At 50.3% G+C, this 143,745-nt stretch overlaps 1 protein-coding gene across 5 annotated transcripts; it reads right to left on the minus strand.

The window, feature by feature from the left end:
* Positions 1–4,629: 4,629 nt before the first annotated feature.
* Dlgap4 (DLG associated protein 4) lies at positions 4,630–101,708 on the minus strand. Of its 5 annotated transcripts, XM_035446818.1 has the most exons (14): positions 101,539–101,708; positions 88,435–88,583; positions 76,936–77,098; positions 62,137–63,205; positions 59,530–59,774; positions 58,226–58,340; positions 57,254–57,304; positions 54,348–54,588; positions 18,155–18,516; positions 15,829–15,917; positions 14,907–15,319; positions 8,132–8,223; positions 7,116–7,271; positions 4,630–6,336 (listed from the first exon to the last, which is right to left on the minus strand). In XM_035446818.1, exons 4-14 carry the CDS (start codon positions 63,130–63,132, stop codon positions 6,118–6,120), a joined length of 2,979 nt encoding a protein of 992 aa, XP_035302709.1. In that variant the 5' UTR covers positions 63,133–63,205; positions 76,936–77,098; positions 88,435–88,583; positions 101,539–101,708; the 3' UTR covers positions 4,630–6,117. The 5 variants fall into 5 exon arrangements, with proteins under 5 accessions (XP_035302709.1, XP_035302710.1, XP_035302711.1 ...); XM_035446819.1 differs by lacking the exon at positions 88,435–88,583; XM_035446820.1 differs by lacking the exon at positions 76,936–77,098.
* Positions 101,709–143,745: the final 42,037 nt, after the last annotated feature.

Genomic DNA, 143,745 nt, shown 5'->3' on the forward strand with positions numbered 1-143,745 from the left:
CATGCCCAGTTGGGCGCTGGGGTTTGATATGGACTTGCTGCATGTCTGGGTAGGTTAATTTGGGAGAGTACTGCTATATGTGTGGCGCCTTTGCCCTCTCTCTCTCTGTGTGTGTGTGTGTGTGTGTGTAGTGTTTTGTATGTAAATCTTTTGCTACATTTTTCTTGTTTTTTTTTTCCCCTGATGATATTGAACATGGATTTTTCTTAAAAGTAGTTAAGTTTTCATTGGTAGGCTTTGTTTTCTGTTTTTGTTTTCAAACAGGGTCTCACAATGGAGCCCTGGCTGGACACTGAGTATGTTCTCGTCCTGAACTCACAGAGTCTGGGAGTACAGCACTGCCTCTTGCGACCGGTAGTTTAGTGTTTTGATTCAGACACTCTTTAAACATTTTTTTTTGGGGGGGGGAGTTTAGACAGGGTTTCTCTGTGACTTTGGAGAGAGCTAGCCTGGAACTAGCTCTTGTAGACCAGGCTGGTATTGAACTCACAGTGATCTGCCTGCCTGCCTCCCGAGTGTGCCACTACTGCCCAGCTAAACATTTTAAATTTATGTGTGTGCACATGTGGTTTTATATGTTTGTGTATTTCACAGGGATGGAATTTAAATCATGTGGCAAGGACCCTTCCCCACTGAGCCATCTCTTCAGCCTGCACAACACTTAGACAGATATCTGGACTTTTTCCTCACAACAATCAATTCTTTGACTTCCTTTTTCTTTTTTAAGATTTATTTATTTTATATGTGAGTGCTTTATTTGCATGTACACGTTTACACCAGAAGAGGGCATCAGATCCCATTATAGATGTTGTGAACAACCCTATGGTTGCTGGGAATTGAACTCAACCTCTGGAAAGCAGCCAGTGCTCTTCACCACTGAGCCATCTCTCCAGCCCCTCTCTGACTTTCTTTCTTCTTCTTCTTCTTTTTAAAGATTTTATTTATTTATTTATTTATTTATTATGTATACAACATTCTGCTTCCATGTATATCTGCACACCAGAAGAGGGCAGAAGAGGGCACCAGATCTCATTACAGATAGTTGTGAGCCACCATGTGGTTGCTGGGAATTGAACTCAGGACCTCTGGAAGAGCAGTCGGTGCTCTTAACCTCTGAGCCATCTCTCCAGCCCCCCCCCTCCCCCGCCTGACTTTCTTGACAGTGGATAAGATGCTACAGTTTAGGTTCTTAGCCCTGAGCCTGCCCATGTGCCATAGATGCATTATAACTATTAGGTCCTAGGTTATCCTCACATCTTTCCAACCTAGTTACAAATCCTGGGTTCCTAAGAGAACATACCCCTAGATCACTAATTTGCTAGTGTCTCACGGGACACAGGCTAAGTACCTGCACTCTTATTTGTACATTCTAAAGGACATAGTTGGGACAGCCCTGCAGACATGTACAGGGCATGATGCTGGGGTGAGGGTACGTGAGGCTGCCATGGGCTCTCCAGGTGTACTGCATGCATTGTGCGTTGGTCTAGAAGCTCAGCCAGCCCTTACTTGTCATGTTCCTTATGAGGGCCTGTGGCATAGACACAGTTGACCAAACCACTGGCCATTGGTGCTGCATTTAATCTGCAGCTTGATTCACTCCCAGAGGCTGCAGGAGTGGAGCTGGAGTCAATAACCCGCAAAGCATGTCTTCCTGGTGACAGAGTTCCTGTCTTCAGCTTCCAGTCATCCCTTGAGCACACAAGATATTCTTACTATATAGGAGAGTCTGGAAGCTTCAGGCACACTGCACCAGGAAGCATGGTCAGAGACAGGACATCATTCCCAGTAGTGTGTGCACAGAGGTGATTCGGTGGGTCTCCTGTCTGCCTCCTGCTGCTGGGATCCTAGGCATGTCTACCACGTGCAGCTGAGATAGGTTTATAGATGTTGCACTAGCAAACTCATGAAGTCACCCATTTAACAGTTCTTTCACAGATAACCTCAGGGTTTTCTATGTGAAAATCATACTATGTAGAGACAGAAGTAGTTTGGGTGATTTTGTTTCTTTCCAATCTGGAGACTATTTATTTACATTAATATAAAAACCATTGCCCTACCTAATGGCCCTGGCTGGAACCTCCAGTCCCCTGTTACAGAAGAGGAGAGGGGACACACCCTGGTCTTATTCCTGAGCTTTGTTGTGGCGGTGGCAACATTTTTTTTTTTTTTTTTGGTTTTTCGAGACAGGGTTTCTCTGTGTAACTGTGGATTCTATCCTGGCACTCGCTCTGGAGACCAGACCTCTGCCTCTCGAGTGCTGGGACTAAAGGGGTGCGCCACCAATGCCCGGCCCCTATTTTTATTTTTATTGTTTTATTCATCATTGTGTGCATGGTGTATGTGTTCGTGGATGGGTGGTGCGTCGGGGGGTGTGGGCGCCTGTGTGTGTGTGGGTGTGGGTGTGTGTGTGTGGGTGTGTGTGTGTGGGTGTGTGTGTGTGGGTGTGGGTGTGGGCGCGTGGGTGTGGGTGTGGGCGCGTGGGTGTGTGGCGGTGGGTGTGGTGTGGGCGTGGGTTGGTGTGGGGGCGCGTGGGTGTATGGGGGCGCGTGGGTGTGTGGTGGCGTGGGTGTGTATGGGGGCGCGTGGGTGTGTATGGGCGCGTGGGTGTGTATGGGGGCGCGTGGGTGTGTGTGCGCGTGGGTGTGGGTGTGGGGGGGCGCGTATGTGGGTGTGGGTGGGGCGCGCGTGGGTGTGGGTGGGTGTGGCGGGCGCATGGGTGTGGCGCGTGGGTGTGGGTGTGGGCGCGTGGGTGTGTGTGGGCGGGCGTGTGGGCGCGTGGGGGTGTGTGTGGGCGGACACGTGGGGATTCTGTGGGGGGTGTGTGGACGCGTGGTTACAGGGGTGCCACAGCGCATGTGGAAATCAGCGCGAGTCTCAGAAGCGCCCTTCTTTCTGTGGGTTGGACTCAGCTCGGTAAGATGGCGTGTCAGATGCATTTCCCACTGACTGCAAGGCCACAGCAGAACATCGTGCCCCTCGGAGCATTGGGTCAGAAATGCCAAATAGAAGTCTCCATTGCTGGCAGTGTTGCACTGTGGCCACCTAGTCAAGGCAATGCCTGCCCAAAGTGTGGTGTTCAGGGAAACTCTCTACTGCTTCCACTTTGTCACTGAATCCCAGAAGCCCAGTCAGCTGCCGTCACTGCTTCCTGATGGAGCGGCTCCAAGGAGGTGGGTGGGGCATTGTCTACGTCGTATTCTTGTCAGAACTGCTCATTTTAGTCCAGACAGGAAAGAGGAGCAGCAGGGTGATGGGTGCTTGCCGTCCTGGCACCGGGAGGCAGAGTCAGATCACAGTTATGGCTGGGCTACATAGTGAGACCTTGTCTCAAAAAAACAAAACCAAGGGACAGCCTGTAAGCTTCTTGGGCACTTTAATCGCTGTCACAAAACCTGAAAGGAAGGTGGGACAGCTGCTGTAGATCCTTCAGACTAGAAAAACCTGGTAACTAAAAGCATCAAGGGCCCCTAACTGGACTCCAATGGATCAGGGGTGAGTGAGGGGGAACCAGGCTTGGATCACCCGCAGGATGCTGGGTAAGGGAGAGACCTGCCTGCTCATTTGCCTGAGGGTCCTATCAGTTTTGTGGCCAGGGAGAAATTGCCCTTGTTCTCAGGAGGTGCAGGTGGATTTTGGGAGGGTTCATTTAGCACTGCACTAGGCTGTCTAGGTGTAGAACCCCACATTTGCACTCTCCCACCCCTTTTGCTTCTGATTCCAAGAGCCTTCCCCAGGCCAGATCTGTCGAGAGGCTGTGTCTGGCCGCCATCCCGCATGGCTGGCCTCTTTGAGCGCTCACTTAAGGGCTGCTTCAATGCTGGATGCAGACGTCAGCTTAGTCCTACACAACAGGAACCCACTTATCCTGGCTGGGGGGGGTAGGTGAAGGAAAGCACTATGTGGACCCAGCACGGTCACTGCCGTTCGGAAGGCATGTTGGGATCCCAGGCAGAGGGCAGCCATTTTAAGCACAGGGATCTATTTATAGTTGGGGTTTCATAAGGGCTGGGGTCAAGCTCCTGAAATGGTGGGAATGGATCTGTCCCTGGGCCTGGAGTCACAGGTATCCTGGCTGGGTTGGGTCAAGGGAGGAATAATTATGTGTCTGTAGGGCATGGCCCAAAGACATTTTAAGTATTTTCCGACCCCATGGCCTCTACCTCCCCGAACCTGGCTTGGACCACCCCATGCAGCCCCTTTCTTCCACATCATGCTTCCTGCCGTGTCAGACTGAGGCTGGTCCACACCACACTTGCTTCCTGGTGAGCTCTGGGGCAGCCCATGCAGCTCTCCCCTGGCACGGCAGAGCACATTCCCTAATACACTGGATGGCCTAGATTGTTAAGAGGGCATCTGCTGGGGGTCATGACACACCCCTGCCCTGACAGATATGCGCAGGCTGGGTCTTTGTCTCCTCCCTTTTATAGGAAGTGTGCTGTTCCTTGGAACCGGATGGTGCATCAATGTCTTTAGGACACTGAGCTGAAGTTAACTGATGCCCTCAAACACCTTGTCTCCTAAGAGCTGCCTTGTGGTGGTGGTGTGTGTCTGACTGGGTTTCCTGGAACCATCTGCCATTCATTCTCCTTAGCCCCGCCTCCACCCTGCAATGACGCCAGGAGCCCTTAGTACACGTTACCTCATTTATTCTCACTACATGCCTGTGAGGTAGGGAGGGGCAGGGACTGTCCCCATTTTACAGAGGAGGAAGTTGAGGCACACAGAGGTCAAGTGACTTGCCCAAGGTCACAGAGGGGGCGGCCAAGCTAGAACAGGCCCCTAGAGCAGGCCTTGCTTCACCTGGGGGACCCAGGGGACCCCTGCAGCACGCGCCAGACAAAAGGATGTCCCCAATGCCCTTGAGTCATACCCACAGCATGGAACAGCCCCTGGTATGCCAAATCATCTGCTGGGTCCGACCCCCTCTAGGCGGCCTGACCCAGCCTTGCCCTCCCCATCCTGCTCTGTGGGCCTAGGCCTTTGCAGCTCAGGGCTCAGAATACCTTGGGAATAGGAGTATAGAAGTGGGGGACAGGAGAGATTGGGATGAAAATTACAACAGAATAAAAAACAAGAGGCTGGGCTGATGGGTTGGGTGGACAACCAAAAAAGGGGGGCTGCTTACACACAAGGCATATTTTTACACACACTTGTACACACACCTAGATATAGTACATGTAAAAATATATGCTATTCACACACCCGCCTCCTGCAGGTACCCCAAGAGCCGGTGGCAGCGGCGCTGGTGGGCTTGGGTGAGCAGATGGGCGTTTATTAAATATACACTCTAAGGTCTATGTGCATATGTACACATACGTACAGACACCGCCACCTGTCCCAGGGGGGACTGGACAAAGGTGCGGCCAATGACAGACAACCCCTTGGAAGCCACTTGGGAGTCCTGAATTTTCTGAAGGGGCTGGAGCACGGTAACCATGGCTTCCCCACACGTGCTCCAAGGACCATCACTTTTCTCGTCTGCTCAGAGGCCAGTCCAGCCTGACACTGCCAAGGCAGTTGGATGGCAGCGGAGGGCGGGCACCTCATCTGTGTGCGCGGGCCGACAGTGTGTGAGCACTTAGCGGGGAGGCTGGGGAGAGGGAGGAGTGCTGCCCATTTCTGTCCTCTGTGCCCTCAGCCCCAAAGGGTATGAACCAGAAAGCTACTGGCCACGGTGGTGACCCCTGTGTGAGCTCTGAAAGGAAAAGAAAAGCCGTGGGATGTTGGGAAGGGAGGGGCATGGCAGGGGCCCAAGGCTGCCGTGGACTGTCGTCGTCCTGTAAACAAGCTAGTCCCCAGCAGACAGAAGTAAAAAGACTGCAATCTGGAGGCCAGGCCAGGGCTGTCCAAGTTGTTGTTGTCCGCCATGGCAGCCCAAAGGGAAAAGGGGCTAGATTGTGGTATTTAAATTTTTTTTTTGTTTTTGTGAGTCAAGTCTTCATAACCTAAAGCTTGGAGGGACCCAGAAAAGCCACATTGTGAGCCCTTGTTTGTGTCAATTGGAAAGTTGGCTCAGGGTCTCTAGAGATAATAACCATACTAAAGGGTGAGAAAACGCTGTTCCATTTGCATTGAGTTTTTAATGATTTAAAATTGAGTGCTTTCTCCTTTGTGGCCTTAGAGCCTGGTCTGGGCCTCAGGGACATAAATCTCGATGCTGTCCGCACTCTCTGTGGCTGAGTTCTGCCGCACAGACGCTGCTCGCTTGGCTGCCAGGAGTCTCTTTCTGGCCTCCTGACGCTGCTTGTCCCCTGCGTCTGAGGCTTTGTCGCGGCTCATTGCCGCCTTGGATTTGGCTGGCTTCTTCGGAACCGGAGGTGGTGGTTTCTTCTCTTCCTTTAGTGAGACATCGAGGAGGGAACAAAAATAAAATAAAGGTGCCACGTTGTGTGTGGCACTGCCCTTTACTGAAGGCAGGCAGCTGGCACTGCCCCCTCTGCATCCCCACACCAGACTGGCACAAGCAACACGTATTAAGAATCTGAAAGCCACAGAAGCAATGATAGTGGGAGTAGCACACAGCTTAGGAGCAAAAAGCAAGCTTAGACTCTTGGAGTGCTCTAGCAGAAGAGGAGGACAGTCCCACCTGCTCCCACCCTTGCTGTGAACCATTAGGAGGAACCTGAGGCACAGGTCAGTAGTGACTTCAGCTGTCCTTCTAACCCATCATATTTCACATGCAGTCCCTGGATGGTAACTCACCAGGGCCACGGTCCAACATGACAGGCCCTGGGCTCCACTGCTCCACAGGAGGCCACCCAAGCCTCACAGAAGCATAGCTGCCACAAGGAGGCAGCACTGGGCCAGACCCCAGTGCCTCTGACAACAGGGCCCCAGGACAAGGAAGGGCCATTCTGCTTTTTCCACTTGCACTTGTGACCCCTTTTACTAGACATGCAGAGCACAATGGCATGCTTTGGGGACAGCCTCCACTCTACAGCGAGCAGCATGCTGGACAGGTGCCAGGCATGGACCCCGCAAAGTGATGGACGTGAGCCCCAGCTCAAAGACGACACAGGGAGAAGGGAGCCAAGCAGCACTGACCGATGTGGGCAGCGTTATTGCCGACCAGGAATTTGTCCCTGGACTTCCCCTCCGCACTGCTCCATGCTCACCTTCCTCTTCTCGGGGGTCTCCACCAGCTGCCAGCTGTTGGCCTTGAGGTGGTAGAGCTCATCAAACTTCATGCTGATGTCCTCAATGGACAGCTGCAGCAGGTCCCAGAACCCTGCCAGGTCCTGGGCTGTTGGACGGGGGTTGGCATCAGGGTTCTGTGGGGCAGATGGGGGTCAGTGGGGCAGCAAGGCAGAAGCCTGTCTTATCTCTCCCACCACACATATGGGCCTCTGGCCATGAGGGGATTCTGGGAAGTGCCTTGCTCCCTTGTTCTGTGGTCAGGCCAGGATCTGAGAGTGAATGAAGCCAGCTCTGGTCATGGCTAGTGCCAGTAGCAAGAATCCCTGGGAGCAGTTTCATCATGAGTGGGCCCTGCACATACATGTGACCATGGCCATTGGTAGGTTTGCCATCACAGGACTGTGGTAAGGAAGGCATGTCTCTTCTTGTGCTAAGCAGGCCAAGTTCTCATTTTACAGGGTGGTCTGTTCTTGACTAGTGCTTCCCAGGGAGGTAGGAAGAAGGCAGGCCCAGGCCAGCTGTGATCATGGAATCTCTGTTTTGTTTTCCACCCTTAGGCCCTGGAGACTCATTTTCCATTGTGTTTACCCTTGGGAACTCATGCTCCCGATCTGCTGGGACAAATCCTGGGACATGCTGTCCAGGACTCAGCTTCTGGCCCTGGGGCGGGCAGGCCCCAAATGGGCAAGGGAGGAGGAGACCCACCTGGCGCAGGGGTAGTGTTTCCTTAGATCTTACCTTCTGCAGCCTCTTGGATATAGAATGGACTAAATATAAGAAAGTCAGGGCCAACTGACTTATATTCTCATGTTTTATACCTCTATTTCTGGAGGACTGCCTCAGCCCTTCCTGTGTTGGGCATGGTGTATTCTGCCACCACCGATATAGTGCCATGAGGGGGCAGCACCTCCTCTGTGTAGAGGTCACAGGCTACAAGGGGCTCTCTGGATAGCTCTGGGCAGGGCAGCCCTGTAGTGGAGGTAGAGTCACTCACCAAGTTCTGCTCACAGAGGCCTCGGAACTGCTGGAATTTCTGGGACATCAGGAGCTGGGCACTGCCCACAGCACTGAGGACTTTTCCTAGGACTGAGAGACCGAGGAAGTAGCTCAGCATACACGGCAGGGCTGGACAGGTGCCAGGCATGGAGGATGGAAGGTGGGGCTCTGGTCATGTGTATACACGTGCATGTATATTCATTGTTAACAGAACATGGGCTGTGCTAGGGTGGAAAGGAAATTGGAGCTCACATATACGTGTGTGTACATATCATATACACACATAAAGTGTTTTTATTTATATATTAACCCATTGGGTTTTTTTTTTGTTGTTGTTTTGGGGTTTTTTAAGACAGGGTTTCTCCATGCAGACTTGGCTGTCCTGGAATTTGCTCTGTAGACCAGACTGGCCTCGAACTCACCTTCCTCTGCCTTGGATTAAAGACATGTGCCACCACTACCACCTGGCTAACACATCCTTATTAAGGAAAATGTAAACAGATGAGGGCAGTGCTGGTAATTCCAGCATTTAGGAGATAGAGGCAAATGTCAAGAGTTTGAGGCCATCCTGGGCGATGAGAGACCTTGTCTTATAGATGTCAGCAGAGAGCTGTGCATGGTGGCTCACATTGTTAATTCCAGGACTTGGAAGCAGACACAGGTGGTCATGTTATCTGCTGCAGCCAGAACCTCATCCCCATTTCTAAGGAAATGTGACGGCAATAAAGTAGAAGCAGCTTAAATGGGAAGACTTTCCAAAGAAATGTAAACTACCATGGACTCTAGAAGAAATAGAGGGACTGTTGATATGGCTCAGTGGGCAAACACTTGTCATATGCCTAATGACCTTAGTTCCATCCCTGGAACCTGTGTAAATGGAAGGAGAGTGGACTCCACCAAGTGCCCTCTGATCTCCATACCCTCCCATCACACACACACACACACTCAACACTAAGTACCTTTTAGTTAGAAAGCAAGAAAAGCTAGAGGGTGCTATCTAGCACTTCTGGATAGAGAACCAGAAGCTATCCTGGGGGCACACAGCAACACTGTTTAAAACAAATGGATGAAATTGGAAGCAGAGGCAGGCAGATCTCTTGAGTTCTATGCCAGCCTGCTCTACAGAGCAAGTTCCAAGACAGCCAGGGCTATACAGAGAAATCCTGACTTCAAAACACCCATAATAAAACAAGAAGCCACTATGTAAGTGCTAGAGACTGACCCCAGGTCCTCTGGGTAGAATAGTTAATGCTCTTAACCTTCGAGCGTCTCTCCAGTCTCTACCTATGATGTTTACTTGGGAGGCTGAGGCGTGATCACAAGTTCAAGGCTTGCCTGGACTATTCAGTAAGACCTTGTCACAAAAGTAGTGGCTAAACAGATAGAGGTTTCTTTAGGGGATGATTAAAACATTAGATGTCATCATCTAGACAACCTTGTGAATAAGCTCAGGCTCCATGAATTTTGTATGATAAAAGGGTGAATTTTGTGTGTAAAATATATCTCACAGTTTCAAGAATGGCTCAATGGTGTGTGCTTAGCAAGCATGATACCCTGGGTTCAATTATGTCTTTTTAAAAAATATTATGTATACAGTGTTCTGCCTCCATGTATTCCTGCAGGCCAGAAGAGGGCACCAGATCTCATTATAGATGGTTGTGAGCCACCATGTGGTTGCTGGGAATTGAACTCAGGACCTCTGGAAGAGCAACCAGTACTCTTAACCTCTGGGCCATTTCTCCAGCCCAATCAAGTATATCTTAATCATGTTGTTAGAAACAACAGTGAGAGCAGAAAACTAGAAAATCCACTGCTTACTAGTGGTACGGACCAAGAAGGGTACACACTACTGAGCAGTTCAGATCAGCAAAATGAAAGAAACACAAGTGCAAGTGTTAAGATAACACCACTGGGTCTCAATAACAATGGTTGGGTTTTGTTTTGAGACAAGGTCTTATGTAGCCCAGGCTGGCCTTGAACTTGCTATACAGTGGAGCCTGGCCTTAAATTCCTGATCCTTCTGCCTCAGCCTCCCGGGTGAAAGAATTACAGGCTTGTACCAGTCTTGACAACTGCAATTAGTCTAATTGATTTCCTTTGTAATTATAATATAATTTTAAAAATTCATGTGTGTGTGACTGAGTTGGATGTGTACCATGTGCATCCAGGAACATGTAGAAATCAGAGGGCATCAGATCCTCTGGAACTGGGGTTACAGATGGCTGTGAGCAGTCATGTGGGTTTTGGGAATCATACCTGGGTCCTGGGACTGGAGAGAGAGCACTGTAAGCTAAAATACACTCTTTCCTCCCCAAGTTGCCTTTGAAACCCTAAGAGTCATTGCAAAAATGGGCAAAGGAGCCCGGTGTGATGTTGCTCATCTTTAATCTCAACACTCAGGATGTGATCAGTCTGGGCTGCTGTCAGATCCTGTCTCAAAACAGAATTAGTGAGCTGGTGAGATGGTTCAGTTGTTGAAGGTGCTTTGCTTCCTAGACTGCTGACATGAGTTCAATCCCCAGGACCCATGAGGTGGGAGCTGAGCCCACTCCTTCAAGTTGCCCTTTGGCACATGTCCCCTTCCCCATGCATAAATAGTTGTAATTTTAAAAAACAGGTGAAGTAATGGAGGGGACAGCCCAACATAACCCGACCTCTGTGTGTGCACACAGGGTAAGTCCACCTGCAGCTCACCACATGCACACACAGGGGCAAGTCTGATGTTATAATTCTGCCCCAGGGATATACTAAAAAGTGAAAACAAGTATCCAGATGAACATTAATGGCAACATTATTCAAAATATATTTCATCATGTTATTAAGAGAAGTCTTATCCTGGTGCTTATAATTATTATTTTTTTTGTGTGTGGGGGGGGTTTCGAGACAGGGTGTTTCTCTGTGGCTTTGAAGGCTGTCCTGGAACTCGCTCTTGAAGACCAGGCTGGTCTCAAACTCACCTAGATCCACCTGCTTCTGCCTCCCCAGTGCTGGGACTAAAGGCGTGCACCACCAACACCCAGCTATAATTATTTCTTCATTGATATTACCAACACAACTGTTACATAAATGTGATTTTTGCTATTTTATTAGTTTGATATTTCTACTCATATAATGTGCTTGTGTAAACTCTAAAAGGTAGATTCCCCTTTTTTCTTTTCTTTTTTGTCTGTATGTGCTGGGAATCAAGGGTCATTCAGGCTGAGCAAGTGCTCTATTACTAAGCTATACCCCAGTCCACTTTTCTTTAAATTTCTTGATGGAATGAAATACTACTACAAGGTCAATAACAGCAGCATTCTCTTGCTCTCACCATCAAGGTGTCACTTTTAAATAGGAATAAACTAACTAAAGTCCACTGGACAGTCCAGGAAAGCCTCCAATCCTAAAGAGAAGTAGAAAAAAAGGAACTTAAAGAAATAAAGGAATGCAGGAACATAGGAAAGTAAATACGTATAAATGTCTCAGAAAGAAAGGAAATGCTGCAATCATTAAGGGAAAATCTTATGAAGAAATGAGTGTGCTGGTTAGCCATACAGACATATGACAGACAGTCTTAAGATACGAATGCCAGCAGGTCGGATGCGGTGGCTTCACGTCTACAATCACAACACTTGGGAGGCAGAGGCAGGTGGATCTCTCTTGATCTCTGTGAGTTCAAAGATAGCCTGGTCTTAAAAAACAAACAAACAAACAAACCAGTAAGCACCTATGAAGAGATTATCAACAATACTAGTCACTATGGAAATACACGCAAACCACAGTGAAATATCACAGCTATCACATAAAAGTATTGGGAGAGGCAAGATGGCAGGCTTGCAGAAAAAAAGCTAGGATGCCTAGAGGCATGTTTTAAAGACACAGGATTTTTTTGTTTGTTTTGTTTTTGTTTTTTGAGACAGGGTTTCTCTGTGTAGTTCTGGAGCCTATCCTGGCACTCACTCTGGAGACCAGGCTGACCTCGAACTCACAGAGATCCACCTGCCTCTGCCTCCTGAGTGCTGGGATTAAAGGTGTGCACCACCAACGCCCAGCCACGGGATCTTTTTTTAAACATCATTTTTGGGCCAGTATGAAAAGGCCCTTGATATACTGAGATGGCAGCGGCAGTGAGTGGGTGACACAGAGACCCTTAAGCATATATTTCCAACCCAAAATGGAGCTGCCTTATGTTTGCCAGAATGCTCGAATCTTCTCTTCCAGATGGCCATGACTGCAGAGTAGCACTCTCCCTGGCAGGATCACAATACGCCAGCAACCTGTGGACATTTCACATGAGCACACAAAGCCTACACCTTGGTCCCATTTTGTACATAACAGAGACACAAATGGCCCAGTGCTGAAAAGCAAGATCCCACCACAGAACAACACTATACATTGTTCCTCTCTACTGACCATTTCAGTTCTCAGAAGCCAGGAGAAATCTTATCTCACACATCTTTGCCACTTGAGAGAATGGTATGTGGTATATTCACTAATATGTTATATAATAATAAAAATGTCTATGAAAATAAATAAAAGGAGTGCTCAAGCCAGCTGTAGTGGCAATCAGAGGGCAACTTGTAGGAGTAAGTTCTTTCCTTCTACCATGTGGGTAGATTAAACTCGGGTTGTTAGAATCAGTGGAAAGCACCATTACCTGGTGAGCCATCTTGTCAGACCTTGTCAGAGTATTTCACCATAGCCAATAGAAAAAGAAACTACAATAGCAGCCCAGGCTAGCCTCAAATCTATGGTGGCCCTCTGCCTCCATAGGGATTACTGTGATTACTGTGTGTCACCATTCCTGGCTATTCCTGTTTGTTTGTTTTAATTAATATAAGACTAGTTCTGCGGAGTCAAAGACTGACTCTCCAAGTTAGGCAATGCCCCATTAACTATTAGCAAAATAAATTAATAAAGACCTATCTCATGCATATTGCCAAGAGGTTTCACCAGAAAGTTAAGATCCTAAGAGCTTTCGGGGATAAAACCCAAGGGCAGAGAAACAGAATGGCTTTGAACTTTTCATCACAAGCAATGGAAACACTACACAACACCTATAAGGTTCTGAGAGGAAAGGATCTTAGCCATCACTTTCATTTCTGCATTGTTACACACACACACACAATGTATTAGCTTCACCTTTATACCTAAACTGTGAGGTCTGAAGGACATGCTAAGCATCTAGAAGAAAGTTCTCTTGGAATAAAATTTAGTTCAGAAAAGTGAGACAAAGACCATGCAGCCAGCATGTGGTCACAGCAAAGTGTCCATGGGGAAAGAAAGGCCAAAGGCATTGCTGACAAACAGGACAAGGCCGGCAGCTGGAAACATCCAGAGAACATGGCCAGTCCCAAGCAAGACAAGGGAACCAGAAAAAATAGGAAACACTCAGAAATCAGTACTTAGTGACTTCATTTTAGAGAGGAAACAGAAGTCAATCACACTGCAAAGAAGAAACAAGCAAGTGAATATAGAACAGATCACTGAAGTACTGGCAGCCACTGGGGCACTGGCGGGCTGCCTTTTGTCAGACACTCGGTGCTCTCTGATCTCTGTCACTAGTTTGATTGTTTTAAATACATCCTTATTAAATGTATCAGGTACACACCTCAAGAGTTCCCTGCCCCAAGGTGGGTGTGACATCAAAGCTGGGAACAGGCCCAAAGGGCAGTAAAAACAGACTCGACTCTACCAGCACCTTCTGAATGATCAAAGGTGTCCTCAGAGTGTATCATTAGGATCACTGAGACATCCTACCTGCTCTCTGAGGGTCTGTCCTTCCTGGACCTTTAGTTGTAGAGGAACCAATTGGGAATCTGGGCTCTGACAGAACTTGGTCAGGCTCCCTGCATACCAGTCCTTCCCCATACCTCCTTCTGTTTCTGTAGTGCTGGTGGATGAACCCAGGGCCTCCTGCATGCCAGGCCAGCACTACTGCAGGTAGTCCTTGCCAGGTCATTTCTTTCTTTCTTTTCTTTTCTTTCTTTTTTTTTTTGAGACAGCGTTTCTCTGGGTAGCCCTGGCTATCCTGGAACTCGCTCTGTAGACCAGGCTGGCCTTGAACTCACAGATATCCACCTGCTGGGATTAAAGGTGCACACTACCACAGCCCGGCCAGAGGTTATCTGCTAGCTTCTTTCTTTTCTTTTCTTTTTTCTTTTTTTTTTTTTAAGATTTTATTTGTTTATTTGTATACAACATTCTGCTTCCATGTGTATCTGCACACCAGAAGAGGGTACCAGATCTTATAACAGATGGTTGTGAGCCACCATGTGGTTGCTGGGAATTGAACTCAGGACCTCTGGAAGAGCAGTCGGTGCTCTTAACCACTGAGCCATCCCTCCAGCCCAGCTTCTTTCTTTTTAAGTGTGCATAGTATTGACAGAAACTGAGTGAAAAAGCAGAAATTGTCCTGCATTCATAGTTCCCTACTGCTGAGGCAGAGTCAGATCTGTACCTGGTGAGCAATAAGCACTCAATATAAGAGCTGGGGAGGTAATGGGGGCAACAGCTTTGTGTCCAGCACTTCCTCAGGCCTTCCCACTAACTACCACAATCAGTCCTCACAAGGTGCTTATGCAGCTGGAGATGAAGATCAGGAACAGATGCTGGGCTGGGACCCTGTGGCTAAGCCCACAGCCTGCACAAAAGGCTGCTACTATCATAACGCACACGGGAAGAGGGGTTAGCCAGGTGGCAAGAATGAGCACTGAGGCAAGCTCACAAAACAGCCCAAGAACCCTGAAAGGCCCCAGGGCTGGTGTGACACCAGATACCCTTGCAAGACCCACCTTCTTCAGAGAGGTTGTTCTCTTTGGTCTCCTTGTCCATCTGGCAGCACCAGCCTTCCAGTCTCTCCGTTTCTGCTTGAAGGAGCTTCAGGAACCAGTAGCCATCTCTGCGGCAGGCCCCAGGCTGGGCTGGCTCTGCTGGGGAGCTGGAGGAGGTCTCCAGCCAAGGGTCAGGTGGGGGCAGCGAAGACGCCTCCAGGGCAGGGTCGCTGTTGTCTCCATAGGAGAGGTTGCGCTTGATCTGGGCAATCTTGGGGGCCTGTCGGGGGCCAGCATCAATGCTGATGGAATTGGGGTGCGGGGTACAGTCTGGGAGACTCCTCTCAGATGACTTACAGCTGGAGTCATTGGCATCCTGGGTATCGGAGTCAGTGTCCCGACGGGAGGACATGCTGTGAGAGGGGGCACTGCTTCTGTGGGGGGAGGGTGGGGAAAGAAGGAGTGAGTCACCAATAAGGCCAGAAACCAGCGGCCACCTGAGCTGGACACACGGGGAGACAGAGAAAAGGATGCACCATCTGCTCACCATGCGCCTGAAGCAGGTCCCACAGCGCCCGCTCATTCTCTGCTCAGCCCTTGCCCACCCTGCCCATGCCCACACGCGCACACACACAAGGACAAGGTCATAAGGTTGTCTGTTTACTGCAGTGGGGCCAGGAAGACCACCAACATAGGGGAGCTGGGGGCTACAGCCAAGCCCAGCCTCGCTCCCAGTGGGGTGACTGGTCTCAGAGCAAACGCTCACGTGTCCAACCCGCCTGCCCTGCCCAGCCCCCATACCTGAGCCACCACCCACACCCACACCCAGCTTGGTTATTAGAAATCCAGCAAGGAGAAGTGGGTTAGGGAGAACAGGAGAGGTGAGGGCGGAGGGAGGGAGAGGAGAGGGGAATAGCAGCCACCACACCTCTGTCCAACTTACCGCCAGTCGTCCTCTACCTGAACCCCGATGGACTGGAATTTGGTAGCGGGACTGGGCTCCTCTTTTGGCACTGGCTGAATGCAGTCAACCTTATTGAAGGACAACGACAGCAACGGCACGGAGACAAAGACAAGAATAAAAACAAACACCACACTTGCTGCTGAAATTCACATTAGTGGGACGACGCGCAAACAGACATGAGGACAGACGGACACAAGGCATGCAGACACTGCACGTGGGCCCAAGTAGGGCCAGGTTAAGCCGGGCACTGCTCATTCTCGCAGAGGCGGGAGGGGATGGAGATGACTGGCTTTCCCTACTCTGAGGAGGGCGCCATCACATCGATCGCTTTGGGTCCGTTGTCCTCCGAGAGGTGGGAACCGCTCCTTCTAGTCCTCTCCTTTACACGATCAGAGAGAAAAAAGGACGACGGGAGAGAACACACACAAAGCCACAGCCGTTATCTGGTGTAGTTGAAGCCAAGGGCTGTCTGGAGGCAAAGATGACCCCCTAACCCTGGTGCGGCCTGGAAGGGGAACTGGTGGACACCTATACTCAGTCCCAATCACAGACAGCAGTTCTCAAACCCAGAACCCAGAGCCAGTGATGCTATGGGATCCTGTCCCTAGACTTGTCACACTTGCTTTGTCAAGGAGAGGAAATATGGCAGCAGCCATGCCCTGGCCCCAGTCATGGAGCAGCCAGCTAAAAGCCTACTCCTTACGGCTCCAATCCAAGGGGGAGCTCACCCTTGACCTGGGGCTTGAGGTGTCAGGGTGGGATGACAGCCTCCCTCAGGAGCTGGGATTCTAGGTGCAGGGGCCAGAGAAACTTTCTGGGATAGGAATAAAGTCACACTTTCTTTGGCAAGAGCCAGCTTGGGAAGCACAGCTGTCTCTAAAGACTGTGATGAGAGCAGGGATGAAGCCAAGGAAAGAGAAAGCTGAGGAAGCACTAAGAGCCAGAGTTCCTTCCCTGGTGTCGCATTCTCAATAGACGAACCAAAGCTAGTCCTGACTTTCTAAGAAGGGAAGAGAATCTGGTTTGGCCAACAAGGAGGTGGTCTTCCCCAACAAAGACAAAATGGTCAGAACCAAGGGCCAAATAATGGGCAACTTCTTATGTTCACACGTCACACCTAGAGAGGCTGTAAGGGTGCGGCAAGTGTGATGACTCATGCAGAAACCTGTATGTGGGGTGGGGAGAGGATGGAAGGCCAGAGCTGTCTCTTGGGAGCCCAGGCAAAGACAAGGGACTGCCTACGTTTTCTGTCTGTCCCCTCTCCCCTGCACCCTTGCTCCTCCTACATTCTAATGTTTTGTTGTCACCCTGATCACACTCACTCACCACTGCTGTTGAGGAGAGAGACATCCTATAGCCCCGATGCTGCTGCAACACACCCCACGCTTGCTCTAAACCTCCCCTCTACCCTCTCCCCACACCCCTGCCCTCATCTTCTTCCACTACAGCTGGCCTTGGCTCTCTCATTGCCTTCTACTGTAGTCTGGAGGTCCAGCCAGCTGGCAGAGGACTCTCTGGATTTGTATCAATTCTTGAAAACTGAAAGGCTGAGGCTTTGTGCCTTACTCAGCTAACAAAGACATCTGACACTGGGTGATATGAGGCAGTGGAGGGTATGCTGGAGACCATGGATGTAAGTATACAATGGATTTGGCTTCTAGATGGAACTTGGGGCTTGGGCCACAGGGCCCTGCCTATTTGGACCCTTTTTCTATGAAGGGGGACATAGAGACTGCCATCACACTTCTCACTTCACCATGGGTCTGGTGCTTTACACAACCTACCTGTCCCCAAGGCCTGAGTGGGCTCTGGGTCAAGTTCCCCTTGAACAACCCCCATGGTTCAAGAGCCCTGGTCCCAGGCTTCTAGCCCATCAGCGTCTATGTTCCACGATGCTCCCGCTGCCAAGCGGGGCCATTCCATATCGAGCTGACCTTGGATTAGAGAACTGTTAAGCCAGCCCCACCTCCCATGGGTTGTCTGGCAGGGCAAAGGATGGAGTGGACAGACAGACAGTGGACAGCAAACAGTGTACAGGAGCTTGCTGGCTGAGTGTAACTACATTCACTGGGACAACCCACTGGAGGATCAGAAACATGTCCACAGCTATGGACCCGCAGCAGGGGTGGCTGGACACAAGCGAGTGTGGCTACAGGCAGAATTTGGTTCAGCCACTTGGGGCAGATGCCCCAGAATAGACAGACAAAACACCTCTTCCCGGGAGACCTAGTGGGCCTCCACTAGATGTAATTACACGCAGGCCGGTGCACGGAGTGGACGAAGACAGTGCAAAAGGGACCCCTACTTGTATTCCTATTGATGACAGTTTCCTTTTGGGGATGGCCTCGGAATGGGACTCAGAGCTCGTCAGTGTCCCTTGTTCACTCTTCAGAGCTGCATGCTTAGGGGGTGGCTCCGGAGCTTCAGGGCCTGGGCTGATTCCACCACGTGTCACACTGGGCGGTCGGGTACTGCTGTCCAGGCTGTCTGATGAGTTGCTCAAGCCTGACTGGCTCGTCACTTCACTCTTGTGGTCCTGACTGTCCAGGTAGGTGTCCTGTGCAGACTCAGTACTGCTCTGGACGGTGACTGAGATGAACGGCTTTGATGTAGTACGTGGAGGGACCGGTGGTGGGGTCTTCTTATATGCCACTAGGCATGATGAACCTGCAGATGGGTGACAGGAGGTCAAGGTGAAGGTGAAGCCTCTAACCCTTAAGGGCCCCTTCTGGGCCAAGGCCCTGCCTGACTTGGGCAAATTCTGATGCAAGAGAATGAGAGTCATACATAGTAATGACCAACACAGGCACATAGGTCCTGTTTACCTTCTTGCAAGGCCAAATTTAGTAGGGAAGCCATGTTACTTGAAAGATGCTTTCCACAAGGCTGTAGCAAAGCATGACCAGTGTCAGAAGGAGGCAGTAACAACAGAGAAACTTATCTTGCCTTCCACAGGTCACTCTGTGACCCTTGGGTCCTGTGCTTTCTTAGCCTTTTTCCTACTTTCCCTCCCCACTCCCTCTGTGTAAACATTTTGCCCCATTTGGTCAAAATAATACTTAGCCATTCTCACCCACTTACTCCGCCTACAAAGACCCCACACAGCATTCTGCTGCTCCCAAGACTCCACCATGCTTGATACTTCTCTCTGTCCCTGCTAAGATTCAGGAAAATAAGACACTGCCACAGGTCTGAGTCACTTGAGGTTGGCGTGCAGCAAGGGCCCACCAAAGCAAGCCCCTACCCAGGTCTTAGATGTCCTCTCCTATAGGGACCCAAGTAAGCCCCTACCTGGGAGCAGGAGCCACTCATCATAGAGATGGTCAACTCAACGACAGTCCACAAAATAAGGCCCAGTGCCACAGAGGCTGGACAAGGGACACAGGAGGAAGTCCTCTATTTGCCAGTAGAGATCAACACTATATAACCTCATAGAATGGCTATGAGAAAGTGACACAATCAAACACTAAGGCTGTGGGGGAAATAGTGACACATACAACCACCTTGGAAGAAGGACTGTCATTTTCTTATAAAATTAAACATGCAATTATCACACAACTCAGCAAGAATAATCAGGCAAGTAGCACACAGAAAGAAACATGCATGTTCAGGCAACTCTATTTGTAAAACCCAGAAACTGAAAACAAGTAGCTGAGTGATTGACTAGTGGCCGTCTACACTATGGAGTCCTACAAGGGAGTGAGAAGAAACAAACGAAGCCACACGATGACTTGAATGAATGTCACATCACTAGCACCTCGTGGGTAAAGCAATCCCAAAGTTTCACAGTGAATGACTTTTTATACCATTCTTGAAATGAGAAGATTTTTAAAAAATGAAACAGATTAGTAACTGCCAGGGCTAAGGGTATACTCGGGAAGACAATGGGGAAGATAAGACGGAAGTCAGCAGAATGAACTCTTACAGGTGCAGTGTTGGAATTACTCAGTGTCGACATGCTCATAGCATCATTATAGGCACTTGCATTTGACAAGAAACTGTACTCATTGAACGCGCACAGTGTGTACACACTAATAGGGAAACCCAAGTAAGATGGGTGGGTGGTCTGTGTCTTTGCCAGCATCCTGGTGTGATGCTGTTCTACAGTTTGTGAGATTCCTGGGAACTGGCTACAGGGCAATACAGGTTACCTTCTGTATTATTTCTTGCTTTTCACATAAACCTGCAATCAAGTAAATTACAACTGAAGATGCATGGTGCTAAAGTAGCAGAGGCTACAGCAGAAATGGTCAAGAGTCTGGCAACTACCCTGCACACAGTGGAGGTGATGTGTCTGGTGTTTCCAGACAGGAGTTCTCACTTCCAAACACTCCCAAACTGCCCAGTTTCGATCAGACCTCTGGAGGAAACAGGGACTTCCTCATACACTCACCTACAATCTTTGTCACTAAATTAAGGGGAGAGCACTGAGGACATGGGGGACAGTTACATCTCTAGGCTAGAAGACCTAGAGAGAGGCGAGAGAAGGGCTCAGGCCGTGTGTGTCTGTATGTGTGCGTGCACACGTGTCCTAATCTCCTCTGCTCTCCCCAATGCATGAAAAGGGCAGGCCCTACCACACAGGCTGACAGACTAAAGTTGGATAATTCATGTAGCTACTTAGCTTTGTGGCTCTGTAAGATGGGGATATCAATCATACCCACTTTACAGACAGGTACATGCAGTTCAGAAAGGCTAGAGGATGTGCCCAAAGCTAGCACTGCTCAGTGGCAACTGCCACTGTGCAGCTTACCTCACTGTTTCCCAGGCCTTGGGACCCTACCAGCTGGGCACAGAGACATAGGCATATGTACTGAGATATCCACCCTGCCAGTACCTGTAGTGCTGACCACGCCCACTTGGGCATGGTCAGCGGTGAGGATATGATGGGGGAGTGAGTTTAGGTTTGATGTCTGGGCATGTGGCTCTCTCTTGTGTCTGCTCCCGCACAGGGAGCAGCCTGTGCGGATCCTTAGAGCGGGAACCTGTGGTGGCCATCTGCTTCTTGTGTGACTTCTCCCAGAAATAAATGATATTTAACCTATATTTGAACCTAGTCCCAAGTATCATTATCCATGCCTCCGCAGGCATATCGAAGCCCAGATCCTACTGCTAGGGTAGGAAGGGCCTACAATGAAGGCAGAGACCTGGTTTTAGGAACAGGAGTTTGCTTTCTGGGCTCTCCAGGGTCCTCATCTATTTGGTGCTTCCGACTGGCAACAAGCACATCATATTCTGACAGCCCTCGGCAAACTCAAAGTGTCCCACCCCATATTATCACTCTGGGATAGACGCACCACTGTGACTGAGGGCAAGAGCCCTTCTCCTGCTTGTCTAAAGTTATCCTATCTTGGTAAGGGTACTAAGACCAAGAAGCAGCATGAACCAGACAAGCCCAAGTTCAAATCCTGCTCTGTCATTCACCGACTGTGAAGCAGTCACCTTGCAGAAAAGGAATGATGACATAGGCTACATCACAGAAGCCAGGCTCTGCATGGCCCAACATGGTCCTACTGAATCTAGGTAAGAGGGAACTAGACTAGATCTGTAAGTCCCCAACTACTGGGTCTGTGACCAGCATGGAGAGATGGAGGATTCTGTAACAAGATTAACATACAGGGCAATTATTAAAGCCAATCCCACCAGAGACCAGAAGACAGGGCTGACTTAGTAGGGTTTCGGGAATGGGAAGCAAGTTTCAGTGGTGGTGGTGGTGGGGTTTATATCAAGACCAGCACAGTGAAGGTAGCTCTAATTTGCCCGAAATGTTCAAGAAAAAACCTACCTCTTACAGGGAGGGGGCAACTCAGAACCAGACAGTGTCCTTGTCCTCACCAGTGTGGTGGAACAGATACTAGCTGAGTTAGTATGTGTGGTGTTGCAAAAATGTGTTGCCTCCCAAGAGACAAGGAATCTACTACAGCCAGAAATCTAGTCAGGAAACAGAGTTCTAGCCTTCCTCTCAGTGCTACAAAGGGCCACAGTCTGGCTGAAGAACACAGAGGCCTGAATCCTGGCTTTAGAGAGAGAGAGTGAATGTGTGAGAGGCTAGACCAAAGCCAGCAAGGGCTAGACAGACAACAGAAGTGAACTTATCTTGGATTCTTTGTCTCTGGGATATAGGCCACAGTTAAATAGGGGCTAATACTAGCAGGTAGGACTTGGGGCTCCCTAGGGGAAAGGCATACCTCTGCTGGGCTCTGAACTCACACAGGCCTGATCTCATTTCCCTTGTGTGAACATAGGCTAGGGCCTGACCTTTGCTGCTGCCAGCACTTCATTCTGACCACCTCTCCCACCTCAGTTCCTGTGTGTTCCAGTGTCATTTCCTCTTCTCTGGTCACCTAAAATCCTGCATCAAAGTACCTTTCCCACCTTTAAGGATTCACTTGCGAAAGGCCAGAGGCAGTAGTGGGAATTCCGTTTTGGCACAGGCTCAGGATAATGACTCAAGGACTGAAGGCTGTCAATAAACAACTGTTGAATGAGAAAATGAACCTCATTATTGCTACCCAAAACCTACAACTGCCAAAAATTAAGATTATTTGTTCAGGTTAAGTAGGTGCCCGTATCTTAATCCTAGAACCTGTTTGAATTCAGAGATGCTCCAAGTTCTATGCAGGCCTGGCCAACACAATGAGTTCCAGGCCAGTCAGGGCTCAGAGTGACACCCTCCTTCTTTGTGGGTAACAGTACTTTCTGTGTAAGCATGAAGACCCCATAAAAGCTGGGTGTGGCTGTATGCTCCTGTAACCTCAATGCTAGGAGTAGGAGAGACAGGAGGATGGAGGGCTTATGGCCTCCAGCTTACCCAGACTGGTGGTGTGGCTCAGTGGGTAAAGCTGCTTACAGGCAAGGCTGATGGTTGAGAGTTTGATCCGAGGAACCCACATGTAAGGGAGAACTAACTCTCACCATTGTCCCCTGACGTCCATGTGTACACTATAGCGCATGTATACAACATAAAAAATTAAAATACAAAACAAAAACAAGGGAGCTCTGTCCAGCATGCCCCTGCTTCACAGAAATAAGGAGAAAAAACACAACACCTGACATCTTCCTCCAGTCTTCACACTAGCCAGGTATGGTGGCACACACCTTAAATCCTAGCACTAGGAAGGTAGGGGCAATTGGATCTCTGGGAGCTTGAGGCCAGCCTGGTACAAAGAGTTCCAGGACAGCCAGGGCTATTACACAGAGAAACCCTGTCTTAGAAAAAAACAAACCACCAAACCAAAATTTAATGGACGGGAGGTGGCTCAAGTGGGTAAAGGGATTGCTCTGCAAGCACAAGGACCTGAATTTGGAACCCCCAAACCCACAGAAAAGCTGACCATGGTGGTATACTCATATAACCCCAGGATTCAGGGTGAGGGTGGGGACACACACAGACAGGTAGATCTCAGGGGATGACTGGCTAGTCAGTCTAGCTGAAATGGTTAAGTCCTGGTTTCAGTGAGAAACTCCATTTCAATAATGTAGATAGAATAAAGGAAGAACTTGAAATCAGCCTCTGGCATCCATTTATGTACACCCAACACATTAATCTTCCAGGTTCTAAGATTCTCCCTGGCTCAGGGCCCTTTTGAGGTCCCCACTAACCTTCTGCTGTGGCTTCCACTCCTCTCACTGTCAGTGTACCTCCTCCAAACAAGCACACATTCAGGTGTCTTACAAATGTCCCTGTTCCAGACAGAACCTTTCTCCATCCTTGCGTGTCCTGTCAGTTCCTCCACCCTGTATCTTTCTTTTTTCCATCCGCTGGAGCACTCAGAGTTAGGGCTGTGCTTGTGATTAATCATGGTGCTTGTGTTGGTGTCCAGTGCCTAGACTAGAGGCCACAACGGCACCATCTGTCAAATCCACTTCAGAGGAAGGCAAATGGCCTAGAGACCTAGGCTGGTAGAACTGAGCAGCATAGCTCTGCTTTTTCAGCATTGACTGCTGCCTCCCTGCCCTCGGAGATGTTGTAGGTGCCAGGGTTTATAACACAGCTTAAGTATCCAACAACTAACTCTTGGTCCATTACTGGAAAGTTGTGGCTTTCCCTGAGGAGTCTGGGTGTGAGCACTGTTTCAGTTTCGGCCTGCTGATCCTTGTACTTAATTTCAAAGAACTTGAGTGAAGAGTCTGCTAAACCAAGCATGATGTTCATATATGCCCCACCACAGTCTTGTCCACCTACCACTTAGCCATGCAGGCCCTCATGCCAAGGCAGAAACCATTATGCAACACAGTCTCAATGTAGTTAGCATCTCAGCACACAAATCCTCATTTATTTGAAGTAGGTGACCAGTGTATTTCATTTCTGCCTTTTGCTTCAAGATTTCATCTGGCAGACAAGACTTAGTGGCACCTGCCTATGACTTACCACCTGGGAGATACAGCAAGAGGATCAGTATCTCAAAGCTAGCCTCTACTACATAGCAAGTTCAAGATCAGCTAGGGTTACAATGAGACTATATCAAAAAGCAAAACATTAAAAAAGATTTTACCCACTGTTAAGCCAGATGAATGTTTCTACATTTTGCTTTTTAAGGTCAAAGTGTCTGCATTAGTTTAGACAGAGCATCAGACACTCAGGGTAGCTGGGACTCCATATCCTTAGAGATCTGGAGATCACAGCAGCCCCTAAGAAGATAGCTTCTGCAAGTGCTTTGCTTGGGGGGTGGGCTGGATGATCCCAAGACCATTGCTGTCCTCAGTCTGCTGGCTCTTGGGACATGGTGGGGGTAGAGGAGAAAGGCCCCAGACACCTCAAGGAATGGATGCCAGGAGTGACAAACAGGAAGGAAACAAGGAACAGCCTTACAGAGTTGTAGAAGGCCCACCCAGATCCAGGCTCCACATGAGTAGAGAGGCTGGCCTCAGACACAAGTTTCCTTACTCCCCTCTGGTGGTGCTGCTACACCTGAAGACTCATTCATTTCCTTTCCCACTCAACAAGAAGTTGCCAACCCTAAGCTAGAATAGGACACTCCTTTGCGTGTTATGGCAGAAACTGCTCAAAGATGCCACATTCAATAATCACAGGTGTCTCTCTCTTTCCTGTCTCTACCTCAGAAGTGGGGAAGCAGAGAATTCTATCCAGCAAAGCCAGCATCAGGGACAGGTTGCCCTCTCAAGAGCCACTGTGCTGCTGACAGCTACTGGGTAGTAGCATCACCTCCCTCGAGATGTCTCAAGTCAATAACCCTGGACTGGCAACACCTTTCATGCCAGTACTCTCTGAAGTCTCAGGTAACACCCTCTGTGCACTAGGGATGCCAAGGTACCACATGAGATGCTCTTCAACCACAGGGCACCCAAGGGCTGCTCCATAGTGGAGCACTCCCAACGGTTTTCCCACCCTTCTCTTCTCTCCATCTACAGCTATCCTCACCTGCATCATCCACACACTTGGGACTTTTGTCTCTTGTTCTACACTTCCTGTCCCCTTTCCATCCTGGTCCCTGGAAGAATCCAACTCAAGGCACTATGAGACCTTTCAATCTCAAAAAGTCCAACCTACCCAGTTCTACTCAAGGACTCAAGTATCTGTACCTGCTTTGGGCACCAATGTCCACAGAAGCCAACAGGTTACAAAGGTGTCACACAGGTGACAGCTGCAAAGCTCAAGGATCTGGCCCTGGCCTGATGCTCAGAAGTTATGTTGCAGATGATGAGGGGAACTAAGGCCAGGTCTTAGCAAAAGCGCCAGTGATCAGCTGACCCTCGCGTTCATGGATTCTCTATCAAATCTTTAAATCAACTATAAGCACAAACCCTGGGGCTTTTATGGCCACTCTGACATGTATCTGAAGCACACACTCCCAACAGATAGAGGTGACACTTTGCCTTCTCATGTTGAGTCTCATCCAGTCAGCAAGTACCCTTTTCATGCTGTTTACTGCTGTGCTTTTCTTGATTTGCTGGAGGCCTGTTTAATGGATCCCAAGTGTACTGCAGAAGGCTACCCAGTGTCCATGAGCAAGAAATGTTTCATGGAAAAAAAGTATGTGTTAGATATACTTCATTCAGGCATTGAGTCATACTGCTTTTGGCCATGAGTTCAACATTAATAAACCAATTTTATATTAAATAATGAATCTTTTAGTGGAAACAAACATGAAGTAAGAGAGAAATCATGACCAGAGGCTTAGTGTGACCCTGTATTCCCACAGAAGCCAGGCTCTGGTATTCAACAACCCTGGGAACATAATTACCACAGGCAATAAGAACTGACTTCTGTTATATGGTAGCTGACTGAGTCCTCAAACCAAGACATGGGGCAGGTTCTGACTGTTACTGCCCCACTTCACAGAGGGGAATACATACAAAGTACAGGGCTTGGAGTACCACCCCCTATATCCTGCCCCATTCTGTGAGGAGCCATAAAGAGGCCACAGCCCTGATCATCCATAGAAGGGGTCTGGGGAGTGTGAACCACTACCACTCCTGAAATGATGCTTTCTGAACAAAACAGGTTGTGGTAGACCAGGCCCCTTCTGGAAGACACAAAGTTTGGATGGATGGCCAGACCCACTGGCAAGGAGCAAAGCAGGATGGGGCAAGGTATAGCAGGACAGACACTGAGCAGAGCATAGCTTGGCAAAATTTTAGGTGGTGGTGAAGAGGAGCCGGGAGAGAGGCCAAGAGAGAAAAGAGAGTAGCCATCTCTCAGCAAGGTCCTCAACTTCCCAGGGCTGCCTGAATAATGGGAAGCTCCCTTCACATCCACAAATCCTTCAAGAAGTCCCTGGGAGCTGGGCGGCAGTGAGAGAATTGTACAGCACATCACACTGCCATCTCTCCAGCCCCAGTGCATTTGGCAGCTCCACAGGGAGGTCCAAGGCCATCTCAAGTGGAATGAGTTCACATGAATCTGAATCCTCTCCTCCCTCGCATTAGCCTTGCTTTCCCAGAGAAATCCTGCCACCTCCAGAAGCCTGGGGATTTCCACTCTTCCCTCACCAAAACTGTCCTTTTAGGACAGAAGCTCACCTTACAGAGCCTTGCTTCTCTCCCATCACCAACCTGAGCTTCCCATCTACTGCTCTATCCTTGGCCTGTTCATCCTCACTAATTCCCATTCTCTACCCAGGGACCGCCACCCCCAAATAAGTTGTTTCGTGGAATTCATTTCCACCATCGTATTCAATAAGCAATCTGAGGGGCAATATTAGCCCCTTGCTTACCCTGTGCAGAAACCACATATCATATAGTTCTCCTCAGAGCCCTAAGGCAGTGAACACTATGCCTAGGGCATGTTTGTCACCATCACCTCTAGCAGTCCTAAAACAAGGGGTCCAGTTTCTAAGCTGTGGGCATTAACCACAAATTTCCTACTGTGCACCAAGGCTATAACCACAAAATACAGGTGCTGGTGAGAATAGAGTTTCAAGATGCTGGCACTGCAGCCCAGTGCCAGCCTTCGATATGTACATTCTGCTTGGCCTGGTAGATGTGGTGTGTGTGTGGGGGGGGGTAGATACAGAAACTAAGTCCCGGCTTTTCAAATATTGGCTTATAGCATGTCATCCTTTTTGCTAATTTCCCAGGAGTCCTGTCTACAAAGTGCTACTTGAAAAGAATCTCAAAAAAACTACCTTACTTTGATGTTAAACCTTGGTGACAGGTCATAAAACTCAAGCTTTTCATAAATGGTCACAGACTCTGAATCAGTGTGCAAAGTCAGATACTGCCAGGTCCTGTACACCTAGACTGCTGGGGTCTCTTCAGCATTCTGAATGACCAAGTGCATCCCAGAATAGAAAGGCAGTGTTAACAGGCTCATTGACTGTGCCTGGAGTGACAGATGGTATATCAGATAACAGAAGCAGAAGCCAAGAACTCTGGGCAGCTGAGGAAGGGCTAAAAGGAATGCAGGGCTGATAGGGGAAACCAGGAGTTCAGCTGAGGTCAGCAGACAACACTCAGACAGGCCTGGGGGTGGAGGCACAGGAAGGAGAGGGCCTTCCTCAGTGCCTGCACTGTGATCCTGGGTTTGGAATCCCAAGTGACACAGTTACACAAGAAAACAGCACGTGTGAAAAACACCTTAGTGACTGGTTGACCACAGACATGTCTCAGGCTTCGGTGCCAAAGGAAGACCCAGGTTAGGGAAAGCTGGCACCTGACTTTGGGCAACATTCAGATGACATAGGCATTTCTTGAACAAGGGTCATGGTCACACACTAGAGCCTGGTAATGGGCAATCCACCATTAGAGTCCTGCTGACACTTAGGAAGGACTCCATCCCTGATGTGGTCCTGGAGGCCCAGGGACAGAGGTGCAGGGGCAAGCACTGCTGATGCATTTCTCTGGTGTCCTTAAAACATCCCAGCACAGGAGCCTGTCAGAGACGGCAGCTCCCTACCCCTAATGAGATGGGATTCTACTATACTGGGTCGTAAGTCACAGAAATGCCTAGAGGGCCAGTATCCCTGGCTAGGCACCACTTCACTGCAGGCCCTCAACTCCCCTCCACCACCACCCCCAGGATAAAATGGCAGCTGAGGAACTGTCACTATAGTGGCTTTAGGGGCCCACATAGCTAGCTGCTTCTCAATTCCAGACCCTCCAGAAACTCTACTGGTCAGAGGCCAGGAAGATCTGACCTCAGGCAGAGGTGAAGGGTCACATTCTCCAAGGGGCCAGGCTGAGGGTCAGTCCCTGTCCATGTGTGCCTACATACTGCATTACTGGCACTGTCCTTGGTATCCCTCCACCTTTCCCCAGCAGACTATTTCTGTCAAGTAAAAATAATTACACCTCCAGGTCCCTGGAACTGTCCCTGCTGCAGCACCCTTCTAGTAAGGAGAGCACCCCTATGCTCCCACTCCCTCAGAGTCATCTTGCAGTCTCCCCAGGTTCCACCCAGGGTTCCACTCATGGGTCAGCACCCCTGTTCCGGTGAACACAGGCATCGGATGCCATTCTGGATTTGCTGGTCTGTTTGTTTATTGCCTGTGCCTTCAGACCCTGAGCTTCTTGTAGATAGAGACCTGTGGTTTGCATTCACTGGCTCCATCCCAGGCTTAGAAACACAGGTAGCAGAACCTGAGAGGTGCCGTGGTGGGCAGAAGACAGAGTACAGGAGTAAGTGTCATCTCTATGTCTCTCCCTCATGCTCCCATAGCCTTTGTTGCCTGAGCTATCTTCCCACTACCTCTGAAATCACAGCATGGTGGTATTTGGGAAGACTGCTTTCCAAGGGCACAGTGTGAGGTCCTTGAACTATATCTCATAATCTGACCCCTTAAGATGTTTTTAACCATCTTCCCTTATGCTGCTAAGGAAAATCAAGGTTCAGAGAGGTTGAGGAATGTGTTCAGCATCACACAGCAAATCATGTTCTATCTGCTAAGTACAAGCTCTATGGTGTTTGTCAAAACCCAACTTCATGGCATCTAGTCTCACAAATAGTAAAAATGCCAACTGCTGTCAGCAAGACTGATACATTCCCACAGAGTCTAGAATAGGTAAGTCTGCCCTTCCCTCCAGCATCAGCAGGGTGATAGCAGAGTGCTTTCACAACCTAAGTCGCAACCCAGGGGCACCTCAAGAAGGCAGATGGTACCTGAACAGCTTCTACCCTTCCAGGAGGTGCTCTGCCAACACTGTCCCTAGGCTTTTGGCTGTCCTGCTAGACTCTTCTACTCTCACAAAGAGACCTGTGACATCACTTGCCTCTTGAACAGCCCCTTCCCCTCCTAGGATAGCCACCTATCTGGAAAAACAGGAAAATGCCCAAGTTGGAAATGACACAGGTCCCACTGGACATGCTACATATAGGGGATTGGTTTTTCATGTGTTGAAAAGGACCCTAAAGCTGTGTCCCTTCTCAGAGGGAAGGCTATGACTGAGCTATCTGTATTGGGTCCAATATGAAGAACAACTGCCAAGAATAACGATCTGCTGTCCCTGGGAAGACAATCACTGTGGAAATAATGTAGGATGCTATTCCTATGACAGAGTCATCATCCCTGATCTCCTACCAGAACCTTTACCCCACCCCATACCCTCCCATTGGTAGGACCAACCCAGGAGCTTCTACGGCAATGTCTCATAGAGGACAAGATAGAAAAACAGCTCCTTGCTCCCCAGTCCCGGCTTTGAAAAAACATTGGCAAACAAAAGAATATTGGAGAGGGACAAGTCACAGAGCAGGCATGGCTGGGTTTCAGCCAAGTTTGGAGTTATATGGCATAAGACTTTGGGCAAGTCATCCTTCTTCTTAATTTCCACCACTTCCACAAAGCAGAAACCAGGAGTCCTGATTACTTTGCATGTAACACATCTGGACACTGAGCTAGATTCTTAAGGATGAAAAGGGAAGTCCACTATCTTGTCGCACACTTATTCTGGAAAGTACTGTCCCTTCCCGAAGGAAGCCTTGACTAAGAGGGACAGACATGGCTCAGATCCTACTGCAAGCAACTGCAGAATTATGTCTGGGGCCTTCCCTATCCCATGATTCTGCTTCCACAAAGGTGTGTGTGTGCCAGGCTTCCCATGGACTCTGGGGAGGGCACTCTTCCAGAGAGCAGCAGTACTTTACCAGTCCTGTTGGAACCCAGCCACAAACAAATAGCTCTGCAGGGTGCAAGGAGACTTAGTCACCACCAGGGAACTAATTATTCATAGAGCCCCTTGTACCCTACTTTCAAATATCTCCATCTTAAAATGGGTTCCTGGATGAGGCACCCAGACTGGTCAAATCAGACACAGATGGTAGTGGGGTCGGGTAGCAGGGAGTGGTCCATATGTAGTTTCACTTTGGGATGAGGTACTCTGGAGACACATGGGAGGAGTGTGGGGCAATGAAAATACACTTAATGCCACTGGGCTGTGCGCATGAAGTAATAAATTTCATAAATTTTGAGGAATGAAGTAATGAGCATTATGGGGTGGGGCTCCTACCATGAGTTTGCACTCTGTAGTTAGCAACTGGCTTTGACTTTTCTCATCCCACATCCAAAACTCACACAAATCTATCTATCTTTAGGCCTGAATCTTCTAATTTGACTTGTTATTTTTTTCTTCTTCTTCATCTGTTTGTTGATTTTTGAGGTTGAGACTCAGGCTCCCCACGCTGGGCAGACAGGTGAGAGAGTGTACTCATGCCCATCGCTAACCCCATGAGATGTATGTGTGAACAGGTGCTGCTTGTAATCTGCCTTTCTGTCCTAAAATTTAGAAACAGCCAATGAATTCAGATAGAATATGAAGCTTGGAGGTGGACAGGGCAGTAATATATATTATATCACAGAACCTTAGGGAGCAGCTAGACAGCAAGGAGTCTAAACAATTAAAACAAAAACTTCAAAACCAGAACAGAATGTACTACAGACCCACGTATGACACATAAAACAGAGAAAGTTATTCTAATCCTACGGCTGAAACAGAATTGCATTTTAAAAACAGCATTTACTTGTGTGTAAGTATGCAAGGGGAGGTCAGAGAACAACCCTGTGGAGTTGGTGCTCTTCCACTTTTAAATGGTTCCCAGGGATCAAACTCAGGTCATCAGGCTCGACAGTACCTGTATCTGTTGACCATCTTGCCAGCCCCCAGAGTTACTCTTATACCCAAACTTTTAAAATGTTCATTTGGGGATGGCAACTTTGCCAAGAAAGAACCAGAAGCATTCTATTTTGCTTTCTTAATCAAAGGCCCTGTGTTAGACAGAAAGAGCAGTGAATCAGGACTTCAGCTCTTAATGAGCTGTGGGATTTTGGATGAGTCACTTTGTCTCTCTCTACCACTGAAAGCAGCACCTGCCTCCCTCAGCAATAAGGTACTATGAACTGTATAGTGCATTAAAGAAAGTTATCAACAATTTGGAAATACTGAAGAAATGTTAACCAGTTAGGAAAACAGTAGGTGGATTTGCAAGTTTTTGTTTGTTTGTTTGTTTGGTTTTTTTAAGGCAGGGTCTCAATGTGTAACTGTAATTGTGACTGGCCTAGGGCTTGCTATGGTAACCAGGTTGGTCCTGAACTTGAAGAGAGCCTCATGCCTCTGGCTTCTCTGCAGTGTTGGGATCATAGGCATGCATCTCCACACCTGGAAGTTCTGACTCATGTGAAAATAAGGCAATCTGTCCTTCTCCATGCTACCTTTCTGTATGACAGGGATGTGGCATGGTGACGTGGATTATCAGTGTATCAACAGAGGGCCTTCTGATACCTGTGCACAGGAAGTATATTCAGGGATAGATACCAATTCATCCCAGAAATGAGTGCTAAGACACAGAAACGCAAATCCACACTACTGAACACTCATCACAACAGAAACACTTCAGGACCTTGGCTCTCACGGGGAGCAAAAAGCTGCTCACCTCAGAGCTAAACAGGTTTACTCACCCATTTTGATGTGTCCAGCCCTTCTGGTCCCTGGTAATTAGCACTGCCCCAGGGTCTTGATGGGGCTGTAACCCATCTTCCTTGCCCCCATTAATGTCCTCCAAATTTCCCAGATAGGTCCCTCTCAGCACCTGCCTGTCTTTCAGCCTCTTACCACAATCACATCGTATCTTGTCTGTTACCTCCTTGGACAGAGTCCCCAGGCTGGTTGGACGCCAGCCTGGTTCTCCAGGTCCTCCCTGCCTTTCTGCACACCTCTCCACTCAGTATAGGACTGTTTGGGAAGCAGAGTGGAGGTGAGGTTGACTAACCAGCCCTCTCCTGGACTGCCCCACTCTATCATATGTGCTGTCCTCTGTGAGGAAGCTAGAGTTCAGTCTCGCTTCTCCTGGTCGCTGTCATGCAAGCCCCACCCCTTCTCCTTCCTGCCTTGGCACAGGTAGCAGACACCTCCTGACTATTGACCACACCCCTGTGTAGAGCAACTGCCACGTCATGAGGCGTGGGAAGCCTGGGAAGGCAGAAAGTTCCAGCAAAGTCTGGAACTATTCAAAATCTGCTTCCAACACATGCACAACAGGCTCTCTGTCACAGCTCACAGAAGAAAACTGCCCAGATGAGCACTCTGCAGAGACAAGACCCTGCTCTCAGTGCCAGACAGATACTTGTCCAGGGCAGATCTCTCTAGCTGAGCAGATCCTGACCTCTGGAAAGCCTGTCCTTGCCTCCCTCAAAAATTCTGTTTATCTGAGCCTACCAGCTTGGAGTAACTAAAGCCCTTTTCCCTGAGTCCTTGAACCCTTCAGATTCCCCAACCAGAGCCCTGTACTAGCAAACAAGCAGGCAATGGTTGCTCTCCAAGCAGCTCACCAGTCTTTCCCCCAGGTATCAGTATGGCCACTGCATGGGGCTTTGGATCTCCTCTTGTCTTCAGGGTGAGGCTAATCAGGTGATAGAATCCACGGGTATTTGTAATCCAACCTAGGGGAACCCGGTCATCTCCATGCTACCTTTCTGTATGACAGGGATGTGGCATGGTGACGTGGATTATCAGTGTATCAACAGAGGGCCTTCTGATACCTGTGCACAGGAAGTATATTCAGGGATAGATACCAATTCATCCCAGAAATGAGTGCTAAGACACAGAAACCCAAATCCACACTACTGAAGAACAGAGCTTGGAGAACCCACCCCCTGCAGAGAAGCAAATGGAGACCCTGGGGGCTTCTGAGCAGGGAAGATCTAGCCTGAAGCCACCTATAAACCTGATACTTAAAAGAGGTGAGAAGCCATCTGGAGATAGACCGACTCTCAGATAAGTTGGATACTGAGAAGAAACTGCTTCAAGGCAGAGGCTGGTGCTTGCTCTTACCTTCTGGGAGAGTGAACAGCTCTGTGAAAGCTGAATTCTGAGGCCTGGTTTTCTTTCCCAGTCCATCCCAGGCCTAGTTCTGTTCAGCCCTGCCCCGGAAGAACAGGGTGTTTAAAAGGCAGTAGCTTTCTACCTGGGGGGCCTGATGCTGGGACCACACCCGGGTGAACTGACTTCACCAGGGAACCCGTCCTACTGGCCCCCTCCCAGACTGCCTAGCCAGGGCGCCACTGCTGTCTATTGCCTGGCGCCTCTTTCCTCTGGGCCCCGCCCACGAGCCAGACCTCCGGAACATGGGTGGGACCCAGCAGGGATAGTAAGGCCTACTCTGCACAAGTCCCCCCATGCCCTCCCAGCAGGGTAGGGTTTGCAGTGGCTGCTTCCTGCTTTGCTGTTTCCTTTCACTTTGGTTTTTAAACCCAAAGTAAAACTACAAAGAATGTGAGAAAGACAGGCAGCGCTGAGGCCTGGGAGAGATGAACTCCAGCTTCTGACTGGTAAGGGCACAAGCTTCTCCAGCTCTGTTTTCCTACCAATTAAATGTGGGAGGAACCTCTCTTTCCTCATCCCTGAAGCCACTGGTGGTTAAAGGAGCCACAGAGATGACCTATCTGGGGGCCCACCTCAGAGGTGGCACAAAGACAGCCTTGTGGTCTCCCTGACTACCTCTCCTGCATCCGTCACCTGAGCTCCTTTCTTTGTTCCACATGTACTGTGGAGATCTCAGCAACCTGGGGCAGAACAAATTCAGGAAGCTCAACACAACCCTAGCCCTGTGGCACAGAACAAAGACACCACCAAGGGCTACCTGGAGCTGCTGAACTGCAGAATGACCAGCCCTTTGCTGAGCCTGACAGCAGCCCACTGAGGGTTGGCCCCAACTTCAGACCCTCTGAGGTCCTTAATGTCACATGAACTATCTGGTTGGGACTGCTGCACTCTCAGCTGTTTTACCATATTCCCTAATAGCTGGTTTGTCAGATCTTCCCAGAAGCCCAGGGAGCATGAGAAAAGCAACTACGGGCCTCCCCACTATTTAGATGAGGGAGGGGGGCAGGGGTACAGTGACCAAGCCTGCAAAGGGAAATGTCTGAAGGAGCTTATTGGCCCGGATGCTGCCGAGCAAACACAGCACACAGGGAGACTCGCAAGAAGATTTCTAGTGAGCAGGGGAAATGCTTATTCAGGGCCCACATGACAAACAGGTACCAATGTACCCATAACCAGTTTGCTCACCCAGTCTTCGTTCTTCCCCCTCCCCCCTTGTTTCGTTCATTGCTTACTTCCTTCCACCTGACTGAGTGAAAGACAACTCCTTGGCTGAGGACAGCTGAGTGACAGTGGCAAAGTTCTTCCCCTCTCTGGGCCTTGCTCCATTACAAAACTGTAGGCCAGACTAGAAGAGTGGAGTTTTGTTTAGTTTTGTTTTGCCACAGAGTCTCACTTTGTAAAATCCTGGCTGGCCTCCGGAGAGCCACCTGTCTCTGCTTCCTGAGTGCTAGGATCAAAAGTGTGCAGCACCAAGGCAAGAGTGGTTCCTTAACTGAGGAAATGAATGGGACTATGAGTGGGGGACTTTACAAATGTGGACATTCCTAGCCAGGAGTGGTGGAGTATGCTTATAACCTGATTGCTTGAGAGGGATTAAGAGTTCAAAGGCTAGCCTGAGCTTCTTAGCTGAAAAAAAAAAAAAAAAAAAAAAAAAGGGGTGGGGGGAATGTGTGGTGTTTTTTGTTTCTGTGGCAATTTGGAAATACCTGAAAAATATCTGAAGTGTACAGACTCTCAGAAACAGGTATTTGGCTTGTAAGAAAAGCTTTTGGTGTTATAATTGCATGCAGTTACTCAGGGAAGACCTCGATGCTTCCAGCAGCAAACTCACTAAACATCTCTGAGAAGATGACCTGATGAACAAGTGGTGGTCTACCATAGATGCAAAGTCACACAGTCACAAGAAACAGGAGGCTATGGACCCATGTGTGCCCACAGAGGAAAACTACACAAGACAGACCCAGGTAAAAAGGCAAGGTACAGAGCAACAAGCAGAGATGATGTAACACAAAGGCACGCTAGCGACACAGCTGCTGGTGTTGTGGGACTGAGTTTGTGCATGGACATAGAGGGTTTCGGGAGGGAAGCAGCAAGTCCAGGCACAGTAATTATTCATCTAGGCCAGAGAGACACTAGTATTCTCACTGAGTACACGTGCTTGCAAGGTTTGAGTTTTAAAGCCATATACATGTGTAATTGTGCTATTTGTGTATACACACATATTTAAAAATATATAGACAGGCATTTTACATAATTCCAGAAAAATTTACAGAGATACCTCCCTGAAGATTTTGGCTATCACTCTTCCAGACAGCAGGGCCCAGGAGCCTAGGTTTTTGTTTTGTTTTGGATATCCCACCCCCTCCCCCAGGATCTGGAGTTAGAGACAATAATGAGCTATCTGTGGGTGCAGGGAACCTAACTTGAGTCCTCTGGATGCAGGGAGCACTCTTACTCTGAGCCCTCTCTCCAGCCCTCAGGCAGCTAGATCTTCAAGTTATCTCTGAGTATATACTGAGGTGGCCTAGATGTCACAGAGCTCTGGGGTATGATAGGAGTATGTGCATCAAGGCAGACTAAGAATAACCTTGGCCTCAAGGCATAGGAAGGTCCAGAAGAGGGCTGTGAATGCTGAACTGTGGAGCAAGAAGAGGCTTCCTACCAGGAGGAATGGGGTGAGTGGGGGTGGTGGTGGTGGTGAAGTCGTTAGCTGGAAAAGGGAAGGCTGTTTCACTCACTATGTGTTTGTAAACCAAGTGCCTTTTCTCCTAGGTTTGGTTTCTCCTCATGGGAATTGAGGGGGTGGGCCACAGTGTTCCCTGACTTGGGCCTCTAGGACCAGCCTTTATCTCATCTAATTTAATATTAAAGGAGGCAGGAGGGTCCCCAGCTTTGCACATGGTTATAGGGCTCCCACACCTGTGTATACTGTAATCAAATATTCGGAGGAGTCAGTCTTTGGGTGACTTCCCTCTAAGGAGACCTAGCAGATGGCCCTCTGTGGACACCCTTCCTCACCTTCTCATTAACAATTTAGGCACTGCTGCTGAAACCTTTTATTGTTTTTTGCTTTTTTTTTTTTTTTTTTGAAGATCAGTTTGCAGAAACTTGTACCATGACTAGCTTTATCTTAATGTTCCAGGCTAGGGTTCACAGGCTGCAATTCTGGATTCCGGGGTCCAAGTTAGAGGGGTCTGCAATGAAAGAGTCCAGCTCTGAGGTGGGTCCCACTACACTCTGACGCTGCTGCACTCTAAATTTAAGTCTCCAAGGAAGTTCTGCCTGTGTATTCCCGGGGCTGGCTCACTGCCAGACATGTAGTAACACTTGATAAAAACTTGTTCAATAAATCAGAAACTCACTTTGGTCAAGTCACTTTCTGTGACTGAGCCTCAGTTACCTCTTCTAGAATAAACAGATACAACTGCAAAGGCTTCCTAGTGTCATATAAGGGCCTCCTGGGGTGACAATGGATAAATGTTTTGCAAAGCAAAACAGGCTAGACAAGTAGTAAAGATCCAGAATCAATGTGTTGCAAAGAAAACAGAAAACATACAGGAAACTCTGGAAGTTTCTGTGATAGCACCTGATAAGTGGCAATATAGTATATTTACATAACAGAAAGGGACAGCACACTGTCTCAATGACATTTCTTAGGTTGCCTCTGTTCCAAGGCAACATGAAAAGCCTTTAAAACAACCTCTGTTATGATTTTGATATGAAAAGCATGGTTGTAGTCACACCAGCACACAGCTGGACTCAAAGAATATTTGCCTAATTAGACTGGCACATGGATACTAAGGTGCTTCCTGGTGACAAAGGAAGGATTGGAGGGATGTCACTGCACAGTGGTTGTTTTGCCTCATGACCAAGTCCAATGTTGGGAGGGAGGTGCGGTGGGAGTGCTGAACCAACACTGATACTTTTCACAGTGGCCATTTGTAAGTGCCCATCCCTGCTGCCTTCCCTGGGCTGCAGTCTAGGAATCTGGACCTGGGCTCTAACATTTGGTTCTTCTGTGTTAAGTACCTGTGACAAGTCTCTTCCTAACTTGTGAGTGACCGACTCCTCTGGCTGAGAGTTCCAATGGGCCCAGAAGAGGAACACACATGCAGCACAGCTCTGGAGGTTTCTAAGGGGTGTGAGAAGCCCTAGTGCCTTTGATCTTTCAATCTTAGAGAAATTCTAAATGGGGACCCAACTCTGACCCTAAGTATCTTTGGAAAGCAGTTTTGTGAAAATGTTTTCCTTTTTTCTTTTGTAAACACAAGGTTTCACTCTGGCTGACCTGGAACTTGCTATGTAGAGCAAGCTGGTCTTTCACAAAACTGAGCTCTGTGAAATTTAAATTTTGTGTCTACATGCCCCTGTCCAAAGGGCCAGCCGCTCAGGATTCCCTGGCCCCTGACAGCAGAGATTTCCTTTCTAAGCAGCAGGGCTGAACTGTGGGAAGAGCCAAGCCTGCCAGCCTTGAGTTGGAGCCACATTTCCCTTATCTGTAAACGGGATTTGATAAGTCCACTTGCCCCTGGCTTGCTGTACAGATTCACGAGGCTGCTTACAGAGGCCCTGGCACAGAGCCTGCCCCCAAAGCAGGTGCACAAGGAGTGCCACTTCCTTCTCCAAACCAGCAGCACATATTCTCCCCAGGATCTGGAGTCCCTGCTGGGCTCTCCTCGGGAATCCTCCTTCCTGCAATCATGTTTATTCACTCCTTTTCAGCCAGCCTGAATCCCCATCTAAAAAAGAGTCCTCTAGTTGTGCTACCCTGGTAGGTACCAGCTCTACAACTTCCAGGACTCCCCAAAGCTCAATCTGCCTGCAACTCCCTGGCCCCTTGGACTTTCCAATCAGAGCCTGGGGCATCAGCAAAACCAGCAAGCATATGCAGCTTTCCAAACACATACTTAACTTCCAACCCCACCCTCTAGCAAGTCATTCTCTAGAATGCCAGCCCCACCCTCTGCCTCTGCCAATTCAACCCCCTCAAAGGGCTCTTATTCCTCTAGCTCACATTCACTTCTTCCTCCTCAGACAATGCCTTTCCTCAGCAGCCACTTAATTACAGACTGTCACACAATCTCTCATAATTGTAGGCCTTGTCTCTCTCACCAGACCCTAAGTTCCCAGGAGCAGAGGACTAGTCTGTCTGTTCTTCCCCTTTCCTCAGGCTCCTGATGAGGGAGGGTTTCCCAACAAAGAGTCAAAGAGTCAGCTCCCAGCTAATCTCAGTCCAATCATTTAGAAACACTTCACCCATCCTCAGACTAGGCTAGCCACTGCAGGGCTGAAAGAGGCTTGGGGGAGACTAGTAGAGTGATCTAACCTGGCTCTCCATTGGCCTTGTTCCGAGATCCTAGTCCTTCTCACTCCCCAAGCTTCTTTCTTACTAATAAGAAACAACCATCTTTTAGTTCTAAAATTCAGTTTTATTGTCTGTAAAGCAGCCTTGGCTTCCAGGAATAGATGGGGGGGGGGGACCAGGACGGTGGACAGCAGAATTCAGCCCAGGCTGAGTCAGGAAAGGCAGCCCCAGCCAGCACTGGGAAACCCGGCAACTTGAGCGGCCTTCACACTGAACACCTCTCATCGACCTCATTAAATTGCTGCTGATGACTGGATTTCGTTGTTGCTCAGGTGTTCCATTAGCCTAGTCTGCCCAGATAGTGCTTGCTGCCAGGAAGGCTCAGCTGGAAAAGGTGACATGCTGCCACAAATAACCAGGCCTGCCCAAAACAAGGCTGATAGTAGTAACCATCATTTCTTAAGGGATCACCCCAGGAAGCAGGTATTTCTATCCTACTCTGGCAGAAAGAAAACTAAGGCACAGAATACTGATAGGTCCAGAGCCAGGCAACAGGCACTATCACTAAGTGCTGGCTGCCCCCACTTTGGCTTTTCCCAGAGTGCAGCCAACAGGCTCTCAGCTTCAGACTCCTTCACAGGATTCTCTCCTGCCCTAGACCTGACAAATGAGGATCTCCAGGGACACAGCTCAGGAAACTGAAATCTATAAAGATGAAGAATCAGAATTTTATATATGAGGAGGCTGAAGCACAGATGAAATGACCTGCTAAAGTCACAATTTAGGCATGTGGATGATCCTAGAACTGAGCTTATAGCTGGGGCCAGGTTGGACTTCGTGGACCAGTGGCATTTGATAGTGTAGGCAGCCTTGGGGAACAAGTCCATACCACAGAGGGGTCAGTAAGGCATAGTAAGGCTTAACTGAGCAGGAGCTTCTTGATGTGGAGCCCTGGGGAGGGAAGACTTACATTCAGAGCCACCCAGCAACCTTCCCTAAGAGACAGGAAGATCCTTTCCCAAGTCTACTGAGCTTCCGGGAGGAAAACCTGAAGGCCTATGTCATCTACCAGGCAGTGGCCCTGGGAAAGTGTCTGGTTGCTGCTCAAGATGAAAAGCCAGGAGTGGTGATGACTCAAGTGCCCGCCCCACCTCAAGCCTTTAAATGTGAGATGAGCTCAGAGACTAGGGAAATGTCAAACCCTAGCAGAGCAGATGTCAGAATGGGCAGCCTGAGTGGCAGGCTACCAGGCACAGCAACAAACTTTGAAGTAATGCTGTGGGCAGACAAAGTCAGGAGACTCAAGATTGCCCAGACATTGCCATGCTGCAAGACCCAGAGTGGGTCCACATCCCTGTGGCTGCCCCTTACTCTTCATTCACTTGTGACACAGGGAGAACCTCACTGGCTTCTGACTTATGAGGAACAGTGGTCCGGAATGAACTGGTGGATTACACAAGACCTCATAAGGCCCTGGAGATGAGCAATCACTCCTATTACTACTGCTTACTACTGGACATTTCAAGGTACTTTCCATGTTACCTGAACCCCAACCACAAGGGTGAGGGGCGAGGCTGGGGATGTCTTGTTCCCTTAAAGAAAAATCTGACCCAGCTATTATGAGGTAAAAGTTCACATTTATTGTCTAAAAAACTGTGTACAGGTTTTTACTAATATATCTAGAATTTCATTTAATTTTCACCACAATTCTATAAATGATTTTTCAGAGTCAGATGAGGAAACTAAAGGTCAAAGAAAGTAACTTGCCCAAGACAGCACAGATGCTAAATGAGACTGATTAGAGCCAGGTATGGATGGCTTTAAAACTCACATTATTTCTACTTAACACCTATGCACTAGGCCGGGCATTGGTGGCGCACGCCTTTAATCCCAGCACCCAGGAGGCAGAGGCAGGTGGATCTCTGTGAGTTCGAGACCAGCCTGGTCTACAAGAGGTAGTTTCAGGACAGCCTCCAAAGTCACAGAGAAACCCTGTCTCGAAAAACCAAAAATCACCTATGCACTAGCTAATTGTGTCTGGTATGCTGACTAAGCTCTTCCTGGAAGCCTTTCCAACCCACACAGGACCTCTCCCATAAAAGTCCACAGCTGTCATTAGTCCACAGCTGGCAGCAGTCAGCATTCTCCTTGCTCACTCTGTGATTAGACATATTTTTACATGGTAAGGTACAGGGATGCACAGGTGGCCTGAAAATCGCAAATGTCATCTGCAAAGACGTAAGAGATGGATCCATTCAACTCCCCCATTCTTCAGAGGGAAGAGTGGAGAACCACCAGGAGACCAACTGTGTGAAGTCACATGGCAGTTTAGCACCAGAACCGGGGACAAAACCATGGCATTCTGCCTTTCAACCTCTCCCTTTTTTTAGGGGGGGGGGTGTTCTATCATTTTAGAAGCAGCTTTAGGACAAGACTTGTTATTCCAATTTAATTAGGAAGCTGACACTCAAGGGAGAGTCACCACCTGAGATGTGGGGACTGGATCTTGGATCTCTTCACTTCTGGGCCAGGTATCAAGCTCTTTTTCCTCCCAAATGCAGACAACCCATGGATTGTGCCTAGTACAAGGCACACAGAAAAAGATCCATAGGAGTTAGAAACTTTTATCATACACCAGGGGCAGGTGACACCAGCAAGGCAGTGACTTCAGAGGCAGGGCCATGGGGACAGGACACAGGGGTTCCAGCCTCCATGTGTTCTCCTAGCTTTTCTTGACTTCATCTTATCTAAGACACAGGGACTACAAAATCTGGTCTTGCTCCCTGTTCCAAGGTTCTAGAACCCTTAACAGCAGACCCCAGCTCTCAGTGGAACCTTTCAACTAGGACCCTTTCTCCCCCACACAGAGAAAGCAGGTGTGGCTCACACTACACCCTGGCTGACTTTGCTTCCAGGTGTCACCTCTAAGCAGGGTACAACTTTAAACAATAGATGGCACACAGAAAGTCCAAGTGTTCTCCAGCACAGGCCTGCTCTGAGCACACCCAGTTATCTTTACAGACTAAGGAAGAGCAAAACAGCACTGGGGACTCTGCGAAGGCGGGCACACTTCTTAACCATGTTGGGGTGGACTTGAGTCTGGGGCCTCTCCCATCCTCTCAGGAAAGCTGCCCTCCCTGGGGCTGTTTAAAGGCAGGGTGACAGTTTACACAGCATGTCTACAGATGCTTCATTTGATCTTATTGACTACTCTTGGAATGCCCTCCTCCACCATTATCTCTATCAGAGATGGGACAACTGAGACCTACAGAGTCCAAGGGTCTCATCCAAAGTCAAACCCCCTTGAAGCTGGCCTAATCAAGAATTCAGAGTCTAAGACATCCAAATACAATAATTAAGGATGGTCATAGTAAGGTCAATTCCTCTCCAATACATCCTGGTCCTAGCAAGACCAAGTTTCACAGACCTCTGTTCACCTGCCCACTCGGGGCAGCCTAAGAAGTTCTGACCACAACCCTTCGGCCCAGCTGCCTAGGAGGCCACACCCCCTCCCTGCAAAATTTCATTACTCAAGTTGGCAAGAACGCAGCCCCCACCCCCAGCTGGATCTAAATAAACGCCCAAGTGATATCACATCCTGCGGTAGGCTCCAAAATAGCCCAGGCCTGCCCACAAGCAATCACAAAGTGCCAGGCCATGCAGGGCCAAGCCAGGAGGGATGCCCAGCCCAGGGCGCCCTCCACACACACTCAAGCAACTAAAGCAGAAGCCTCGGAGCAGGAAGGCCCCTCTTCCCCCCTCGCCAGACAGCCTGGCCCCACCATCCTTGTCCCCTTGGTCTAGAGGCCCGACAGCCTCAGTGCCCCAGCGCCAGCCCCTGCCCCAGCGCCAACCCCATGGAGCCTCGGCCGCGGCCAGCCTGCGGGATGACTCCGCCCGGCCCGACCCGGACACCCCACCACTCACATTGCTTCAAGAGCTCCAGACACAAAGCCATGAGGGCCGGTTGGGGGTCAGAGACCCAGAGACCCGGCAGAGACAGAAAGGGAGAGGGAGAGACAAGGAGCGGAGAGAAGGGGTGACGGGGTCAGGCAGAGAAGCAAAGGGGCAGCAAGATCCCTCGGCCAAGGAACAGGCACAGACAGAGGGAGGCCGTCAACGCCAGAAACTGAGCAGCGAGACCACTGACAGATGCACAGAAGAGAGGCAGGGAGAGCAAGGCGGGGGACCGGGTCCAGAAAAGTGGGGCGCTCGGAGAACAAGGAGAAGCAGTGACAGCCACAGCGGACAAATTTGGAAAGGCAGAGAGGATCTGAAGTTAGGGAGCTGGGAGGGTACTGGGGGTACAAGGAAACCACTAAGGGATGTAGGAGGTTCTGGCAGATATTGGAGGCCCCGGAGAAGAGGGAAACCCCTGGGGAAATATGGAGAAGGTGGAGGTAACCCCCAGGAATCAGGGGCACAGGGATCAAGGAGGATGTGTGGTGAGCTCAGGGGAGGCCTGGGGGAGTGCAGCGTGTTCTGAAGGAGAGGCCCCAAAGGTTCTAGGAGAGGTGTCCCGAAGAATTGGGGTGCCAGAACCCGTGGCTGCGAGAGAGGAGAGGAGCGCTGGGAAAGGGGACCCGAGAACCCGGAGCGAGGGAGGGGCCGAGCGCGAGGGCAGAGACAAAGAGACAGCGAGCTAGGGAGAGACAAAGCGGGCGCAGCGGGGACGCGGGCCGGAGGGCCGGTGGCCCGACAGGAGGACGGAAGCGCGGGCGGACGGACGGACGGACAGACGGGAAGACAGGGCAGGGCAGGGCCGGGCGGGGGCGGCGCCCGTCTCCTCGCGGGGCCGCGGCTGCTCCGGGCGGCGCTGGGCGGGCCCCGGGCGTCCGGGCTGAGGAGGCGGCGGCGGCGGCGGCGACGACGTGGGTCGGACAGACGGACGGAGTGACGGACGGACTGGCGGCAGCTGCGGCCAGTGGCGGGCACTCACCCTCCTCCCTCACGCGGCCCGGCCCGAGGCTCCGGTTTTGTACGCCCGAGAGGCGGGGCCTCCGGGTTAAAGCCCCGCGCCGGCCCCGCCCCTCGCGTCAGCCGCGCGCGTCGCCCGGGGATTCCCGGGCCACCAGGGGGCGCGCGCAGCCGGGCCGCTGCGCAGGCGCGCACGCGTACCGCGCGGCCCACGCCCAGGCCGGCGGGCCCTGAAAGGGAGTGCGCGCCCACGCCGGCTCGCGCATGCCCGAGCTGGGGGGCTCCGCCCTCTCGAGCCGCCCACCAAACCGGTTCCAACTGGAACGCAACGCAGGGTCTCTACTGCAGGCTGAGTGTCCGTGTGTCGGTGCGGGCTCATCCTGGTGCCTACAGCTCGTTGTGGGTAGGGAAACCGAGGCTGAGGAGGGAGTCCACTGTGGGCGTTTCGCCCTGCACGCAGGTCCTCTCTACCCAGTAACCCTGCAGTTTGCAGTTGTCCCTCCTCCCATCCTGGATGTGCTCCCAGGGATCCTAAAGATGGGTTCAGTATCACACCTGTGTGACCTTAGACAAGACGCTCAATCTTTCCATGCCTCTGTCATTCTCTGTAAAATGTGGCCAAAGCACACGGATCCTGCCCGAGCCCATTCCTGCTTCTTCCCTCCCGCAGACCTGGCACTCTGCTTGCAGCGTGTCTGCCAGGCACAGATCCTTGCTGGGAGACTTAGGCAAGCCGGTTGCCTGCTTTCTGCATCTGGATCTTAAAGAATGTATAAAGAATGAAGAAGGTAACACTGTTTCCAGTACGTCTTCCTTTTGCATTAAGACAAGATGAAGAGAACAACAAGCTAATTTGATGCCAGACACTGTAAAAAGCAGTAGCTGGCTACACCATGCTATTCAGTTTCATTTGCTTTACTTAAGAAAGGGCAAAGTAAATTCTTGATGGGCTCTGACTCCCCAATCCAGCCCATCAGGAGATCTCTATCTCACCTCCATCCTTCCAATGCAGTGACACACTCCTTGTATAGACTTGGGCAAGTCCCCTTTCCTCTTTGGGAGTCATGTCTCCTGGAGAGAAATGAGGCAGAAACAGAACTTTCTGTTCTGTCTGACAACGAAGTGTTTGACCCCTGAATCCTGCTCACTGGATTGAAAAGAATGCATGGGCAGCTTCAATATGGACTTCACCAAGTCTGAGACCTTGGTGCTGGAGGGATTTCAGCACACTTCTAATGGTGATCTTTTTGGGTCCTGTAAGGTGTGTATGGGGAACCTTCTGTACTGACTGGGTCCTTGCCCAGGAGTTACAAGTCAGGCTAGCCTCCCTGCAAAGTGGAGTTGGCTGGACCCATGGCAGGCAGGCCTCAGATCCTCCTGCCGGAACCTGGGCTTCTCCTGGTAAAGGGTCCTTTTTCTAGATAGTAGCTGTCCTGTCCCCGGTGTCCAGAACTGGCAGCCAGAGAAGTGAGGGCTCTCCCTATTACCGCCCCCACACTTTTTTTCTTGACACAGTGTCTCGCTTTGTAGTCTTAGCTGTCCTGGACCAGGTTGGCCTTGAACTCACAGAAATCTGCCTCTGCCTCCCAAGTGCTGGGATAAAAGGCATGTGACACTTCACCTGGCTTCAGTTATGAAACTATATCAATACTTAAAAATTCACAGCATGAACCCGACTGACACCCCCCATCGCCTGCCCCCACCGCCTCAGGGGGTGGAGCATATAATGCAATAATGCTGGAGCAGGGGTGGAGAGCTTTTCCAGGGCAGCTGGGAGGATGACTGTGGCGACCAGCCTGATCCTGAATGGGTTCTGAAAGCCCAGTCAAGATTCTTCCATGGTTACCTCCAGCCTTTAATCCCAGCCCCCGGGAGGCAGAGGCAGGCGGATCTCTGTGAGTTTTGAGGCCAGCCTGGTCTACAGAGCAAGTTCCAGGACAGGCTCCAAAGCAATACAGAGAAACAAAAACGAAACAAAAATTCTCAGATGGTCTTAGATGGTGGCATGCATCTTTAATCCCAGTCCTAGGGAAGCAGAGGCAGGCAGATCTCTGGGTCTGAGGGCTTGTGGAAGCACAGCACGGATGCGGGAGAGGAGCAACTAGAAACTGCTAGGCCACTGAGTGGCTAGGACCTGTGTGCTGGGCTAAAAGCCCACAATGGGCTCCTCCTACTCCTGGGCAGATGGTCCGGGGCTATATATGAGAGACAGCTGAGCAAGCCAGAGAGAATTAATAGCGTAAACAGTCTTCCTGCATGGCCTCTGCTTCAGTTCCTGCCTGACTTCCCTCAATGATGGACTGTGACAGGGAAGGGTAAGACAAAATAAACCTGTTCTTCCCTAAATTAGTTGTGGCATGGTGTTGATCACAGTGATAGAAGTAAACTAATGCATTGCTCTGCCCCTTGAGGGAGCCCGTACAGGATGCCCGTCTTGTTTTGCCCAAAAGCTTTAATTTTGGGTTGGAGGCCTGCCTGCTCACCAGTCCTCAGGTCTGGATCGGTATTTCTTTGGATTGCTTAAAGACTTGCAGAGTGGTAATTTGTGCACTCAGCACATACAAGGCACTCAGTTACATAGGAATATCTGGGACAAGGCGTGGTAGAACCCGAGGAGAAGCCTGCCTTCTACCCAGGCAGCAGCGGTGCCTATTTCAGCAGTAGGAAATCTTGATATTCTTCTGGGGAAGGCCCCTGAGTCTTATCACCTCTAACCCTATGGCCCTGACAGGACCACTGTCCCCTGCCTGACCAGTGCAGCAGCCTCTAATCTTGCTCCAGCTGCCCGATGATTTCTCCTGCTCTTTGTTAAGTCCTTGGGTTGCTTCCTTCCTAACCCACAGGACAATGAAGAACTCAAGGCTTTGAGAAACATCTCCTTGACCTATTTGCTGAGTGACCTTGACCATGATACTTCCTCTAGGCTGCAGTGACTTGTGAACCACCCCACCCCCATTCAAAGGTGTATGTGTGTGGGGGGGTCTGGGTCTGGTTCTGGTAACTGGATTAAGTCAGGAATGGCAGGTATGTGTAACTCTGGCCATAGCAGACATCACTAATTCATGGTGGCACACTTAATCTACTTAACTCAGATTAAATCTCAATCCTTAGCTCCAGGGATCAGAAATGACTCACAAACTACAGGATGTTTGCCCCGACACTCTGGGCTCTAGATAGGCTGCACAGGCAGGGATCCGCAAGGGAATAGCCAGAGATGATGATGATGATGATGATGATGATGATGATGATGATGATTTTGAGACAGGGTTTCTCTATATAATAGCTCTAGCTGTCCTGGAACTCTGAAGACCAGGCTGGCCTGCAACTCACAGAGATCTGCCTGTCTCCACCTCCTGAGTGCTGGGATTAAAAGTGTGTGCTACCACGCCCGGCTTTAAGACTGAGGAATTTTGTTCGCCTCCCTTCTTATGTATATGTGCAGGGGAAGGAAAAGGAATCCAAGAGTCAGAAGAGTTCCGAGGAATGAGAGAAGGGACAAAAGAGAGAAAGAAGCCTGTGGTTTGGATGGTCACAGATAAGACCATTCCTTACACCCTAGGTCTAGATAACCAGTAGGAGGCTCCGGGGGAGACAGGTGCCTTTTCAGAGTCACATAGCAGCACTGAAACAAGAACTCTAGGCCTCTGGGCAGGGAACAGGGATATTTTCTGGACTGGAATTTATCCAGCTTATCCTAGAGCTTCCGGGATGGGCAGAGAATGACCCTAAATCTAGGTGGTCTCCGTGTATGTGTGTGTGTGTGTGTGTGTGTGTGGTTTCCATAGAGGCGCGCGCGCACACACAAACACACACACACACACACACACACACACACACACACACACACACACACACACGGTCTCTGTCTCTCTCCTTCTGTGTTCACATTTGAAGAAGGAGAGAATGTAACTGGCAGGATCAGGGTGCCACACAGTAGTTCCCCCACCCCCCACACCACTTGCCGAGGTCTTTGTGTGGTGTCTCAGCTTCTGAATCCGTGTGATGTGATTCAGAGGGAGTGGGAAGACACAGAAAGGAGGAGGGGAAAGCCCAAAACTGAGAGCTGAGAGGAAGGAAAGGAAGAGAAACAGGGCTGAGAGAGAAACAGAAGGCAACGATTGGGGCGGGGAAGCTGAGGGAAGAGATGGGAGGGAGGCTTGTCACTGTTCTTGCTTCCTCTCAGAGGCATAAAGAGAGGAGGGGAAGAATCAGAGGCAGACCAAAGGGTCACATCATGGCCCTCATGCCCCCTCCCAGGTGTCCTCTGACTGGGGAGGAGCATGTACAAGTGGCAGCTGAGCCACTGCTGACCCGCCTGCCAGTCACCTGCCAGAGCTATTTCTGGAATGTGGAAAGTGGGTCAGAAAGGGGGAGGGAGGACGGCGGTGCTGGCAAGAGAGCTGGGAAGCTGCCAGCAGTGAGTAGTGGGTGGGCAGCTACATACCCTGCCTCCGCCACTCTGGAGCAGTTGGTTCTCCAAGGTGCCCACTGCACCCCCACATCTTCCCGCCTGCCTGCATCTGGTCTGTGAGCAAGCGTTCAGGGTGGAGAGACAAAGAGCTGTATGCCTCTCAGCAACACAAGCGCAGAAGAAATGGGGGGGACAGGGTGGGAAGGAGGGGAACCTTCTGAGAAGGAGACAGTGGCTGTGTGTTGGTGCCTGTCTGTGTACAGGGGGTGATTGTAGGCAGAGCTGTCATGCATGGTTGTACAAGGTCTGCACTAATTAAGGATGCCCAGTTTTAGATGGATGGTGGTGGTGCATGACTTTAATCCCAGCACTCAGGAGGCAGAGCCAGGTAGATTTCTGTGAGTTCAAGGCCAGTTTAGTCTACAGAGCGAGTTCCAGAACAGCCAGAGCTACACAGAGAAACCCTGTCCCAAAAAACAAACGGATGCCCTGTTGGTACATTCAGGGTGCTAATCACAATATAGACACAATCAAATTATATAATTATTTTGACAAAATTTTTGGCAGATGGAAGTAAAAGACCTCACTCTAATTCTAATAGAAATTGTATCGTGGTGACTTTTCAGTAGATGGTGGTGAAGGGTTGTGAGGAGCAGTGCCCTTTCTTAACTCAGCACAGATCTACCACGTGGAGCAGCTGCAGCTCTGGCCAGAGGCCCGAAAAATCTGGTGGCTTTGGTTTTCCCAGGTGGCAGGTGAGTTTACCTGCTGGGCAAGAGCAGAGCAGAGGGCTAACATTAGGAGCGGGAATGTGGTGGCCACTGTGGGACCTACAGTGAAGGCGGATGGGGAAATGTGGAGTGTCAGTCTGCTAAAGCATGCCTTCCTCACAGGTGTGCGTGTGTGTGTGTGTGTGTGTGTGTGTGTGTGTGTGTGTGTGTGCTTTGGTGGAGACACACGGGCATGTACTGTACACTGTGCTTTATGTGCATGGGTATGCTGAATTAGGTGTAGACATATAAATATGTGAGTACCAGTCACATATATGTCTTCATATCTTTGTGTGTGCGCACACATTTATGCATGTGTGTGTGCGTGCACATGTGGATGAGTGTGTATATGTTGGGTGTCATTTTCAGTCTCTTACTTTTGAGAAACTCATTAATTTGGCTAGGCTGGCTAACTGGTGAGGGGTCTACTGTCTTTGCCTCCTCAGGGCTAGGTGGTTTGAAAGAGAATGGTTCTCATAGGCTCTTATATTTGCATACTTAGTTCCTTTTTTAAAATTTGTTTTTATTTTATGTGCATTGATGTTTTGCCTGCATATATGTCTGTGTGAGGATGCCAGATCTGCTGGACCTGGAGTTAGAGACAGCTGTGAGCTGCCATGTGGGTGCTGGGAATTGAACTAGGGTCCTCTGGAAGAACAGCCAGTGCTCTTAACCACTGAGCCATCTCTCCAGCCCCGCATACTTAGTTCCTAATTGCTGGATGTTAGAGAAGGATTACAAGTATTAGAAGGTGTGGCCTTGTTGGAATAGATGTGGCCTTGTTGGAGGAAGTATGTAACTAGGGTTTCAAATATACGCGCCAGACCCAGTATTTGTCTGTCTGTCTGTCTGTCTGTCTGTCTCTGCTGCGTGAAGATCAGGATATCAAGCTCTTAGCCACATCTGCAGCACCATGTCTGACTACTGCATGCTCCCCACCATGATGGTAATGGACTAAGCATCTGAAACTGGAAGCCAGACCCAATTAAATGTTTTCCTTTATAAGAGTCACCTTGAGCTGGGTGGTGGCACACAACTTTAATTCCAGTACTCTGGAGGCAGCAGGAGGCAGATCTCTGTGAGTTGGAGGCCAGCCTGGTCTACAGAGCAAGTTTCAGGACAGGATCCAAAGCTACACAAAGAAACCCTGTCTCAAAAACCACCACCACCACCAATAACGACAAAAGAGTCACCTTGAGCTGGGTGGTGGTGGCACACACTTTAAATACCAGCACTTGGGAGGGAGAAAGAGACATGTAGATCTCTGAGTTAGAGGCCAGCCTGACCTATAATGTGAGTTCAAGAACAGTTCCAGGGCTATACAAAGAAACCCTGTCAAGAACCCCTCCCCTGCTCCCCAAAAAAGAATTGCCTTGGTCACGGTATCTTGTTATAGCAATAGAAAACGGAGACAGGTATATTATCACATCTGGCTCCTCCTCCCCATGGTACTGGTAATCAACTTAGGTCCTCATGCTCACACAGCTGGCACTTTACCAACTTAGCCATCCTTCCAAACCCATTTTCATACTGGATGGATGGATGGATGGATGGATGGATGGATGGATGGAGATACTGAGGTTGAGATTGAATAAGTGACCTCAGTTCTCAGTTCTTCTTTGTACTCAGGCCCTTTGCTATATCTCACAAAAGCTCTGTGGCATCAGCTTTCAATTAGTGACTTGCTTTGATCAACTGGTTATTTGCAGATGTGAAACCAAGAGACTTGAAATGTGTCACAAAATGAGGCTGTCTTCCTATCCTTCTGCCATGGGAAGAACATGGCCTGGTTGGGACACTGACTCCTTAACAGCCTTTGGGCTGACCTGCAAACTCATGAATAAATACTTATTGTTTGTTCCACAGCAGTGTTGAGATGGTACACAAAGTAGAGTATGACTGCAATAATAATCAAGATACATCACTCTGGCTCCAGGACCAAGCAGTGAGGAGATGACGAGCAGACTCTTAGAGGAGGCTTGAAAGAGATGCCTGGGTTCTGTGTGGGCCAGAGTTCTCTGTGGAATTCACCTATAGGGACTTAAGTGAGCGGATAGAGATTCTTGGGCAAGAGCTGTCTCCTTTGGATATGAACTTCAAAGAGAGAAGAACTCACAGAAGAAATAGCCAATCTGTCAGGGATACTTTGGGGAAATAGGAAGAGCCTAGAACTTGCTGAGTCAGAAAATAAATCTGTCGCTGAGTCAGAAAATAAATCTGTCAACTTCAGTCTCCAGCCAGTAGACCATTCTCAAATTAAGATATAGCCTGGGATAAAGATCAAACCAGAGTCACTGCCTGTTAAAATACTATGCAGGCCGGGTGCCGTGGTGCAAGCTTTTAATATCAGCACTTAAGAGACAGAGGCAGGCTGATCTCTGTAAGTTCAAGGCCAGTGTGCTCTATATACAGAGTTCCAGGCTAGACAGGGCTACATAGTGAGACCCCATCTCAAAATGGGGGGGGCACTTGCTATTCTTACAGAGGACGGGGTTTGGTTGCTAGCTCACAGCTGGCTGTAACTCCAGTTCCAGGGATCTGACACACTCATATACTCTTCTGGCCACTATGGTCACCTGCACACGCACACACGTGCACACACACACACACTAAAGACTTCTCAGGTGGTCAAAGGAGCTGCCAGAAAGCTCAGTGGTGCAGTTCCACAGAAGCCCAGCATGCCCAAAGTAAGAATGATTAAGTAAAGAGACGCTTAACTCAAAAGTGGCTGTGGATATGACTTTGGCACAAAGAGTTACATGAAATTAAATTGAATAAATTAAAGTCTTTGAGCTAGGTCAATCAGCTTCAGCTAAAGTAGATGTACCTCCTACTGTTCCTAGGGAGGAAGCAGGCTGAAGGCCAGAGTTTATTTATATTCTCAGTGTAGTCTTCAGGAATCTTCACCTATCTCATTGTGCTCAATGGGTTGTCCAGAAGGGTTTCAGAATCACCGAGTCAGAAAGTCTCTGAATCCCCATCTCTCCTTTCTGAACAGAGTATGAGTGGTAGTTATCCTGTCCTTATTTTGCTAAGTCAGGTTTTCATTGGGAGAAGAGGGTGTTGGGCTACAGGGAGGGTGACATGGGTGTTTTTAGCTCACAGGTGATGGGTCAAGAGGAGCTACAACCAGATCTGGCACAAATCATGGATCTTGACACTGTGGCTATATGAAATGTTGGGAGACTTTGGGTAGGATAAATGTTTTCTATGTGAGGGAGGCATGAATTCATGTGTGGAGTAGAGCAGACTGAATTAATGCCACCGATTCTTCACTCTTCTCTCTATTCACACCCTTTGCCATAGGGATACAGTCTTCTCTACAGTAGCGAGGTGGTCCTCACCCTTAACTGAGAGCTCAGTTATGCAACTTGTTTTAGCCATGGATGTTTGCTTAGTTTGGGCCTTGACTATGCTTGTATTGTTAGGTTTGCTCCCTTGCCTTCTGCCCTCTTCATGAGATGAACACACCCTGGCTAGACCACTCATCTCAGGAGGACCTTTGGTCTCAGGAGAATGAGAGACTGACAAACTTGGGAATGTCCATGGTTGTATTATGTTTGTTGTACAGTGTTACTGAAGCAAGTGCTAAGCCACCGAGGGGCCCAATGGTCTGGGATATGCAGCTATCATGCATCTTTGGTCCGTTCACTCATGAGCAATGGGGGTAGGAGGAAAATAGGTGACTGAGGGTTTATTTGCAGTGAATTTATGTGGATGCTGTGTGTCCTAAGCCATCTCATTCTTTAAGAACTTCTCAGGGGCATGAGAATGTAAAGAGTGTGATCCTTACCTGAGACTCCCATGGGACCAGAGAAGAGTTCTGGGACAGCCTGGCAGATCTCCCTGGATTCCAAATCCAAAAATATGGCTATGGATTCCATAACCATAGCCCCCACCTCAGCTTGGTACTTCTGAAGTGGAAAAGCTTGTTGGCCTACATGGAAGGAAGGCCTAGAAGGAAGGCACTCGTGGAGCAGTACATAGTCCATGTTCCAAGAGGCAACTGTGCTGCTTTTCAAACAGGTTACTTGGTCATGGGGTAAGGGGTGGGCTGCAGTTGTCTTTAGAAGGCTCTGAGCAGGGATTAAGGACCACCAGATGGAGAAGCTGGGGGGGAGGGAGTTGGAAGCATCATTGCTTATGCCAAGAAAGAAGGTACCTGGATGCCCCTTCCAGACAGGACAAAAATTAAACTGTGGTTTCAGCTGTTCAGAGTCCCAGAACCAGTAGAACCAGAAACAACAACAGTGAATAAGATCCAGAGAAGACACCAACCACGACATCCAGCTCCCTACCAGGGTTTTCCAGCTGAGGCAGGAATCAGAACACTGCATGAGCTTTGGGGTAGACTAGTCTGAAGTTCTGAGAGGGGACTAGACTAGACTTGGAGACTCTTCCTTCAGTTGTAAAAGTGGCCAGAGTTTAGGGATCTGCCCTGGGACACCCACTAGGCTGGGATGGGACATCTGTAGAGGGCACTGCTGTCTCTGCTCTGTCCCCTGAAGAGACCAGTTCATTTAATCAATGTGTTGGTTACCTGTGCACATCTGTGGGGCCTTGGGTTCACTTAGTGACACCAAACACCAGCTGAGCACTTGAAGCAGCCACCATTTTCAGTTCAACCCCCTGCCCTCGACTGTCATACAAGGTCAGAGTTGAGGCTGAAAAGCAGCTATGACAATATTACCTGTCACATCCCAGCAGATGGTATTTAGTTAGGGTCTGTGCATGGTGAGAGTATGGCAGGTGAGCTTCCTACACAGTCTCCAGCACGGCAGGAGTCTCTAGGGTCTACCTTAGAGATGGGGAAAATGGGGTCTAGGAAGGACTAGAAGAGTAAACTCAAGGTCATCTCAACTAACCCAGACTTTGTACTATGTTTTCCCTTGGTCTGACTTCCTATTTTTCTCATCTTTAGAGAAGTCCAAACACCCTGAGGAAGGCCAGGCCATCTACACAGCTAATCCTAAGTGGTATTTTCCTTTTAATAAGCCCTGCCTACCAGTGGGAGGCTGCTCTATGCAGGAAGCCACCAGGGATCCCAGGATTCTAGACCCCATCATCTGCCCATTGGACAGTCTGTTTCTGCCACCTGTTTAGGTTTCAGTTTGCCAGTGGGAAGTTCAGTTTGCCAGTGGGAAGTTCAGTTTGCCAGTGGGAAGTTCAGCTTCAAGGCCACCTTTTCTTTTTCATGGTGTGGTGACCTATGGGATCCTCCCCAGCATCTCCCCAGGCTGCACAACTCAACATTCCCCATGTTCTCCTTGTAAACAATACAAAATGGAACAAAACACCAATCCTCCCGCATTATGGTACTCACTTGGAAGCGTGCGACTGTTGCTGAGGCTGCCAGTGCTGGGCGGTGGGGAGAGGGACTGCAGGGAGACACTGTCCTCCTCCTGCGAGCAGCCTGCCTGGATGGCTCGCAGGTAGCTGTGGCTGCGTGAGCGGAAGTAGCTGGGCAGCGGCAAATCTAGCGCCTCTGCCGCTGTGGACTCAGCTTCACTGCAGGCCGACTCACAGGCTGCCTCATACTGGTCACTCAGATCTGCCTCCCGGACCTGTCCAGACATACACAGGCATCAGGGGCCAGCTTTGCCAGTGTTTGCTGGTCTACTCAGCTTCAGGGCTGGAGCTGTTCCTGCCCGTCCCTTAGCCTTTCTTCCATCTCACTCAGGGCACAGATAGGCGCTCTCTCTCTCTCTCTCTCTCTCTCTCTCTCTCTCTCTCTCTAAATTTTATTTTATTTACTATGTATACAGTGTTCTGTCTGCATGTCAGCCTGCAGGCCAGATCCCATTACAGATGGTTGTGAGCTATCACATAGTTGCTGGGAATTGAACTCAGGACCTCTGGAAGAGCAGCCAGTGCTCTTAACCTCTGAGCTACCTCTCCAGCCCCCACAGATAGGCTCTTAAGTTAGCCTGTGTGGGCCTCAGTTTTTCCATCTACAATGAGAATAATGTTGGAATATTACAGGATGTTAACAAAATTAAATCTTGTTGTCTAATCTACTAAAAGAGTTTAAGATCACATCTGAATTCCGCATGAAAGAAGGCTGTGATCCATTAGTAATGCCTGCCCTTAATGTTGGAATGGGGGTCTTATTAGATGTGGTGGATATTCACCACTGTATAGTCTACTAACATCTATAAGCAAAAACAAAGCCAAACAAACCCTCAAGGGCCAGTGAAAGGAAAGTATCTATCTGTCAAGGGTACCTAGCGGAGAAGGAGCAGAGCCAGCACTCCAACTATGGATGTAAGGAATAGTAGCCTGGTGGGTGGCGTGGCGTAGGGAGAGGGTCTGGGGAGGAGGCACAGGCTAGAGATGAGCTGGTGCAGTAACTTGTAGAAGAAGACTGACTGGATTGAGGGCAGTGGCCATGAGGATAACTGATGTCTGCCAGGGCAATGTCGAGAATGGTTGTGGGTACATTTGCCATCTCAAATTTACTTCAGCCTCATCTACACAGTTGCTAAGCGTCCCTCCAGAGATGACTATCCAGGATTCTGCAAACTGGAAGCTAGAAGTGTGACTCAGAAAGGCCTCACCACATAGAACACTGAAGATTCTGGTAGGGCTTACTGACTCCAATTTCAGGGTATGTTGGTAGCTAGGGACCATGCAGAATTAGCTAAAGAGTCAGATAGCCACAGATGGACACCAGGTGCTGTCCAATATGGTAGCTATTAAGGTTTAAATCAATTAGAACTGAATGAAGTTTGGTAGTCACACAAGCCACGTTTCACTGGGTCAAAAGTCACACAGACAAGCATGCATTGTAGAACACTGGCCACCACTGCAGGAAGTTCTATTGGATAGTCTGCTAGGTTAAAATCAGGCCATGTGACATACCCAAAATACACCCACAGAGGACATTAAAACATCGGTTAGCTTTCAAAGCTACCAACAGGTATTTTGAGAACCTCTGTGCCTTGTCCGGGCAGCAAGGTCTTGCTTTGGAGCTGTACCCTAACAGAGAAGCTCGGAAAGCAGTCAAGACCTTATGAGAGCTGGCTGAGCTGCCCATCTCAGTCCTTGGGATGTGGAGGCAGGAGGAGCAGGATTTCAAGGCTAGGTGGGCTACGCTGAAGGTTAAGGCTAGTCTGGGAATATGAGACCCAGTCTCAAATCACAACAAAATCAAGACTATGCAAGCTAACTCATCATCTGAGCAGTCCAGCAGAGAGTCATTGGTCACATGCACTGGATAACTCAGGTGGCTGCACGAATGAACAAGTGTTTATAAGTGGTTGGTCAGATGCTCCCAAACTGCAGGAGGTGTCAAGTAGTCTGTGTGAGGCTCCCTGAATACTTCCTGTGTACAGGCTTTGCCTCAGAGCTTTGCATGTTAATGCCAGCTGTTTGCCATACACCTATGGAGGTCACAGGATGGAGGCACTGCCTAGCCTTCAGGGTATCCCTTAGAGAGTAGTAACACACTAGTGTGGGGAGGATCCAACACTGCACTGTGGCTGGAATCAGGAGAGCCAGTACTAGCTTTACCACTATGTGGTGTGTGCCCTGGGAGACAAGCCCACTCCTGACTAAGATGAAAGGCCGGGTTCCGAGTACATTTCCTGCCCCTTGGGGCTGGGAGGAGAGGGACACCCTCCAGGGGCGGGTTTCCATAGGAAGTGTAATTCAGGCAGCCAGACACAGCTACACTGGCATCACAGCCACCGACGTATCACATTGAGGAGTCTCCACATTCACTTCAACACCCCATATCCTTAAAGGTCCTGCTGGGGCTCTCAAAAGGGGAAACCGAGGGGCATCAGCCCCCAACCTGTCCAAACAAAAGTCTTCGGGGGACTTTTGAGAGAGAGAGGCAGAAGAATGGCCTCCAGGAGAGGGTGCAGCACCATGTAGCTGATACCAAATTAACTAGGAAGCACCTGAACCACCAGTGTCTCTGGCCTGACCCAGGCGTCAGGGAGAGGCAGAAGGTGTTAGGGAGAAGCTCCATTGCCATGCAGTAACTTGTCCATCCACAGAGCCTAGCTCATGAGTTCCCAGTTTTCAGAACAAACTAAGCCACAGTGAAGTGATGGCAGAGGGAGTGGAGGCAGGACACCTAGACTCCATCCTCGCTGGGGATGCCTTTCTAGCAGCAGCTCTGCCCGGACCTATTCAGGCCGGGTGTCAGGACCTCTCGGCTGAAGGCATAAGACTCAACTCTGCACTCTGGTCTGAGGTGACAGAGAGTAACAACATACTGACCTGTTGATCATGGCCAAACAACTGGGGGATCAGAGAAGCCTGTCCAAAAACCTGCAGGAGAGAGGGTGTGGGTTATAGGAGGGCCAGGCCTGGTCTGGGCTTCTCAGAACTCCTCCCCACCCAAGCTGGATTCTGTTTCAAAGAGGTTTTGGTTGGCTTCCTCAGGGACAGGAGGCTTACTCCTGGGGCTGGCATCACTGAGGATGTGCAACTCTCCATTCTTCCTGGTACCACGTTTCCCCTGGGCAGGCAACCCAGCCAGAGCGCTGATCAGAGACAGTACCCAGGCCCTTCTTTTTCTGGGCTGCATGCAACTTTGGGGCTACTTATGCATCTTATGACATTCAACCTTTTAGGGGTGAAGTTTAGGGGAAGGGAAAAGTCAGAGGAGCTTGGATTAGAAGAGAGCTGGGGCCGGACAAGGAACAGTGGATGAAGTCTGTGGGAACCCCAAGCACAGCAGATTCCAGACACCTTTCTGTATAACTAAGGGCAAAGGTATTCCGAGTACCTGGGGCAGGCAGGAGAGACACAGGAGACCTAGGGAAAATGTGGTGAACAAGAGAAGAAAAGACAGGGAGGGAGGGGGAGAAGAGAAGAGAAACAGGAGGGGACAGACACAGGGAGACAGAGACATGCCTACTAAGAAAACACCTAGTAGGCCTCTGGCTGGCTGGGTACTGGGCTAGGCAATGGGAACCTCCAGGGGACAAGACAGTATGTAAGGAAACCCTTAGTCTCAAGAGGCAGAATGACATATAAATAAATAAACTAATATGCTTCCAGGCAGTGATGCATTAAGAAGGGTCTAGGAACAGCATGATGAACTTCTGTATGCAGGGTGGCCAGGAGAGACCTCTCTGAGGAGGGGACATTTGAGTCAAGCCTGGGACACAGAGGAGGCAGCTAAGTACAGTGCTCTGGACAGAGGACAGCAATGAACCAAGCCCCTGACTTACTAGTCACCCTTACCTGGCTGATACAGCTGGAGTCATTGAGGCTGTCACTGATGGGGTTGTATTCCTCTTCCCAGCTGGGGCACTTGGAAGGTAGCAGCATGTCCACTGAATCTAAGCGGTCCAGACTCCTGGGAGACAAGGGAGAGACAGGGCTCAGCCCATCCATTGTTTAGCCTGGGGAACTGAGGCCAGAAGGGAGAAGACTGTCCAAGACCATTCAGTGGCATAGGGGAAAATGGAAGCACCCAGCCTGGTTAAGGTGGGAACTCCAAGCAAAGGGAGAACCTCTCACCTTTGGGAGACCTAGTAAAATCCGTGGCAAGCAGGCAGCCCTTACTTGTCATGCCTACTATGGCCTCAAGGTGGCAGAACATGCCTGCATTTGACTGTTTAGCTTTAAGCTAGAGACCATGTCGCCTAGTACAAATCTACAAAACTGAAAATCCGGGGCAATTCCAGAGACTAGCAAAGGTGGGCAGAGGTCCATAGCCTTGGTATTTACCTAAAAAGGCCCCAGGGCTGCTATGATGTCCAGATAAGGACTTGTTACTGACCCTACAATCCCAGTGTGTCAGTCTTTCTCACACTATCCTACCCTGGACCTCCCCTACCCTTACTCTAGAAACAACACATGGCATTGGCCAGTTGGGTGCCTAACATGGGGCTTGGACTAACAGAGAACTCCTGGTAAGACGCCACCTCTTGTGTTCCCATCTCATCGTCATTTATGGGATGGGTTACACACTGCTGGGGCTGGGATAAAGATTTCAGGACGTGAACGGAGGTGCGCCAGGGCAGGTGGGGGAGCCAGCAAGGCTAGGGTCAACAGACAGCAGCCATTACTATGACAGATCCCTGGCACCAATGCCTGGGCTCTGTTCATTAAGTTCTGGTAGAGTACCCCCGGGGCAACTCCCTGTGCATATGGCTCCTGTGGCAGAGGAAGCCTGAACCAGTCACCCCAATTCTCACTATGGGCAGGGCTGAACTGTAGGTGGGGCTGTTTGGGGACAAACTGTTAGCAGGGAGGGCCAGCCTAAGCACGAAGAAGCCCTGGGTGGGGGGGCGGTGTTCACCTGGTCCTGAGGCTGAGAAGCAGGATCCATCTGCAGGGCTGAGTTCTCCTAGGGTGGCCAGGCTCCCAAGAGATACAGTGTACAAGTGTGAGGTTCACCCAGGGGATACAGTATTAAATTAAAGGGATAGCCCAGGCAAGGGTTCACCTATCGGCAGTACTCCCAAGGGACGTGACATACACGAAAGGGCGGGGCTCCATCAGTGCAGTTGTTCTAGACCCCTGGAAGAGCTGCAGCTCACCTGCGGGGGTTGCTCTGCTCCCCCAGAGACTGCTGCGTGGCCCTCAGGTAGCTCTGACGCCGCGCTGCGGTCTTGGGTGAAGGCTTGGGGCTACCACCTCCAGACTCATCACTGTCTTCGTCGCCCATGGCCTTGATGTAGCTGCCACTGCGCATGCGCCGACAGGGGATGGGCCCCTCCGCTGAGCTATCCACCTCCCGAGGGGACAGCAGCGCGGTGCTCCACTCTCCACCTCCGCCGGGCACCTGAAATATCCAGGGGCAGGACTCAGACGGAATTTAGCAGTCAGCCTGGCTTCCAGCCCATCACTCAGAAAATGGATCCTCATGCTCCCGTTTCCACTTTGGCAACTTGAGCCTTCGGCTAGCTTTCCTGTCCTTGATCACCCAGCATCAGGAAGGCCTTCAGGCCTTGATTCATCAAGAAGACTATCTGGGTTCTAGACACCGCTCTGCCATAGCTTCTGTGCAGCTTTCATTTCTTCAGGAATTTCAAGCTGGGTTTGGCCCACCAGAGTGATCACTGCAGCTATGCTTATGGGGTACCCCTTATGTCCCATCTCTTCACTGTGCCACTCCAGGCCCAAAGAGAGGGAAGTCACCCACAGAGAGAGACCCCAAGACCTGGAGTCAGAGCCTGGCTCTACAATGGCCACTGGAGATCCCTGGATGGGGATCAGAGACCCTAGTACAGCAGTAACTCAAGTGTGAAGTCCTTTCTCCTAGATGGGGAAACTAAGGTAGAGAGAGCAAGGTGTTGGCCTGCTAAGCAGTACTCTGGAAAATGGCTCAGTTTCCACTGAGGGACCCCCATCCAAAGAATAGGGCTGAGATAAAAGTGCAGTTCACAGCTTGGAGGGAGTCTCTGGTCACTATTCCAAATGGCTTTGAGGGGACTCCACTGCCTTTCCACGGCCACCACTGTCACCTGCTCTGAGTTAGGGTATGCAGTCCACACACACTCTTGGTCCCTTGACTCACACTGTTGGCTACAAGATCACTTTGGGCACATTTTGGCATTTACACACTTCAGAAGCTGAAGCCTTGTCCTATGAATACATCTTAACACACCCCGAGCAGGCATATGCCTGTCCCGGTCTCTGTGTTCCTCAGCAAACACTCCTAGCATACTTCACCACCACACACACAGGGGGGCTGTTCTCCCACAGGCTCCCACACACAGCACGCCCTTGGTCAAGCATTCAAATGTATACTCCTTCACCCGCAAGACCCGATGGTACTACACCCTTGTACCCTCGACTCATTTCCCAGGGGCTCTTTTAGTCTTCCCACAAACCCCAGCTGACCATCTAGTCGGCTAGTCACCAGGACCTGTGAATTCTCCCTCCTAAATCACCAGCTGGTCCATAAACCCCATTCACACAATCCCGGGGGAGTGGGGCCTTGAGTGTCCCTGCTCACAACCTGTGGCCAACCCACCTGCTCACTCTGTCACCCAGCAGGCATCACAAGGCCCCAGGGCCCAGAGTCCTCTCCAGATGTCTCGGAAGTGTTTCCCACACTGGACCCAACCACACGGTGTGGAGTTGGTGCGGGTCAAACACTTCCCTTAAAAGTGTAAACTAAGGAAGCAGAAGGACCGTCACAAAACCCCTACATATACTTAAAAGGCTGCCTAGATTTCAATTTCCCCCTCCTGCAAAAAACGTACTCCTCCCCCATAGTCTCACTGTCCCTGGAGTTTTATATAGAATGACAAGAACTTGGGCCTTGTCACACCTTGTAGTTCATCTTTTCATAATGCATTTGATGTGACTTTTTTCATGCCAGCCAGGTCTATGCTCGCATACCCTGGGGACAAAGTGCTCACTGCTTACAAGAGCAGCCCCTTCCACATGTGATCTGTTCCTGTCACCTCTACCATTGCACCCTGTCTACACACCCCGCCATGCAGAACCCTGCCCCACCCCACTGTGTAACAGCAATGCTGCAGCCAAGCTTTCAGCTACTCTCAGGCCACAAGGCCTTATGGTGTGAGTTCCTCACTACACCCCCTCTTATGAAAAGGGAAAGGCTCCCCCGACCCCCCAAGTGTCAGGTCTCTGGACCGGTGGCCCTAGGCTGCCCCTCACCCACCATGACCCCCATCTATCTGTCCCTGGTCCTCAGGACCGTGGCGTACTTATCTCTAGCTGTGTGGTTCTATTACCCACTTGTCCATCTGCCCTGTCTGAACACTTCTCCCTGCCAGGTTCTGTCCTGGGCACTGGGGATCATATGGGCGCATCAGATGTGGCCTGTGTCCTCCAGGAGAATCCAGGCTCACGGGAGTAGCAGGAAGCTGACCATTAGAATGCCATGTGTTGGTCCTGTGAGGGGGGCGGGGAGTGACGGCATAGCTTCCAGATCCCTCATCTAAAGGGCAGGGACAAACTTCAGTCTCTTTGGGGCTAGGATCCCAAGGGCCCTCTTAATCCACCTGCTGAGAACATGTGAGCGAGCACAGGGGACCCTCTTATTAACAGGTCCTTCCAACCTCCAATTCCACAGCTGAGCAAAGCAGCGCTCAGCATGAAGCAACTTCACCAGTGACACGTGGTCCAGCTAGGACTCTGAACCACAGCCACCCTCCCCATCCTCACCCTACCTGCAGGTAATGGTAGGCCAGACCCTGGTGGCAAGACTTGGACTTCAGCAGGCTCTTATCCAAGGTGGCTGAGGTCTTCTGGCAGACCTCATGGGCATGGCTGAGGGTTAGAGTGGACCAGGAGCCTCGTTTGACATAGTTGGTGTCAGTGCCCACTCCAAGGCTGGGACAGGTGGCCGGGGGAGCAGGCGGGGGTGGTGGGGCAGTCAGCTCCGTGGTAGTGTTCTTGGTGGTTTTGAGCATGTGTCCACTGATGGTGTTGTAGGCGTGCATGAAGTAGCGGGGCTGAGTACGTTCTGGCTGGCGGCCTAGAGTCATCAGCCCCGAGGCAGGGCCACTGCGGAAGGCAGCACCCTCACCGTCCAAGTTGTCATCTGAACTCCACCAGCCTGAGATGTTGGAGCGGCTTCGCCGTTTGGGCTCCCCAGCCTTGGCCCGTTCCTTGCTTTTGGCTCTCCGGCCTTTCCCGTCCTCCAGGCCACCTTTCTTGCTGCCATTGCCACCCACCTTGCCCGTGGTGCCCTCCATCGAGGGCGCCTTAGTGAAGAAGAGCCGCTGCACAGAGTGGACCAGGTGGCGAATTCGGCCAGGACTCTCACCCCTGGCCTTGGCCTCACCCCGAGGGAACTGGAGGGTGCTGAAGCCATCCCGGTGGATAGGCAGCTGTTTCTCAAACTGGTCCAGGAGGTTGGCTGGCAGCCGGTTGATCTTAGTGGCTTGGGCGTGGCTAGGGAATGGGCTCTCCTCGGGCACCTCAAAGTGAGAGTTGTAGTGGATTCGGGGGAAGGTGCTGCTTGGTGGGGGCAGCTGGTTGTTAAGTGGGAAGAGGCTGTCCCCCGGCAGTGTGTTTTGCCCAGGGAAGCGGGCTTCCCGGGCAAAGGCCTCTGTGGGAGACAGCAGGTAGGGGTTGCGGTCAGGCCCGGCAAAGAGGGGCTCATGAGGTGGGTCCAGGCTGTCGGAGAGGTGGCGGGGGCGGCTGTCACCGAGGCCTTTCATGATCCCAGCCCGTGGGGCAGGGGCCGTTGCCCTAGTGGGGTGCCTGGGTCACCTGTCCCAGGCAGCAGCTGTCCTGGGGAGAAAAGACAAAGAGTGGTCAGCTGGTCAACAGGACTGGACTGGATAAGGTGGGGAGCAGGATGGATTGGGCCTGAGGATGTCTTAAGGCAGGGAGTCTGCCCTTGCCACCATGGGGCCAAGGACGAGAGCTGATGTCCTCTCTGTGACTGCTGCTGCACATGCATCAACACTGGACGGGGGTCCTCTGCCAAAGGGGACAGCCAAGCAGTGCTTCGCTCTCCAATGAGCACATGCTCAAAGCTACAATGGTAGCCACCCATGTTAAGCAAAGCACACTCCCCTCTTGGGGCTGAATGGAAAGGTGTTTCTGGAAACCTGGAAAGCCAGGCTCTGACTCCAAGTTCCTGGACTCCTCCCATTTCCACAGTGGAATGTGGGCAGGGAGCTGCCTACCATGCTTGTCGAGCCCCTGACCGTCTCACCATGAGATGCCACACAAATGCACACCCACCCAGAGCTTTGTCCACTCTGCCCCCAACAGTTACCCCTTAGGCCTCAGGAAGGTTTTCAGGGAGTATCCCACAATGCCTTGGAAGCAGGTGTGAGTCATCTAGACGGGGCTCTCGGGTCCCGGGTACCCTCAGTGCTCTGTGAGTCATCTCCTCTGGCCTGAGCACTTGGTTTCAGCCCTTTCCAGGGCCAGAGAGGCTTCCAAAGAGCAGGGCTACTCAGGGCCTACCTTACCTGTGGCCAAAGATAGTGCTGTCTGGATCTACTTTAGCAAAAGGATCTTCATGCCCTCGTAAACTCTTTGTCCCTTTGTCTAATTACTATGATCTCTGGGGCCACTGACATCAGAGAGACCAACAAACCCACCCATCTTTGCCATCTGGGATGATATGGTGGTGGCCTAGAACAGAATACTCAGAGTCAAGAGAGGCCTAGCTCCCAACTTGTACAGCCACTTTGGAAATCAGTATGGTGACTCCTCAAAAAAAATGGGAATCAGTCTACCACAAGATCCAGCAGTTCCACTCTTAGGCATATACCCAAAAGAAGCACATTCATACAACAAGGACATCTGTTCAACAATGTTCATTGCAGCACTATTTGTAATAACCAGAAACTGGAAGCAGCCTAGATGCCCCTCAACCGAAGAATGGATAGAGAAAATGTGGTACATTTACACAATGGAGTACTACTCAGCAGAAAAAAAACAATGGAATCTTGAAATTTGCAGGAAAATGGATGGAACTCGAAGAAACCATTCTGAGCCAGGTAACCAATCACAAAAAGACAAACATGGTATGTACTCACTCATATGTGGATTTTAGACATAAAGGATTACCAGCCTACAATCCACACTGCCAGAGAAGCTAGTAAACAAGGAGGACCTAAGAGAGACATACATGGTCCCCTGGAGAAGGGGAAAGGGACAAGATCCCCTGAGCAAATTGGGAGCATGGGAAGAGGGGGGAGGGAGCTAGGAGAATGAGAAGGGCAGAAGAGGAGGGATGCAGAGGACATGAGGGAGCAGAAAGCTTGAGTCAGGGGAAGAATAGAAGAAAACAAGAAAGGAGATACCATAACAGAGGGAGACATTTTAGGTTTACAGAGAAATCAGGTACTAGGGAAATGTCTGGAGATCTACAAAGATGACACCAGCTAACAATCTAAGCAACAGAGGAGAGGCTACCTTAAATGCCCTCCCCTGATAAGGAGATTGATGACTGACTTATATGCCACCCAATAGCCCTCATCCAGCAGCTGGTGTACATAGAAGCAGACACCCACAACTTATCACTGAACTGAACTGGAATCCAGATGCAGAGAAGGACGAGTGAAGAGCAAAGGGGTCCAGACCAGGCTGGTGAAACCCACAGAAACAGCTGACCTGAACATCCAGGAGCTCTTGTTCCCCAGACTGGGATACCAGCATGGGACTGATCCAGACTCCAGGAACATGGGTTTCAGTGAGGAAACCTCAGAAATCTACGGGACCTCCTGTAGTAGTTCAGTACTTATCCCTAGCATAGGTGTGGACTTTGGGAGCCCATTCCACATAGAGGAATACTCCCTGAGCCAAGACACTTAGGGGTGGGCCTAGGCCCTATCTCTAAGGAACAATAGACTCTGATGACACCCTATGGAAGGCCTCACCACCCAGGGGGAGCAGAAAGGATATGTGATAGGTAGGGTTTTAGTTGGGGGAGGTGGTAAGGGAGGATGGGAGGGAGAAGGGAACTGGGATTGTCATGTAAAACAATCTTGTTTCTAATTCAAATAAAAAAAATCTGAAAAAAAAAAAATAAAGAACTGCCATAATAAAAAGCACACTCGGGCTGGAGAGATGGCTCAGAGGTTAAGAGCACTGACTGCTCTTCCAGAGGTCCTGAGTTCAATTCCCAGCAACCACATGGTGGCTCACAACCATCCGTTATGAGATCTGATAACCTCTTCTGGTGTGCAGGCAAACATGCAGACAGAAAAATGCATAATAAATAAATAAATAAATAAATAAAGTCTTAAAAAAATAAAAAGCACACTCAGATACCCAAGAGAGAGAGAAAGAGAGAGAGAGAGAGAAAGAGAGAGAGAGAGAGAGAGAGAGAGAGAGAGAGAGAGAGAGAGAGAGAGAGGCCAAGCCTTAGAATGAGGAGGACAGGACAAAGCCTCACAAGAGAGTGGCCAATGGATGGAGTCACTGTGACTCACTTTGCCCATCTGTAAAATGGGACAATAGGACTAGCAGATTCCCAGGATCATCCTGAAAACATTAGTACCAAACTTAGCCCCACCCCTCTCCATTTCTTGGCCTCTTCTTGGCCATATCATGCAGGTCAGCCAGGTTTCTAGGCTCTAGGTCCCACGAATCCTGCTCAGAGGAGCCTCAAGTACAGTCTCGCCTGTACTTGGGGTATAGGGGCACCCAGGATATCCCTGAAGCCAAGTGTGATGGGTTCCTAAATACACCCGAGTCCGCTGCTAACACACTGAAGTTAAGGATCTGAGATGATGAAAGGATCACGGCAGAACCTGATCCCGGGAAGAGTCAGAGTAAGATGGAATAGAAGTCACCACGATGGTGAATTGTGAACCAGGGAGGGCAACCTTTAGAGGTCAGAATGCCAGACTGTAGCCTAGGTTGGCCTCAGTCTCACTCCCCTCCTATCCCTGGCTCTTGAGTGCTGGGACTACACGCCTGCTTCTCACTGTGGCTTTGGTTGCCACTCCCTCATACACAGTCATGACGAGCATCCTGCCACAGGGATTCTGGACCATTCCTCTATTCCCTTTGGAGAAATGTCTACTGAAATCCTTGGACTTCTTTATCATTGAGCTATTTGCCATTCTTGTAGCATTCCAGACCTTAAACCGTTATCAGATATATGGCTTGCAAATATCTTCCATTCTGTCCCTATTTATTTTATTTTATGTATATGAGTGTTTTCTCTGCATGTATGTTTATACATCATGTACATGCCTGATGCTCAGGGAGGCTAGAAGAGGGCATTAGATTCCTTGGAACTGGAGCTACAAATGGATGTGAGACACTGTGTGGGTGCTGGAAATCAAAACCAGGTTTCCTGGGGCTTTTTGTTTGTTTTGTTTTTCCCAGAGAAAGGGTTTCTCTGTATAGCTCTGGGACTCTGTAGACTAGGCTGGCCTCTACCTCAGAGATCTGCCTGTCTCTGCCTTCCAAGTGCTGGGATTAAAAAGATGTGTGCCACCACTGCCTGTCTTCTCTCCTGGGTTTTTGGTGAGCGTCTTCCTTCCCCATCATGGTGGCTCATTAGTGTTCAGGACCTCCTGCAAGGCAGGGCAGGTTCTCCCCACCCAAGCAGAAGAATGAGAAACCCTGGTATCCCAGGCTCTTGAGTGCTGGGAGCACAAGCACTCACCACCATGCCTGCTTTCTCACTGTGGCTATGGTATGTTGTTGGTGGCCCCAGGTTCTTCCGCACTGACTGCTTCGGCTCCGGCTGCCAAGAGCACCAGCTGCTGACAGTTCACAGCCAAGTTCCCACTACAAACCGCTCTAAGTCAGACGGAAACCCTTGCAGGGCTCCACTCTGTCCCCAGGGGCAGCCTGCATCTAGCAACTGATCACCACCAAATGCCCTTGTCCCTGTTCCAGACACCCCTACAGGGTCCTTACTCAGAGCTCCCTGTGGGATCAGCAGGGCCTCTACTGGAACTGCCCTGAGGTCCAACCCCTCCCTCAACTTGGTTCTGTGTGCTGGCCTCTTCCAGAATCTTCTTAAGACACTCCCTGGGAAACCTCAATGTGAACATCCACATCACTGGGCCCGTCAGTTTCCTGTGGACCCTAACATAATCTCAGCATTAGTGTGTCTCTGAGGAGGGCCACCTCACAGTGGGGCACTGGCGTTGACTAAATCGGCTCCCTGAGCCTGTTTCCTCCTCAGTGGCATCAGGAGGGAGCGTACTCTGTGAGATTATGATGAGGGCTAGCTGTGCTGTGCTACCAAGCATCAGCCACACCGCCCTTTACCCCTCCGTTCACTGTGCTCTTGGGGACAGGCCAAGCCTTGTGCTCCAGGATGCTGCCCAGTGCAGCGCAGTGTTGGCACACAGCTGGAAATGGATTCAAACCCTGTGTCTGTTTTTACTGGCTGTGACCTCAAACTAGCTTCCTCTCTCTAGGGCAGCAGGGGTTTGAGTTCAGATAGTCTGAGTGTCCGCCCATAGTCTCTCAGGCAGGACTCTGGGTCTGCTGCATGCCAGTCCCTCAGCAGCCCAGAGCCCAGAGGTGGCAAAGCTTCACTGTAGGGAGTTTTAAAATAGGCATCCGTGGCCTTGCAGGGGAGGCAGCTGGCTGCTGTGAGCAGCCTTTCTCAATGAGCTATACTTAGGCCCATCCGGGTACCCATAATTGCCTCTCATTAATATAAGCCTCATTGCCTTCATGGAAACTCAGAGGAAGGAGACACTGCTGCCCTGGGGAGCCCTCTGGGCTCTGTTGTGCCTCCGTGGCTTCAGCCACCACCCACTACCAGCCACCACCCACAGGACAGGGCCTCCTTGCCCTGCCATACCTCATCTTGGAGCCCATGAGCATGGGAGAGCTAAGCTGTGATGAGGCCAGGGACAGAACCCAGCCTGAGTCCTCAAGAAGCAAAAGTTACCTGAATACATCACTCCATTCTTCCAGAATGTTCTATGGATCCTTCTTCCCTGCTCTTGGCAAACCACACCCACACAGACTGAACCTCTAACCATCTCCAGCCATTCCCCACTCTGCCGCTCCAGCCCCCTAGAAGAGCTGGCTCCACAGCTGCGTTCAGACAAGGAGAAACTTAACAGGGACAGACAATCCTACTCACTGCTGAGCCCTGGTGGTAAGGCAGAAGAGGAGTCAAGTTGGGAGTGGGGGTGTGAGCTGAGTGATGACAGGCTAGGGGTGAGCGGCGCTGTTAGCTCTCTGGAGGGGTGATGTGTGGAGGGAAGGTGGGTTCTCGATGGCCTCCAGAGCCTTGGTGTTGCTGGTGTGATGTCTCTGGATGCTCACACTCCCTCCTCTGCTTCCTTCCACCCTCCCCCTGGAGCTAAGTCCAGGAACTGGATGAACTTCACCTTTCCTTTGCTGATGGGTACCCTGGTGTACAGTGCCACCTATGACTGGCCCTTCCCTGCTTTGGTCCTCAACCCAGTGGGCCCCTTAAACTCCAGACTCACCCAAATACTTCCTCAGTATCTTTCTCTGCATGTCGGGCAGACCCCCATCTACCTCATCTGCTCCTCCCACCAGCTCCAGTCAAAACCAGGACATGCTGTTCTCTGGTCACTCCAGTGGGCTCAGTAGCAAACGTGTCCTGAACTGTACATGTCCCCCAGAGTCCTGCCTTCTCACCTCCATAGCCCTGCCTGTGTCAGCTCCAATGACTTCAGATAGGCAAATACTGTCCTAAAACAGTTATTTTTATTTTATGTGTCCAGGTGTTTTGCTTGAATGTATGTCTGTGCATTGCGTGTGTGCCTGGTGCATATGAAGGCCAAATGAGGGCATAGGATCCCCTAGAACTGGAGTTACAGACAGTTTTGAGCTTCTATATGGGGACTGGGAATTGAACCCTGGTCCTCTAGAAGAGCAGCCAGTGCTCTTAACCACTGAGCCATCTCTCCATCTACTTTTTTTTTTTTTTTTTTTTTTTAAATTTTTAAAGGCCCAGGTCTCTTCTATACAGACTGGGCTGACCTTGAACTCACAGGAGTTTTACCTCATCCTCTCCAGCACCAGAATCAGGCATGAGCCATCCAGCTGGGCTTTAGACCCCTTCCTAGACTCCTTCCGGTCTCATTCCTTTCTTTCCCAAGGGCTCGCTTTTCTGGCCCTGGGTGTGGGTAATTTGATTTCCACCCCCTCTCCCTGCCTGGTCCTGTCTAAAATGCTCTGCCTATCTGCTACAAGATGTTCCTTGACTTCCTTCAGGGTCAGGTCACCAGGCCACCTCCATGGAGTGGTCATCTCTAACCATGCCACCTCGAGCCCCTCTTCTGCTGTGCCACCAGATATATCATTCCTATCCTGGAACACCATGTGTCACTGTCCATTCTGCGCCACTAGCCCTCTGCCCAGAGCCTGGAGACAGCAGGTAAGAGGGCTGAGGTGAAGGAGTGGCAGGAAGTCTTGGGATACCATGAAATAAATCAGGAAGCCAGCGAGATGATGGTGGAGTGCGCCTGCTGTGTTCTGTGGGTGCTCTTCAGTCCCTGGTACCAACTTTCTGGTCAAACATACCTGTGTGACACCACATCCTATCTCCTGTGTCCCATGTCACCAACAGGATAATGTGGCAGTGACTCCATTTGGCTACTCAGACCAGGTTGGGAAAGGCAAGGGGGCATCTGCTTTACCCCTCTGGCAAGTTGGCTGGTTGCTGAGCCCTGAGTCAGTCTGGGAGGAGCTGCAACCTGCCAAGGTGACAATGATGCAACTCTCTGAGGGACCCAGGCAAGAGCCAGGCTGTAAGGCTGCTCCTAACCCTCAGAATCTGTGTGCCAACTCTGGAATGGTTTGTCACACACACACTTATGTTACAGGAGGAAACACAACTCTGGTGGTTCAAGTCCCAAGCTAGGAGGACAGCTAGAAGTGCTCTATACCAACATTTGCTATTGCCCAGGTTCCAACTCCCTTCTGACGGCTATGTGATCCCGACCAGTGCCAGGTCCCATGTGTTTCCTGCTGAGCTTGTGTCCATAGCAACTGTTTGAAAAGTGTGACATTCAATCAACTAGTTGTTTGGTGGACAAGATTGCAGGCAAGGACTGCTGGGATGTGTGGCTCACACTGTCTCCACAGCAGGCCCTGGCCGCTCTGAGACAGTCACAAAGGGACTCCTGGCATTCCTGAGAGTGAGCTCTGTGCAATGGCCCAGGATGTGGACACCTGGTTCCTGGGGTGAAAGGCTTGGTGCCAGCAGGGGCCTCGTGTGACTGGATACCATCCAACTTTGTTGGCCTCAAGTGAGATGTTAGAGGTCAAGGGGGCCCATGCTCAGCCCCCATCTCTTCACTGATGACTAAATGACAAGGAACTAGCAAGAACTGTAAGTCCCTACATGCACTAAACACAGGAACAGAGAGGCAACATGAGACATCCTTGGGAAAATCTAGATAGAATTCCTTTACTTGGTTACTCTAAATCAATTTCAGTTCTTTTTGTCAATCTCCAGCTTAACTCTGGCCTCCTCATGCTGACTCAGCCACTCTAATCTCATTAGTTATTTCTCCAATGCTCTATTCTTCATGGCCACAGGACCTTCATCCATACAACACTGAGGTTTCTCTCCCAGCCCTTCTCATATTTGGCTGCTAGTCCTGCTAAGTTCCCGTCCAAGCATCACCTCCTCCGAGACCTTGCCTGACCGACAGCTAGGAAGGATGTTCTACTCTGCCCTCTCTTCTCTCCACACCCTTAATGATTTCCTTCAAAACTCTCCCTAAGTACCTCTGGTTATTCTTCAAAGTGACTTGTTTTTAGTGTTTCTCTCTCATGCCACGAAAGGGAAGGGAGCACCTGTGTTCATTTTTTGTGTCATCTCTGGAGCTGAGCACAATGCAAGCCCAGGATGGGATACAGTGAAAAGCTGATAAAAGCATGAGGAATTCATATGGGGCAGAGCTCTGAGGAAAGACTATGGAGAGAGCTGGGCTGCTAGTTGGGCAAGAGGATGAGTTAAAACTAAAAACCCACCCTGGAGTAGATGCTCCTTGGCCTTTGGGAAGGGTTGGTGTTAGGGGGCAGCTCAAAGGTCACTGTGGGGACAGCTCTTGGGCTGAGTGAGGGCTCATCATCTTCCTTTGCCACCAGGACCTGTCACCCCTCAATTGGCACAGTGAACAAGTATGTGCTGTGCTTGTGGACGCACTGGTGCTGGTTGAGTTGCTGCTCACTTGTGCAGGCCACCGTCCCTATCCCACTCTTAGTTTGACAATGAAGGTGATGACCTCAGCCAGAAGGAACCTGTGCACAGCAGTGGGATATAGCTAACCCAGAGGCAGGAAAGAGCAGGTCTGGGTACCATCCTACCGAAGTGTGGATCCCACCCTGCCCCTCTAACCACACACAAGTACCTCTCTGGGCCACAGCCTCCTCACCCACAAGGTATGGACTCTTGCTACCTGGCAGAGAATTATTCTGCCATCAAAAGGGAAGTCCCGACACTTAGCCACAGTGGGCAGAGCCTGAGAATAGTCAGACACGTGGCACATGTTATTTCCAGAGCCGAGCAAGCTTGGAGAACAAAAGGTAGCTTTGTGGTTGCCAGGACCTGGGAGAGGGTGCTGGGGGTGACACCCTCAGGGGTGTGAGGTTGGTAGGGGTTCAGGAGGAACTATATAACAGAGGTGCCGATGGTGGGTTTGCACTGGGACTGTGCTCCATGCCACCCTACTGCAGCTTTAGAATGGCTGGCCTGGTGCACAAGCTGCTCGAGAGGCTGGGGTTGGAGGTTCACTGTCCGTCTTGGCTACAGTTAAGTTCAAAAACAACCTCAGCAATTTGGTGAGGCCCTGTCTTAAAATAAAAAATTAAAAAACAAGGCTGTAGGTGCAGGTGAGACTGTGGCTGGAGAGTTGGCTCAATGGTTACTAGTTACAAGCAGCAGCTGCATAGTCACGAGACCCGAGTTCAGATGCCAGCACCCATGAACAAGATGGAAATGCGTAAAACTCCAACTCCAGCCCTCCCCTGATAATGAGATTGACGACTGACTTATATGCCATCCTATAGCCTTCATCCGGCAGCTGGTGGAAGTAGAAGCAGACACCCACAGCTAAACACTGATCTGAACTGGAAACCAGTTGCAGAGAAGGAGAAGTGATGAACAAAGGGGTCCAGGCTGGAGAAACCCACAGAAACAGCTGACCTGAACAACGGGGAGCTCTTGGTCCCCAGACTGAAAGCTGGGAAACCAGCATGAGACTGATCCAGACCCATGAATGTGGGTGTCAGTGAGGAGGCCTCAGAAATCTATAGGTTGTAGTAGATGAGTACTTATCCCTAGCATAGGAATGGACTTTGGGAACCTCTTCCACACAGAGGGATACTCCCTGAGCCTAGACACATAGGGGTGGGCCCGGGCCCTATCCTAAAGGATATGACAGACTCTGAAGATCCCCCATGGAGGGCCTCACCCTCCCTGGGAAGCAGAAAGGGATTGGGATAGGGGTTCAGTGTGTGTGTGGGGGGGGGCAGGCAGATGGGGAGAGGAGGGAGAGGGAACTGGGATTGACATATAAAACAATCTTGTTTCTAATTTTAAAAAAGAAAAAAAAAAAAGAAAAAAAACCCCTCCAACTCCAAAGGCTTTAACACCCTCTTTGGTCTCCTCAGGTGCACTCAAGTACGCGCCTGTACATACACAAAGAGGCTTGATTGGTACATTTTATGTGTACCCTAGGTCAGCTTAAAAATATATCTCCCTATCCCCACAGGGTATCTGTGAGCCTCAGGAAGAGTATAAACACAGAGCACCCCACAAAGTTCAGCAGGTGCCCAACAGAGAGGAGCTGGGTGCCTATAGGAAGCCCCAAGTCCTTCAGGTCAGTGCTTCTGAAGTGTGTTCTCCACTTCCTGCATGCCCACAGCAAAGGGCACACATAGTAGGATTCTCACAGCAGCCCTCTGGGTAGGTCTTTGAGTTCTGTCCCGAGAGAGAGAATCCGGGCACAGAAAGATAATCTGTACAAGGTCACACAGGGCAGGGCTAGGATTTGAACCCAGGTGCTGGGTTCTCTGCTTTCAGGTAATGACATCTGATTTGACACCAAGTTGGTGCCATGCTCAGGGGAACACTATCTCTAACTGCTCAGCAAGACTTTACCAGGCTGGCCTTCGGAGTCTGGAGAAGGGGGGGGGCGGCAGGGGGCGGGCTGTCTGTCTGAAAGCTCTGGCTAGGAGTAGGCGGACCTGGAGGCTTGTTTCATTCCAGCCCCTGCTGAGGGACCATCCTGGAAGGTCAAGCTGGCAAACAGCAGAATAAAATGGTCAGAATGCAGCCACTGCCAGCACATTTAATTCAATTCCCCCAGCCTTTATGGGGCCTGCTCTGACTCACACAGTCCCAGCCCTCAAGCCCATGGTCAAGTGCAGGAGGCAGAAATACACACAACAATTAGATAGCACATAAAAACACATCCCAGGAAGTGTCAAAGCCAGAGACACAGGCCAGTGTGGGGAGAGATCAGCACTCAGTGGGGCAATGGGAGGGCTCCCTAGAGGAGGTGTGTGTGGTGGAACCAGATATTTGAAGGTCAGTAAGATCCACTGTGTGTGTGTGTGTGTGTGTGTGTGTAGGCCAGAGGCCCACCCCACATTCCTTAGTTACAGCTCAACTTGTTTTGTTTTTGAGACAGGGTCTCTCACTGACGTGGACCTCTCCAAGCGCACTAGGCTGCAAGTCTCAAGGATCTACTGGACCTCGGTCTCCCCAGTGCTGAGATTACAAGTGTGCCCCTTTATATAAGCTCTGAGGACCAAACCCAAGTCCACATGCTGGCACAGCAAGCGCTTTACTGACTGAGCTATCTTCCCAGACCAACAAGTAAGACTTCAGTAGAAACGGTTACGAGGAAAATGCTTTTTCTGTCTAGTTTTGTTTGTTGGGACAGGGTCTCTCTATGTAGTCCAGGCTGGTCTGGAACTGTACCCCTACTTCAGGCTGCTGAGTGCTGGGATTGCAGGTGTGCACCACCCTGCCTGCTAGGGGAGACTATGTCATGAAAATGAAATATGAATCACAACAAAGGAGCAAGGTTCTGGGAATGTTGAGGGTTTACAGGCTGCCCCCTCCTGGGGGGGGCAGGTGTAAAAGGGACAATCACCTGGAGTCAGATCAAAAGGGCCTTGATTTCAGCTCCTCATCACACTCTGTACCCTCAGCACTGCCTCGCAGAAGAGCATTTAGGGGCTGGGAGTAAAGCATTTGCCATGTCAGCTCAAGGACCTGAGTTTGATCCCCAGAACACACACTTTTAAAAAGCTGGGTATAACAGCACACATCTTCCATCCCAATGCTGGGAAGGCAGACAGGAAAATCTCTGGGTTCACTGGCCAGCCTGGCCTAAATCAGAAGGCCCAGGCCAGCGAAAGACACAATGCATGTGGACACTGCAGCATGCTTCCCACCCCCCAACACATTTTAGAAGAGCATTTAGAAAAAGCTACTGAAAGAGGAGATTGCAAAACAGGATCTCACCTGTGTATGTGTTCTGGAGAGTGGAGGGATGTGCCCCTGGTAGCCTGTGTGCCAGGGATGTAACACCAGAGATTTTTGGTACCTGGGCATGGCGCCTGTCCTCTAGGGAACCCGAAGCCTACCTCAGTGTTCCTGGGGACTCTGACTTTACCCCGCCACTGGCCTGCAGGGATTGAACCACCAAATCCAACCAGTGCATTGGGGAAAAAGAGGCCTGGCAGGAATACTTGGCACTGGGAGGTACAGTTAAGGTTTCATTGTCCAATCGTGTGGCAGCCCCCACTGGGTCTCATGCTCTGAGCTTAACCCTGTTCTAGTCAACCCCTTCCTGGCAGACAGTGAGGCTGATGGTGCCAGCAGCAGGCTCCTGAGATGACCACACCTGTTTCCATGCTTGTCACAAAGACAGTGCAGGTGCCAGGCTGCTATCTGGGTCTCTTGTTCTGAGGGGAAGAAGGTGCCCACTCAGGCAGCCCTGTGACTCTGCTGCCACCCTGCAAGCGAGCTTGGAAGCAGATCCTCCAGCCTCTAATCCCCCCTCAGATGATCATAGGCTAACAGGAGGCCCTGAGCCAGAACTGTCTAGCCAAATGACTCTGAAATTCCAGAACCACAGAAACCAAGAGGGAACAAATGTTTGCTAGATGGGGAAAATTATGCAGCAATATTAATCACCTCCTATCTCTGGAAAAGTATTGGGTTTCATTGAGTACTCCAGAGACTGGTGGCTCAGTATTTCCCAAGGGGTGGCTCCACCTCTAGGCAGCTCAGGCTCTCTCTCCCCCAAGGATTCCCCTGAAGCCCTAGCATGACCCTCTGGGATTTTAAAGGACAAAAATTCCCTCTATCCTGGACAGGTCATACGAAAATTGCATCCTGCTGTGGTTTGAATGTTTGCTCCTTCCAATATCCATTGGGATTTAATGCAAGTGCCATTAGGATGGTATTGGGAGTAAAGCCTAAGGTTAGACCCCCTTTGGGGCTTGCCCTTCCCCCTCTCCCTGCCCCCACTTCAGTTCTTCCACCATTTTAGGACACACCAAGAAGACCCTTACCAGACGTTGGCCCTTGGACACTCTCTTGCCTCCTAGAACAGTGAGCCGCCTCATTTCTATTCATTGGAAATCACCTAGACTGGGGCTGGGGTTGTAGTGCAGTTGGTAAAGTGTTTCATCAGCATGCACAAAGCCCTGGGTTTTATCCCAGCACTATAGTAACAGTGTAGTCATTCATGCCTGCAATCCCAACACTCCAAAAGCGAAGGCAGGAGGACCTCAAATTCATGCCATAGTAAGACCCTGTTTCAGGGGCTGGGGATATATCTCAGTGGCAGAGCACTTGCCTCGCATATGGAGAAACCCTGGATTCCATTCCCAGCACAGACAATGAAAGTAATTACCTAGGAGCACCTTGTCTGGCTCCCTCTTCCAGCAGCACATCCTGGCAGAGCATCTCCCAGATTCTAGGTTCCTTTCTCAGAGGCTGAGGCCCCAGGCTCTCGCCTACTCTGTGCTTTCTCTTTAGGCTACCCTGAGCCACTGCAGGATGTGGCACTAACAGAGTCATCTGAATATAAACGAGTTACTGTCATGATGATAATAATAGCACGTCCTTCCCTCCCTGACACAGGACCCCAGTCACCTGACATGTTAGCGCAAGTGACAGATTTGCAATAGGTTGCATTTTACAGAAGGGGAAACTGAACACACAGAGGTGAAGGGGCCCGCCTTCACATCCATTTGCAGCTGGAAATAGTTGTTCAATCTCTGGGACTTTGATGTAGCAGGAACCCAATCCTTACCTTGGCCTTGATTCTAGCCATGTGGCTTTGTTATTCTTCAAACTCATAAGCACTTTGCTACCTCAGGACTTTTGTATGTGCAGAGCTAGTGTCTTAGGGTACCTTTTGAAATTTGTAGCTTGATTCAAGCATCACCACCTTGGGGACACTTTTCTTGACCCTGTACCTACATGGGAGGTTCCCTTCTCTTCCTCATATGGCAGTACAGCTCACCTATGTCTGGTGTGGTCTTTGTATCCATGCCTATTTCCTCACCTGGGTTATGAGCTCTGAAAGTACCTTTGGATTGTCCTGTTCAAGGCTGTGTCCTCAACACCAATACAATACCATGCTGACATCCAAGGTGGCTCTGTGACATGAATGCACATGAATTTCCATGCTCAGGAGGTGGGGATCAGGATGGGAGCCACTGCAATATCTGGAAACCAAAGAGACCGCCTGAGGTCACATTAGTGCAAAGTGGCACAGGCTGTATTCTCCCTGCTCCACACACACACACTATGGGGACACGTGGCCCCGCCTTCTGGGGAGGTCCTGGCTGCTGCTTGCTATTCTGCTCTGGCTGCTGAGACAGAATGAAATATTCATCTGTGGCCGGGGTTTGCAGAGTGTGCTTAAGATGGATCGCGTTTTCATGTGCCTATGAAATCTAATTCGATTCATTGTAGGGCATTTGGTTTCCCGGAACAGACACATCATTTTCTCAAGAGCGGCAGTCTCTGCCACCCAGGGCTGAGAGGAAGCTGGCTGTGCCTTGTGCCTATCACCTATCTGCCTGGCCGGGTGGGGCTGGTTCTCTGGCTGCTGATGGGGGTCAGCAGGAATAGCCTGCCTGGCCTCTGTCTGTGAAAGGCCTGGTTTCCTGAGGTCTCCAGTCAAGGTAGAGGACTCCAGTACCCTAATAAAGCAGCTCCCTCCCTCCCCCCCCATAAAGATGCATGTATCCGCTTTCATTCCATTGCCACAGGTCCTACCCTCCAGTTCTCCTTCTGCCCCATGTCTCCCCTGCTCCAAAGCAAGGCAAGCCTTCCCACAGTGCAGATTTTGAGTTCTATCTCCCACTTTTCATGTGAACAAAGGTGAGCCTCAGTTTCCCCATCTGAACAGAGGAGGTGGGTCATAGTAGCTCTCAAACCCCCCAAATGGCCTTTGTAGGAGACTCTCTGCAATGTCCCCTTTATAGTCCTGATACAAGACTCACAGTAGCACCTGTGCCACCCACATGCGTCACCAGAATAAAAGTGCCAGGCGGCAGCAGCACGGAGCAGGGAAGGGACGGAGAAGGGAAGGGAATGGAAGCGCTTGGATCCACCGCCTGCAGCTGTGTGGCCTGTGATGGATTCACTTAACCTCCCTGGTGTCTGTTTCCTTACCTATGAAAGGTGGATGATCCTGCTACCTACCGCCTAGAGCTTCAGGGGACTAATGAGTCAAACTGGAATGCACAGCAGGGGCCTGGCTGCAGTTACAGCTCTGCCAGACAACCAGTACCAATCCTTACCTGGTATTGACATTATGATGCTTACAGCTCTTGCCACACCTTTCTCTGCGGTGGGGACATGCTTTCTAATAAGCATAACTTTTGTGACCAGCCCAGATAAGCTCATCTCCCTTGGCTTCTAGAAAGATCCACTGTTTCCATTTCATTTTCCCCTTCATGCCTGCTTTGCCTGTGCTGTTTCCTCTGGGTCGGACGCCCTTCCCATCATTCTTTCCAGGCTAACACAGATCTTTGAGAATCACCTTTTGCCAGAGGCCTTCCCTGAAGTACAGCCTTATCAGGACTCCTCCCTCAGCTTCCGAAGAATTCCTCTCTGACAGAATTGCTGTTGCACCTTAAGAACACAGAAACTGCTTAATCCTCAAAGGAGCAAAGAGGTGTTCTTTTCGAATCAATGTGTGATGTTTGCAAAAACTGGCTGCGTTTTGAGCTACAAAGTAAGTCTCAATACCAAAGACACAGTACAAGCCAGTTGTGGTGATGTGTGCTGTCATCTTCATCAAGAGTTCAAAGCCAGCCTGGGCTACATAAGGAGTTTCTGAGCTCGAGGTCTGACTGGTCTACATAGCAAACTCCAGGCCAGCCAGGGCTACACATTGAAACCATGTCTCAAGAGGGTGTGTGTGTGTGTGGGGGGGGAACTAATAGGGGCTGATAATATGACCCAGAAGTTAAGAAATCTTGCCAAGCAAACTTGACCTGAGTTCTCTGGAGGAGGCAAAAACTAACTCCCTAAAGTTGTCTTTTGACTTCCACATACGTGCTGTGTGCCTGTACTTACACACATATACACCCCCAAAATTTTAAAATCCAGAAGTAACTCATGGGTCAGGGAATAAGCACTAGAAAATGAAAATAATATTTAGGAGTGACTGATGATGAAAATGTCACTTGTGGGACATTTGCTAAAGCTGAACCCGGAGAACCATTCACAGCTCAGTGCTGACGTGACGAGAGAGACGGAAAAGCATTACGGTAAGTTTCTAATTCCAAATGTTAGAAAGGAAGGCTAATGTAAACACAAAAGTGCTGAGGGAGGGGATACTGTGTCCCCATGTCCCCTCCGTTCTCTAGGGACATCACTACCCTGTGGCTGGGCAGCCCAGGACTGGAGGCCAGAGTGCCGATGGCGAGTCACTAGTGGAAAGCACACCTTCTCCCTAGTCCACTTTCTCTGTCAATGCTCCTCACATTGACAGGGCACCCACAGCAAGTCGCCTGGACCACAAATCTAAACGGGGTAAAACCAGAGACTACATTTCCTACCAAGCTCTTGAGTGGTTTCACAGGTACTGATCCTGGAGACACAGGCTGCCACAGGGCACTGTGAAGTCAGATGTGCCTGCCAAGGGGACCCACCTCCTTCTTAGGGACCTTCCAATCCATTTATGTTTTCAGAACCCGAACCAGCTGCTTTGAAGCCATGACCTAATCCAGGCCTCTTGTACTTCCCTGTTGTGTGAGACTGAAGATGGCCGTTCCTCTGTTCCTCAGGTGTGAGTTCTCATCCCAGCACCCGTTCCCTGGATCACGGGCCAGCTCCCTGGCATGGGGTGTAGCATTCTCTTAGAAGACACAGCCTCTCCTCTTCAGAGCCATCTGAGTGCACAGACCCAGGAGGGTAGCAGGACTGGCCAGGCAGTTTGTCAAGGGAAGCAATTGAAGCTTGGGGAGACTATTTTGGGCCAGCAATTTCTGGAGAAGGAGGTTACATCTCCTCCCAACCTTCCTGAGGTTGTGATGCAAGGGGAGCTGGTGGCCCTGAGTCCATGCTTTCTAGGAGTCTCTCAGATGCAGTGACATGAGACCTGGAGGAGGTCTGGGGCAGTTCCTGGTGTTCAGAGGCAGAGCCTGAGCTTTAGGTAGGAAGGAGGTTGACCCGGAAGACCTTGGGGCTCCTTCCCACACCCTCTACACAGAACCCCGTCCTTCTCCAGTGGGCAGGAGTTCCCAGGACATGATGCCATCTCAGTGAGACTCCTGAGATCACTGCATTTACAGGTAACCCCGAGGCAGCAGTGGACACTGGGCCTGAAGGCTGACCCTGTGCCTCTGGAAACCTGCCATCTTTATCCAAAAGATGGGAATCCCACCACCCACCTCACAGCACTGATGGACCAGAAGTCTAGAGCAATGACACCCACTTATGCTGTGTTTATGGTGAAGAATGGCTATGAAAGCAAGGTAGCTGCCAGCCTGCGGGGGCTCTGCACTCAATCGGCTGCTTATCTACTCACTCGTAAGTCACTGGCCATGTCCTCTGGGCATGGAGCAGATGACAGGGAAGTGAGGAAAGGCTTTCTGGAACGGTTTCTCTGGATAGGAGTGAGGGATGCGTGAAGAATATTTTAGGTGGTGAAGCAACTAGGGCAGAAGCAGGCACACCTGTGTGTGTGTGTGTGTGTGTGTGTGTGTGTGTGTGTGTGTGTGTGTGTTAGAAAGGGAGGACACAGAGGACAGCCAGCTCCTGGAGGCTCTGAGGGCCACATTAGAGTTTCAGCTCCCTTAGGCGAAGCATCACTATCTTCAGGGTGAAGGAACCATGATCCAAACCAGGCAGCCACCCACCAGCACCCACTCTCTTTCCACATGGCCTCAATAAGCATTGCTGGAACCTGGAACAGATTTTGAATGAGAGGGTGTGTCTGGGGAGAGGCCCCCAGCCCTGAGCTTGTAGAAGCCTGAGGCCTGGGGATGTGGGAGTCAAGGCAGGTCGAATCTGGGTCATGGAGAATCGGGCGGGGGGAGCCAGAAGGGTGGCAAAGGCAGCCACCTGGGGCTGGGTGGGTGGGGGCGGCCTCTCCATGGAGACAGCGTTTGGAAGTGCCATTGGAATTACTCACGGAGGCCCGTGAGCACACGTGCGTGTTCCTAGGGCCATGTGCACACACATCCAGAGCCCACGCAAGCCTGGAGCAGCTCAGAAGCCACTTAAGGAGTGACGTCATCCCTCAGCAGGGCTGAGGACATGAAGTCCATCTCAGGAAGTAGGGGGCAGGCCACACTTGAAAGCCTCACAGCCCCACAAGGCAGAAGCATAGAACAGCACCCCAGTCTCCTGTACTTGGCCCAGTAGGGACCCTAAGAACTGAGGTCTGTGATCTCAGGGGTACCCAGCCAGTTTCTTAAGGAAAAGAGATCATAAACATAGCCACACATGAGAATGGTGGCAGGGGCCAGAGCCCTGGGGAAAGGTGGGGGTCAGGAAGGATGGAAAGCCACACAAAGTTAGTTGTAGAAAGTTATAGTTCTGCTGATGTCTGAAAGATGAGGAGGAATTGACAGGATGAGGATATGTGCAAAGGCCCTGGGGCCGGAAAAAGACTCCTGGGTTCAGAGAATGGAAAAGAAAGCAAGGGTGTCATGACTAGGGAGCTAGGTCCCCCGAGCCAGCTTTCCCTATAGATACCGTAGAGCCCTGCGCAGAGGCTGTGGCCTGAAAGGGGACAAGTCCCTAGGCTTGCTCCCAGATGCCTCAGAGTTCTCTGAGACAGGGTTGGAATGTGTTCTCATTGTGTGATGTTGGTTTGGTCATTTCCCTCTCTGAGCGTCTGTCCTCTGGACAATGGTCACCCCAATCGTTTAATGCCAGGACCATGTGGATGAAATGTACACATGGCAACCACAGGTACATGGGACCTCCTGTCTCAGTTCCTCATACTGCTTATCTGCTATTTGGAGGGTTATGCTCCCACCTTCAGACTGGATTGGGGCAAGGTTAGTCTCTATAGCAACAGGGCTATACAGACTTTCACCATGGTCTTGTCCCACCCGCCACACCATCGTCCCCAAGACTCTTGCCTCCCCTCCCCATGGAGGGTTTGGCTCCAGCTAAATGGAGCCTCTCCTTTATTCTGTCCCCAAGTGTCCATTTTCTTACTTAACAGCCCAAGAAGGGAACCAGCTCCAGACCACACAGCAAAGGAGTGGAGTCAGGGTCCTCCAGCCACTCAGGCCAGATTGCCATTCGGTCCTAATGCAGCTCATCCTCTCTACTTTAATCATTCATTCTTTCCCAATGGCTCTAGGTTCTATGGTCCCATTTCATCCTTGCCCCTCAATTAAGAAGCTAAATTAACCCCACACTGGCCATGAAGTCCCAGTCATCTCAATGCCCTTTCACAGTCATAGCCTACCTGGTCTCTCTTTCCTCTTTCTTTCCTTGGACATGTGGAGTTTTGTTTTTTTTTTTGTTTTTTTTTGCCTCAAGGCCTTTGCACTGGTTCTCTCTAACCAAGCATGCTGTTCCAGGGACACTCACATGACTTTCATTCAGGGATTATTCTAATGCTGCTTCTTTATAAGTCTCTCTGGTACCCTACAGGTTTTCACCCCACTTTATTTTTTTATTTATTTAGAGTATTTGCTCATTTGTTTAACTTATGTCTATCTTCCACCAGACTGAGAGTCTTGTGATACGAAGAATCCTGATAGAAAGAGAATGAACGAACTTACTCTGATGGCATGGCCATCCTGGTGACAGCTCCTGGCACCTGAGCTATACTTTGAGGTTCCTGGTCCCTTTCACTGTTCCAAGGGCTCTTTCTCCTCTGGTCCATCAGTCAGGCTGGTCATTCCCAGTCTGATTGGTTGAATCTGCTGTTTTCATCCTATCTTTGTTGCCTCCGGTTTCACCTAATGCTGTCATCTGCCAGGAGGCTGCCACCAGCCCCGCCTTCCCATCCATCTCACCTAGCACCACTTCCAAATCCAGCCCTCTAAGAGGGCCACAGGCTGTGGTACAAGAGTGAGGGTCCCCTGTGACAAGATTCAGAAGGCTCCTGGAGCTTCCACTTACTGCACTGCAGAATCCAGCCTCAGATGCCACACAGCTGCCCTCAGGGCACCATCACAGCCTGTGCACCTTCAGCCTTAGACCTCAGAGAGCAGTCCCTGCTGCATGAGGGTCTTCTTGGTGTCTGCCTAACTGGTCACCTATTGGTGCAGTGTCATCTTCCCACACAGACAACTGCCTGAGGGCAGGCTAGCCCCTTTTCCCAGAGGTACAACCACCTGAGGGTAGGCTAGTCCCTTTCCCCAGGCAGGTGTCTCGCCCAGCCCAGGCCAACCACAGACTGCACCCTCCAACCCAAACTTAAACGTGGTTGTGATTATGTGTATACCTACACCTGACCTCAGAGCCATAGGACAGACAAGAATGAAGGCTTGAACAACTTGTCCAAGGTCACAGCAAATAAGAAACAGGGCGAGCCCAGCAGCCATGGTGGTGTGAGTCTTTAGTCCCAACATTTGGGAGGCAGAGTAAGAAGCAGGTGGATCTCTGAGTTGGAAGCCAGCCTGGTCTACATAGTTCCAGGCAAGCCAGAGCTACTCTACTCTAAAGTTATGGACCAAAGTACTGTGACGGCAGGGACTGTTGGGCTTTCCCTCCTCATCAGCAGAGCCTGGTGCACAGGGCTCAGCAGCAAACATTCCAAACAAAGTGAAGCATTTTGGTGGCAGCGCAGAAAATACAGGGAGAAAGATGTTGGCATGATCAAAGAACAAGCCCAAAAGACAAGGAGCTGCTCATGACAGGGGAAACACAAACATAAGTAGAGGCGAGGAAGGGGGTGCCCACAGAATGGGAGGAAGGGCCCTGCCCTGGGGGAGGGAGGCCTGTTTTTAACTGAGAATTCTAGATAATTCAAACAGTACAGGCTAAGCACTTGGACCAGTGGTTCAGGGCTCTTCCCCAAATGACACTGGTTGTGCTTGGTGCATGTGCCACCAGAGTAGTCCTCCTTCCCGCCCACTGCTTCCCACCCCCAGTGCTGCAGATTTCGGGGGAGGGCTCTGCTCCCCATACAGGACAAAGCAGTCAGTGCTCAGAGACCACAGTGAGTCACCCTCAAGCTCCCAGACTGGCCCTGCCACTCAGGCGGGGTTCTGGCTGCCTGAAACAGCTTTCTGAGTTTGAGAAGACATCAGAGAGGGGGCGGTGCCCATATGTAGGAGCTGTGACTTCAATGGTAACAGGTGTACTGTGATGAGGGCCCTCGGTGGCAGATGTGGTTTGAAGTGCTTGGGTTCAGAGGATGAAAACAGTGGCTCTGAACCTGGTCCCCGTGGCTGGCTTTATCAGGAAGGACACAGATTTTATAAATATCACAGCCTCCCTGTCTCACATGGCTCAGGGAATTAGATAGGAGGCCAATTAGGAGAAGCAGGCATGGCTATGCTGGCATCCCGTGGGGGATGCAGAGGAGTTCACGGTCAGGGCAGGTGGGCTGATGGCTTTGTTTCTCATCCATCGTCACTGCTGGCCCAGACCACTGAGGCCAAAGCTAGGATATGAGGGCAAATATTTGGTAAGAAAACCTTCCGGCACAACTGAAAGCAGAAACCAGTGATTAGGGGTCAATCTAGAAAAAAAGGATCGGGGTGGAGTGGGGATGCTGAAGAGATGGCTCATTGGTTAAGAGCACTTGTTGCTCTTGCAGAGGGCCCAGGTTCAGGTCCTAAGGTCCTCATGGTGGCTCATGACCATCTACAACTCCAGCGCCAAAGGATCTGATGCCCTCTTCTGAGCTCAGTGGACACTGGGCATGTTAGTGGTGCACATGCGTACATATAGGTAAAACATGCACATACAAATTTTACAGATAAAATAAATAAATAAACTAAAACAATAAAAATGAAAAAGAAAGAAAAAGGATCAGGGCTCAGGCTAGAGCCAGGATCAAGGTGCAACCGAGAGAGGAGAACAAGGCTCAGCCTGGAACCAAAGTCAGGGCTCAACTAGAAAAGGGACTAAGGCTGAGTCTGGGCCAAGCCAGGGTTTGGTTCGGGCCACTTGAGGCATGGCATGTTGAAGACTCTCGGGTGGCTTCTCTTCTTGTTGTACCGGTCTTCATTAGGGGTGAGCCAGTACTCCTTGGGATCCAGGCCTGTTCTCCCTGGGGTTGGGTGGGAGCTGGGAGCTTGACTTTAGGGAGACTAGAGGGGAGAGCAGAGAGAGTGCCCCCACCCAGGGCTGCTATTCTAGGCCTCAGTAAGTCACGGCGTGGGAGTTAAATATAGGGGGACACCACGTGGCAGGCCGTAGGTGGTTAATGACCCTGCAGGAAGCAAGTCAGAGCCCAGAGCAGGAGTATGGCAGGGGGAGGGATGACAAGATGCAAGGAGACAGGAGGCTTGGCCCTGATCCTGTAGCTCCTGTCCCTCTGTGACTTCGGGCTCATCTCAGTCTTCACTAGACTTCAATTGTCTCATCTCAGCATGCACCACTGGGTGGGGATCTCTAAGCTCCCTTCATCTGCTCCAGGCCGTGGACTGACTGACGCTGCTTCCCCAGGCTGGGCCAGATGGAGAGCTCACAACCTGACCTGCCATCTTCAGGGGTGAAAGCCTCTCCTGACTCCTAAAGCCGAGGATAAGAATCCTCCCCTGAGCCCTTTCCCTGGCTGCAGTTCACCCTGGAGCCCACTTTGCCACACACGTGAACCCAACTGTCTCTCCCATCGCACTGGGAGACCAAATGCTCAGGCTCCATCACTCACTCGCTGTCACTGCCTGCGGGGCTCCAGAGTCATAACTCCTCTGAACCTCAGACCCTTTGGGGACCAGGCTTGTAGCGGTCCCATTGTAACTGCAGTCACTATATGATGGCTCCAAGGACACAGCCAATCTGCACAACCTAAACAATTAGTTGCCTTGTTTTCCTCCTAAGGGCACCGAGTATTATGCTATATCATCTGTGTTCCCCCTTTTCTTTGTCTACTAGGAAGTCCGGAGTCAAATTCGCAGTTTACCTTTAGCAAAGTATAACCTTGTGTTCTCAAACTTCTGCCATAATTTATTCTTTTCCTGATCTCTTGATTATTTGTTTTTCTAATTTAAATGAGGGAGCCTTTAAAAGGAGAAGAAATGGGACCAATCACTCATAGCTAAAATGATAACTGCTAAAGTTATAGAGAGAACTTAATATGTAATGTGCTCAGCTCATGACTTGGCATCATTGCTCCTTAGCTTACCAACTGAACCAAGGAGCACAGAGAAGTTAGTCAACTTCTCCAGAGTCACATGGCCAATAAGTAGAACAAGAATTTGAAGCCAGTGTGTTCAACTCAAGCTCAAACATGCCATGCTCCCTGCCACTGCAGCCAAGGTTTTGATGGACGTCAGAGGGAGTTGGGGTTATTGAGTTTGAAAGTCTAGAGAGGAAAAGGGAAGATGTGAGGAACGTGTCTGCTCCTGACAGCAACGAAGGGCAAATCAAGGAGGAAGGACTGGCATTCTGTGGGCTTCCGGATTCAGGAGAAAGAGGGTCACAGCAAGATGACCTCCATTCAGAATATACCAACACTTCCTCCCAGTGGGGTGGGCTGTCTGCATCAGAGGTGCTCAACAGTGCCATGCTGAAGACTCCAACCCTGCTTCGGGCAAACGGGCAGAAGATGAGATAGAAGGACCAGGCAGGAAAGGGAGGTCAGCCTGGAGGACACCAAACTACAGTGGGCAGCACTGTGGTCCTCAACGCTGTGAGGGCTGCTACTAACATGGAACACATGGGACGACTTCAGGAAGGGTCAGGAACGTGGAATAAGCAGGTACGACTACTCTGCCCCAAATGCCAGGGTGTCCCAGTTGAAGAAACTGTGAGATTTAGCAATTACACACTGGACTGGATTGGATGAAGAGCTCGATGGACAGCAGCATTGCCTTCAATCCATCCGTAAACATGTGTCACTTGAGTGTATAACAGAGGCACTGCACCACGTGAACACGAGGGACGGAGTATTTGATAAACACTGCTGGGACCACAGGCCAGCCCAAGGAAATGAAGCCAAATCCCACGTCACACCACACGCAGTGACATAAGACAGATCTAAATAAGACAGCGACATAGCTGCCTCCAGCACGGACTAAACTGGGCGTGGTGGTGCATGCTTGTAATCCTAGCATGCAGGATTACAAGCAGGAGGGCGAGGAGTCCAAAGTCATCCTCAGCTGCATAAGGAGTTGAGGCCAGCCTGGGCTACACGATTCTCTCTCTCAACACTAAAATAAAACAGACAACAGAACAATGCAGATCCCAAGGACAAAGCTATTAAGATAAACAGGAAACAGAAGCCTCAAGGGACACAAAGTGACCTTGGGTAGGAAAGCCCTCTTGGACAAGATGCAGAGAAGTCAACAAAAGGGACAGTCTCCATGTCACAGTACCAGGATGTCACACTTCTGAATGAGGACAGCACAAAGTTCAATGACAAGAGACATGTGGGGATGGGGAGCGGGAATGCCCATGACAAATGCTAAGAGTCCCATCCGTTCATTCGAACTTCTTTCCCAAGTTAATAGGAAAAAGAGAAGCAAGCCATTAAAAACAAAAACACCAAAACAACCCCAAAAGCAGACAGGCAAAGTGTCTGAGCAGGCATTTGCAGCAGTCTGATGACCACTCAACACCTAAGGGGGAGTTCCACTTCTCTAATAGTTGGCGATGCTAATGAAAAGGAGATATTTTTCTCCCAACAGATTGGCAAAATTAAGGAGTGTTAAATCAACTGATGGCGAGGAGCTGAGGATGTGGGAACTCGGATATATCACTCACAGGAGTGCAAAGTGGCGTAATTACCTCGTGGGGTAATTTGGCAGTGTTTACGAACACAGAATTCCCTCCGCCCAAAGCCTAGTGTACATCCCAAGGAGGCTGGAGGGAAGCCTGGTCATGGTGGAGTCAGACTGTCCGCCAGAAGGACGAGTGAGGGGTGGGAACAGTGGGGGAGAGCTACTCAGTGGGAAGAGCCATGACGTCAGCTGCCCTTGCACTGGGGTTGTGGGGTCATGCGAATGACACAGTGAAATGCAAAGACAATGAACTGATTATGATTGATGCACCTAAGAGCAGGCCAAGTTTGGGCTCGAGAGAGTTCCACACAGAATACCTGTGTCTCTCATCTTCTTCCCTCCCTCCCACCTTCCTTCTGCTGGTCTGTGCTGCTGGGAATGCGGTCAAGGCCCCAGGCTTTATCCTTGGCTTGGACAGCACTCCACCACGAGCCCAGCTCCGCACTAAACCCTCCATTGGACTCCCAGCTATGTCCTCTCCTTGGATTGTTCTGCTGACCACACAGCCACTGAAGGCTCTCAGTGGTCGAAGCTTCCTGGAGTGCTCAGTCCCTATCATCCTTCTCCACCTCTCACCCACTCTCTCTATCATTCCACTGTCTTATTCTCTTTTCTTCCCCATTTGCTATAGTACTAGGTTTTGGGGCCAGAGCAGGGTGTTGGAGGAGGGACAGCCATACCTTAGGGTCCAGGAGCTAAGCCAGGGACGCGGATCTTCTAAGCCATGGGTGAGAGACAGCAGGCAGCTACTTCCACTCAAGACACCCAATGGCTGCCAAGGGCACCAGCCACGGTCATGTCCAGGATCTCAGATGGCCACAACAGGACCCTGGAGACACGATGACCAAGGACAGCCTAATTAGGCTTGACAGCAGCCCACAAGGCTTATTAAGCTTGGAGTCATTGGGGGAACTGAGGAGGCAAGGCAGCCAAGGCTGGCTCAGCCACTGGTCCCCACAGGGACACTTGGCTCCATGGCTCAGGGCAGCCTGCTCAAAGCAATGCCTGTTAGCTAAGGATGCCAAGTGCCTCCCAGGCTACAGCCACTAGTCTGTCTGGGAAAAGGAAGTGGTGGCTTGGGGCAGCTGTTTGGGCCGTCGTCTGCTTCTAATTTTGACTGGACCACCCTAGGGAGTGGGTTCCTTCCTGCTAGCTCTTCCTCATCCACTGTCTCTTCTGATCCTAAACCACTCTTGAGGCCAGAGATAACTCTATGCTTCTACTGGAGGTAAGGAAACATGCCTACAGAGGTCAAGGGGCTTATCTGGGGTCATACAATTGAGGCAGACGCAGAATTTGAACCATAGGCTCTCTGACACCTAGTTTGTGACAATATTAATTTCTTATCTCCCTAGAGCTCAGACATTGTGAGGAGAGAGTGGCTGCCAGGGGAGAAATGTGACAGGAGGCCCAAGTCAGTCAAACCCAGCAGGTCACAGCCCCTCCTTCGATCTGGACTAGGTTACATCCGGGACCCTGACCTCTGCTTTAGGGTGGCTGTAAGGAAGAGGGCCCTGGGTGGCCAAGCTACTGGCACAGGGCCCAGCATTCAGGAAGTGTTCAGGACACAGGCATCCTTTCCCATGCAATCTTGGAGCCTGACACCGCCCCCCCCCGCCCCCAAACGCACACAAACTTAAGATGGGGCCCAAATTCACAGCTTTTGGGAGATCCCATGAGACATCCACCTCCAAATCATCCCTGTGAAGCAATATCCAGCTTCTATGTTAAGACCAATGTTACCCATGCGAGTGCTGTGGTGCAAAGCTCTACCCTTGCTCCCCAAGTCCCTCCCAGCAACTTCCCCACTACAGTCAGGGGACTGAGACTAGAGGTGAGGCCCACAAGTCCCTTTGGTTTTCTAAGTTTCTGTCCCCTCACCTCTGAAACGAGACTAACACCGCCCTCCCCTGCAGGGCGATGTTGGAAGTGAGAGGCATGTTATGTAAGGAGCTCCTGCAGGGCTCATGAAGATAGAGGCGAACGCACCATCCAGCCTCAGATGTTTCTCAGGACTGTGCGGTGCCGGTGCCATGGTCAAAAAGCTGACTGAACAGTCAGGTCCTGGGAAAACCACATTCTGAAAGGATTCTTAAACATTCCCCAAGACAGAACAACAGACAGCACCCCCATTCTAGGACAGGCCGGATCCTCTCTTCAGGACCACGGACAACACCCCGGGCCCATTAGCACCAAGGACAGGGCAAGGGGGCGTGGAGTGCTCCACAGAGCCCAGGGCTGAGGTCAGAACAACAAAATTATCCAGAATTGCCTTATTTCTCCCTAGCTGGTTATTCACACCACAGTTTGGAAGTCCTCAAAGGACTTGCCCAATTCTCTTTCCAAATATATCTGTCTCCCCAGCCTGTGTTTTGGGTTTGTTGTTGTTGTTGTTTTCAAGACAAGGTTTCTCTGTGTAACAGACTGTCAGTCTCGAACTCAGAGATCTGCCTGCCCCTGCCTCCCTAGTGCTTGGATTAAAGGCGTGAGCCACTACACCCAGTCCCAGCCCATTTTTTGTTTGTTTTTGTCCTGCCTTTGATTAGCTTTTTGGTCCCATGTAGCCCAGGCCCCTTAAACTTGCCATGTATCTGAGGCTGGTCTTGAACTCTTGACCACCCCCTGTCTCCAATCCAGGATGTTGGGATTTCAGGAATGTGCTAACATGCCCGGCTCCCAGGCTGCTATCCTTGGTCTTTCTACCCACTGAAGTTTCTCAGATGGAGGAGGCAGCTCAGAAAGGTACTACAGGGATACTCTACTGGGCCAAGAGAGGACCCCAGCATTCCCTCTTTGTACACATCTGGTCCCTCTGGCTTCTTGCTCTATTCCTTAAGGCACTGAAGGAGGCCTTCTGAGCCTCCAGGCTCCATGTCATCTTTGACTGGCTCCTCAGCCATTTCACGGCTGGTAGTTATCCTTGCCCTGAAACCTTTCTGGCATCAAGGGCAAACACTCACTATGTAGCCCAGATAGCCTCAAACTTGCTATTATCCTTCAACAGATGCAGAGACCTTTGTATGGCATGGTAGAAGTGGAGTTCACCTGCCAGTTTCCTCAGCTGTCTCTCCACACACTGTCCTGCCATGGGCTGTGGGAACTATGTTAGAGACACTGTACCGGGGTGGTGGGTGATGGATGCTTGGATGCATGGGTGAATGGCAGCTCAGAGGCAAGCGCTGCTCGCCCCAGGGAGGTGGCCTGTCCCTGGTGCCTAGGGGTCTGTGAACATAAGTACCTCAGGGGATCTTGGCAGCAACCTGAGGAGTACTTCAAAGTGGCTCTTTGCCAGCCTTCCTACTAGTCATTTTCCCCTGTGCCTAACAGAAGCGTCCAATTAGAAATATCCATGTCATTAGTTTCTCTTGCAGGTAGGGTGGCTACACAGTCAAAAGAAGAAAAAGAGATGTGGTCACAAGTCCTGAGGGTGGGGGTCCAGGAAATCTATTGCTTTCTGCTAAGAATGGTAAGCTCAGAAAGCAGCAGCCTCAGAAAACCGTTTTCTCCTGCCTAGAATTCAGACATCCAAAATAGAAGTGGAGCAGCAACTTTGTAGCCATGAGGTCGAAAGGCTCAGGTCGAGCATGGCAGAGGCTTCAAGTGGTCCTTTGGCCACTTGAACTGTCACATTAGCCCTGGCTGACCTGCCTGGATCGTCCCTTCCATCCCACCATCTTCTGTCCTCTTTCCTTCCTTCCATTCTGTTCTGGCTTTTGTAGTTCTGGGGCTCATACCTGAACCAGAATAAGTGCTCTGTGGCTATGCTGAATCTCTAGCCTTTGAACCTGTCAGTGCCATTGTTTGGACCCAAAGCCTCCCTATGTAGTTTAGAGTGGTCTTGAATTTGCTACATAACCCATGCTGGCCTCAAAATCACAATGGTTCAATCTTCACCTCCAAAGTGCTGGTAATTAGGTGTGTGCCTATAATATACTTGGCTCCATTTGGATTCTTATTACAACCTCCCGGGTGTTTATACAAATCCCGTTTGTTTTCTTCTGTTACATGCAACCAAATGCAGTTCCCAGGGGATTCAGTATCAGAGACGGCAAAATTCAGAGATTTTTCCCAAAGTAAAAAGATTTGTCACTGGCCACTCAGTCTTTGAAGCTGGTGCTCAAAAGTTTCCTGCCAGCTGCCTCCATTGCCTGTGGTCCTAGCAGTGTAGAAGCCCGCCCTCACCCACGGCTCCTGCCTCTCCTCTGAGCCTCCTGATCCCACTTGTGTTCTGGCTCTAGTCGCTTTGCATACCTCACCCCTTCCTAACCTCGTGCAGGGAGCTCCTTCTCCAAAGCTTACCAGCAGGTGCCAGGCCCTGACCCTGACCCTGACCCTGACCCTGACCCTGACCCACTAGCCCGTGTGGTGCCTGCTCCCTCCTCTCTCTGGACCACAGTCCGCTACTGTCCAGTGCAGAATCTCACCTCCCCTGCAGACAGCATCTTGCCTTGTCCCTCAACTGCTACCAGAGTGACTTTTTGACAAGTCTAGTATTCAAGGCCATCAGGGTCTGGCTCCTGTCCCTCCCTATCTTTTACTCTTGTGTCTCCATCTCTGTCCTTTGGCCCCAACCCAATCTCCAGGATACAAACAGGCCCGTTGACACCTTGCCTCAAGTGCCTGTACCTCACCAGGAGACTATCATTCCTATCAGACCCTGCTCGTTCAGGCAGCTTAGGATGGCACCGTTTACTGATCAATCATATGTGGAGCTTCCTGAGGGCAGGAGACCTGCCCATCTTCCTAGCAGTGTCTGGCAGGAAGCCCAGCATGGAGCTCCACTGGGAGGCGCTGAATGAAGCCCAGACATGCTGCCTACACCTTCCTGCCACCCACTTTCTACTCCAGCCAGTCAGAACTACTCCCATTCCTTCAGTTTTCTACTGTGGCTGCCACATGGTCTCTCCAGACTAGGCCTCCAGGTAGGCCTGGCCTTCCCCTTCCATTCTTCCTGGTAGAACCAAGTGTTAAGTGTCCCAGACTCAACAGGGTGAAATGAGACACTAGGTGGTGTGTGTGTGTGTGTGTGTGTGTGTGTGTGTGTGTGTGTCTGTGTGTCTGTGTGTCTGTGAGTAAGCATGTGCACACATGCATAGTGTGGTCACGTGGCCCCTCCATCTGTTCTTATGCCTGCATTGCTGCAGCTAGGTCCCCTAAGTGTGAACCCCCTTAGGACTGCCCACCCAGTCACAGCTGCAGGGAGCAAGGGAAGCCACTGGTCTCTCCTGAGTCACTGATGGTAATGACGAAGTGTGGAGCACCTGGCATGCAGCTTGTGCCAAGCACCTTCCCATGGCTTTGTACCAGGAAGACCTACCATTGCCCCATTTTACAGATGAATTAAAAGAGGCTCAGAGAAGTGGTGCCACCTCCGACAGATGACACAGCTGTGATCGCTCTAATCCCAAGACTGCCATCAGACAAGGTGAGCTGAGCCACGCCCAGGTGGCCTGTGGTATGTGTCAGAGGAGCCTCTTACTTAAGAGCCCTCCTGCTGCCTCGGAGGAAAGGCTGGAAGCCACCACCTCCTGACCCTCTAGGTGCTCTCCTGGGAGACAGTTGGGCTGGGCACACTTACCCTAATCTGCAGCCCCACAGAGGACAAGAGGCCCAGAAGTCTCAGAGTGAACAGAAGTCGGCAAGCTTGGGCTCCAATTCCCCGGCAGGGCTGAAGATTTTCCCAACAGCCTAGGCCAAATTTATCTGCCAATCCCCAAAAGAGCTGGTTCCAGCGTCTGTCTGGAAATGTCAGCCCGTGTGGTTGGAGGGATGCGAGGAGAGTTTTCCCCTAAATAGCAGGAAGCATATGGGAGGCGGATGGCGCCCGACTCCCCAACCTGCCAACTCTTGCTCAAGTGGAGCTAAAAGGGGCCCAGAAGGGTCTGGAATTCCTACCACCTCCCAGGGAGGGGGAGCTGGAGCTGGAGCTGGAGATGACAGCAACAAACTGGGCAGAAAGTGGGTCCTGAAGGTGGTGAGCAGAAGTGCCCAACAGGGACCCTAAGGCTCCTATCAGCCACAACAATGAGTCACTGTTCATGGAGCACTGGCCAAGTGCATGATACTTAGGTGGTCTCATTTGAACTTCGAAACCAACTCTGAGGGATCCTTGTTAGCCCCATTTCTCAGGTGAGGAAACTGAGGTTCAGAGCAAACACATGAAACCTAGGTTGGCAAAGACCTTCCATATCCTTAGTGGAGTCACAATACTCTACAGACTCTCTTCCAGGTTGCCGTTCAGCTGCTGCTCAAGTATCTCCAGGGATGGGAAGCTCCCTACCACCCCACTCACTCCATCTGCAGAGAGCTCTTTATGTTCCAAAGGTTTTCCTGGCCTAAGTCAGCAGCTCCTTCCCTGTCATTCCCTGTCAGTACCAGAGCAGACCCGTCCACTCTCAACAGAGACAGGCAGCCAGGATCCTGGAGGCCTCTGGTTTTCTCCTTCCTTCCTTCTTTCCTTCCTTCCTTCTTTCCTTCCTTCCTTCCTTCCTTCCTTCCTTCCTTCCTTCCTTCCTTCCTTCCTGCCTTCCTTCCTTCCTTCCAGAGAAGTAATTTTTTAAAAAGATTTATTTATTGTGTATAGTGTTCTACCTGCATGCATGCCTGCAGGCCAGAAGAGGGCACCAGATCTCATAACGGATGGTTGTGAGCCACCATGTGGTTGCTGGGAATTGAACTCAGGACCTCTAGAGGTGCAGCCAGTGCTCTTAACCTCTGAACCATCTCTCCATCCCAGGCCTCCTGTTTTTCCCTTCCTGCTTCCCACCATGTCCTCACATGCTTGCCTGTCTCTGCCTTGACCATGGTAAGGAAGGGAGAAGCTCCGGCACTCAGGAACTTACTGAGGGCCAGATCTCCAATCTCAGGTGACCTCTCTGGTTCCTGCTTCTCTCCTACTTCCCTCCTACTCCTACTCACCAGCTGGAGGCTGGTGAACTCTTGGCAGAGCTTGGCTTTGCCATGCTCTTTCTATCCTTCATCCAGACTCCCGGGTTCCATCAACTTGAAGCCTTGACTTGAAAGTGCAGTTCTCTACCTCTCCCTCTGGCCAGGCTTTCAGGGGCCAGCCCTCAGCATCCCGTGTCTTGTCAAGATTGTGGACTTGGTCCTAGGAAGTAGTTCTCTAGCTCATAGTGGAGGAACAATGCGTGAGCTCCTATCTCTGAAGGTATGCAAACAGTAGCTAGCTATCTTGGGACACAAGTTCTGATAGTGATAAATACAGGGTCCCTTGACAGGTCTTTGAGTCCCTCCTCTCCTTTTCCACATGGGGTCTTGACCTAATCCCTGCAGACTGAGCTCCCAGTTTAAGGCAGGAAGCCCAGAGACACACCCCTCTCCCACAGCATCCTTCTGAGGATCACTACTGCTTCTCCAACATGAAATGCAAACACCTACTCTGTCATTCAAGGCCCCTGGGGTCTGGGCTTAAAACTTCTTATCTGAAGGCTTCGCACACAACACATGCCCCTGGACCTTTGGCATGTGCCTATGCTCTTCCATCACTGTCTAGTGCCTTGGCCCTGGCATCACCTTTTCTAGGAAGCCTTCTTTGTTTCCAGGCTGGCTTTGTGTTAATTCTCTTCATTACTCCCAATTCTAGATAAGTCTTCTGTGGGCTCCTCTTTCTCCCCCCAAACCTGAAGACCCTAGAGGCCCGGACTGCTCCCTTCTGAAGGAGGCATCTCCTACGAGACACTGGGACATCAAAAATTCCCACATTCTGACTCACAGTGCAAGGCTGCCCCAATGGGCTCTGACACTGAGGTCTGGCTCAGAACCCTATGGGCAGGTGCCTTGTTTCTTCTGATTATCACAAAAATCACATATCCGGCTAGGAGCAGTGATGCACACTTCTAATTCCAACACTTAAGAAGCTGAGACAGGTACTAGGCATGATGGCACAGACTTTAATCCCAGCACTCAGGAGGTAGAGACAGGTAGATTTTGGTGAGTTAGACCCCAACTGGTCTACAGAGTGAATTCCAGGCCAGCCAGGGCTATGTAAAGAGACCCTATCTCAAAATGAATGGATGGATGGATGGATGGATGGATGGATGGATGAATAAGAAGCTTGAGCCTGAAGAGATGGCTCAGCGGTTAAGAGCACTGCCTGCTCTTCCGAAGGTCCTGAGTTCAATTCCCAGCAACTACATGGTGTCTCACAACCATCTGTAATGAGATCGGGTACCTTCCTCTGGCCTGCAGGCATACATGCAGGCAGAACACTGAATACATAATAAATAAGTCTCTAAGAAAGAGGAAGTTGAAACAGGAGAATCCTGAGTTTAAAATAGCCTGGTCTGCACAGTGAGACCCTATTTCAAAAAACCCCCAAACCAAGAACAAAGTCACATATCTTGGGGAATTCAGATACTATAAACAGAGAAATGTGATGGGTAACCACATATGGCCACAGTAGTGAGCATCAGCTCACTCTGTTCCTCGAGGGCAGTGCATAGGTCTGGGCTGCCAATCAGAGCACCGAGCATCCCTAACAACAGCAACTGATTGAGGGGTGGGCACATCCTAGAAACTGGCCAATCTACATGACGACTTGGTTCTGGGAATTGGAGTTTAGCTGCCTGGGAAGAATTCACACTGACTCCTCCTGACAGAAATCTATCTTGTCATTTACACAGGACATCTCTGTGAGAGCTGGAGCCACACCCAGGAGCCACTGCTAAGCAATCCGGTCCTGGTAATACATCTGAGCCCCTGGAGCCAGGAGAGCCTGAATTTCACAGTTACAACCCCCACCCCTACCCTGGCTGCAAGCTAGGTATGGGTTTTCTGTCACTTGTACTAAAAAGATCCTGGAGGAAATGAGTAAAAATTAAATTAGCGCCCACCCTCCCTCCACATCAGAGGACATCACTACGAATGGTTTAATGACTGCCCTTCCAGATCCAGACATGTCTCTGACTAGGAAAAAGAATATACACATTTTTCTATAAAAATGAAAAAGAATCAGTGGATATCTAAATAAGTACCCTGTTCCACCCACCTTGGTCCTAGCATTCACAAAAGACTGCAAATCCAGGGATCCTGCAACAATGTTATCATTTTTATTTTTTCTTCTGGACAGGGTCTCACTATGTAGCTCTGGCTGTCCTGGAACTCACTATGTAGACCAGGCTGGCCTCAAACTTTGAGATCAATGCATCATTTTTTAAAACTACATTCATTTACTTGTGTTGAGTTGTGTGTGCACGCGCATGTGCGTGCGTGCGTGCGTGTGTGTGTGTGAGTCGTCTGTCTCTGTCTACCATGTGGGTCCTAAGGATTGAACTCAGGTGCTCAGGCTTGCTGGAAAGTGCCTTCACTCACTCAGCCATCTTGACAGCCCCCATGCTTAACCTCCTGTTTTTTTTTTTTTTTTTTTTTTTTTTAATCTTCTATTTTTCCCTCAACAATGTGCCACCGACATGTTTCCATGTCAACAAGGACAGAGCTACAGTGCTGTCTCCACGGTACAGAGAATGCTGTCAGCTGCTGGACAGAATTTATTTAGCCATCTCTCCCAGACAGATAATTGGGTAGTTTCTAATTTATCACCATCATCAAGGGAGGTGTGGTGAGGGTGTTTGTGAAATAAATGCCCATGCTCACATGTGTTGGATTTCTCATGATGGAGAGCCCGTGACTCTGAAAGTTCAGCTTCCTGAGCTGGAGTTTCTCTGCTTGAGATTTAAGGTTCCGGGCATCTAGAAGGCATTGCCTATCTTTCCAGACAGATTTAGTGGCAGCTCCAGGGCCAACATGTCTCCAGCAGCAATGTCTTTGGGGACAGTATTCTCTGGTGAGGCACGTTAGTAGGTCAAGGAGAGTGGATAAGGCTTGGGGCAGGGGCATTGCTGATCTGGGCTTTTGCTGGCCCTGTGCACAGAGCTATGCTGTACTCCTGGGCCTCATGGCTGTGACCCAGGAAAGAGGCAACCCAGGAGAGGCTGGCAGGATGTCATGAGTACACAGTGGCCATGGCAGTGAACACCTGCGATGCCATCCTGGTACTGTTCTAGTCCTGTCTAGATCTCCACACACACTGATGCTATCCATCTCTTTGTTTTTCAGAAAACAGCCCCACAGAAAGCAAGTGACTTGCCCAAGGTCATACAGCCAAGAAGGAACAGAAATGAGGCACAGCCCGATCTGATTTTCCAATCCCTCAGGTCCGACTGCACCAGGGGAAGCACTGGGAACAGCTTCTAGAAACTTACAAACCTGATGAAAATGGCCTCGTGTTACCCATGCTGGCTTATAACCTCTTTATCCATCACACACTATGAAGTTCTTTCTCCAACAGTAAATTTAGATCGGCCCCGTTTCTAACAGCCACAGCAGGCACCACTGTACAGCTGCAGCAAGCAGATTTAACTAGTCCCCTGGTGATGGACAAGTGGCCTGTTCCCAATTGCCCTGCTACTACCAACACTACCCAGGGCGCCCTAGCAAGGCTGATCTGAGTCCTGTAAGGCAGTCCCATGGCACAGTGTGGCCCTGAGCTGTTAATCTGCTCCACTGCGCTGGTCCTGTCCCCTCTCACTCTCTACTTACGTGGGTGGTTGTGTAACGCCAGTCCTTCCCCAAGCCTGAGTGCTCTAGGAGGGGCACTGACAAGTGCAACTGTTCTCAATAAACCTGCTCGGAATGTAGGGGTGCCTCTGGGGCTGGCGCCCGAAGAGCAGAACGGGCTGCCAGCTTCAGGCCTTGGAGAACCCACCGCATGCCATGCTTTAGGGCTGTCCCCAGCACCAGCTGGACCTATTGCTCTGCAGTATGGTTTGAGTGTGATTCCAGCTACATGCAGTTCAAGCTCTGCAGGGCTCCTTGGCACTGGGTCCAGCTTGCTTACCATACAGAATTTCCAGGAGTGAGGTGGCACCATCACTCACCATCACAGCCCTCCAAGCCTCAAGCTAGTCACTTCTCTCCAGACTCAGCCCCTCTATCTGCCCAGCAGGGCGACAGTGCTATTTCTATAGGGTTGTTCTGAGATTGACAAAGTGATACATTCAGTACATAGTAGGCCTGCAGGCAGTGATTTTAGAGGATGGGTCTGAGCCTGCCTCCTCTGGATGACCTCTTTTTACCTAGAATGAACTTCAGTCTTCCTCATCCCCTCTCCAGCTGTCCCTTAGGATGTCTTGACCCTATCTGGACCATTTGTTAATGACCAAACGTCCTACACTGGCCCTTGTCAGGGGCCTAGTCCTCTAGCTGCCCATGACCACAGATACCTGCCTAGCTTCCCACACCTCAAATATGCAAGAGGCACAGGAACAGCAGAGAGCAACAAAGGGCCCAGCCTGACCCCCTGGGGTAGCTTCTCACTCCTCGTCCTTGCTCTTGAGGCCTGAGTCACCTACCTGTCTAGTTCTAGACATATGTCAAGTAGCTTTACCCTGGAAGCCTTACTGGCCCCTTCTGTACAATGGGTACAATGAGAAAATCTGTGGAAGATTTGACATGATGCTAGGCTGGGATGTAGCTTGCTGGCGGAGCACCTGCCTAGCAGTTCCAAGCTCCTGGGCTCCATCACAGCAAAATTAAGTCAATAAGCCAGGTGTGATGGTACATGTCTGTAATCTCAATACGTGGGAGGTAGAGGCAGGTGAATCTCAATGAGTTTGAGACCAGCCCGGTCTACACAGTGAGTTCCGGGTCAGCTAGGGCTACATAGAAAGACCCTGTCCCAAAATAAATAATTAAAATAATACATACATGTATAAATAATATTTCTTTTTTAGAAAACAGGAAAATCCTGGTACTTAATTGTCACTAAATGGTAGCTGTTATTGTTAGAGCTGCAGGTGTTTTTGTCACTTTACTGTGACATACACTACCACAAGGAACTCGTGCAAGACAAAAGGTTGACTGTGGTAAGTGACCACAGGCCAAGGCTGCGCCCACCCCCAGGCCCATAGTCAGAGTTCTGCTGCCCTACAAGTCCCTTGTGTTTTCCAGCTCACAGGTCCTCTTTGACACAGACAGTGGATCTTTTCCCAGACTTTCATGGTACTGTTACTACTGTCTGTAAGTGGACAAGACTCAATCAATCCATTGATCAGTGTGTGGCTGGTTTCCTGACCTCGATTCCCTGGGGACCTTGTCCTCCCAGCCGCCTCTGCCCAGGCACAGTGGCTCCCTGATGGCTTCCCAGATCCTTAAATAACCAGCTTGTTAGCAAAATCGCAGCAGTAACACCTCCCTCGCGCCACCCCGGCCTCCATCTTTCCACGTGATCCTGACGGCTGCTCCCTCTGAGTGCCAAGGAATCCCATCTCCGTCACTGGTCCACACACAAGGGGGCTGTAAGCAACAACAGCTGTGCCTCCAGAATCTGCCCTAGGGCAGAGGAGGCCCTGGAGCAGTGCTCATCAGAGGCCAAGGCCTCTGTGAGCTGATGGGGAATTGAGCAGAAATACCGCAGAGTATCAGGCATTCACCACATGCCAGGCACCCAGTAACTGCTCAAGAAATACCCACTACCTCACAGGCTGGCCCCGCAATAGACATTGTCCTCAGGGAGACCTGGGCCTGCCTTGAGCAAACCCAGCATGTTTTGCCTCAGGCACTCTCTGCTCTCAGACCACCATGTCCTCAACACTTCTGTGGTGACAGCTTCTCAGCCAAATACAACAGCTATCTCTGGTTGCTACAACAGACCCAGGCCAACCCAGGGGGGAGGGGGGACGACGACTGAGCTGGTGTGGGGGCACTAATTAATGAGGCCCCCTCAAAGTTATTAACAATAAGGCTGGCACCACACAAATGTGCAACGTCTGGCTCTCAACGACAGACTTCCACACCCATTACTGACAGTGAACTTCAAGGGTTTTTTTTTTTATGTTATCCTAGATATTTGCATATTATGCATATTTACCAGACTTTTCCCTTCTCATAACCATCTCATCAAGGAAGCTGGCAGCTGTTGGCAGATGGGAGAGTTGGAAGCAAAGGGGCTGGCACTGTGAGGAGGGCCACTGGAGCAGCTCTCTGGGACCCCAGAAGGCTGATGGGTTCCTGGGTCCTGGTGGAATCTGGTGAAAGACCATGAAGGAGGCCCACTTGCCCAACTCCCTCTCTTGATGCTGGCCCCTGAGAAGCTGAGGCCACTGAAGAAGGCAGATCTTCAATCCAGGGTCCCATAATGTAGGCAGGATGATGACAGGGAGCCATCGGGTTTCCTCACTTGTGAACTGGACTTATTGTGCCAGGAGGACTCTGGTGGGGCCGAGGGGTGTGTGTGTGTTAGAGAACAGGTACTGTGGTTGGCATCACGTGGGCCTGAGGTGGCTGTCCCTGCTCTGTGGGAAGGATGACGGAGGAACTAGGCTTCGTGAGGACTGTGGGTGGGAGGGACAGTCAGAGACGGGGTTGGGCCCAGCACCTCACCGTGAGTTTAGGCAGGTGGAGCTGGAGGAGGAGCACTGTCGTGCCACAGTCTGCAGCAAGGCTCTGTACTCCCCTCCCCCTCCCGAGCCTGTGCCCATCACCTGCCCCAGCCCTGGGTGTGGCATTTGAAATGTGTAGAGCTCACTGTCCATCCTCAGGCAGGCTTTCCCTCACTGGGAAAGGGTATCCTCACCATGTCCACCTCCAGAGTTGTCAGGAGGATGAATACACCCAGCTGGTTAAGCTATAAGTTGTGCCCAGACAGGAACACACTTGTCGAGGCCCCTCTGCCAGCTCGTGGGTGCTTCGAGTGGGAAGGCTGGGCATTCCCCCGTGGTGGCAAGCACCATAGTGGGTGAGGTGCTCGGGGCTGTGGCTGTACTTACCGGCCAGGGAGCTACGTGCACAGGAAAAATGGTAGCGGGCAAGTGTGCTGCAGATGACACCTCAGAAGTGGGTGTGGGACCAAGGACTGCCACACACATCCCTCCAGCACTCCATCAGAGGCATCACACAGGGGGGCCACCAGGCTCCAGGCAGAGGGCAGCACCAGTGCCTGCAGGACACAGGAGGAACACTGATTAGCCAGAAATGAGCACCGTACCTTGACACCTTCAGACTAGCCCTAGGGAAGGGGCAAGTCGGCACAGTTGTCATAGAAACCCAAGTGTTTGTGTAAGACTGTATTTTCCAGAGAACCCTGGCACCCCAGCTCATGGGAGGCCCACGTTGTTTTTAGAGGTAGATTTGCATGTCATGCATATTTACAATGCCTTTCCCACCACCCACAGAATCCCTGCAGCAGCCAGCAGTGGGGAAGCTAGGTTCCCAAGTCCTTCCTCAGTTTGCTCCTTTTGCCCCTCCCCTCTTTCCACCACATGAGAGAAGATAGGAGAGGGGCCAAAGTCACACCACCGTGAGTTCAAATCTCAGCCTGGCCATTCTCTCAATGAGGGGATAATGGAGAGGTTTCTCTTCTTGTTAACAGTATTCTGAGAGCTGCTAGGAGGTCTCAGAAGGTAACGCAGGCAGGATGCTGGCACAAGGTAAATCCTTGGGAAAACCCTGGGAGGTGCCATTCTCCTGTGCCCTCCACTGCACACCTACCTAGGAGGCAGCTAGCAGCCCTGGAGGCCTCAGAAGATGTCCCTCTGCGCTCCCATTATACAGGTCACAAAACTGAGACTGAGAGACCAAGGCAGCTTTGGTGTGAGGACCAGAATCTGAGAAGCTAGACTAGGGTTTGGACTTGGTCCCTCTACCAAGTGCTGGGAGGAGACACAGGGACCAGTTCACCACAGGAAGAAATAGGAAGGGCAGCTGAAACTGGAATACTCATCTTCACCTGCTTGTCCCCAGGCCTGAGGATGCCCTCCCAAACTCTCCCCAGGGTCGGCCCAGAAACGGCACCTCCCAAGCATCAGTTCCCACGATGCCACATGTACAACACACTTCATTTCCTCCTTTTCAAAGAGAGAAACTGAGGCACACCGCCTGGCAGGGCAGGAAGAAGAGTCTTGATGGGTGTCTCCAAACCTCCTCAGAACCCTGACCTGCCTTTGATGAGAAATGTACACTGATCACCAATGAGGCCAGGGCTGCATTCTCTAACCCAGACCTCTGGTTCTGGGACAATGAAGCCCATCTCCCTGAGGAAGAATGTTCCCAGCCAAGAAAAACAGGTAGGACCAGCAAGGGTTTGGGTAGCAGGAAAGAAGACATGGGTGGGGACTCAACATTCTCAATGAGAGGACATAGGCTCAGAAGTATGCATGCAAGATCTCCAAGTGCATCTCGGGGTGTGAAAATCCACAGCACATTCAATGCCACGGCTGGGGGAGATGCCATTCCCACCGGTTACCACTGGGAGCCCAATTCACCCAGCATTGCAGCTGAAGGGAGAGTTAGCAACAGAGGGAAGCATCCTGACCTGGAGGTCTCTAAGCCCCTTTGGAGCCCCCAAGTTTGCTTGCTGAGGGAAGGCTGAAAGTCTCCCCATTTCCCCTTCTATATGAAGGGTAACAGGCCCTAGGCCCCTGATGTCTGTGACACCATTAAGTCTTAGACTTCTAACACAGAAGTCTGCATACAAGGCAAAGATAAAAAAGGTTCCATACAAAAAAAGGCCTCACCTTGCCCAATGCCACCGACACAGATATCACAGGTGGCTTTGGCTTTGTAGAAATGGAAAGTAGAATCAAGTCTGGTCTTGGCTGCTAAGAGCTATGGCGAGGATGAGAGCTGAGCAGCGGGAGCACTTTCTGGGGCAAAGGAGAGGTTCTGAAATGGACTGTGGTGATGGACTCACAGCTTTGTGTATGAGCTAAAAGCCATTTAACAGAACACTTTCAATTAGCAAAACATGGCATGTGAGTTACTGTTAAATCCTTTGGGGGGAAAAAAAAAACAAAACAAAACTTGGTAGCCACCCATAATCCGAGAGCCTGTGGCCTCCTTGGAGTTCCATAGGGAAAACCCACAAATGTGCTTCCAAGAAGTCCTCATTCCCAGAAGTCTGTGTGCTTCCAGGAAGCCACCAGATGCCTGACTGGTTAGGCTCCCACTCGCCCCAGGACCTTTTGGGGCATCCTTTCCTATTGCTGAACACACTGTCCCTAGGTTCCATTCCAGCATCATGGATACTGCTGCTCCTTCAGACTGAGATGCCACCAGAGTGAAGCATGCTCCCTTCACCCATTGGTGCCAGCACACAGCATGACACTTGGCACCTAGGAGGCCCTTGCTAATTGAAATGTTGAGCCAGAATCACAAACCCCAGTGTACACACTTGGTCCTAGGTTGTGGCTCCATTCCCTTCTAGCCATGCAATCCTGAGATGGCTGTGTAAGTGAGTCCCAATTCCCACCCCTGTAGGAACCCAGGGATTAGCAGGGATAATGGAGGTGAGAAGTCCTTCACGAAGCATTCCTCCCACGGCTACCTGTCTCCCCAGAACCCCATCTTTCCAGTCACCGATGCGCAAGCTCTGGTGTCATTCTCGACATCTCTCCCTTCCAACATCCAGGCTGAGACGCTGCAAGGGACCCACCTGCCCTTCAGCCACTGCCACGCACTGAGTGGATTATCCATGTTGGCTCTGGGCTTCTCATTTTTTTTTTTTTTTTTTTTTACTCTTGCTCCAAGCACAGAAGCCAGAGCTGTCAGGTTAGAATTCAAGTCAGATCTTACCCCTCCTCAGCTCTAAAATCTCCGGGGCTTCACTTCACCTCATGTATAAGCCAACAACCTTTCAACCACCACAGGCAGCCTTAGATCAGCCGAGTTGGAGCCTTCACTCCCGCTTGCTTCCTTTGCTCCAGGTCCTCTGGCCTTCATGCTCTTCATTAGACACCCCAGGCACGAGCTTGCCTCGGGTCCTTTGCCTGTGCTCTTCCTTGCCCAGCACATCGGTGGCCCAGATGTCCTCAAGCCTTATTCTCACTTCCTTCACAACCTTTCTGGCACTGACTGCTTGACTAAAGGAGTGGGCCAGGCCTCCGAGTACACCAGTCAATGACGGCAGTATAACCTGACAGCAATAATTTCTAACTAAAGACCAGAGACTCAATGGAAAACTTCAGGCTCAGGCCAGGAAGTGGCAGCACATGCCTTTAATCCCAGCACTCGGGAGGCAGAGGCAGGTGGATTTCTGTGAGTTCGAGGCCAGCCTGGTCTACAGAGCAAGTTCCAGGACAGGCTCCAAAGCTACAGCGAAAGCCTATCTTGAAAAACAAAAACAAACAAACAAACTTCAGACTCTCAGTTATGAAGATGAGTGCCCCCAGGCAAGCTTCTTCATATTTTTGTTTTGTTCTGACACACTGTCTCACTGTGGAACTCTGACCCACCGGGAACTTACCATGTAGGCCAGGTTGGCCTTCAACTCAAAAAGATCTGCTTGCCTCTGCCTCCTTAGTGTTGGGTTTAAAGGTGTGGTTGGCCCAGTCTTCTGGGCAAATTTCTTAACTTCTCTTTGCCTAGTTGCTGATACCTGAGGTGGGGTGATTTGAAATCCTCCCTCAGGCAGCCCTGTGGGGCTCAGAGGAACACAAGACGCTGTTACTCCCCAACCATTCCATTGAACATCCCTAGTGCCCAAGAGTGTGGCCTGCCATTCTCTCAGTATCATTATGGAACAGGACACATAGCTTGTTGGCCCCTCCCACAAATTGCTCCACCCCCAACCCAAGTCAGAGTTCTGTCCATTCCCTGAGTCACAGACAGAGCAGCTAGCATTTGGAGCTGATCAACAAAGGTAACATTTAGTGAATATTTACGATGGTAAGTGGATATTTACCGACCCACTGATGAGCTCCGGGTTTCCCCTGCTTCTCTCGCAGCCCTGACATTTCTCTCCAGCCCACCTCACCCCTCAGACGTCCTATGACAGCCATGGGCTGCCCTGTGCCCATCTCACACCCTATGTGAGTAAAACCCTGGGGTGAACTTCCCCAGACTCTAACCTCCTCTGCCATCCTTAACCTGGTCACCTTCCTGGGTTACCACCAGGTGACCAGGAGCTCTTGTTCTCTCTTGTCCGTTGCCTCTTATCTTCTACGTAAAACAAATCAAAACAAAACAAAACAGCCCGTTCCTGTCTTGAAGACTGCTGCACATCTTTCAAATGATCCCGGCACCTAGAACCATCTTTCTTACAGAACCACCATCTCTGCTCCAAATACTGCGGCCTCCCATGGCCCAACTGCCCCCCACATCCACTGCTGTGGAAGGATCCTTTCAAGACATGAGTGGAGGGGGCTCAGGCCACAGCTGATAGGTGGAGTCCTTGGTAGCTCCAGGGCACAGGGAGTAGGGCCTTCCAACAGGACTCGGCCAGACCACCTCCAAAGCTGTCGGCCTTGCCTCCTCATGCAGCTTCAGTAGTGTTTGTTGTCCAAAACTTCAACTTGCAAATCAGACTTAAATAGGCAATTTTAGCTCAATAAACTGAAATGGGAAAGTGTCTGTTTGTTTTGGTTTTTCCAGGCAGGTGTCTTTAGATGTCCTGGAACTTACTCTGTAGACCAAGCTGGCCTTGAACTCAGAGATTTGCCTTTCTCTGCCTCCTGAGTGCTGGGATTCAAGGTGTGTGCCACCACCACCCACCAGGCTAAGTAGGCTCTAAAAGCAGCACTGACGGCCCCTCATGTCCCAGGCTCTCCTCTGTCAGCCTGTCCTGCCTCACCAACTTGTCCTTCCGCTGTCTCAGGCCTCCTCACTCAATGCCAAGGCATGACCAGCTGGCCTCCTACTCAGTGACAAGCGCCTCCCTCCTACTCACCCCAAACCCTAGGCTCCTCAGTCTATTCCACAAAGCCCCTCTCCCAACTGCCTCCTAGCCCTGCCTCAGGCTCCTCAGAACATATCCACATACCCAAATGGGTCCCACCCCTCCCTGCAGCCCACCTCTCCCCATGATGCCATCAATCGCTGGAGCCCCTATAACAGAAATATGGGCACCATCCCAACTCCCTTCTTGCATCCCTCCAGAAACCCTGCTTCCTGACTCTGCCACAAGCCTCCCAGACTACTGCCTCTCCTATTCCCACCACCATCTCTCTCAGCACTAGAACACAAGCCACCAAACTACCTGTCTGTTCCTAGTCTACAGGTCCATACCAGCTGCTGTCAGTTACTCAGAGTCCACCTTCAAGGCCACTGGTAACGAAAGCCTTCACTGGACATGATAGTATGAAAACTGACACAGAGACCACTCTCGGTCTTATTCTCACCCAAGAGCTGACATGTGAGGACAGAAACCTGTGAGGCACAGGGCTAAATGAAGCACAGATGTAAGAAGGGACCGGTGACACAGGGAAGAGGTGGAATTTGACCAGGCAGAGGACAGGATGAAAGGGTCCACTGTGGCTGACTCCAAAGATACCTGGAGGACCAAGTGAGACTTAGGACCTTCTCAAGCATCAACTCTGGAGCTGCACATCCTGTTGGTCGATCCCAATCCTGCCTGGCAGCTACTGACCTTGGAGGGGTGACCCCAGTTCACATCTGTGAAATGGGAATACTGTGTGCCTCTTACCAAGATCTGATGTGAGAGCCACAAAAGCCTCTACACACCTATTCATTCTTCTCAGCCCAGTGGCTTCTCATCCTCCTCTCCCTTCCAGGGGGACATCCCTAGACCCCCCCCCCCCCGTATACTCCCTAACTTCAGAAAGTACAGAGCTCTGTGCACACCGTGCCCTGTCCTGTTCACACATCTGTGATAAAGCTTCAATCAGAAGTAGGCAGAGTAGAAATTAAAAACAATAACTAATAATAAAGTAGAATTATAACAATGCTATAATAAAAGGTATGCAAATGAACTCTCTTCCTCTCTCAAAATATCTCATTGTACTGAAGGTCTTGACAATTTCAGCATACAATTGGCGTGGCTAGGATGGCTATAAAGAATTGTGAACGCCCACCAGTCAGCTGCCAGGCTGTGGAATGTTTTGCCGAGAGGAGGCGCCACCCGCCTTGGCTGCTAAACCCATGGTCAATGGCTGGTGGGCTTGATTCTGTTTGTGCAGGATGCAGTGGGCTGGCCAGAGCCCAAGACTGGTCAGGGAGGTCAGCCCCAGCTCTGAACTCTGTCCTTATCCTTCCTCACCCCCAGCAGCCATGAGATCCTAGCCCCATCCTTGTTTTGGAGAAACAGAGGCAGTTGTCCTGAGCTAGAGCTGGGAGCTGGTGCCAGGTGGGAAGGCTCCTCTTCAAGTGCCTGATCTGGATGCCTGTCATCTCTCACAGCTGCAGGGCAAGGCCTGTCCGTCAGCAGTCGCAGCAGATCCTGACACATGTCACCATTCCAGAGGCCTCTGTTTCTTCCTCTACCCCTCACAGCTCTGCAGGCTGCTGGTCACCCATTTTGCATCAGAGGACACTGTATGGCCTCAGGTTGTGCAGTAAGCGAATGCCTAAGCAGAAGCAAACTCAGGTGAGTGACATTCAAGCCCCAGGACTCACCCCAGAGTCAGAAGTGTCCCCCATGATCAAATTCACACATTCCGTGGATGCATATTTTCCAAGTGTGGAGGACACTACAACAGAAATACCCTGATGCACACTGTCCACACACAGAGCTGCAGGACACTGGGCTTGAGAACTGATCTATAAAGTCTAACAGCAGCAGTCTAACGTGGCTCATGGCTGTCCCCCTGCTGGTTCAGGACCAGGTGGTCTTTGGCACCTCAACCTCAGATCCCATTTCCAGGGTGTTCACAGTACACTAAACACACTGTTGCCTTGCTAGAAAGAGCTGAACCATAAACCACTGGCTGGCTTTCAAACAAGAGGCTATGCCACACCCTCCACTTAGCTGCTTGTCTACAGCCCAAGGTCAGGTCACTCAAAAAACATCTGGCAGCCTCCTGCCCTGGGCCAGATGTGGACAAGAGCCAGGCATGCTTGTCTTTGTTCTTACAGAACAGTGTGGCGGGGGTGCACCTTACACTAATGTTCAAGACAAGTGCGTGGTCTGGAGGAGCCAGGGAATTCTGCCGAGGGCAGATCACTGCTGAGTGTCATGGCCCTTAACTCTTACTCACTGTCATCCATTTGTGCTTCACAGCTACCCACCCCCCCTTGAAGCCTCATCCAATTCCTTCGGGCCCTGGCGCAAATGCAGAGAACACGGTGCCCTGCACACAAACATTTGGGCTCCTACTCCGTAAGTGGCCCCAAACTGGGCCACAATGAGGACAAGATGAGTCAGGCAATGTCCCTGGAACACCCAATCCCATGGGGGTGGCAGATATGTAAACAGACATTGCAGTGGAAGTCCAGGGCTATTGGGGACCAGCAGCCAGCCTGGGGGTGGGGAGTGTTTTGGACATATGGGAAAAGAGGGTCTGCCTGGGCCCAAGAGGAGCCACAGGAAGCCACCAGGTAGGCAGGTGGGAAACAAACAGGGATAACGCATGCCATGTTTGGGAAACTTCTGCAAAGTAGGGAGCCAGCCTGTAGACTCCAGAGAAGGGGGGAATGGGGAGGTGGATAGGCCTGGAAAGGACCCAATCATCCAGAAGGTCTTGTCCTGACCTTCAGAGACTGTGGTCTTTTCTCTGAGGGCAGTGGGAGCCCAAGTACTTGGTTGATTTCCTGTGGAAAACACGCACCTGCCAGCGCAGTGGGGCAGACTTAAGGTGGTGGTAAGATCCAGGAGAATAAAAGTGCTCTGTCTGGGTTCTGAGTCAAGAGACTCAGCCAGGGGGCTGGGTGGAGTTCTTGCCTAGAATGCACAAAGTTCTGAGTCCCTTGGATCCCCAGCTTTGCATAAAATCAGGCATGGTGGCTTATGTACTAATCCATGCTGGAGCAGGAGGGTCAGAAGTTCAAGGTAATTCTCAACTTCAGGTCAGATTCAAGGTAGCCTGGGATACATGAGACTCTGCTTCAAAAACAAAAACAAAGACAAGGAACTGGAGAGATGGTTCATGGTTCAGGGCTTGGTCAGTAAAGTGCTTGTCATGCACGGTGAGGATCCTGAGATCCCATGTAAAAGCTGGGCCTGCAGTGTATCTGTTACCTCGCAGCTGTGTGTGTGTGTGTGTGTGTGTGTGTGTGTGTGTGTGTGTGTAAGAGAGAGAGAGAGAGAGAGAGAGAGAGAGAGAGAGAGAGAGAGAGAGAGCAGAACAAGAACAGGTGCATCCCTGGAGCCTACTCTCCAGCTAGTCTAAACACATTGCACCAACCTTTGACCTTCACATATCTGTACGTGCACTCTCTCTCTCTCTCTCTCTCTCTCTTACACACACACACACACACACACACACACACACACACACAATCTTTAAAGACTACAGAAACCACTCAAACTTGTGTGTAGTGGCCTACAGGGTGAGGAGGTGGTGGGGAACAGCTTCCAGCCCTCAGTCCTGATGAGTAGGAGAGGATTGTGGAGTCCCTGACTTTCAGCTTTAACATGGTCAAACCACTATTTAAGGGCCAATGGCAAATATTTCAGGTTTCTAGGACATGCAACCCCTCATCGAAGGCAGACACAGATGTCGTCCTCTGTGGCTGGTTTCCCCTGTGACCACAGAATCAAGGGACAAGAGAATTGTTCATCATAGTCTCAAGCCAAAAACATCCAATTGCTTCATCCAAGCAGAAGATCAACAAAGCAGTGTGTGTGTGTGTGTGTGTGTGTGTGTGTGTGTGTGTGTAAAACCTCTATGAAATGGAATAGTGTTGAGCACTTAAAAAGGGTAAGATCCAGTGTGTGCAAAAAATATAGATGAATACCAAAAATTTAAGCTGAGTGCAAGAAGCTAGACACAAGATTATGTGTCACTGCATGTTTGTTTATATGATCTTTCTAGAAAAAGCAAAATTGTAGAGACAGAAAGAAATCGATGACCAGGAATGTGCGTGCGTGCGTGCGTGCGTGCGTGCGTGTGTGTGTGTGTGTGTGTGTGTGTGTGTGTGTGTGTGATTGGCGGCCAATGGGCAAAGGAAACCTGGATGGTGGTGCTGGTTGCAGTGCACACTATGTAAATCTGTAGGATCTCGCCTGGATGGGTACCTAAGAGGACTGGTATGGAAACTGCACTTTTAGAAAGTACCGGGGGAGCGGTGTTCCAGGGAGCCCTCCAAAGGATGATGCCATCATTCTCAGGTCAGGGAGAGAAGCAGGCAGGCCTGTGAGCCAACACAGACATCACTCTGGATACCCTAAGCAGGTAGGACACTGAATGAGAGCTCTCCAGGGAAAGGACTGGAGGCCCCAAGACTCAGGGATCCTGGGGGTTGGTGTGTCCTCCGGGAGAGACTGGTCTCAGATGCTGGCCAGCACAGAACTCTGCACTTCCCACCCCACCCTGGCTTCACATGCTGCTCAAGGGTCAGTGGGGAAAGCAGGCTTCTGAGGAAGCCTTTCTGGATGCTACCCTATTGCTGGGTGGTGTTAGTTATCTTGGTAGAGGCCTCATGGTCACAGGGTAAGGGGACAGCCAGCACAGGACGGTTCCCTCCCTACATCTGCAAGGAAGAAACTCACATGTGGGACAGGAGCACATTTCGTCTTGTTTAAGCTATTATTTGGGGGGTTGTCGCTCAGAGGCAGAGATTCACAGCTTTCCCATGAAAATGTTCTTTTTAAACGCTGACCATGAAGCCTATGTGAGAGAAGACCACATCTCACTCGTTCTCCACAGCTCCCAGGGCCAGCCCAGGGTAAGTGCTCACTCTGCATCTGCCGAATAAATGGCAAATGAACAGGAGACTACAGATCCTATTGGCTATGCTCAGCACCCTTTCCCTGTTTGACCCATCTGCCCAACTCCCTTCACGGCCACTCTGGAGATGGCAGAGTCTCTCCTTTCCCCACTGCAGCTACACTCCTCACCCAGCACTACCACTGAGCTCCACGCAATCAGCAGGTCAGGGCCCTGCCTCTCCTGACAGCCTTGGCCACCGCTGGGAGTAGGCAGTGGTGCCCCCCCGGCCGCTCAGTCCTCCCAAGCTCCTACCCCAATGTCCACGAGTACCACCCACACATCTGGCAGCCACACAGAGCCCAGTGAGAGCAAGAAAGAATGGCCTAGGCACCCACTCAGGCAGGACTCAAGGAAAAAGGAAAGGCTGGGTGGGGGCAAAGGTCCCCACACATTACGGTCTCAGAGCTGGGGTGTCCTCTCAAGCTCCCTTGACGGCCCCCCCTGACTATTTCTCCCCGAGAGTCTCCAGCAGCAGCAGCAGCAGCACTGACAATCCTATTAGAAGAAACCTCATTCCTCTAATCAGTACCTCTCATTCTCAACCCACCCTTGCCCATTGCGGGATCCATTTCACTGGAACAGACTTCAAGGTCAGAGTATGACTCAGTTTCTAGAGCAGAGTGGTGGGTGGGTAAGGACTGGGGCTGGCAGGCATGAGGTGGGGTCAGGGTGGTGTCTAGAGGTCTGGAACTCCTTGAGCTGTGCCAGGGAAGCCAGCAAGAAAACAAAGGGGCTTGTGTAAGACACGGCATCACAGATGAGCCTCCTCCTCTGCGAAGATCTGCAGCTCCTCAGCCCACTCCACACTCCAGGCACAACCTGTTTCTCCTGCCTGCACCGTGTCGTGGGCTCTGCTCCTCCATCCGCAGAACCATCTGCCAATCTCAGCTGTGAACACCCTCCTCACTCTGCATGCTCTCCGTGGGATCCCATGGCATGCCAGAGGCCTTCCCTATGCCTCTGCTTGAGCCTGGGTGCTGGTGCCAAGCTACCAGTACCTGCCTGTTGAGGCCTGTTCGGGGCTGCCTCATCAGCCCACCAGCTCCATGGATGCAAGCAGCTCTTCCTGAGCCTCCCAGACAGCTGGCCTGGTCTCCCCCATTATCCAGTGTGGGGTCAGAGTCCTGCACACACCTTGAGCTCTGCCCAAAGGATTCCAATGCAGGATAAATTCCAAGGCAGGACCTCTGGCCACGCAGGTGGGGAGCAAACATCTGCATAATGAAGAATGGAACCAGTTGGGAAGCTGTCCTCTTGGCCTGGAGAAAGTCCCTGTAGTGGCCCGGCAGGTATTCTGCTGTTCAACCGATGCAGCTGTTCACACGAATTTACCAGGGGGTTGACAACAGGTGACTGCTGACAAGGAAGCTCCCAACAACAAAGCTCAGGCCTGTCCTGTCTGAGTCCATCCTAATACCATGTGATGTGGGTCCTGTTTTCTCCCATTTCACAGACAAGCAGCCAGGTCTCATGGCTGGAGAGCGAAGGGCTGGATCTGAACCCTGGACAACTATGTCCATGTCCACATGATATACTGTGACCATGAGCCTTGGCCCAGACCTCAGTCTCTACCGACAGTGGGGTGGAGTGGGTGTACTGAGACAAACCCCACATATTCATCACACATCCAGCGAGAAGAGAGTCAGATTCTTCTAGGATTGGGTTTCCAGGCAGCTAGTGCAGGTCTCCAAAGATACACACTTTCTATCTACACAGTGGAGCAGTGAGGTCAGCTGTCACCTAGGAGCCTTCCTTACAGCTGGGACATTCCAAGAACCTAGTCTTCCCTTCCCTGTGGCCTTCATTTTCTCATTTGTAGAGCAGTAGGGAGCAAAACCAATCCCATGAGATCCAGCACTGGGGCTTCCCAAGGCCATATCAACCTGAGCTTCCTGAAGCTGGGTCTCTGGGAGTGCATCCCCGCACTGTTTCCATGGTGATGCTAAGGCCTAGAAAGGGGGTGGCAGTGTCTGGACCTGGAGGTGGCATGTTGGCTGCTCCCCTCCCAGGAGGTGCTCACTATGTTCAACAGACTCTATGTCAAGCCAAAGTGGCCCCTTGGCTTTGGGGACTCTCCCAGTGCCTGCTGCCTCCACACAGCAGGTAAGGACAGTCAAGCGTCAAACTGGGCCACCATCTGGCCGCTGGCCATGGTGCTGAAACCACACACTTCTGAGAGCAGCCTCTGCCCTGCACCAGCAGGCAGGCTGGGGGTCAGGAAGAAAGATTGATGGAGAGGGACAGAGGGAAGTGTGGCTGGCTGTGAGATCTTATGCCAGTGCAGCTGCTGGGAGCTCAGTTCCCTCAGTGGGAACGCAGAGGCAGTCACAAGGGGTGGAGAGACTCAGACTGTCTTTCCTCTCTGTCAGGTGAGGTAGATGATGAGCTTTGGGGAGGTGGCATGAATAGGGTGCTGACTGTCCCTCCTATGAAACAATGTTCACAGAGGTGAAATTAGCTGCCCAAGATCATACAGCTAGTGACATGCGGAGCAAAGTTCGGACCAGTTAGCCCTAAAACCCATCAAATCCATCATCCCCTCTCCACTGTCAGTATCCAGTCGGGGAGTTCAAGTCAGGAAGGGCCTGGCTTACCACAATTTATCCAGAAAGCCTCCCAGAATAAGCCTCTTCAATCCACTCCAAGCCGGGCTCTGGCACTGTGAGCAAGAATCCTCCCCCTGCCCCCACCTTTGCTGCTGGAGCCACAGGCTGGCAGCTCCCATCATGGCCGTCTGTACCCTGCTGGAAAGTCCTCTGTTTAGGCAGCCATGAGTGGCCTAGAGACAGCACGTGTCAGTTATGGCCAAGGACTGGTGGCCACATGATGCCTGTTAACACCCTTGCCAACAGGCATCTGAGCACCAGCAGAGGTGGCACCAGAAGACCACAGCTGGGCCCCTCCAGACCCAGACATGCACCAGGCTGGGCCACTCCAGACCCAGGTAAGCACACAGCTGGGCACTCCAGAGCCAAGCATGCACCAGGCTGGGCCATTCCAAACCCAGGTAAGCACACAGCTGGGCACTCCAGAGCCAAGCATGCACCAAGCTGGGCCCTTTCACACCCAGGTAAGCACCAGGCTGGACCCTCCAGACTCAGGCATGTATGAGGCTGGTCCCCTTCAGACCAGGTAAGCACACATCTGGGCCCTCCAGACACAGGTAAAGCACGAGGCTGGGCCCCTCTAGACCCAGATAAGCACCAGGCTGGGTCCCACCAGACCCAGGTAAGCACCAGGCTGGGTCCCCCTCCAGACCCAGGTAAGCACCAGGCTGGGTCCCTCCAGACCCAGGTAAGCACCAGGCGGGGCCCCTCCAGACCCAGGTAAGCACCAGGCTGGGCCCCTCCAGACCCAGGTAAGCACACAGCTGGGCCCCTCCAGACCCAGGTAAGCACCAGGCTGGGCCCTCCAGACCCAGGTAAGCACCAGGCTGGGCCCTCCAGACCCAGGTAAGCACCAGGCTGAGCCCTCCAGACCCAGGTAAGCACCAGGCTGGGCCCTCCAGACCCTCATATGCTGCTCTAGACCCAGGTATGCCCCCAGCCTGAGCTTGTTCCCAGTTCTCTGATGAGTGGAGTGTATGCTCATACATATGCATACACAGATGTGGTTCAAATTCACTGGACAGGGAGGTGGGGACTCCTGGCAGCCTCAAACATCCAATTTTGACCTTGAATAGGTGTAGTCTTGGGGTCCAGAAGGAATGGGGATTCAGGGAGGCGTAAAAAGGGGGTTGGAATTCAAAATCAGCTCCTTCCCAGCTGAGTGACCATAAGTGAATGAAATACATCTGTGTGAGAAGCACTGGAGCACGGGCTCGAGCCAAAGTGGCTTTAATAAGGCATGCCATGACTAGATGCCACACCCAAGCCAGTTATCATTTGTCAGATCTGCAACAGCTGCCTCCTCAGACTGTCTCCCCAAGTGCCCCCCCAATTCACTCTCGTGGGGGACAGAGGGGCCTGTGTGAATCAGAGAGGGAGCTGCTGCATCCCTCCCCAAGATCTAAACTTCTTTTATTAACTTACTTATTTTTATTTTTTACGCACATTGGTGTTTTTGCCTCTGTGTGTATGCTTGTGCAAGGGTGTCGGATCCCCTGGAACTGGAGTTACAGTTGTGTGCTGCCATGTAAGTCTTGAATTGAACCCGGGTCCTCTGGAAGAGCCATCTCTCGAGTCCCCTAAACTTCTGAGATTCAGGAGGCTCTTTAAGGTTCCTCTCCATTGCTGTTCTATTCCTAGCACCGTGCCCCTCACCCTCCCTCAACACCCTGCCGCCACTCGGCCCCTCCCCACTTCTTTCCCTGAACAGGCCAGCTCATGTGAGTTTTGGTGCCACCACAGGCTCACTTTGCCCAGCAGTCACACAAACTGGTTCTTCGTTCCTTAGTTTCCCCTGTGTCACCCCAGCTGTGAGGCCTGCCCTGGCTACCTGGAGTCTAAAGCATCCAGTACCACATACTAGCTTTGGCTTTAGGTCTCTACCATCAGCCAGAGGAGAAAACACCCCTGCCAGCAGTTGGGACAACTGTGTGTGCCTCTTGGGCTACAAACACTGTCACAAGTCCCACTGCCATGAAGTCCTAGGTATGCCATCTGACCTCTGGGAAGAGAAGACAGCCTGAGCCCCTCCCTTCCAGTTGGCTGCTTCCATCCAAGCCCCGCCCAGTGCTGACCCACTTTTGGAGCTTCTCTGAGCTCAGATGGTTGCTCCCTGAGGGACCCAATCCCATAGATCATAGCTGATTCCGCTGGGGGGGGGGGTGGCCGCTGGCGCCCATGGACTCTGTGGCCATTAATCAACATCACTGGCACTGAGTATGTCACAGGACCTTTGGTGGGAGCTGGGTCTGGCTGTCAAGGCTTGGGAAGCTGCCAGGCTGAGGCCTCCAGCCCCTTTTCCTGGACAGGCTCCTAGCCCGACAGCCTCACCTGTCCATCTCATCCATCCCCTTGGTTTAACCCAAAAGACAGCTCCATTCTTCCCTGTGGATACACCCCACAGCTTCCCTCCCTCGGTGTGCGGACAGCCACACTGCACTTCTCTACCAAAGAGGAACCCGAGGCCCAGAGACGAGCAGCTTGCCTCAAACACACAGCAAGACTGTGGGGGCTCCTGGCCCAAAGGCTTCTGACTCTGCCCTCTTGGTGAGGAGATCCTGCTTCAGGAAGAGGGCAGGGAGCACTGCTGAGCCCACAAACACTCTCCTGGCTGCTATGCAGGTGTTCCCACCCACTCCCTGAACCTCAGAGGTCTATTTTCCAGCCCAATTCCTAGGGAAAGAACCCTCTTGTCCTGACGCTCTGACCCAAGTCTCTGCCTGCTCTCAGTGAAAGAAACTAGACGGGATGAGGTATCTTCAGGGAGCTGAGTCCATATCGCCAGCTGGCAGAAGGTGGGCTGCCATGGTACCCACTGAGTTCTGAGGACAATGTACCTGCAGCTTCGGAAACACTGGAAGGATGGAGTAGGAGGAGGAGCCAGCTCCTCCACCACAGACCGGGTGGCTCGGTGTTCCCATCCCTGCCAACCCAGTATGCACCACAGTAGACTGACCTGAGTGCAGGGCTCTGAGACACACCTCAGGTGACACTCCTGCTGCTGCAGAACAGAAGGGCCTTCGAGTCAGCGCCTCCCAGCACTGTCTCCTCATCTCTAACCTAAGAAGAGAAGGAATGGTTCCACTCTTGAAGGCTGACTGTGTGGTCAGAGTCCTGTCCCAGTGAGGCCATCATGCCTGCACACAATGTGTGCCTGACAAGATCCAGAAGCTCTTGCTGGGGGTCGGGGTGGGACAGTTATCAAGACACACGACTCTTAGCTCCTGGCCTGGGGCGGACAAAGCTGGTAAAAGGATCATGTTGTGGCTTGTCACAGGGTCCTGGGACGGAGAGCCACAGGTCACAGAAGATTCCTCTGACAGGGACCCAGAGGATTAGAAGCCATAGCAGGTTCTGCAGACAGGAGATGGCTGTGACAGGATGTGCCTTGATAGGTGTCAAAGTATCTGAAGAGAGGCTTGCAGCCAGGGAGGAGTGAATTGGGCCTCAGTTCCCCTCTCTACACCAGGGTAAGAGGAGTGCCCCTCTCTCAGAGGGAGCCAGGACTGAGACTGGCTCTATACTCCAGAGGGGACCCAGGGAGGTGACAGGTGCTCTGGGCCCACCCTGCTGGGATTGACCTTGGCTGTGTCTCTTCCCCTCTTCCCCTGGGGCTGACTCAATGCTACCAGTGGAGCCTGACTCACCCCTTCAGTGACATCTACTTACACCACCCCCTCCGCCTCCCAGTTCCAGTAATGGAGCTCTTCGGCTCATACTAACCTCCTTCCTACCAGCCTGCAGACAGCCACCAAAGGGCCTGTCCTCCCAGAAGCCCAGGTCCCTACTGGGAGGGTTAGAGGAAGGTCCTTTCTGAGAAGCAATCCCCCTGCCCCAGCAGCTCACACCAACCTCTACTGTGGTCATTTCTTTGAATGGCCAAGGTGGGGGCCAGTGAGGCCTGGCCTAGGTGGCTGTGTGACCAGGAACACAGGTATGGTGGCTTATAAGCAACCTCAGTGTCATCCTCCACAAGTCACCCTATTCCTGCCACCTTATGTCCCAGGGATGGTGAATCACACAGCCCCTGCACCCTGGGAACAGCCAAGTGAAGTGAATCCCAAGATAGAGCTGGGTTACCCTGGCCACTCTCAAGTATGTGGGGCTGCTGCAGGGACACCCACTTGTCCTCATTTCCAGAACAGGCAAATTTCCTGAGGCAAGGGCAGTATACACACACTGGTGAGAAGTCAGAGGTGGGAAGTGACATCAGGGCTCCAACCTGGGGCTCTGTTTCCTGAAGAATATTGGGAATTAGATCTCCCTTCATTTGGGGGGGGCATTCACAATGGCAGTCAACCACAAATATGCTCAATGGGACACCCTTGGCTACTCCAGATCTTCCTCTGGTCCTCAATTGTCTATCTTCGTCCTCTGCCTCCTCCACGAAGCCTGGACTCCACACCCTCTGCAGGATGGGTACTCTAGAGACTGTCCCACCCGCTATTCACTTCCTGAAACCTTCGCCAGGACTGAGGATTCTGGGCAAAGCCATCATGGGGCCCCTCTCTTTCCAGGCACGCTCCTTTGCAGTTAGTTCACCTCAAGCACCACACATGGTTCTTGCTGATGTCTCCACCAGTGTGGGTGCTCAACACACCCTGCTGGCTACCTTCCCTAACCCAGGGTCAGAGGGAGCATCCTGAAGCCACACACAACTCAGACCCTGCAGGGCTCCCCTGCTAGGGGCAAGTTCCTACCACACATGGGATGCTCCCTGTGCCTTGGAGTCGTTGCCCTACTGTCTCCCTGCCCAGAACAGCCTTCCCTGCTCTTCACCTGGGCAGCTGTTATGTGTTCTTCAGAGTTTAGCTCAAATGACTCCTCCCAAGGATGATTTCCCAGCCCCGGCCTAAGCGGGGAGTTCCTCTGATTGCCTGGTTGTATTTAATTATTTCATGGCTCCACCTAGGCTGGTGGTTTCTGAGGGCAGGGGTCAGGCTACCCAGGGCCTTGCATGCAGCTGACACTCAATACATGTTTACTAAGTCAATGACTGATGGTTTTTTACTATCATTCTAGCAGCTTCCAGATGGGCCTCCCTGCCACCCCCTGTTACTCATGGCTGGGTCCCCGCCAGCACCCAGCTCTCAGCAGACAAGGTTCCCCACACATGTCCAGCTTTAGTGTGTCACACAGCCTGAGGAGCTTTCCTCACAGCCCCCACCTCACCCCACAGCATCCTGGACAGCCAGGGACCCTGAGGCACCTACTACTCAGCCTTTCTTCCCCACCCCAGGGCCTCAGCATCCTCTTTGGACTGACCAAGCCGGTTCCTTCTTGATATAATGGTGAAGATAAAGGGACATAGGGCTGGAATCCACTGAATGGAGTCACAGCATCCCCTAAATTCTAGCCCAGAGGGCAGACAGCAAGCATCCTGGGGGCAAGGGCCCAGGGCCTCCTCCCAGGGACACACACTAAGTCTGGGCTTAAAGCATCTTGAGAGGGGGCTCCCCTGCTGAGTTGAGCTTTTAAAGCTCCTACAGCCTGGAGCCCTAGTACCTGGCGTGTGGAGGTGATGACCCAGGTGGAGGGACCCATCCCACCTTAGCATCACCTCCCAGCCATGTAGGCACCCGATGCAGCGATCCCTGCCCCCACACGGCTTCTCTCCTCTTCAGCTTGGTGCTAACGTGGTCATGCCTTTTGAAGGGCTTTCTGAATGGGTGGGTATTGCCAGAGCCTCTGTCAGTTCAAGCTCTGCCTCAGGGTTGGATCAAGACCTCCAGGGGGCTTGTGAGCCAGCCTGGGGTTCAGTATGCGCTTTGTCCCTTACCCAAGTCACACATTGCTAAGCATCATCTTCTAGCTTGAGAAATGGACTTGGTGTCCCCAATCAGTGGGGGGAAAACATTATATTAAGTCTCACTCTCAGAAATCTCCAGCCCCCTAGAATGAATAGTCTACTCTTAAAAAACAACAACAACAACAACAACAACAAAACCCCCATGTGTACGCGGATGGGGTGGGGCAAGAGACAATCTTGAACACCACCCACCTCCTCTGAGGCTGTCTTTCATTGGCCAGGCGCTCACCAATTAGGATACACTAGTTGGCCCATGAACTCCAGGGATCCCCCTTCCTACATCTCTCTAGCACTGAGGTTCCAAATGTGCCCCACACCCAGCATTTTTAAATGGTTTCTGGGGTTCAAACTCAGGTCCTTATATGCAGAAAGCAAGCCTTTCCCAACTGAGCCATATCTCAGTCCCGCTTTCTCTTTTTACTCCCAAGTTCAGAAGCTTCCAATAGCTAAGTTGTCAGGAGGAGGCAGTGTGGACAGAGATAGACACTGGGTACAAATAGTGGGTCCATGCTCCAGGGGTCCCAGGGAGAAGAGGGGTGTCTCTGCAGCAAGGAAGTACAAACAAGGCCAGCTTTTGTGAGACAGAGCCTTGATGAAGTCACTATACATCCTAGGAATAACAGGAGCCAGGGCAGCAGGACAAGTTGATGGTGGGACCTCCCTTGAAGAAGATGGCCCCTTGTTCTCCTTCCCCAGGAACAGTGGGATCAAATTCTACTCCAGTCTCATCCATTTGCTAGGAGGCACTTGTCCCCAGACACTGACATAGTAGCCACCATTCTACTCATTGGAGAAAAGACATGAGCAAAATACATATGAGTGACCTTTGAACTCACTATGCGGGAGCGTAGCATCGGAAGTACCGAGAAGCTCAGGGCAACATACACAAGTTATTCTCTAGGTACAGGCAGAGCTCAGGATCTTTTGTTTTGTTTTGTTTTGTTTGTTTGTTTGTTTGTTTTTTTGAGACAGGGTTTCTCTCTGTAGGTTTGGAGACTATCCTGGCGCTCACTATGGAGACCAGGCTGGACTCGAACTCACAGAGATCCGCCTGTCTCTGCCTCCTGAGTGCGTGCGGGATTAAAGGCGTGCGCGCCACCAACGCCTGGCCAGAGCTCAAGATCTTAAATCCTGTAAAAGCACTTGACTCCGGGAGGAGAACGGCCCTGGCCGCAGGGCAGGAGCTGCTCTTCTAATCGACAGCTTGCAAAGCGGTTGCCCCATCCTGGTTTCCCCTGCATTCTCTCTGACCTCTCTTGTCAGATCCTGTAGGCCCTGACTTTTTGTGTCCCACCCCAGTTAGCCAGTCACACGCGGTGGCAACTCAGGTTCAACACAGGAATTTATTTCCTCTGGAAAAGAAGGTCCTGGGAATAGTTTGGGAAGGCTTGCCAGAGGAGGCAGTTTGGGGAGTAGGGGATCCTAAATGCTCTGGGCTAGGAGGAGCTGGAAGAAGGTAGCACAGCCAGCATTCACAGAGCACTGCTAACAGGCAGCCCACAGCAGCATGACAGCATTACTATCTCCTCATTGTCCTTAATGCTGGAGGAGGCACTACAAAAGGGAGTCTGCAGCTACAAAGTCACTTGTCCAGGTCCTACAGCCAGTGAGTATGTCCAAATGTCCAAGTTCTCACTGTCCCCAACCCCCTCCCAGGCCCATGGCTTCCACACGATGGAGCACCTAGAAGCCATTTAAGGGTTCAGATCAGGAAATGATGTTAAATGATCTGAAAGATGTTTGCTCAGAGAGAAGGGCTGAGGCACCCTGCCTCAGTCTCCCCTAGGACCTGAGCTCCAAAGCCTCAGCTCTGTAAGGGTGAGGCAAGGGTTAGCAAGGCTGCTTCCCACCCACCCCAGGGGCCCAGGCGGAAGCTCCAACCTGCAGCTTTTAATTAAAAGGCCTTTTCAAACCATTAACAGCAATAATAATAAAACTCCAAATAGGACCCAATAAAGCAGCAGACTGCTGGAGAATTAAAATGGGTACCTGGTGTTCCGACACCCCCAGGGGGCAATTGGCTCCAAGGGAGGTGTGATTTTCACCTCCAGTAGACCTGTCAGTCCCAGAAACTGCAGAAGTCTGAGGAGAGCTGGGGTCTCTTCAGCAGGTGGACACTGGATGCAGGAGTCTTCAGCCCCCCCCCAATATCACTAGCCAGTAACACCTCCCCCAGAACTCAGTGGACCTCCTTTCTGCCTCCACCCAGCCCTGATTTTGATTTAGGTCACCTTTACCATCCCTAAAAATAGCTCCCCCTTAGCGGAGTCTCCATGTCCACCTGGGCCCTCACAAACCGCTCCACAGTGGGCTCTCCATGGTGCAAACCAAACCCAACTGCCACCCCAAGACCTTAGTCCTCATGGCCTCCAGCCACCTTCCCCCATACCCTCTGAGTAAGCCCAGCTCCTCTCACCCTAGTGCCTTTGCACAGAACAGACCTGCACAGACCACACTTGTCAGGCTCAATAACTCATCCCCAAAGCCTCTGAGAACTCCTCTCCCTCCCCCAAAACCCCAACAGCCCCTTCCCACACTATTTCTGGCAGACTTTTTTTTTTTTTCTCCAAGACAGGATTTTTCTGTGTAGCTTAGGAGCCTGTCCTGAAACTCTGTCTGTAGACCAGGTTGACTTCGAACTTGCAGAAATCTACCTGCCTCTGCCCCACTCCCTGAATACTGGAATTAAAGGCATGTGCTACCACCACCCGGCCAGTCCTATCTTCTTGCCCTCTGACCCCTGTAGGAGCATGTGAAGGCAAAACCCAGTTCATTATGGGGAGAGGTATGGCAGCACTTGCCAGCCTCCTGGGTTTTCTGATGATACCCACTAAGGCAGGTCCCCAAAGGTCCCCCAGGAGCTATGCCTTAACTCCATACTGTGGGAATGGCAGAAGCCCTTCCTTAGCGTTTTCTTTCTTTCTTTCCTTTTTTTTTTTTTTTTTTTTGATTTTTTTTTTTTTTTGAGACAGGGTTTCTCTGTGTAGCTTTGGAGCCTATCCTGGCACTCGCTTTGGAGAACAGGCTGGCCTCGAACTCACAGATACGCCTGCCTCTGCATCCCGAGCGCTGGGATTAAAGGCGTGCGCCACCAACGCCCAGCAAGTCCTTAGCGTTTTCTATCTACATTTTCTTCTATTTGGCAAACATTTGTCCATATCTCTGCAGCCCTAAGCTAAACACACAGGATGCAGATTTGCTGGGGCCATGACCTGTAAAGGGCATCCAGCCCTGCAGGGGGCACCAGGCAGGAACTGCAGGGGGATAGCCAGGAGAAAGCAGAGGTGGACGGCGGCAAGTGACACAACCACACAGGTGCCAAACCCTAACCTCATCAAGTACATACAGTGTGGCCATGGCAACAGACCCCACCTCTATGAGCATCAGTCCTAATACCCAGTGCACAGTAAGTGCAGGGGTGGGGTGGGGTTGCTGGTGTAAGGAGAGGGACAGAGAAGTGTGGCCTTCCAGAGAAGGTGCCTGAGAGGAGATAGCACAGGACCATGCCCTGAAGCACAAAGGAGTTGGCTGAGCAAAGGGGAAGGGATGTGGGGACACTCCCACCAGTGTGGCGACTAGAAGTGGGTGCAGCGCATACTCACCACCCCAGCCTGGAGACAACAGTTCAAAAAGCAGGGTTTGCTGCTGTTTAGAGTTCTTGATGTGGCTCAGCAGTGGAAGGCTTCTCCGGCAACCACGAGACACTCGGCTCTATCTCTACCCCTCCCTTAGGCCTTCATTAACTTCTGGGTATGAAAAGTTCCAGGCATTCAGAGGGAAGACACTACACTCACAGCGTACACTGTGAGCCAAGAGAGCAGGCTGCCTCTATGGCCAGGTAAACCTGGTGTGTCCATGCTTTGGGGCCCCACCTTCATCCTCCATGGGCCCCAAGGTAGGATCAGAATGGAACAAAGCCAAACACTTAGAGCCCGCACACCCTCCCTAATTGACCAGGCAGAACAAACATTTATTTAGTCCTTACAGCCAGAAGTAGTGCCTCTCTTGGGGGGAGAGGGGCAGTCAGATTGCAGTTTCTGCCTCCCAGAGGGTGGGAATTTGCTCCTGGAGGAAGGTAGCCCTGTCTGGAGTTTCTTTTTGAAGCCCCATGAATATACATGGTGGCAAGCAGGTTTCTGAGATGCTAACAAGCTGCCTTCACTGGAGAAATTGGGGTCACCAGCTTTGGAGGCCCTACCCGAGGAAGAGGAGGTGCTAGAGAGAGACTAGAGACCTGGTGGCTCAGCTCGGACCTCCCAGCCTCAACTTCCTCACCTGGACATCTTTTCATGCAGGGTACACGCAGGCACTCAACATCCGCCATTCCATATCTGCAGACGCTCGGGGCACGGCCACCCATCTCAGTCTGCTTCGCCCACTCTGGCTTGTGTCCTCGTACTTGAGTTTCCCCAGGCACAGAACGACACGAGCCATGGACAATGAAAACGAGGTCCTTGCTGCAGCTGAGTGGGTGAGCCACGAGGTCTCTAGTCTCATGTGCACCTCCACCTAGCACATGGCCCTGGGTTCTATCCTTGGCATAGCAAGGAAGAGAAGAAAGTGTGAACTGTGCGTGTGTGCTAAGCATAAAAGGAAGGGTAGGTAGGCTGCAGAGGCAAGAGTGTGGCCACAGCTGTCGTTGAGACCACCCACTTGTGGGTAAGGCTCAAAGGCTGGGAAGAACTCCACCAATTTCAACACCTACAGTGGGATGGGCCAGCCCCTTGTGGACCCACCTTGTCCAGATGAACAGTCTCAGGAAAGTAAATGTGATGACATCATTGCCGGCCCTGCAGTTTGCAAGCTCCTCACCCACTCCCTTCAGCTTTCTGTTCCCTAATTTCCTAGGCTCTGTCTTTCTTAGCACCTGTGGTGGTTTGAATGAAAATGGCCCCCACAGGCTCACAGTTTTGAATACCTGGTCCCCAGTTGATGAACTGTTTGGGAAGGATTAGGGAGGTGTGGCCTTGCTGGAGGAGGTGTGTCATGGGCTTTGAGGTTTTAAAAGACTATCCCCAGAGTATTCTCGGACTTAGACTTGCAGAGCACACAGGAGCTCTCAGCTGTTCTTCCTCCATGCCTTTGTTCTGCTGTCACAGTCTCTACCCCTCTGAAACCACAAGCCCAATTAAACGCTTCCTTGTGTAAGTCGCCTTGGTCATGGTGTCCTGTCACAGCAAAAGAAAAGTAATGAAGATAGCACCTCTGAAAATGTCAGGCAGAATCAGGCCAGCACCCCCGCCCTACTCCCCGACCTAGGGCCTTGGCATTCACTGTTCTGCTGAACTCTGCTCCAGTCCAGGTCTTTAAAGACTGGCTCCTATGTCAACTCTTCATGCTTTGGCTCAAATGTCACCTCTTCCCCCAGGCAGATCCCTCCTAACCTGCTGCTCTCTGCCTCAGCATTTACTCTGCCCACAAGACCACAATTACAGTATCGTGTGTGTGTGTGTGTGTGTGTGTGTGTGTGTGTGTGTGTGTGTGTGTGTGCACACGTGCGTGCGCGCGCGCATGCGCGCGCCCCAGCCCTGTTTTTCATTTGTTTGTTTTTACAGACACACCACTGTGCTTAGCATTTCAAATGGATGCCAGGGATCCAACCCAGGTCTGCATCCCTAGCCCAATTTGTTACTTCCTTTCTTAGCGCCCCCTAAGGACAGGGACAACATCTGGCTCCAGGGCACACAGTAAGTATCCAGTGAACATCCAAGTATGCCTATGAATAGGAGAGGAGAGCCCAAGTTCCTGTTTCTGCAGCCACCTTCACTTGATGTGGGGAACTCTGCTGCCAAGGAAACCCCCTTCCCTGGCCCCTCTCCCTAGGGACAGGCAGGCAGGCAGGCAGGGGTCCAGCAGCCCAAGTGCCCCTGCCTGGTTCCTATGCTGCCCAGAATGTATATCTAATCACTACGACTCTGGAGCAAAGTCACTTAATGAGGCGGATTAATGTTGCCATGTTGGCCCCTGTCCTTCCTTGGCCTTCGGGGTGCTGGATGAAGGGAGAATGGAGCTGCAGGGGAAGAGGCTTGGGGACCAAGCTGATGGCTTATTTCACTATTCTCCTGAACTCTAACACCTTGGCTCAACCACAAAGGACAGGGAATGGACACTGGCTGGATGTACTGGTGTGCTGTCACTGGATACCAGACCGGCTTCTTAGTCATGAGGCAGATGTGATTGTCCCCACAGGTAGGAGGGGGAACCTGGGGCCAGAGAGCTGGACTGCCCGCCCAAGCTGTGCTAGCTCTCCCACAAGTCTCACCTTGTGAGGGAAGCAGGGCCGGGCTCTGGCCTGTCCCCACTCCAACTTGGGTTAGTATCACAGCAATAATGGGTGGTGACAGAAATGTCATATAACAACAGTGACAATAACCAATACTGCTGTCTGTGAAGATAATAAGTCGAGTCTGGAGGCTGCCACCAGTGAGATAGGTCCGATACATGGCCGTCTTCCAGGTAAGGAAAAGAGGACTGGCTGAGGTCACACAGTGGTCACACAACAGACGAGCAGCTCTGATGCCAGACACCACCCCGCCTCCATCTGCCTCCACTCATTCTAAGGCAGTCTCTGAATGTCTGGAGGGTGGGGTGGGGATGGTGGAGCTCCTGCTCTTTGCCACAAAGCCTAGTGGCCTGCCTGTCCTGTCAGGTTCTCAGCCTCTAATGAGGAGAAGCATATGCCTTAGCTGCCACAGCTTTTTTTTTTTTTTTTCGGGTGTTTAGAGGGAGGGTCTCACGATAGCCCAGGCTAACCTGAAACTAACTTTGGAGCCCAGGCTAGCCTGAACTCACAGTGATCCTCAGAGTCCTGAGATTACAAACATAAGCCATCACACCTAGCTCCCATCATTCTTTCCTTGTTACGAAAGCAATATATACTCAGAGAAGAAAACAGAAAGGCACTTGGAAAATGAGATTATTCCCCCAGGGGCAAGCACTTGCTATGTCCTGCTGTGTGTCCTTCTGGCCTTTTTACTTTCCACCCAAGATCACCATGAAGATGTGCTTTTGTACATGCCTGCCTGAGCATCTGGCCTGCAACACCCTGCAGCACCTTTAACCCTCATTACAAGCCAGTGACACATTTTAGTACCCAAACAAACACAGAGCAGGTTCAGACAGAGAAGGGAACTAACCTTGGTTCCTCCACAGGCAAAGCTAATGACTCTGCCAAGTTCCAACTTACAAATATTTGTCCCCCTTGCTGGGCGTTGGTAGCACACGCCTTTAATCCCAGCACTCGGGAGGCAGAGGCAGGTGGATCTCTGTGAGTTCAAGACCAGCCTGGTCTACAAGAGCTAGTTCCGGGACAGGACAGCCTCCAAAGCCACAGACAAACCCTGTCTCGAAAAACCAAAAAAATTGGTTCCTGAGAGTTGGAACTGTTCTTGTCTTAGTTCTTAGATGTGGAAGTGTCAGCCCAACCCAATGCAGAGTTTTAAGCATTATGATAAATGAGACAAAACCAGGGGCGTCTCAATTCAGGGGTCAGGCAGGCCTATTTCCCCACACTCTAGTTGTGCTGGACTCTACTGCTGCGCATGTTAGTTCCCAAGAGCACAACCGCTCCTTCCAAGGGCATTTGCTTCATCTCACTGTGTGGTTTTCATCTCTACAGAAATCTGTGGCCCAATCTGTCAGGGTCCAATGTCCTGCCAGCTGGAGGCCCTGCTCTTGTGGGTCATGACAGGAGACCTAGAAGGAGCAGAGTGACCAAGTTAAATGACCCACCTAGCCACCTGACACCTTGGCTACTTCGCCACTGTGCATCTGACTTAGAAACAAGTTGGAACTGGACACGGAACACCCTGGAGTGCAGTGTCCACTAGCCTATCTGAGAGATGGAGAAACCGAGTCAGGAACCAAGTGCCTAAACCAAGCTTTTAATCTTGACACTGTCTCTACCCCCAGAAACAATTAATGCATAAAACTGTAGGTTATAATCCTTTAAATTCAAGGAATTACATATTCATGTAAGAAATATGAAGAAAATGATACAGGATAAGCCATTATCCACTTGTTCAAATCCAGTGACCAAGTAAACCTTGAAAGTGGCCAGAGAAAGAAGCAGGGCAACAGTGAGGGATAAGAATGGGAGATGCCTGTCTCACACGCAAGGAAGAAGCCCTGTGATGACACTTGAAGCACTGAGAGAAACCCCTGCCAATTTAGACTTCTATGACCAGCGAAAATAACTCTGAAACATAAAGCAAAATAGTGGCTTTTTAGACAGAAAAATGGAGACACCCCATCATCAGTAGAACTGTTAAAAACTCTTCATGCTGACAGATAGAGGCCAGAGAAGATGTGGCTCCGTAAGAAGAAAGAAAAGGGCTGGGTGTGGCGGCTACATGAGCTACTACTGAGTATCATTGTTCTCATCACTTGAACCGTTTTCAAAGATGAGTGATAATTTGAACAAAAATGGTTAACAATAGACAGGCATTGTGGTTTATGCCTATAATCTCAGTCCTTGGGGCTGTAGCAGCAATAGCTGCAGTTCTGTGCCAGCCTGGATTACGATGCAAGACACGGTCTCCAAAAAGACAAAACAACATTAATAGTAGTGATAGCAACAACAATAATATAGTGATTATAATACACATAAAAGTAAAAAGCACAAGTTAACACACAATCAGGAGAGAAATGGAGGAAGATTATTCAATATTCTTCAAGGATATATGAAGTAATATAATGTGACTTGAAAGTAGGCTGTGACACGGAAAATGTATACAACACATACAGCAAGCCACTAAAAGAGTGATATCTAATCACATAAAGATAAACAGAATGATGAAAATATTTCATTAACTCTAAAGAAGGCAGAGAAATAGAAAATATATTAAAAACTTATACTTAACTATATCAGCATTCACATTAAATATAAATTGTCTAACTGCTCCAAATAAAAGGCAAAGATTCTCAGAGTTTTTGCCTTTGTTCCAAAGATGCAACCATACACTACATATAAGAAATGTACTATAGCTGTCTGGTGAGACACACCTGTAACCACGGCACTCAGGAGGCTGAGGCAGGAAGATTGAGAGTTCACAGCCAGCCTGAACTACACAGTGAGAAAGCCATTTCCAAAAAGAAGGAGGAGGAGGAGGAGGAGGAGGATAAGGAGGAGGAGGAAGAGGAGGAGGAGAAACACAATTGAATTATAAAAACAACAGCAGCAAATGGGCCAGAAGAGACTGCTCAGCAGATAAAGGCTCCTGTCTTCAACCCTGACCAGACCTGAGTTCAATTCCTGGGTCCCATGTGGTAAAAGAACAAACAGAGCCTCCTAGGTTGTCCTCTGACCTCTAAGTACATGTACTTATGTGTGTACAAGTACAAACATGCACACACAAATATATGCAAGTGGCATACACATGCGAACACACACACACATACAATGTAAAAAAAAATGTGTAAGAGAAAAGGTTTATTTTAAAATTACAAGTTGGGACTGGAGAGATGGCTAAGTGGTTAAGAGCACTGACTGCTCTTCTAGAGGTCCCAAGTTCAATTCCCAGCAACCACAAGGTGGTTCACAACCACCCATAATGAGATCTGGTGCCCTCTTCTGGTGTGCAGGGATACATGCAGGCAGAGCACTGCATGCATAAAAAATAAATCTAAAAAAAAAAAAAAAAAAAAAAAAGACAACAAATTGAGCCAGGTAGTGGAGACACTTGCCTTTAATCCCAGCACTTGGAAGGCAGAGGCAGGCAGATCTCTGTGAGTTCAAGGTCAGCCTGGTCTACATATCGAGTTGCAGGACTGCCAGAGATTCTGTCTCAAAACAAAACTAACAACAAAACAAGTTAAAAGACTGGGAAATCACAGATCATGTTAACACTGTGGGTTACAGTTACATTAGAAAAGCTGTTATTTCAGGGATAGTCACTTTATAATGACAAACAGGTCAATTCATTAAGAGGAATGGTATTTCCAATTATTTATTCATTTAAGAGTGAAGCTTCAAAATACACAAAACACAAAAGTGCTTGGGGCTTGGAGAGACAGTCCAGTGGATAAGAATACTTGCTGTGCAGGCATGAGGGCCTAAGTTCCAAACTGCACACAAAAAGTCTGGTCACAGTCTGGCAAAGGCCGCCTGTAACCCCAGCACTGTGGGGAGTGGAGACAGGAGGATCACGTGGGGCTTGCTGGCTGCCAGCCGAACCCCATGCGCAGAGAGAGTCATTGTCTCAGGGAATAAACACAGGGTACCCAATATCCTCCTCTGGCCTCTGGGCACATACACAGCTATGTACACACACACACACACACACACACACACACACACACACACACACAGAGAGAGAGAAGAGAGAGAGAGAGAGAGAGAGAGAGAGAGAGAACTTGGGATGCAAGAAGGAGAAAATTCCCTAATATTAGGGTTGGAAATTTCCATATTTTTTGTAATAGTTAATAAAGTGAACAGAAAATAAAGGTAGCATGAAAGATTTTAACACTACTCCCAACTACCTTGGCCTAAGTAATATTTCTAGAACATTCTGTTCACTAACAACAGACCACATATTTTTTTCATGGAACATTTGCAGAAATAGGCCATATTCTGTTCTATTACAAGTCTTAATATATTTTTAAAGATTCAAGTCACACAATACAGCATTTGATCACAATGGGATTAAATTAAAGCTACTACAGGAATCCTCAAATATTTGGGGACTAAATACCATACTCCTAAGTCACTCCAGGGGCCAAACAGGAAACCAGTAGGGAAATGCCAAATTAGCTTGAACTGAATAAAATGAAAACACAACAAATCAAAATGTGTGGGATGGTTGACAGACGGCTCCGCAGTTACGGATGCTGCTCTTACCAAGGGCCAGAGTTTGGTTCCCAGCACCCACAGCAGGTGGCTCACAACTGCTTATAAGGCCAGGTCCTGGAGAATACAACCACCTCCTGTTCTGGCCATCAAGGGCACCCTCACACACAGAAAACATGTGAACATGTAATTTTAAAGTATGCTTTTGTGTGTGGAGTGTCCAGGCCATACTTAGGGAAAGCTTTACAGCACAAAATGCCCAAGGGCATGAAAATAGAAACATTTAAAATCAGTGACTCTAGCTGTCCCCTTAAAATAGTAGAAAAAGAACAAATTAAACTTGAACTAAGTGAAAGAAAGGAAATAACTGACATCAGAATAGAAATCAATAAAAGAGAAAACATAAAAGCAATAGAGAAAAATCAGCAGGACCAAAAGGTGGTTCTTCAGAAAGATCAATAAAATTCATTAAAACATAGCCAGACTGATAGGGGAAGTTAAAAATGAGAAAGAGAAAGAGATTAAACACAAATTACCACACAAGGAGAGAAGTGGGTGACGTCCTACAAACTCTGCAGATATTAAGTGGGAAGAAAGCTGAACGCTTACGGCAGCGCTGGAGTGACCGAGGCAGTGCGGCTCTGTCGGGAGGAGGATCAATGAAACAAACTGAGAGTCGAGGAGGAAACAGCAAACCTCACATTTATGATCAATCAGTTTTCAAAGAAGGTGCCAATGTCATTCAATAGGAGAGGTTTCTCAGCCAACGGTGACAGCACAGCTTATTAGTCGCGTGTACAACAATGAGAGGACCCCTGTTCCACACTGTGGACAAAAATAACAGTCCAACCACCCTTCCTTCCTCAGTTGCTTTGTTCAAGGGTTCTGCCACAGAGAGAAGAAAAGCAATGAATACATGCGGTATGCAAATCAGTCTCTCATTTGTTTTTTGTTGTTTAGGCAGTCTTGCTGTGTAGCCCTGATTGACCTGAAACTCACTATGTAGACCATGCTGGCCTCAAACTTACAACGATCTTTCTGCCTCTGCCTTCTCAGTGCTGGGATTTTATAAAGGCCAATGTAAATTCTCTCAGTAGGCCATTAAATATGATACCACCCCCCCACCCCTCGCCCCTGCACGATGGCTGAGCAGAGCACCCTGCATGCAGTCTTCAATTCACATGGTGGGAGTTGTCCACTGGCCTCACACGTGTGCACACACACTAAACAAACTTGATATTCTTTTATTTAACCAGGGCTGGCGAGATGACTCAGTGAGTAACTCCAGACTGTGCAGAGTGAGTGACTGCAACTCTAGCATTCCTGCAAGCTCTGGGAGGCAGAGGCAGGAGAGGCTCCAGAAGCTCACAGGCCATTGGCCTGGCTCACAGAGCACAGAAGAAATCCTCTCTTCAATCAGGAGTAAAAGCAAGGACCCACACATAAGGCTGCCCTCTGATCTCCACACACATGCCCGAGTGCACCTGCACCCACACACATGAACACATACACACATCTCACACACACCCATGCACGCACCAAAAATAATGACAACAAAGCAATATTATAAACAACTTATGCTGATATATTTCAAAAAAGATGAGCAAGCTAGCAAGATAAATTTCTTCCCCCCCCTTTTTTTTTCTTGTTGTTGTTTGTCTGAAACAGGGTCACTATATTGCTCTGGCTGTCCTGGAACTCACTCTGTAGATCAGGCTGGTCTCACAGAGATCTGCCTGTTTTTGGCTCCCACATGCTGGGATTAAAGGCCACCCACACCTGGCCTGAACAGGATACACTTTTTGGAAGGTACAGTCAGCCAAAGCTGCTGTAAGCTGATGAACTAAGTGGTCCTGTATTTGTTAAGGAAACTGCGTTTGTTAAGGGAAGTTTTACCAGTAGAGTTAGTTCCATGATACCCTGGTGTTCTGGTGTCAAAGGCCAGAAAGGGTGAGGAATATGCTGGCCTACAAAATGGCCTGTGAGTAAGGAGAAAGAGGCCATCAGCCCTACCTGAATACAGCACAAGGATACACAGTGAAGTTTCACATTACACTTTATGAAGTGTAAAGTGCAACCTTATGAATCAGCTCAGATTATTTTAATGTTAAAAATGAGAGAATTCAACAAGTGGTGGTAGCCAATGCCTTTACTTGAGAGGCAGAGGTAGGCAGATCTCTGTGATCTCTGTGAGTTCAAGGTCAGTCTGGTGTACAGAGTTAAGTTCCGGGACAGCTGGGCTACACAGTGAAACCCTGTCTCGAAAAACAAACAACAGGACATAAACAAACTCAAGAAAAAACTTCTCCACAAAGAGATGTCATAGCTCATTCAATCCCTACTGTTGAAGGAGATAGTAGTCTTTTTTATAAGATGAAAGAGGAGGCTGGAGAGAGGTTCAGTCAAGAGCAATGACTGCTCCCGGAGAGGACCCAGGTTCAGTTTCCAGCACCCACATGGCAACTCGCAACTGTCTACCACTTTATCTTTGCAGGGTCTGATGCCCTCTTTTCATTTCTGTGGGCATTGCAGGGTTGTGATGCACAGACACACATGCAGGCAAAACCCCCCACACATATAAGCTTTAAACAGATAAATCATCTTCTAAAAGAGTAAAGAGAATGCAACACTTCTCCCTCATCATATTGTGCCCCAATACTCAAGCCTGAAAAAATAGCACAATCAATGGAAATTAAGAGCAAAGTCCTTGTGGTTTTTGGTGGCACTCTTACGCTGTCGGCCGTGTCAAGACGAAGCGAGTGTCTCCCTCCCAGCTGCTGGCTGTCACACGTCATATGAAGTATGAACTTCATACTTTCTCTGGGAAGCACATGGCCACAGAAGTAGCTGCTAATGCTCTGGGTGACGGGTGGAAAGTCTGTGTGGTTCAGTCGGTGACGGAAACAACAAATAAGGATTTCCCATAAGCAAGGCGTTTGACCACAGCAGAGCGAGCCTGCTGCTGGGTAAGGGGCATTCTTGTCATCGACCAGGTTGAGAAAGGAAGTCCATTTATGATACATTGTGGATGCCAACCTGGATGTTCCCAACTTGGTTATTGGAGAGAGAGGGAGAGGGGGGGGGATATTCCTGGACTGACAGATACTATTGTGTCTCTAAGATTGGAGCCTCAAAGAGCTAGTAGAATCCAGAAGCTCTTCAGTCTTTTAAAGATGATGATGTCTGCCAATATGGTTTTACAAAGCCCTTAAAGACAATAAGGAACCAGGGCCAAGATGCCCAAGTTTCAGTGTCTCCCTATTCCACATGTCCTGCAACAGGAACTTGGACATGTTGCTCTGAAGAAACAACATACTAAGACAGACAAAGAGGCTGCCGAATATGCTAAACTTTTGGCCAAGAGAATGAAGGAAACTAAAGAAAAATGTCAGGAACAGATTGTCAGGAGACGTAGGCTGTCCTCGCTGAGAGATTCTACTTCTAAGTCCAGTTGAAAATAAGTCTTTAAAAGAAACAAATAAATGATCAGACCTCAAATCTCCAAAAATAAAAAACATAAAAATAGAACAACATCCTCCATGAACATCGATGCCAAAGTTCCAAACACAGTTTCAGTAAATCCAAGTCAACAGTTTACTGAAAGAATAGCATCATGATCAAATGGGATTTGTGTGAAGAAGGCAAGGTTGGTTCCACAGGAGGACCAATCGATGAAAGGCATCATCTGACACAAGAGAAAAACCGTACGACCATGTCACAGACACAGAAAATGCCTCAACAAGCTCCAACAGGACTCATGACTTAAAACACCCCAGCAAACTCAGAGGAGAATTGTTCTACAGAGGAAAGAGTCCACAAAGCAGAGGGTGGTGGACTTCGCCTGTGACCCCGGCACTCTCGAGGATGAAGTGGAATTATGGATGGCTGTGAGCCACCACACGGGTGCTGGGAACCAAACCCAGGTCTTCTGCAAGAGTGTAAGTGCTTTTAACCACTAAACCACCTCTCCAACCCAGGAACAGAAAAAAAGGTAAAGCATATCCACCAACACTCAGGCAAGGCAAGGCAAGGATGGCCACCTTCACTCTCCTGCCCAGGACGCACTGGAAGTTCTAGCCAGAGAAGCAAGAAACCGAGTTAAAAGACACTGAGCTGGAAGAAAGAGGCTTGCAGACAACAAGTTCACCCTTAGAGGAAGGTAATGGGACCCACACGCACAGAAAGCTACAGCAGCAGGGAGCTCCTGAATGCAGGCAGACACAAGAGAAGAAGACAAAACTTGCTTTATTTCTATCCTGGCTATGAATTATGCAAATTTAAAACTCTAAATGCCACCTAGAGTCACACAAAAATGAGAGTAAGTACGACCGAAGGAGTGAAAGAGCAGAACAATGGAAAACTAAAATTCACCAAGCAAAAGCCCTGGGTCTGACCCCTCCCCCAAAACAAAGTTAGTAAAATAAAATTTGAATAATACATGAGAAATATTGCTCATGGGTCAAAAAATTCAGCATTAGGATACACAGATGGTTCAGCAGGTAAGGGCAATAGAGGACTTGGGTTTAGTTCCCAGAACCCACATGGCGGCCCACAACTGTCCACAACTCCAATTCCAGGGAACTTCATTCCCTCCTCTGGCCTCTGAGGACACCAGGCACACAAGCAGGGCACAGGATAACATGCAGGCAAAACATTCATACACACAAAATAAAAATAAACCTCTAATGTTTTTCCAAATTGTTTGCAAGCTCATTCTCCTCAAATAGATCCAAACAGTCAAACTGATCCCAACCATAATCTCAGCAGGTATTTGTAGAAACTGATAAATTAATTCTCAAACTCACATGGAAATGAAAAGGATCTAGACGAGCCAAAGCAACAGCAACAGAGCACAGCAAAGTCGGAGAGTCTGATGTCCAAACAGTGCAAGACCACTGGAGACAGACAGACCAACAGACCAATGGAACACAAGAGACAGACATAGGCTCACATACACATGAATAGTCATTTTTTTTTTTCTTTCAGTCAGGCTTTCTTGTAGCCCAGTCTGGCCTCAGACTCACTATGTAGCTGAGAATGACCTTGGACTTTTTGTTGGTTTGTTGGCTGCTCTATGTAATGGTCTAGCTGCCCTGGAACTCGCTTTGTAAACCAACCTGCCTTGAACTCACCGAGATCCACCTGCCTCTGCCTCCAGAGTGCTGGAATTAAAGGCATGCACCACCACCACCCAGATGACCTTGAAGTTTTTTGAAGTTAAAGAAAAAATTATGTGTACATGTATATGTCTGTATACGAGCACATGTATGCACCTGCCTGTGTAGGCCACAAGAGGGCATCAGAATCCCTGAAGGAGTTACAGGTGAGGCAACTTGGGTGCTGCAACCTGAACTTGGGTCCTCTGCAAGAACAACAAGCTCTCTCAACTGTTGAGCCATCTCTACAACTCATGACCTTCAATTTCTGATCCTCCTGCTTCTGCCTCCCAAATGTTGGGATGGTCTGGCGCCACCATGCCTGGTTTATGTGGTGCTCGGAGATCAAACTTAGGTCTTCACACAGGATAGACAAGCCCTCTACCAACTAAGTGACATCTCCAACTATAAACAACTTATTTTTACCCACCCCTCTCTTCCTCTCTCTCTCTCTCTCCCTCCCTCCTTCCCCCTCTCCCTCCCCTCCAACCATTTTGTTTCATTTGTATTTGTTTGCTGGGAATTTAATAAAAAGCCTGGTACATGCAGGCGATCCTCAACCCCTGAGCTGAGTCACCAGCCCCTGGGTAACTCATCTTTGAGGAAAGATCACAAAGGATGCAGTAGTTTAGTTTATTTTACACATGCAGAGTGCCCATGTGGAAGTCAGAGGACACGCTTGGAGGCCCCTTTACCCTTTGAGCCATTTCACCATCCCCAGGAGAGCATTTGAAGTACTGGCTTGAGGTATATTTCTATGGGACACATGAAAATGAAACTAGACTTACACATTACACAAAACAATTAAAATATGGGCCATAGTTATGAAATCTAAAACTCTGACTGGGGGAGAGATGGCTCAGTAATTAAGAGCACTGGCTGCTCTTCCAAAAGTCCTGAGTTCAATTCCCAGCACCCACATGGCAGCTCACAACCATCTGTAACTCCAATCCCAGGGGATCTGATGCCCTCTTCTGGCCTCTGGGTACCAGGCATGCATGCAGTGCATTCACACAGGCAGGCAAAACACCCACATACTTAAATAAAATTAATAAAAACTGTAGAGGAAACCATGATAATTTTGGGTTAGGCAAAGAATTCTTAAGATACATTAGATACAATTTATCAGAGAATGAGTTGACAAATTGGGCTTGATCAAAATTAAAACCATCAGCAGCAGTGGTGGCACATGTCTTTAATCCCAGCACTCGGGAGGCAGAGGCAGGCAGATCTCTGGTGAGTTTGAGGTCAGCCTGGTGTACAGAGTGAATTCCAGGACAGCCAGGGCTGTTACACAGAGAAGCCCTGTCTCAAAAACCAACCAACAAACAAAAAAACCAACCAACCAAACAAACAAACAAACCAAACAAAGCAACAACAAAATTAGAACCTTCTCCTTTAAGGCAGCCTTAAAGGCACAACAATCAGACAGGCCATAAACTGGAGAAAATGCTGTGTTCACATATCTTTTGTAGGACTTGTACCCTGAATACAGAAAGATCACTCAGACCTCCATAAGGAAAAAATAAATGAAGGAGAAAAGATTCAAATGAGGGGACCCAGTGGATGAAAAGATGTCCCAGCCACTGGTGTTAAGGAGCTAAGAGCTCACACTATGGTGAGGAGGACTTCAGCCTTAGCCGGTGTTGAGGAGGGTAAGGAGGAACTGGGGCTTGCCCACACCAGTGGTGGGAAACTCAAATGGAAAAGTCTGGTAGTTTCCTTAAAAGCTAAGCACACACCTGCTATATTGTCAAGTCATGTCTCTAGGTATTTACCTCAGAGAAACGAAGCACAGATTCAAAGGAAGATTTGTCTATAATTGTCCATGAGAAGTTTTGTTTACAGTAATCTCACAATGGAAACAAACCCAATGCCCACCAATAAATAAATGTCAAAACATCCACACACTGGAATACTACTCAGCTATAAAAACAAACAAACAAAACAAAAACCCAGAAGAACTACTGGTGGGTGCTGCAGCATGAGTGACTCTCCATTCGATCATCCCAAGTGAAGGATGACTGACAGAAACAGTACAATAGTATGCCATTCCATTCATACAGAATTCTAGAAAAAACAAACAGATCCTTGCTTGGGGGATGGGAGGGGCAGGTGGGAGAAGGGTGGGGAGAGAGCAAGGGGAAGACTGCACAGGTGACAGAGAAACTAGGGGTGGTGGCGGGTGTTTTCAGTTCTGTATCTCTAAATATGTATGGTCTTTTATACATCAATTATACCTCAATATAAGCTCCTTTAAGGAGCGATAAATCAAGGTTACACTAGGAATAAAGATTAAACTGGCATACCTTCACAGGCTCCTTTAACTTAAAGGTTCTAAAATTGTCTTGAAATTTGAGGACTCATCTGTTCACACATCCATAATCATTTATTTCCAGGATGCAGCAAGCCTCTCGCCACCATTTGGAGATAACTATACTGAGATGCTGACACGCGGCAGGGTGATGCCATTCTAAATCACTTCTGCTCAGATGTGACGCCCAGAGCCCAGAGCCCAGGACTCTGTCGCTTTATCAATATCCAGAGGTTTGTTCCCAAACACAACAGCTCCTACTCCACCACCAGGATTAAATCGCCTCCCCCAGGAGGGAGTCTGAGCCACTAAAAGCCATGCTTAGTAAGAGAGATGTGTTTCCACTGAAGGCCAAGCACAGCAGGAGGGAACAGGAGTGAGACCAGCATTCCTAGAGAGTGCGGAAAAGAAAAATCTTGGGCAGGCAAGATGGCTCAACAAGTAAAGGTGCTTGCTGCCACGCCTGACAACATGAGTTCAATTCCCAGGACGCACACAGTAGAAAGAGAGAGAACCCCGTTCTACCAGTTGTCCTTTGACCTCCACATGCTCGCTGCAACATGCACACACATGCACAGGCATACACAATAAAATTCAATAAATAAATGTAATTTAAAAATCAATTTAAAAAGAAAAATCTCGCCGGGTGGTGGTGGCACACGCCTTTAATCCCAGCACTCGGGAGGCAGAGGCAGGCGGATCTCTGTGAGTTTGAGACCAGCCTGGACTACAAGAGTTAGTTCCAGGTCAGCCTGCAAAGCCACAGAGAAACCCTGTCCCAAAAAACCAAAAAAAAAAAAAAAAAAAAAAAAAAAAAAAAAAAAAAAAAGAGAGAGAGAAAGAAAAATCTCCACAGGGATGGGCCCACAGGAACCCCAAGTCACAGCAGACACTTACACTGATTTTCAGTTTTGTCTTTTTCCTTTTTATTATTTCTGGCATTTTATCTATCCTTAAATAAATGGTATTTTAAACCAGGTAGTGGTGGCACAGGCCTTTAATCTCAGCACTAGGGAAGCAGAGGCAGGAGAATCTCTGTGAGTTCGCGGTCAGCCTAGTCTACAGAGTGAGTCCCACAATAGCCAGGGCTACACAGAGAAACACAGTCTCACAAAACCTAAATAAATAAACAGTATTTCAGAGAATGTGCTGAGCAGAAAGCACAGGTTTCACACTCTAGCCTCCCCCATTCAGAACTCACTCCCTGCATCAGCGGAATGGCTGTCACAGCTGACAGCCGGAGTTCACAGTCCTTGGCGTTGGACACACCCTCTGTATGTCACAGTCAGCAGGTTTTGACAAGTGTGTAGTGGCGTGGACCCCTCCATGCAGTATCAATCAGTATAGTTCCACTGCCCCCACCCCCAAAATACCTGAGCTTCATCCCCTCAACCTCCCTGGCATCTCTCCATCCCCAGCAACCACAACCACTAATGTTTCCTTGTCTCTAAAACTCTGCCTTTTCCAGAAAGATACAGATGGATAGTGTGGTCACAAGTTACAATCTTTTCAGATTACTTTCTTTCATTTAGTAATTATATTACATTTTTTTTCTTCTTCCAGTTTGGTAACTAGGTAACTTAATCTTTTTTTTTTCTCTACCAAATAATATCCCATTATGTAGCTATACCACAGTTTGTTTATCCATTCACCTACTAAGGGTGTCTTTACTATCATTGCTTTATTTTTAATGTTTATTTTATGGGGTTCTTTTTAACTTTTTATTAATCCATCAATACATTAAATTAATTAATTTATCAAAACTTTATTAGCCAGGTGTGGTGGCACATGCCTGTAATTCCTGCATCCAGGAGGCAGAGGCAGGTGAATTTCTGTGAACTTAAAGCATGGCGGGTCTACATAGTGAGTTCCAGGAGAGCCAGGGCTATATGGAAAGACCCTATCTAAACAAACAAACAAAGGAACAAAACTAAAACCTTTACTTATTTGATATATATATATAAAACATAGGAACAACTTACTGTCTAGCCACACAAGAGCACATCTGCAGCTGATGGGAAAGACCTGGAGTTGGTGTGCTGATGAAGGCATGGAAGAACCAAAAGTCACTTTGCAGGTGGGACTTTATCAGCACAAGCACTTGGGGAGACTGTGCAGCAGTACCTACCAAAGCTGATGTGTTCATCTACAACAGGGAACACAGCCCTGACTGCACACTCTACTAAAAGGTATGCAGAGGACAGCTCAAAGGGACGCTGTCCACATCAACGCCTGGAAGTAACCCAAAGGCCTGTCAACAGTAGAATGTGAGGCGGAGACATCACTCAGTGCGGAACCCATGCATACAGCAGCACGAGGAAAGGCAGCCAAAGGAGCCACTCCCCTTCAAGGTCTAGATCAGAATCCTTCTTGCTTAGAGGACTGAGGCTTCTTGACCAGTGGGTGTGGTGGTCACACCGTACTGGACAGGACACTCGGGATCAGTGCAAACAACACACCTGCCTCAACTCACAAATTCCAGTGATACCCGGACTGAAAAACAGCATTCACATGAGGGCAAAGGCAGCTACAGAGAAAATGGACCGATGTGGCCCCATTTTATGTAAAATTATTTGCACATCTGCACTTTATCCACCACACCATTTGTGAGCATCTGCTGTATGCCCAGAGCCACCCCAAGAGCTTCATCATATCCTTCCATCTTCACAGTGGTCCCCTGAGTAGGACTGCCACTGATCCTCTCCACTCAGAGAGGCTGAGGCAGGGAGTGGCACATCTGGATCTGCATGTAGCCATGGAGCCCTCATGTAAACCCCGACACCCAGACAATCGCCCTCGAGGCTGCACACCACTGTTGGACACTGCCTGAAACTTACTCAGTACTACCGTCTTCCCCCATTTCCCAACAACAGGGCCCCCTCACTTCTATTTGCACATATGGAGCCCCCTCTGTAGGAGTGCTCATCTTGATCCCATGTGGGCATCTTCATCCTTTGGGTCTCAGCTCAAGACTTACCTCCTCCAGGAAGCCTCTGTGACCCCAGGCTGAGCCCTCAGTTCACACTGCCTCCCAACCTGGGCCTCCTCATGGCTTCATCTACTTTGAGTTTCCCATGGTTCCTGCCCACCACAGGGCCTGGCACAGGACAGCTAACTCAAGAATGAACACACCCACCCAGGCAGACGGATGCAGGGTGTCTAGAAGGCTACTGCCGATGGATGGTGGCAAGAGGACAGGGCAGCAAGGTGGGTACACTATCTCCATGCATCCTGGGCACCTCTCTGGTACATCTGGAGCCTCGGCACTTCCCTCGTCAGGGACCAGAACCTGCTGTCCTCTACCCTCCAGCTCACACTCTCCTCACTCTGCCTAAACCCCAGTGGGTGGTGTATTAATAAACGGGAGGGAGAAGGAAGGTCACCCAGCTCGCAAGCACTGAGCCGTCCTTGACTCGGCAGTGCAGCTGAAAGGCTCTGAGGAGGGGGAGCGCTTCGCCGAGTATGTGCATGCTATTTCTGATTCCCAGCTGGCCAGCCTGGCCCAGTGCATCTGCTGTGGGAACCTGGGCAGCCTGCAGAGCAGCGGGTGGAAGCAGTGACCACTCACTCAGCCATGCTTGCACCTGGCCTGGCCATAGCCATGCTGGAAACTCACCCACAGCTCCTCATGGCCAGGTGAGGAGACCCAGCCCAGCCTGGCATTTAAGAAGATGCAGCCACTGCCTGCCTTCTGGTTCTCCACACCGACAAGCAGCCCCGCCCTCCCTCAACTGTGGGCCTTCACACCTGCTGTCCTTCCGGCCAGGAAGGCTGCTGTCACCAGGTGTTGGTTCACTCCAGCTTAACTCCCAGGTCTCAGCAAGGACCACTCCTCCAAAACGTTGACCCTGGTCACCCCCACATCCCGGTGCCCCTTGTAGAACATCCCCCCTTTACCAACAGGTGTCCCTGGGTTATCTGAGAAGTCTGCCACCTTCTCCTGGACTAAGATTTGGTCAGATCGGAGGCCCTCGCCTTCAGGTCTCTAACTTTTGATCCACAGTAGCCATGAAGCCTCAGGAGGGAGGAGGTACTTGCATTCTGAGATGGAACAGAGGACTGGGGAGCTCGGGGATGGAGCACAGGCAGGGAGCAAACAGTGGGATTCGTTTGTGACCTGGGAATGAAGGGTCAGAGAGATGAAGCCTTCGGGGAGGAGGAAAAGGAGATCCACTCACCATCAGCAGAGGGCCCTCTCTCCATGTTACACCTGCCGTCACCAGTGTCCCCTCCAGCAGCCAACAGCCTGGCTACCAGCTCAGGAAGGCTGGGATACTGTACCAGGTGTGGCTGCTCACAGCCCTGCCTCCCCCACCCTGACAAGCACAGTCGACACAGAATCTATACAGAGCAGAGCATGTGGCCTGGATCTCCCCAATGCAGGATGCCCAGATGGAGTATGGGGCTCATGGTAGGCCTGGGTACTAGGAGAGCTGGGCTACTTACCTGCCACTTCCAGCTGGATCTCCTGACAGAGGTGCCCTGGGGTCCAAGGTCAGAGCTGGGCCTGGCACAGACCCCCCAAGCAAAGATCCACTGCCTACCCTCCCGCCCAAAGCTGCTGCCTGGAATGTGGGCCATGCACAAACCAGGCCAGCCAAAAAAAGGAGGATTCCAGGGAGGGAAGGACTCCAGCAGGGTCCCAGAGAGGCCTGGAGGTGGGGAGGTACAGGCATTCTAGTTCCTAGGCTTGTTAGGGACCCTAATGGTTCCAAGAATTCTCTTCTGCTTCTTGAAGCTCTTACAGAGACCCTATACTATACACCCTAAGTAGAGAACTGGCTTTAGTCAGGACTGCTGAGATCCTGGCCCATCTTGACCATTGGCTCGTCTTCACCATCTGTCTCTCTGCACTAGTACTCTACACTGTTCACTTCCTGGTCCTCTTTCTCAGGCTGCTCTCAGGGCAGCCTAGGTTCCTCTGCAAGCCAGGGGCTAAGGTAGGGCACAGGAACATATCAACCATTTCTTAAGCACCTGTTATGCGCCAGGCTCTGCCCTAGGCACCACAGCATTCAGGACAACCACTTCACTCACAAATGAGGCCTTCAAGGCAAGCAATGCCATCGTCACTCTTTGGGGTACAAAGGGAGAAACTGAGGATGAGAGTTCCTATAACCTGATCAAGGTCATGCAGCTGGCAAGTCTAGCTAGACTCTAACTCACAAATCTTTATAATCACCTCACTTCCACAGGGTGGGCAAGCTCTGGGGGCTACCTCCAGGAGGCCGGCCTATGATTTCCCAGGGTTCTTGGGACTGTGGCCCACGCCCCTGTTCATTCCTTCTTGCTTTCTTTATTTAAAACAAAACCAGGAAACAAACAAACAAACAAAAAGCCCTATTCATAAAAACAACTGGGCAGAAATGGCTGTTGTGGACCCCCCACTAAAGAAGCCACAGTCTCCTCAGCCAGGCTCCATGTCCCAACCCACTCTCAGCCTGGGAAGGGCAGTGCTGGGTTCTGAGACTAGATGGGCTCAGTTCTAACCCCAGCTCCACCAGCAGCAGTTAGGTGACCTCAGGAATGCCACCTTTTCCCTTTGCCTTGTTTCCCCTCCTGAGAGAACACTGTTCTCTCACTCAGAGAGGCTGGGACAAACAATGCCACACTCTGGCCCGGGTGCCATGCCCCTCCCTGACCTGGCCATGTAGGGTCTCCACTAAGAGGTGTCCTGGAGGTGCCCTGGTGGGACACCTGTG

The sequence above is a fragment of the Cricetulus griseus genome, chromosome 6 (assembly GCF_003668045.3).
Source record: "Cricetulus griseus strain 17A/GY chromosome 6, alternate assembly CriGri-PICRH-1.0, whole genome shotgun sequence".
NCBI lineage: Eukaryota > Metazoa > Chordata > Mammalia > Rodentia > Cricetidae > Cricetulus > Cricetulus griseus.

Bases quoted from the DNA above. Each gene is read 5' to 3' on its own strand.
- Dlgap4 (XM_035446821.1), bottom strand. From the start codon at position 63,132: ATGAAAGGCCTCGGTGACAGCCGCCCCCGCCACCTCTCCGACAGCCTG. The intron at 58,341-59,529 runs GTGAGCTGCAGC...CTTGTCTCCCAG, and splicing joins GAGCAGAGCAACCCCCGCAG to GAGTCTGGACCGCTTAGATT. The intron at 15,320-15,828 runs GTAAGTTGGACA...CTCCCCCCACAG, and splicing joins CAGGTAGAGGACGACTGGCG to AAGCAGTGCCCCCTCTCACA.